At 41.0% G+C, this 104564-nt stretch overlaps 2 protein-coding genes across 2 annotated transcripts; one reads left to right on the forward strand and one right to left on the reverse strand.

Moving 5' to 3' along the window:
* Positions 1 to 26982: 26982 nt before the first annotated feature.
* APCDD1 (APC down-regulated 1) lies at positions 26983 to 54697 on the forward strand. The gene is made up of 5 exons (XM_033072357.2): positions 26983 to 27074; positions 36407 to 36590; positions 38184 to 38715; positions 48093 to 48414; positions 50429 to 54697. The coding sequence occupies exons 1-5, from the start codon at positions 27017 to 27019 to the stop codon at positions 50875 to 50877; spliced, it is 1545 nt and encodes a 514-aa protein (XP_032928248.1). The 5' UTR covers positions 26983 to 27016; the 3' UTR covers positions 50878 to 54697.
* Positions 54698 to 66389: 11692 nt separating this feature from the next.
* On the reverse strand, positions 66390 to 92093 carry VAPA (VAMP associated protein A). Its single transcript, XM_033055861.2, has 6 exons — positions 91891 to 92093; positions 76042 to 76194; positions 73327 to 73430; positions 71235 to 71315; positions 68751 to 68927; positions 66390 to 67803 (listed from the first exon to the last, which is right to left on the reverse strand). The coding sequence occupies exons 1-6, from the start codon at positions 91964 to 91966 to the stop codon at positions 67645 to 67647; spliced, it is 750 nt and encodes a 249-aa protein (XP_032911752.1). The 5' UTR covers positions 91967 to 92093; the 3' UTR covers positions 66390 to 67644.
* Positions 92094 to 104564: the final 12471 nt, after the last annotated feature.

Here is a 104564-nt window from a genome sequence, read left to right on the forward strand (position 1 = left end):
GACAGATCTGGACCCATCAACATAACCTCCCTGGCTTATTGACACAACAATCAGTTGCTACTTATATTCTTTTAGTACAAGGCACTAAACGCTAGGTAAACAAAATGCTGTTTACCCAGGGAAAAAATCAGTACAAAAGGTAGTATATATCACCTGGAGGGGCTTTCCCCAGCTGTGATACTTTGATGCAGTTCTGTCTGTGGTTTTCCTTCCAGGCTTACCATTTCAAAATGCTCCTGTGCAGTCCCTTTCCAAGCATCTTGTGTAGAGTTGCTCCAAATATGTGACAGTCACAACATTGCTCATGAAACTAGAGTCAAAAACTGTACTGTCAATCCACTGGCAAATAATCTTACTCAGAAAATAAAAAGAAAAAAAGAAAGAAAAATAAACTAAAGTACTAGTGAACAGTTCAAGAAAGCTACTCCTCCAAGAGCATCAGGCATAGGTAGGTGATAAAGCACAAGTCAGGCTCAAAACATCCAGCCCAGTTTTCCCCAGCTTCCTCCATCCAACTCATTCCTCTGCCTGCTCTGAACCGAGGGCCTGATGCAGGAGCACATCATGACAGGAGTGATGTGTGCATTAGTTCTGTGACAATTGCTGCCTGTTGGCATCAGTACCCATCGAGTCACTTGACAGACAGCGGCAGGGCCTAAGGACGTAGGAGCTCTTCCCTGGCAGGCACACTCACTTGGGTGGCTTGGCTGTCCCGCATGGAACCATCCATGCCTGCCTGGAAGGCTCATCTCTGCCCTCACCCTCGCTCTCCCCTTGCCCATGTTTGAGTCTTGCACTTGCATCTCCCGCAGCGATCTTTCCCTGACCTTTGACAGTTTGTCTGAAGTTCTTAATTTTTAGAGGGGCTTTCATTTTGACTATTCCCTTTCCCCCCACACTGCAGGATACAGCTCCTCAAGGAAAACAAATTCTGTCTTCAGCTGAAAGTCCAGAGGGGTTTTTTTCATTGACCTAAATTAAACTCCAGATTTGCATTGACATCAGAATTTACTCCTAGGACTTTCAAGTCCTGCCAAATTCATAGAGATTGAGAGTGGCATAGTTAAATATCTGCTTCCAGTCTTTAATTAAACAATATTTATAGTACAATTGGACATACGTGTGTGCATTTTGAGTGCATATTAATGTTTTAAATTATGCAATTAAATTAATCATGAAAATAAATTAGATGCCTGTACTTAGGGAGTCAGCAAAAGTGGGGACAGAAAGGATTTCTCTGCTTTTACCTGCTTAAGAAAAGAGTTGAAATTATTTATGTTAATGCTAGAAGGTGGTTCATGAATTAAAATATCACAGGGCCCTCAAAAGAGAATAAAAAGCTAGGTAAGAATGATTAATGTGCTTTTACACAAAGAATGATACTTTTTATATATCTTTGACCTTCTAAGGTCAAAGGGATTATAGGACTGTTTGAAGTTCAGGAGGAGCTGAGCAAGGAAACAAGAGGGCTTTTCATGGGGTGATGAGAAGCTGTGGCTGACATTTCAAGAGCAAAAAGCCTATTTTTATTAACTCCTTCTTTCTCAGGTCAAAAATGTTTTTGACAGAAGAAAGAAAAACAAGCATGCAAATGTGCAAAAAGTAATCCAATTTCCTTTGCAAGCACACAGACCTCGTCTTGAAGTTCAGCAGATCCAGCAGCAGCAGCATGGCTGACCATGAGGAACAGGAAAGAAAGACCCACAGGGAGGCAGGTCACTGAAGGCAGGACAGCATGGCATTACGGGAGCTTCAGTTAGCGCTGCTTACTGCACTTTTGGAAATTTTTTAGGGCAGCTGTTCAAATTCTGCAGCAGTTACAGCATATTGTTATCACAGATCTTTCTGCTTAAACTTCCAAAGAGTTTGCCTTGTGCATTTCTGTGCACAGCTCAGTGGGTAAGTGAACATCAGGGCAGTTATTTGAGCATGCAAATAACGGCAAATAAAACATGTGCAAACTGGAGAAAGGAGTGCAGCATGAGGTCTCTAGGAAAGGTTAGGTTATTTATCCTCAGTGAGTATTTTACATGCTGAAAAACACTTTTTGAAAGGGGGTAGCGGACGGATAGATGAAATTTAATTAACAGTTTTGACAGTGAGATCTTAGAAGGATGAATGACAGGCCAAAGTGTTTCATTTTATATTTTCAGTATTCTTTCCCTTTTTTGTTTTAAAATGGAATTTTTACTTTAAAGTTGTCCAGTTACTTTAAAGGGGTTTAAAAAAAGTTTAAAACCTTATAAAGAAAATTGAATATTTGACTTTCTGTCAAATTAAAGTTTTTGATCAATCCTAAATTATTTTTGTTTTTATAGTATAATTGCAAATTACTTTTTATGTGATTTTTAGCATAATTGTTCATATTTTGTACACACTTATAGTATATAAAACATAAAGTAAATTATGTGTATCTACTTACTCAGCCACAGTGGTAAAAATGTGGATAATTTTCTTCTTTATCTGTTCTGAAATAAACTGATTTTTTTTATTTTATTGCCACAAGAAAGTCCTGATGTTGAGTCCTGGCAAAACAGGACAAGTACAAATACGAACAATTATTGGTTACTTAGGTGTCAGCAATATAGAAAGAGTCTATTTCAGTATCCTCAATTCAGCTACCCAAGTGAAAATTCAGTGGAGACCTTGTATGGAACACTTGGGTCAGAGCTGCCTTCTCCCTTTTCATTTTTGTCTTTTTTTCCAGACATTTTACAGACAAAATGAAACTTTCTCACTTTTTCAAAATTACTTTTCATTTTCTAGCTCTAGTGAAGAATTGGGAAGAAAAAAAAATCTCAGTTTTCACTCTTTCCCTTTGTTTACCCTCAAGCTATTAGCACTAATATTTGACTGCTATTAATGCAGTTTGCTCAGCCTAAATAGACTTTGGGAGCATAAACTGAGTTCTTTTCAACTTTTCAACAAAAGTTCTTCATCTGTATAAACAAAGTCACATATACAGGTACCATTTTCTACAAATATGCAGTAAATTGGAAAATTAAAACTGAATTGGAAATAGACTGCAAGCTTCCACAATGTAAGGGTGATTCCATCCAGATCAATTGGATTGGTCTCAGTCTTTTTCCTTGTCTATATCAGGAAAACACAAGAAGGTTCCACTTTCATAAATATGCTACTACAGAAATGTGCAATTCTGGAAAATCTTTCCAAGGCTAAACCCAGCCTCTCTCAGCTCATCCTCACATGTAAAGTATTTTGAAGTGACTGTTTCCTCTTGTTCTTTAATATTCTCTCTGCAGACACCCAAATGCTGCAGGTAACTTCAGCAAAGATTATTCAGTCAAGGGTTTAGACCAAGCATAAAACTATACATATAAGATATGGTATCTACCCCATAAAATCTACAATTCAAATTTCTTTGCTGCCTATAGACTACTCTGCTATAACTCTATTTGTGTTGAGAAAAATGCCATGTATAGTCTTGATTTCTGGAGCTTTCTGAAAGGAAAGGTGAATTTCACCTTAAAGGCTTAATTCAGCCCACTGTTTATTCTGGACTTGTACTGTAAATTCACACATGTTCGAGGACATTTTTTATTTGGTGGGATACCTGCCATGTAATATATGTAGCAAAGGGCAGGCTGGTCAAATTCACCAAATCATTTTGGCTTGAAGAAAAGTTTAAAAAGGCAGACTTGGGAGAGTATTGATTGCGGTATACTTTTAACTAGTATTATACCACTGGGAAAGCACAGCTGGATGTGAGAAAACACTGGTTCCCTTCCTCTGCCAGAGGAGATGTAACCAACGGCTCTCACCTCCCAGAAGTTCACCCATGATATCAACTCTTCTTGTGTTCAGGGCAGGGTATCTACCTCAATCTGCCCTGCTATCTTGTTTCACTAGCAATCAATAACTTAAAAAAAGCCCTGAACTTCAGGTTTCTCACCTTCCAGCTGAGCATCCTACCCTTTGGGTAGGATTCACTTCCTCTAGTTGTCTTAGCTCCTAAAAATCTAAAAAACAGTGTAGAAGAGCTTCGACAGAAGTGACAGGGAGCACCACTAAAACCTGATACTTTGGATGTTTGCTACCGAGATCTGAGTTTAAATTCACTGCTTTGTGCTTCAGGGGCTTGGTAGCATAGGAAAAGTGAGCTGTACGTGTCAGGTGTGGCTAAATGTTATACCATGCAAAGAAGATGTGTGTGAACTCACCCTTTGTCTTTACCAGTGCTGTGCTTCAGGAAGGGATGGGAGTGAAGATGCTGCCTTCTGGTCTACTTTTTCTTGAAGTTTTTTTTTAAATCTTCAAGGGAAATAGATACAGGAGGAGGCGTAGGTAGCCTGCAAGTTGCAACAGTCCTCTGGGCTCATTTCTGTTTTCTAATAAATATTTATACAAAGTTGAAAAGTGACAGAACAGTTCTCTGGCACTAAGCTAAAACTGTCCAACTCTCCATTTAATTTTCCAGTTTTGTGACTCTATCCCTTCATTTCCTTTGCTTTTCTTTTAAATGCTTAGGAAAATGAATGTTTCATTTGGGGTTGAACGGAAGGATTCATTCAAGATAAAATGTATTTGGGGAGTTTTCATTCCTCTTTGGGGAGAAAAAAAAGTGTTTAAAAGTCTAGATTTATTCTAATCCAAACCAAAATCTTGATTTTTTTTGTTTGCTTTTTCCTGATGGTGTGTTTATTTGTGTCTGGTTTGGTTTGGTTCAGTTTGGTTTGGTTCAGTTTGCTTTGCTTTGCTTTGCTTTGCTTTTTTTTTTTAACTTATCACCAGAGGGAAACAAAATCAATTCTTCACATGGCCTCAGTGATACATTCAATCAATTCCAAGCGTTAGGTCTCATTTCCTCAGCTTCTGTAAGAACTCTGGACTACAAAAGAAATTGCTGCAACTGGAAAAGGTGTACTAAGCATGTTTAAGACAATATTATTATTGTAGGACAGGTGAAAAAGGGAAAAGTGGAGGAGAAGAAAGAAGAGAAGGGGAGAAAAGTGGAGGAGAGGAGAGGAGAGGAGAGGAGAAAAGTGGAGGAGAGGAGAGGAGAGGAGAGGAGAGGAGAGGAGAGGAGAGGAGAGGAGAGGAGAGGAGAGGAGAGGAGAGGAGAGGAGAGGAGAGGAGAGGAGAGGAGAGGAGAGGAGAGGAGAGGAGAGGAGAGGAGAGGAGAGGAGAGGAGAGGAGAGGAGAGGAGAGGAGAGGAGAGGAGAGGAGAGGAGAGGAGAGGAGAGGAGAGGAGAGGAGAGGAGAGGAGAGGAGAGGAGAGGAGAGGAGAGGAGAGGAGAGGAGAGGAGAGGAGAGGAGAATTGTCTGATACTATTTGCAACAAGATAAGTCACACTGACAGCTATAGTTATTCTGACTTTGAGAAATGTGAAAAGCAAGCAGGCAAAGGGAAATTTGCATCTGTTGTTTTGTAGCATTAATGAAAAGAATTAAAAAGAAAAACCAGTCCAAACACCTACCCTTCGAGACTCCTCTGCACGCAAAACCAGGTGAGCCTACACCAATTCCTTCCAGCATGTGTGTTGAGACTTGGCTGATGCTGCATTCCACAAATAATTCCTCTTCTCTATGCCTGCAAGACATTTTGGTGTAGGAATTAGAACACAGTCCAACATTTCAATTAATATAATTATTCAAAACGAGAAAACCCTGAGATACTCCTATTGTTTCTTGCTTAAGAGGTGACATTTAAACTTTCACAGATATGGAGAGAAAAATTCAAAGCAGTTCTGAGGAAGTCCTGCATCTCTCTTGCTTCCCCTAAAGATCACAAAGCCTCCTCTAAGGCCTCCTTGTAGGAGGACATTGTGAATACGTACACGTAAGGATCTTATTGCACATTCAGGAAAATGTTCGAATAAAATATAAATTACAGGGCCACAAATATGGGGCAGGATAGCACATAAAATTATTCTATTGCCTGCGCAGAACAATTTGCCATCTCCCTTCCTAACGTTTTAATATTAATTAAGCATATCACTACCCTTTTTACATGCTTAACTTTAGTTGCTCTATTAATCCATACGAAAACAAAGGAAAACATGAGAGATTATTTCACTTTCTCTTTATTCAGACTGAGAAAAAATAGGGTTCATGAGAACAGCACATATAAGCAAATAGCCTTTTTTAATTACAAATAGCTATTAAGTCTCATTTCTTTTGCAAGATCATCTCAGGGAGAATCTGCTGTGGTGCTACAAGACTGATTTCTAAGCTCTACTAGGTGTTGTGTGTATATGCATCACAGCTTTGCTGAGGCAAGTTCTATTCTTTGACTCTAAATGTCTCCCCTGTGGCTCAACCCTTTCCTGTTGCTTTCATGAAAATGAGAAATAGTCCTTGATCACAGAGTTCCCAGGTTTTTCCTCACTCTGACAAAGGCGATTGTTGTTAGCCTGCTGGCAAGTGTTTTGAACTATACCAAAGAAATGGGATTCAAGTGAATATTGTCATGCAGAGGGAAGAGGTTTGTTAATTCTCACTAGAAGCATTATGGACACAGAGACAGGAACATACAAGAGCAGCCAAGGGTGGCAGTGCACTTAAACACCAAGCTTTGGGCAGTTTCTCAACTCTTCCCTCTCGTGACCTCACTTCCCAGTGCACTTCCAGGCTCATGACCCCACTTCTGATTGCCAGCCCTACTCCTGCAATCAACTTCCCATCAAGCCACCTCTTAAGTACCATGACCTCTTGTTTGTAACCCGGTGTTCTAAGAGTCTGGTGAAGAGGTAACTCCCTTGTGATTCCCTCAGCACAGATGCTGCCAGCAAACCACAGAGATCTCAGGCTGCCCGCTCTGTATTTTCTCACACCAGGATTTGAGGCATTTACACCCAAGATTTTGTCTGGGAGAATAATTTTCTTGCTGTTATGCACTCCTGTCCTTTAAACGATAGAGATAAGAAGTTTAAAGCCTCAAAATACAAGAAGGTCAAAATGTCTCAACCTGGCCAGCCTGGGTGCCCAGCCTGTGATCTCTTAGGATCAAAAGCACATTTCCACTGACCACCCAGGCCTCCATGGAGGAGTACAGCCACAAAAAGGATGTGAATCCACACCTTGCCGTGACTCTTTCACAATCACTTTACCCTTAATTTGCAGTGTTCCTCGTGATACCAATAGAGGGAAGAGGAAACTAAGCCATCTTGGTAAACCTTCCTTCATTTTAATCCTTCCTCATAAAAAAATGCCTCAGCTCCCGACTCTGTGTGCATTCATCTCTGGCTTTCTCCCATTTACCGTTGAAGTCTGAGAGTTTTCAATCACACAAACAGAGGTGGTCTTTAAAGGAGAATATGCATCCAATCACAGAAGAACTACAGACCCAGGTCATGATTTTGGACAGAAATTGATCCCTAATCAGCCTCACACATGCTCTCCTCTTCTTGGTATCTCCTCTTCTGAACTGCCCAGAATCCCACTATGTTTCATTTGTCAGACTGCAGATGTCACTGTAGATTGGTAGAATCCCACAAGGATCCATATTCAGTTCTCCACAGAAGATCCACACAGGTCAGCTTAAGGCACACACAGCAGGACCACTAAAGCAACAGAGGAGAAAATGTATCCCACAAAATGTTTTTCTTTTCATAGCAAATATTTTCTTACAGTGTTTAGGTACATCTGCCACACATTAAAAATGACATTTCTGACTGCAGTAACCATGCAGGGAATCTTGGATTCCACTGAAAATTTCAGATGCCTGTTAGTAGTAATGCCACATGACTCCCTCTCATTGACAGTGTTTTTCTGAACATGGGGGAGATCTTCACACCTATGCACAAAAGCACAGAAGCATGGACTGGTTTTCTTTCCTCCCCTTAATGAACACACCTGCCAGAATGCAAGTCAGGAAATACCAGCTTCCATAGGCACTGCCGCTGTGGGTGGTTGGAGGCCGGTGCACCCATCCCTCTGGGGGAACAGATGTTGCCACTGATTCACTTTGCAAGCATGTGAGTCAAAGTCTGCATCTGCGACAGCTTACAGTAAAGAATTGTGAGCAGCTGCAGAGCAAAAAGCACAGAGTGAAAAGTCAATCAAGATGTAAGGAAAGATACTGTATCAATCCTGAAAACTGACAAAAGGAATCCATTTGATTCAAGCTGCAGCAAATCTACCTGAGCAGAAGAAAGAAACAGAAAAAAGAGATGGACAGCAATTCATTGAGTGCTCCGTGTACGATCCACAGTGACTGCTCTCTGATGTCTTACATACCTCCTTTGACATTAGAAAAAGCTGGAAGGAATCTGCTGCAATCCCTCCCTGACCAGTGAATCACTCAGAGGGTCTGGCTGAAGCACCTTGCCATTTGCAGCCACAGAAAGATCTAGGACATTCTTCACTGCAACGAAAAAGTTGATTCAAGTCTGCTGGTCAAATTCCACTTTTACCATTTATTTCCTCTTTGATACACTATTGCCACAGTATTAAAACTAGGGGCGGTGGTTTCTAATTGGTGTGCTGTGCCTACCTCACATCACAGGCTAGTGCAGTTCAGCTCACACCAATTCAATTGAAGTTTATGTGTTGCTTGTTGTTTGCAAAATGGGTTGAATTGTCTACATGAAATGTATTGCCTAAATAAAGAAAACTACTTCTGTGCCTGCACAGGAAAGTGAATACTGGGGAGAAGGTAAAAAAGTGTGCAAATATTTGATCAACTTTCTAAACAAATATTTCCCAGCTGCTTTTTCCTCCTTTATGTGTGTTTTTTCTGAATACTTATGATATTGGGTTTTACTAGCTCAAATGCTTGCACAAGGCAGAAATGCACAACCTTGCATATTAGGGAAAAACAAATTTTAAATGGGCTTTATCCCCTAACTTGACAATCAGCCAGGATCATATTACTGCACAGGTCAGTCACAAAAGAGAAACAATTCCACAAGTCTTAAGTAAATTAAGCCTGTGATGTGAGAATTTTCTCAAACTTACAGGTAGCATTGGTACACCAAAAGATAGTTATCTTTATAATCTTCAAACAAGTTATAACGATAATTAACCTAATTTAGTCAAAGTCAGAGGTTTCACCAGTCAGAACACTTTTCTAGCTAGTTACCAAGACTATAATTATGCAAAGGGAAGCAACTTCTTTAAAATTATGTTCTTTATGAATGTTTTGTCTTCCAAACCCATGTGGTTCAAGGACTTCTTAAATTTAAAAGGAGATATTTGACTACATGAATATTTTATATTTCTTCTTTGGGTAGGATTTTCCCTACTGCATATGCTACTCGTAGCAGCTTAGTAGCTACATGCTGAGCAGATATTTTTCAATGTTTTCTTGAGTTGCTGTAACTTAGGACTGTCTACAGTGTACAGAGCCTTCTGTACATTTGCACTGTATTTTTCCATTGTTTTTATAACTAATACCACATTTATAAATTGCATTTAGCTATACTGAACTTCATTTGCTATGAGTAGTTCATTTATCTAGATTTCTTAAGCTTCACCAAATTTTTCCCAGTTTTTGTCTTCCTATCTACATCTTTCATCTTGACTAGTCTAAATTATTTGGGGGCCATCTGCTGACTTACTGCCTCTGGGCTCACCATCCTGTCCAAGTTATTATTGTATACACGAAACATTGGCCGTAATACAGAAACTTGTCAGACCCTGCTCTTAGGATTTTGTAATAATGAAAACTGATCACTGATAGAAATTGATTCCTTCCTGCTTTTTCAGCAATAACAACTGTGACTACTTAATTTTTTAATAGCTGCTCTCAAAGGTCTTTCAAACTCTAAATAAAATGTATTAACTAATTTTAATTTATACACTGACCACTCCATTGACATAGTCAAAGTCCAAGGATTTGCCCAGCACAATCTCCAGTGCAAACACTCATTGTGATCTTCTAGAATTATTTTATTTCAGCAGTTCAAAGCCTTTTGCAAGGCTTGAATGTATGGTTTCTGGCATGAAACTTTCTGAATCATCTCTAAATCACTATAATATTTCTTTACAAAGTAAAAAAACACAAATCAAGAAAATTTTAGAATAAAACCTTTTGGAAAAAAAATGAAAGGAAATTTTTGGTGAACTGTCCTAGAAGAGTTTATTTTCATTCTGGATTTAAAAAAACAAAAATCATCTGGTCCATCTTGAAAGAAACCTTTTTTATTTTTTTTATTGTTATGGTTCAGCCAGGCTGGTCTAGTCTAGCTCTCCAGACTGATATAAAATTATGATCTCTAAGACAATTATCTCCCTAGAGTACAATCCTTTATGTGGAGATTGTCACATAAATACAGGTTTTGTAGCAGAAGCCATCAGTAAGGAAAATAAAACAGTGGGGTTTTTAGAGAAAAGACTGAACAGTTGTTATTATGCCACTGCGTTATTTCTCATGTGACTGCACCTTGAATACCCTGTGCAGTTTTGTTCCTCTGACGCCAAAAAGGATATATTTGAACTGGGGAAGGTTCAGGAAAAGGTCACAAGGATGATCAAAGGTGTGGATCAGCTTCCCCACCAGGAATCACTAAACAGAATAGACTGGAAATGAAATGAAACGATGGAGTGGGGGTAGGACAGAGGTCCATAAATCACACACGTGTGTCAGGGGGAGCAAACTGGGCACAATGGGAGCACTGTACCCTCAGGGCAGGAACCGGGGCACAGAGTGAAGAGAGGAGGCAGCAGGTGGAAAACAAAGGACAGGCAGAGGCTCTTCACACAACGTGTTATTAAACTCTACAGCACTTCGCCTCAGGATGCTGTGGATACCAGTAGTTTCAGAAAACAGCCAGCCAAATTCACAGAACAAAGTTTTGCAGGGGACTGCTGCATTTTACAGACGCAACTTCCAGCTCAGGGGAGGTTGAGCCCCAAATTGCTGGCTGGCAGGAGAGTACACCAGGCAAGTACTGCTCACTAAGCCCTGTTCTTATTTTACATGGCCATCCATGGCTCACCAACACCAGAGAGAAAGACCCTAGGTTAGATGGGTGTCTGGTCTGACCAGCACTGCTATTCCTACACTCCTATTTTCTATCTCTAGTGATAGATTTTTATTGGTATCTAAACCATATCCATCTCATATCCAAGTTATCTGCCAACCCTTTCTCATGAGAATAACACCTTGCTTTCAGCACCCTGCTTGCAACATTTCAGTCCTTCCTCTTTGCCACAGAAAAGGACGTTTCTGGAGATAAATCTTCTCTAGAGTCATCTGAGGCACATCCCAGCAACTGATAAGGAAGCACAAGTGTATTGATGTCAAGGAGAACTGCACAAGTTGCATGACAGACTTTGGCATTCACATTGCAAAGTACAGAAGGTGTAAAGAAAATGCATAAATTAATCCACAGAGCACCTGATGCCTCATGCTTTAAAATGGATAAATTAATCCACAGAGTACCTGATGCCTCATGCTTTGGGCACTTAATCAGAGTGACTTGTCAGAGAAGAATGACCAAGGGATAGGCTGGTCTGAACCCAATCTGTAAATTTAAAGCCAAAGCAAAATATTTCAACTTTAAAAACAAAAATAAAAACCCAAACAAAAAGCCAACTAAACAACACAGAAAACTGAAACAAGCAACCAAACGAACAAAAAATCCCATAAAATAATCCTGCTTTACTGATATACATTGTAAATGCCTATATGATATTTCAATAGCTACATTGTATTATCCTGTCCCCCAAGGTAAAGAAAAGCCATTAAAATTTTATTTCAGAGAAAGCTTGAGCTATTATGGAGGAAACAGGTAAATATACTTGATTGTCAAGATGAAGTGTGGTAGTTCAAGCTTGTCCAAATGTGATTAAAAATTCAGGGCTTGTGAACATTTTGTCTTGTTTACTTACAGGCAAACATTCCACCATTTGTTCAAAAAAGATACTTTTAAATTTATTTATACACACTGAAAGCAAAAACACCAATGCATCAACAACAGAACATCCAACAAAAATCCTTGTTACTAAATTTGACAGGGTCAAGCTAAAAATCCTCTGGGCTTACTTAATAAATATTCAGCCTTAAAAGGGTCAGTAACACTTATCCTGGACTCATTCCAAATGTCAGCTTTTCAGAAGGCTCTCAAAATAGGCCTTTCATGCTAGTGAGACATCCTGCAGTAAAAATTAGCTCTGCTTGAAAAAGTATGGGACAACGTGGCCTGCTTGACATGAAGAACTAAATTTTATGTGTTTCATTTCTGCAACTGTCACCAAAGCATTGTATAATTCAGTCAATGTGATGGCAGGCATTTTTTCAATTAAATAGGGTTTTCTTCTATCAAAAAAATGTGATTTTTGTAAACATAGAGTTTTGATGTTTGTGTTTTTCAAACAATCCCAGCGGATTCCTTTTTTTATTACTTTTTTAAAGCTTTGACATTTGCTACTTCAAAAGCACAAGAAAAGTCCTGATCTTCTCTTTGTTATCTTTATTTATGTTTTTCTTTGCACTGAAAATAAAAAAGTCATTAAAACGTTTAAATTACAATCAATATTTTTACCTTTTTATACTCAACTCTGGAAAACTGACTAGACAACATGGGTGTCAAACAAATATTGTTTAAAATGTAACCGACATGATGCAATGTAAGTAGATTTCAGCTGAAACTCCCTGCACTCCAGGACTCACAGTGCTCGGCATCCCTCTTCTTTCCTCTCAAGGGGTATGTTCCTATGTGCACCACCTAATCTTTAGCCAGTCCTTCCTACCACTACACTGGTGTGGGCATGATCTCCTCATGCTAAAAAGTGGCTGGCCTGAAGAGTACTTAGTTTTTGGGATCAGTTCCCTGGTCACGATCACCAGGTAACCAGAGAGGGGCTTGTGCTGGCCAGAAGAGGCAACTGCTCTCCCACATGGAAACAAGCATCCAAAAGCAGAAAATCCAACCGAGTTCTGTCAGGACCTGTTTTTTAAATTACAGACCCCATCTCCAGAAGGCTGGACCAAACTTCCCAGCTCCCACCATGAGGGCAGGGTAGTCCTGGTCCCGGAGGTGCCATCAGCCACAGAGGAGGAGCAGGCAGCCCCAGGAGGATGCCCTGAGGGGACAACCTGTACCCTACCAAGAGGCACAACTCTGCGCCTGCCACGTATGCTGGCCACTCCATAGCCCAAAATCCCTATTAGCAAGAACAAATTCATCCTTTCGTGAGAGCACGGCTGCTGCTGGCCTCGCTAAATGCTACGTGTGCGTGTGCTGCATGCCCAAGTACGTGCTCTGTCAGAAATGGTTATGCGAGAAATTGATGAAATTATGCACAATGGTGGGAGCTTCCAGGAGGGAAATAGCAATGTTTACAAATGCATAAGATGAGATTTCATCAGAAACAAACTATGTGGATATGGGATCTTGCTTCATTCTGCATTAAAAGCACGTGTGCCCCACTGTTGGATCCAATACACTTAACAAAGACAGGCAACAGACCTCACTCAAAATTAATTTCGCTGCCTGGCCTACAGAATACGTGAATGAAAATTTATGGTGTGCCTCCTCTTTTCCTGAATGTACATGATAAGCCTTACCTACTCCTTAAGGTTATTACGAGCACATTTTAATCTGATTGAATTTAATTCAGTGCTTTAGTGCCACTTACCTACAGCTCTAACAGTGAAATAATTTTATTCCAAGCAGCAGAGTTGTTCACACAGAAACACATCCTCCAGACACAGGTAATAGACAAATATTAGATTATTCAGGAACATAAAAACATGCAAGAATGGAGCCTAAACTTTGTATGTGGTGCCTAGTCTGTAGATTAGCATTTGTTGGACACTGATACTTATTATTCATTAATTGTATTTTTTAGTTCTTATTTTTTAATAACCTGATTTGTTTTGCACAGTGGTCCCCCATTTCATAAAATCATTTCTCTTTGCTGAAAGGGATCACATGTTAAATTCATTTTCTGTTTCTTTTTAGTATTGTAACACCATCTTTTAAAATTTCAAATAAAAGCATGACTGGAATAAAAGACAAATTACATCTACATGGATACTAATAAGCAGCCTCTAAAGTCTTAGTCAGTCGCCTAACCAAAACACAAAGCATATGGGAAAGAAGGGGGCCTAAAACTGAAAAACAGCAATTCTGGTCTTTGATTGTTTAGTCTGTGTGGTTGAGGGAACACAAGAATAGGGATAGGAGGGCAAGCATTGGAAACTTAGCGCAATTATTGGGATGCATAACGATGTTAAAGGACCCCCACCTGCATGTGTAGACCAATATGGTATGCATTTAGACCTCTGCTCTTCTAAAGCTTATATTTGTGTTTGTTTCCTCTATATCTGTACATCTAAAAGGTCCAGGACTTGGTCCAACATAATTGCATCCACACCCTTGTGTGGAAGATTGAACAGACTTACTCCTAGAATCACAGGAGATCACTAAGAGCTTGGAGGTTCTTATAAATTATGATCTTTCCAAGGCCCCAAGGTAGGGTGCAACAAGCCATACAAAAGGTGTTATACAAAGTGGGGATGGCTGCAAGAGCCCCTCCACCTCACCGAGCCTGTTTGCAAAAGGGAAGTGCACACAGCAGTGACACCCATCCCGCTCCACGCTGAAACGCCCACACAACTGGATCACTCATGCTTCCCAGTTTGTGCATTTTACTGAGGTTATAGCAGAAAAAATATTGCGTTTTTCACAACAGCAATTTGCTATCTTTCTGCTTTCATTTCTACTCAGGCAGATAAAGTAAAAAAACTTTCCTTTTCAGAGCCTGCATTTCTTTGCTCTGACACAGATTCTGGTATGTTGATGAAAAGACAACAGTTTTCTTTGTCCTTGTCCTGCTCCCAGAGTAAGCATTCAAATCTGAGCTATCTTATCTGAGGGGAATACAGAAAGGACTGAGAAATTATGGTGCAACATGAAGTGATCTGATTTCCAGAGAAGAAGCAGCCCTCCACCCGCTGTGCTGTTCCATTGCGGCTGAGCAGTACATCAGGCAGCCAATCTGTATCAACAGCAGTAAGAAAGCATGGCAATTACAATGTGTTTTCCCTGGTAGATCATAAAGGGATTTTCCCAGATGGGTAAATATATCCTCTGCTCACCAGGAAACAGAACTGCACAGAATCTGGAATCATTTCAGGCTGAGAAGCAAGGATGTCTTGGAGACAAAACAGTGCTAAGCACCCCAGAAAGCTGGGTACCAAGACCTGATTGTAAGAAGTGAGATAAATACTGTAGATTATTTTTAAGTGGTCACTGATTTTAATTCCTCAGATGGAGTCACATTTTTCTGTACACTTAATAAATATTTCTAAAAGATACTTGGTTGCATAAGAAGGACTATGATCCCCAGGTCCTCTGTTTTATCCCCAGGCTTCTTCGCTAGGTTCACAGACAGGATTTTTTGTGCTAAGTAAGGCAAAATTTTTCTCTTCATTTCACAGTCGTGGTGAAAAACTAATCATTTCTTGCTTAAATAATTGAAAAATATATTTCACTTTAAATTAGGGAGCTGACTAAAGCAGCTCAGAAAATTAGAAGCCAGTGAAAACAACAGACTACCACAGAGAAAGCTACACAAACTTAACAACTGCAATTCAGGAGAAGCCTCTGCTTAAGTTCAACAGATCCTTTAGCTTCAGTTTCTGAATGTATGTGACAAGATTATTTGAGTTGAAATAATTATAAAAACTTACGTGGATTAATGTTCATTGAATGCAGATCCAGCCTGCAAAAAATTTCTTACAATGCCAGGGCCTTTCCAAACAGATGTTTTATATGACATTTACAAAACCAAGCTGTTTAATCTTGTGACACAATCTACAGTTCAGATATAAAAGGATTTGGCATAGATACATGTATATATGTGTGTGTGTTTGTGTATATATATATATGAGTAGACCTTAAGATACACCTTAAGTATTTTAACACTAATATTCACATGCAGCAGAGAAATAGTAACAGGAGAATACAGTGCAGTTTGTATGATAAACTGCACCCCATTCTACCTAGCATTTCTTCAGCTGAAACAATTTATTAAGTGTCCTTCACCAGCAGATAAATATTTCTTTACAAACAGCTTATAAAACTCCTCTTGTTAACAGATCTCTCTAAGTGTTAAATGCCACCATATCTCTGAGGTGCCACTCCCTCTATCATTATAATAAAATATTTTTTTTGCCTGTGGATGTTTTGAATTGTCTTTGCTATGTCCAAGTGTCTGAGACTGTTTAGACAAGTAATGGTTCTTTTAACTTCAGCAGCAAGTGACTGCAGTATTAAATAAAGCCCTCCTGTCAAGCAAGAGGTCAGGTTAGACCACGGGTCCCTTGGTGTTACCATCACAGAGAGAAAAAGGAGCCTGAGTAACTAGAACATAAATTCAAGGTATGAAAAGAGAGGAGGTAGAAAAGCAAAGGACTCCACTCTTAAAGTCCATGTTGCACTGCTGCAATACAGGCAAATTTCCTTGACACTTAGACTATGGAAATGTGCCCATTCCCACTCTCATTCATACCTTCTTGGAGGCAATATGCAAAGCCTCCAAAACATTAAAACTTCGGACTTTGAAAATGAACACTTAATGCCACTTCAGACCCAAAACAAATCTGAGCCAGCATCAAGGAGGCATAAAAGTGGGTTAAAGAAACCCAGTTGTTCACTTGACATGAAGGATTACAATGTTGGCACTGTTTTCCTAAAACTAACATTTGCACAGAGAATTTTTCGTTCCATGTCAAATGCGGCAAATTTTAAATGCAGCCCATCACAACTCATGCTCAAACCTGGACTGTTGCCACTTTTTCTGCTGCAGAAATAATGCTTTTAACTTTCATATACACAGATAAGCACCAATACAACAACAGAGAAAGCTGAGGACAGGGCCTCCTTTTTGTTGCAAACACACCAAGAATATTTCTTTGCTATTACACCATATTAGACATGACCAAAAATTTATACAATAGCCTTGAGGAACATCTCCTCCTTTCCTTTTTGTGGGAATAAATCTCCTTCTCTGCTTGCAAATTATTTTAGAAGCATTTAATTTGTGGATATTTAAATTTTTCATGAGTACACCTTTCAAGGTGAGATTCTGATAAGTTTTGCAAGAAATAAGTATGCCTATGAGATTTATGATTAAGGCAAGGCCCACAGAAATTAAATGAGATAACCAGCATAATGCTAGTTCATGGCTGAGCTAGTACTGGAACTTGAGAGTCCTGCTTCTGAGTTCTCTGATGTTAGGTTGTGTGGATTTGAAAAGATAGACATCTTGGACTCCCAGAGGAAAGTGCTCCAGACGAAATCAATCACTGTCAGAAGTGGGTGAGATTCCACTGAAGTCATGCCAAGGGTGAGTTGAGCAATTCATCTTCAAAGAAGTTCATTGCATCTTATCTCCAGGAAGATATTAATGATATTAATGGCACATTTATGCAATGTAAGTTTCAACATGCAAATTATTAAGAGATTTCTTCTAGTTGTTTGCACTTGCTTTCACACTGAACTATAAAGGGTTCGTCACTAGCCCTACAACCTACTCTGCTTCCATTGAAATCAGAGGCAAAATTCCCACTGACTGCAGTAGAAAACTTCTGAACTGTATAAACTTGGATAAAACCTGGAACAACCTGGTACTTGGTGAAAGAGGTTTGCTGGGAAATTGAAAAAATAACAAGTAAAAGGATAAATATTGTCATCATCAAAGAATCATGGAATCATAGAATGGGTAAGATTGAAAGGGAGCACAGTGGGTCATCTGTGTTGGCAAAATGTAGGCTAATTGCTATCCTTTTTTTAAGGACTGCCATGCATCTCTTTGCTCCCAGGATACAAGTTATCCTGCTTATCACACTAGGAACCATTCCCAGTGCTTATATGTAGGGCGTTTCGCCAGTGAATAAGGAATGTACAGCTCTTCAGAACAAGCTTATATACTGTTAACATGCCCAAAACCAAGCATAAGCACGTCAAATAAGGCTTGGGATATTCATAAATAGCTACAGACTCATGTCAGACAGTAAGCAAATGAGTAACAACAGTTTGGTAATGGCTGACCATGAAAGAAAGCATGTAAGCGATCAAATTCACTTATTTCGAGTTCTTGGATTCACTTCTTTCAAGTTCTTGGTTTCCCAACCTTAATGTTCAAGTGAGAGAGAGCCTGAGAGTAGTGGAGCATGTTGCAGAGGGCCCTTTACATCCGACCATCTGTACTCCTCTCTCCCTTTCCTCCCATATTCCTTGGAGGTGTTAGCCCATAGGAATGTGGACCCTGTGGCATTGCCAGAAAACAGTAGCCATGTCACTGTCTATATTCATAGAATATAATTATTTTTAAAAGGCAGTAGCTAGAGCAAGACGTTTTGTTTTACATTTTTAAATGAAATATCAGCTCCCATTCACTGCTAGTATCTCTCTGTGCCCCCATATCTGTACATGGATATGAACTTCACCCCTTCTTCTTCCAGCCGAACAGTTCCATTCATCACAGGCAGCTTACTTCCATTTCACACACAACATTGCTCAGAAGAAAATTCTACTCCCAGGACATGCATCAATGCAGACTCACCAACCAGCTGCTCACTTTGACCACATCAGCTTCTTCCAGATCTGGAAGACACCAAAGTGAAAGCAGCAGCAGCAGCTGTCTGCCCCTTGATTCACAATGGAGGCAACCTCTGTAAAAGTCTCCTTTAAAAATATCTCAGGGAGTCTACCACACTTGCATGATGAGCATTATTACTCTGTGTGTAGATGCCTTCTTGTCAGACAATTACTACCAAATGTACTTTTTCTTCCTGTAATGTGATGGGAAACAGTTCAGTAATTAAAGAGCAGGCTGAAGGGGATATTTTTAGTAACTTGATAGCTTTACAACCACTGAATTATCTGCCAGAAGTAAGTTGCACACACGTGTGGTTAAAATTTGAATAGCTGCAATTATTCCAATGGGAAAATCATTTCCACAGGTCACCTGCACATGCAGTGTTTATTTGTGCACACATGTGTCCAACAGAGAAACAGCACTGCAAAGGTCAGCACACCTCGGCTAATCACTCCATGATCCACATCTTTGCTCTCTGTTTCCCTTCTGGAGCATCCCACATGCACAGCCCCATGCCACACAGGGCAGGTGTAAGTATGTCCCTTTTGCCAGGTGTGTTTTATAACCCTCCACAGGTCCATGATTCCTGCTGGTGCAAGGCCAGGAAGCAGTGTAAAGGGAAGGGGCTGAAAGGAGGGCTGGGAAAGGGATGCCGGAGCTCCCAGGGTCACAAACAGCGGATGGGAAAAGGGCTTCTGTCCTGCTGTTATCCCTTCCATTGCAGGAAGAGAAACTAGCTCTGTGTGCTGTTTGCCACAAGATAATTGCAAATTTGTTCAAACATAAAAGCGAGCAGAGAGGAGGTATGACCAGGGCAGTGATTGTCCCCCTGTACTCAGCACTGGTGAGGCCATACCTCAAGTCCTGTGTCTGGCTCCAGGCCTTTCAGCACAAGAAAGACATTGAGGTGCTGGAGCACCTCCAGAGAAGATGGTGAAGGGTCTGGAGGGCAAGTCCCACAAGAAGTGGCTGAGAGAGCTGGGGTTCTTGAGCCAGGAGAAGATAAGGCTCAGGGAATCAGCCTCTTCTCCCAGGCAACCAGTGACGGGATGGGAGGACATACACAGCCTCATCCTGCACCAGGGAAGTTTCAGGTCCAGCATCAGGATGACCTTCCTCATGGAGAAGATTGCTAAGCACTGGAATGGGGGTGGTGGAGTCATCATCTCTGGAAGTATTCAAGGAGCAACTGAACATGGCATTCAGTGCCATGGTCTATTTGACAAGGTAGTGAAGGGTCAAAAGCTGGACTCGACCTCAGAGGTCTTTTCCAACCTAATCACTTTTGTGATTCTGTGATCCTCTGGACACAGAGACCACACAACTGCTTGGCACAGTTGCCTGTGACAGGCAAAGACACAAAAGGAGACAGAGCAGTCCTTTGTTACTCTGAGCAGTTACTTGCTCACTATTTTTTAGACCCTACACAGCATCAGCCACAGAAAAGACAGACCTGCCTTACAAAACCTTCCTACTTCTCGTACCAAGTACAGACACAGGAGAGGAAAGAAATGAGCCAGAATTCATCTGATTGGTGCCTTGACTTTCCTTCTTCTCTTCTCCTTTTATTACCTAAAACTGTAATTTAGCCACTGCTCTGAAAAACTTGGAGTTTCTCTCCAAGAAGATGCCAGTAACATTTTCTTAGCAGATAAAAAGTTTTTCTACAAAACCTGGCAGCTTTTAGGCAACCTACAGAACACCTTACAGCTGCAGACAGGATTGTCTGGGAAGGCTGCAGTTTAATTCAGGCAGTCAGCAAGCTGGCTGGCTGCATATGGACTTGAAGCACAAATGCATGGATAATGCACTATCCAGATGTTCCAAAGACTTAATACATATAGAAAATAGACATATTTTATACATATATACACACTGTATATGTACATGCATAACCTATACAAATATATGTATATAAGACACATTTTACATTGGTAATTACTGCAGTTGATTACTGAGACTGTATACACAGGCTGTCCTGTGTAGGTTATAGAGCCTCCCACCTTGGAGATATTCAAAAGCCATCTGGACACGATCTTGGGCAACCGGCTCTGGGTGTCCCTGCTTGAGCAGAGAAGTTGGACCAGATGAAGAGTAGTAAAGGTCCTTTCCAACCTCAACTATTCTGTGATATTTCTAATTGAAAGCCATATTAATGCCATTCTATCTGCATGTGAGCTCCCTAAGTTACAGTTCTTACTGTACAAACATTCCTCTTAGTTCATTATGTTATTCACAGACTAGTTAATTTTTCCCACTGTTAGGGAAACTGAGGCCCTGAGAAACCAAGTGGCTTGCCCTGACTTTGCACATCAAACCAGAGCAGAGGCTTGCCCCAGGCCTCTGTTCCACATCTGCTGCCAAAATGAGAAATCATAACTCTCCAAGACTTCTTGTTGCTTACTTCTTTTCCTCCTCCCTACTTGCTAACTACTTGGGAAAACAAATACTTCTACATTTATTTGGAGTCAATTGTGTCCTTGGTGGCCATGCTGACACCCTCAGTGTGTCATTGCTGGAAGTGTTGGTTGGCCCCTTTTGGGAAGGAGCTTTGATAAAAATGCACTAGTGCTTGAGCATATGAGTGGTTGTGAGAGCCTGAGTCTAAAATTCAGTGAATGTTTTGAACAAAAGGTAGCTTTGTAATGAACAAAGAAAAATTGCCTGCAGCATGGGTATGTTTGAGATATCTGCAGAATACCAGGACTGTCAGACCTGCGATGTAAAATCAAGATTGAAAGTGGCTGTTGTAACATCACACTGAGAAAAAAACCAACCTTAGCACAAGAACAAGACTGGATACAAGCTGACCAAAGGGCTGTTACAAAAACTCAGGAGCACTGTAAAACAGGGTCATACTTTCAGTTTCTGCTTGGCCATTTGTGTATCTAAGGCACATTGCAAGAGACCCATCACCAAATACAAACACTGAACAAAACCATGAAAGAAAATTTCCCACCTGCTCCCTTGAGGCAACACTCAAGTTCCAGCCAGTCCAGCTGGCCACTTGGCTCAGACATGGTCAGGAGGGCAGGAGTGCAGGAGGGCTTCCTTCTCCCCTCGCTAGGGAACAACTCTATTTTTAACAGGACTGCCAGGAACAGGTTCAGTTTCCTACCCTTTGTCCATCCCCCGCTGCAAACGTTTGCCAAGTGAAATGAAGATCATGGACAGTGCTCTGTGAGAGATGAAAATCCCATTTCCCAAAGGATGTTATTAACCTGGAGAAGCATTGGCCCCAAAAGGGCTACAAGAAGAATAAAAACTAAGAAAGTAGCTCCCAGGTGCATTAGATGCTACTTGAGACTTCTAAACACGAGCTTGTTGGATCACATTGCTCCATTTTTCAGTTTGGAAATGAAATCTGCTTCTCTAGATAGTTTATAAATAACTGCCAGAATTTCCATTTTCTCTAAGAAATTAATCAAAATAGAAGTTCAACTTCAGTCTGACAAAACATAAACAGTAATGAACAACACTCTACATGCATTTAAATTTTCCCAGAAGTTTTCCTTTGTCTTCCACAATCAAAATCATTATTTCTCTGACCCATTGCACAGCTCTTCAGAGCAAGAAGATATAAGAAGGGCTTTTTTTTTGTCCAGATTGCAACAGATTTTCAATCCACTGGTTTAGCTGTTTGAGGTGGTTTTCTTTTTCTTAAGTCACAATATCTCAAAGCCACTGTGCAAACAACAGGAGGTTTAAACAACATTTATGAAGACATTTTTACCACACCCATTTTCATGGTATTTGAGTGCCATGAATGGATGGCAGTGCTGCAAAGGGTTAGGATGGCTGCTCATATGCTGGGTGAAGAAATACCTTTGGGCCCTCTTTGCTGTGCTTCCAGATGAATGTCACCAACATATGAGCACTGGCTGTTCCAGCTGGTGTTTCCAACAGCCTCACCCAAGGCCTGATTCATCCCTTGCTCCAGTCAATGGCAAGACCCCAGCCAAGCTCACTGGGAGCTGGATCTGGCCCTCAAGCTCTGGTTGCAGCAACAGCACCATGAAATTCGTGGTTGTAGTAAAGTAATTCTACACAGAGAAGTTCCTCTTTGCCTCTGAATAGTCAAATCAAAACCACATTTTAAATGCCAGAAGTGAGTGGGGGAACAAGAAGGAGAGAGCTTATTTTATGAGAAGTCATTGGATATGTTTGAGTTCTTTACATCTTTCTTTGGTTTGTTTGTTTTTGTTTTTTTTTTTTTTTTTGCCTAGGATGGCCCAAGCTCTGCAGGGTCTACTCTTACATCATTTTATACCTTTATTTCCACCTACTTCTTAAACCATTCTAGAAAAACAAAACAAAACAAAAAAACCCTCATTCAGAAAACCAACCAATGATTTTTGTGAAACCATCAAGTCTATTCTAGCAGATGAGTTCTGTGTTTTTCTGTGCATGCACATCTCTTTGTGTATCTGAAAAAAAGAGAGAAAAGAGCCTATTGACAATGGCCACAATAACTTCATTTTACTGTGCTTGGTCTGTACTTCCTGTGCTTGTTTCCAGGTAACAGGACTTCTACACATGCATTGTGTCTTAGATGACTAAAATAAATTCATTTCCAAAACACACTTATCAGACTAATTATCTACCTGAACAAGGAAGAGCAATAAAGGATAGACCACTGTGGTAATCTGCTTCACCTCAGAGCCTTAGTTTACAGGACAGCCTTACCACAGGTACGCGTTTGACAAAACTAAACCCAGATTCAGCATCTCTTAAAACAATCATAAAGTTCCACTGGCTTTGGTAGCTGCATTGAAGATCAAACATCTGGTAGGGGAAGGTCAATTAGTCTGCTCAATTTGGGAGCCAAACATTTAGGAAACATTGCCAGAGGTTCTTTCAATTACTCTTTTAATAAAGAATAAGAAAAAAAATCAGCAGCTTAAACATTTTATTCTAAACATTTAAAACCGATGGAGGAAGTAATGGATAAACCCCATTTCTGCTATACCACATAAAGTATGGCATTTTCAGTTCAGATTGAAAGAAGAAACAAACCAATTACCATTTTTTTACATCATTAAACAGATTAACTTCTTTCTTAAGCAGCTGAAGCCAAAATAAGAAGCCACATAGTGAATATTTCTTTGTATCAAACAGGCTCCAGGCTCATCTTGTGGATTCTAACTCAAGCTGGATGTGTAAAAAAAACTTCTCTCTACTTATTTTGATTAATTTGCCATGGGTAATTCACAGAAATCTGACAGACACTTGATTCTTTGCGAATTAGTCACTCCACTCTTTTCCAATAAATCTTTATGTCCCTTCTTTTTAAAAACATAATATAGCCATTAGCAAATCTTAGCTGTGCTGCCCCATCCTATTCTTCTCCATAGCATAAAGTGTCCCATACACTCACTGCCTCCATTCTTTCCCATCCTCTCCCTCTTTTAAGTATCTTTCACCACCAGATTGGCATTGGCAGCCAGCCAACCAGTCGGCACTTTACCTAGACAAGTGCTATGCTGATATGCCTAGATCTTTGAAGTGTCACACAACAAGTCCAACAAGTTCGTTTTCCTCCTATTTTAATACTTTTTGTAGAGGGCCTCAGCCACAAAGCACATTTCCCACCAGGTTTGGGGTTTGGGATTTTTGTTTCAAAACAGCTCCTTTCTGTGCAAACTTCTGCTGATGACTTCCTTTTTGAAATGTTTTGACCTCTACAGTATTTTTGAGAATATGCACAAGAAATGCCCTTGTGAATGATATTACACTATACCTAAATTAGGTATACACCCCAGGAACTCCAGTTCAGAAAGTCATGGCTGGATTGGTTAATGCCATTTTTAATGAGTACTGATGTGACATGCAGCCTAGATCAAAGTGCAGAGAGCTGTTATTTGTCGCTGTTTCCCATTACAGCACATTTTGAAGAGGGACATGGCAATGAAACAAGTAGTACTGGGTATATCTAAAGAAAAATAACATGCATCAGGCTGATAAAACACATAACCTTAAAATGACCAAAAAATAGGGGAAAATGGACAAGAAAAAACAAAGTATAAATTGTGCTGTTTTTTGCAAGTTCTCCCATATCTGAACCCACTGGGTACTGATTTTATTTTATTTCATTACCACATCTGAAGCTGCACCGATAGTAAATCACAAGCAGAGCCTAATTTACAAAGTTGTCCAGTGGAGCACTAAAGGCATTGCCCTTTTCTCTTATGAAAAGCTGTTTGTGATGCTGCCATGGGGGGCTGTCACTTCCCAGGGGAGAAACCATGACCTTCTGGGATAACTGTCTTTTGTAAGAAATAATTTTTTGCAGGCAATGCTCAGCCTCATCTTTTTGCAAATTATTATGTTGCTCGATCTGGGGATGGTAAAACAGGTTGTGCCTATAAAAAGCCTCTCCTTTTGGATGTTGCTGCTTTCATACAATTATATTCAAAACTCCTAATCCTTCATTACTGTTCACAGACACTGGCTTGCCTTTTATATTCAGGTAAAGGGCAGAAGTTGCATTAGGAGACTTCCTACATGCTATATTACCCATGTGCATGCCACACACGAGACTCTTCAGGCTGGCTTCTTCCACCAAGCAGGACACCTTAGTAACAACCTAGTCAACCAGCAACAGGGCACACATCACCTTTCCCTTCTCCTTCTAACAACCATTTGCACACCCAGTGTCATGTCACTGACAACCCCGACAGGGACTTCTCTTAGGAGAGGCAACCAGCAGATCTGAAGTACATCACAGGTCCTCAAGATTCAGAAATGCAAATGCTTGTACTGTATCTTGAGTGGATATTGTTGTTTTCAGTGCTCACAGTATCTGACTCACTTACTGAACCTGTAGATAAACTACTTGGGTGTCTCCGCTGTTGTAGGATTGTTACAAGTGGCAAAATCAGAATTTTGATCTGGATTCACAAACGCTTTTTCCAAATGCACTGTGTCTACAGCATGAATCACCTCCTGACTAACACCTCTGTGGCAACTACAGGAGAAGACGATGAGCAATCAATATGGGGTAAAGGCATTTTCACAGCCTTACCCAGTGTTACTCGATCATGTTCACAGACACCTGTTTTTTGGAGGATGTTGCTTTTCTCTGTCCATGTCCATCCAGGTCATTGAGAGGGTATCTGATCACTACAGGCTTGTACAGACCACCACCAAGTGCTCCGGAAACCATCCTTTCCGGCTGGAAAGACATTTGTGTGAAGGCACAAGCGTAACCCTGGGAACTCCAAGGCACCGGAGCACTGACTCTGACTCACCATTTATGTGCTTCTGTCTCAGTTTCCTCCCTATATAAGTGAGGAAGATTAAGTTTATTCTTCCCTCTCAAGGGACTTGGAAGGAATCAACATTGTTTGTATTTCTTTTTAAGCATTCAGCATGTGAACACTTTAGCTCAGTTAAGCTGTTCAAAACATAGTTATGTAGATTTTCTCAACAATTCCTCCAATTTGTTACACATTCTTTGCCACGAGGCCCTACAGCTGAGCCCACAAGACCAGCCACAAACTGGAAAATACGATGTCCCTATCCAGAAGACATCACAAAGGAAAAGTCCCGTGATCAAACTCAGGCACGAGTCACTCACAGGTACATCAAGTCCATGCGTGTTTGCATGACCAGGGCCTAAGACTAGAGAAAAAAGCCAAACTAATCAACAACAGACGTGAGGGAATGCGTGCAGGAGAACGCAGCACCAAAGGCATCCTTGACACGCATTTTTAGCTTATAAAATGCCGCATTTACACAGAAAGCAGTAACAACACAGAAGTCTCTTTTCGAAGAGACCAACTTTCTTTCTCTTCCGCTTACGGTCGCGACGGCAAAGTCCCGCTTCGCACCCCCAGGGAAGAGAGAGATTCCGGCCCCGGGAGCCGCAGCCCAGCCGGCACCTCCATGCTCGCAGCCGCGGGAGGACGGGCCGGTTCCGCACGCCGTCCCACGCCATCCCCAGCCCGCCAGGGGCACATCCCAGCCGCCGCCCGACGGCAGAGCCCCGAGATGCCGGTGTCCACACGGCGCAGGACCCGCTCCGGCCCGGTGCCGCCCCCGCGGACCCGCCCCGCGGGTCCCCAGCGCCCCTGCCCCACCGCGGGAGCGCCGTCCGGCACTGCCGCCAGCCCAGCGCCGGGACCGCCCCCTCCCCGCCCCGGGAGGAGTACCCACCTCCCGACCACTCCTCCTCCGCCTGCTGGAAGGGGAAATATGAAGCGGAGCCGTCGCCGCGCTGCGCGGAGACGAGTGGGGACGCGGCAGCGGGTGTGTGGGCATCCTCGGGCACCGAGCGGCGGCGGCCGAGCCGGAGCCCTGCCGGGTGGGCGGCGTGAGGGGCGGGAGCCCTGAGGAGCGGCGGCGGCGGCGGCCCCGGAGGTGCCCGTGGTCCCCGGCCCGCCAGCCGCCTGCCCCCCAGCGCCGGGCCGTGGGCTGCCCGCGGCGGCGCTGAGGCGCGGGCGGCGCGGCGGGAGTGGCGGCGGCCGGAGCGCAGGAGCGGGCGAGGAGAGCCGGGGAGATGTCCGCCCCGTACGGCAGCCTCGTGCGGTACCTGTTCCCAGCCCTGCTGCTGCACGGTGAGTGCGGGGCCGGCGCGGCTGCCGGCGGGTCTCGGCCCGCGGGGTGCCCCGAAGAGCGGCTGTGGTGTGAGGGAGCCTCTGTGGCGGGGCCGAGGGGCGCGGGGGGTGCGCTGGGTCCGGGGCAGAGGAGGGGCAGAGAGAGGATGGGGAGCGGGCAGTCCCCGCTGGCTCTGCCCGACCCCCGTCTGCGCGGCAGCACGCGTGGGAGCGGCACCGCCGGCGGGGGTAAAGCCTCCCCGCTGCCGAGCGCCTGCCGGCGGGTTGTGTTGCAGCCCGGGACTGCTTGGATGGAGCAGTCGGTGCGGGCACCTCACACAAAGTTTCTTCACTCGCCTCCGGGCAAGAGCTGGCGCTGCCGAGCTCCGGCGCGTTTGGCCGAGACACCCTGCGGGGCCCGCGTTCCTCCTCTTATCGGGAAAAGTTTTTTGCCGTGGAGGTGTTTTCTGGGAAGCTTTCGGTAGCAGAGTATGCCAGCACCGGATCTTGTGCCCAACTAAAATTGTTTTGCTGCAGAACATAAAATTTCTGGGTATTACTACACGCAGTCCTGCTTTGACAGTTTAACCCTGGACTGACATCTCTCTGAAACCGCACAGTAGGCATAATTTTAGTGAGAAAAGACAGCGTATTTAAATTTGAAATTTCAGCTTGTAAATTCATTTTTACGCACTTCAAACAGATAACTCATCTTTCCAGAAAGGCAGTGTTCTTCAAGAGAAACTTCTGAAAATGAGGGAGTTTAATGAGCTGCTTAGGTATGGCTAACATTTGGCAGCCAGATTTGAAAAATCTGGGTATGATATCCTTCTGAAATTGTGACTCAAGCTACTCGGTTATAGCATCAGTTTGAAGAGTGTTCCTAATTCCGAAGTGCTATGTAGCATCCAGCATCCATCAGTTAAATTTCTTAGGAACCCAATCTTAGTCATAAAGTGAGGAATTTTTTAACTGTTAAAATGCGAGTGACCTACATGGATTCAGTGGGAGATCTGTGAGCTGGGCTTAAGGATTTCAAAGCTATTCCTGGGGTTGATTTTGTGAAGCGGGGATTGTCTCTCTCTGTGTTTGTACAAGTGCTAAGCACACACTATGGTATTTAATAAATAATAAAGAGCATGGGCTTCTGATGGTATATTTTGTTTAGAGAAAGAAAAAGTAGGAGGCTCTGATTCCCAGGAGGGGGTTTTATACTCTTCTCACAGCTCAGCTATGAGATCCGGAGAGCATAGAAACATGTTTAGCTGAGCCAGACCTGACAGGACGCCAGAGGTGTTCTTTAAACTCTGTGATCTGAGATGTAAAAGTTGAAACGGGAGACTTGAAGTTAGAGGGTAAAGAGAGGAGGTGTAATTGCAGGGTTGGACTCCCTGGCTCATCTGCTTGGAATTACAGAGCAGAGCTGAATGCTGGCTGGAGCAGGAAACAAATCAGGGCCAGTGATCAGATCAAAACAGCAGCTGCCAAAAGAGGATGATGAAGGAAAGTCATCCATTTCTTCCATCTGCAGTTACATTTCACCAAATAACATAAACCTGAGTTCTTGTAGAAAGATACAACTTGCTGCCTTGTATATGAAGACGAACACCTTGGTAATGTAGCAGTTCACAGTGTGGATCAGAGTTTCAAGAGTTTGGAAACTACTGCCCTCTTACAAACTTGGAAATTATATCAGTGGCATATAATGTACTGAAATGCAGCCCATGGGAATGGGTTTACCCCGTTGGCTTTAACTTGGTCTAGAGCTTTTCTGTCCATGCCATAAAGGCAGTAGAAGCATCCTTCGATCAGCAGCTATCCCGAATCGCTAACGTGTAAGGATAAGCAGCAATCCCAGGGGACTGCAGTGTTAAGCCTCTTTTCAGCATGCAGTGTTTTCTTTCTGGATTTCTATTGCGTATGACAATTCAGGGGTTAAAAGTGAGTGAGTGTGGGTGGGTGCTTGAGGATTTTTAGGGCTTAAAGCATTGTGACACAAGTTAAAATGTCCTGTAAGGCTAAAGCTTCTGCTTTCATTGCATTAAGAAATGCCTACTTTAACATCACTGAGTTGAAATTTGGAAAAACTAGTCTTCATTAATCAAAATAAAACCTGTACATGTATAGTGTCACCAAAAAAAAAAAAAAAGTTTGCAGCTGGAAGATGTCCATTATCACTGTTTTCTTTGCTTAGACAAAAAACCACAGGAGTTTCAGATGTCAAACACTAAGATCATTCAACTCCAAAAAATCTGAATAATAAGAGCTGCGTTCAAGTGGATTCAAAACAAATTTGGCTAATTTATTTTGTAAACATAACCTTTTTTATATATAAACACAGATGCTAAAAAACACTTTAGTGTATTTCCGATTATGCTACTGTTAGAGTAATGAGTTAGAAACTTTAGAACAATTAGTCGATAACATCATGGAAATGGTACTAATAAAGATGATGAAAACAAGACTGATAGACTTTTCAGCGCAAAACTGTTCATGCTTTTTAAAGTTCTCTGGCAATGTTGCTTAAATTAGTTACATGGTAGAGTTTTATTTCAAAACTTTTTCAGGAAAATAATAAGTAAATGCATCAGGACATATAAATACCCATAGCCATAAAATGTGCTCTGTGCTGGAGACATATGTGATCTGTTTCCTCAGTTAAATAATACATTTCAAAATCTTGAAGACAATAAAAAGATGGGAAGACACACTGCTTAGCATAAGACTTGGAGAATTTGCAGGGAAGGTTAGAAGACGGACTAAATTTTATTCACAACTTTGTCAGCATAAATTCCATTTCACTTATTTTTGTAGCTTGTGTGTGAGCTAACACAGTGCTAAGATGTTGATGTCATCAACAGAAAGGGCAAATTTTTTTTGCTTTGTAGGGTGTCTGTTGCAAGTAGGCTGGCACACTGTGGGACCCAAAAGTAGCCTCAACCACACTGGAGGCAAATACCTTCAACTGTTCAGGGCAAGGGTAATATTTCATTAGTGAGGTGATTATTTAGGGCTGATAGAGGGGAGGATTATATGTAGTGAGTTTGTTTAGCACTGTCTTCACCCAGACACAAGTCCCAGGGGAGTTGGGGGCAGTTCTGCATGAATAAACCCCAGTGCCAAGGTGTGGGTACAGGATGGAGCAGATGTCTCTGACAGAGAGAAAATGTTTCTTGCAAAGAGGGCAAAACCAAACTACCATTGATACTGAACTCACTGACATCCCAGTGCTGCACCCATTCCTGTCAGGGGCAGGAAGATGGGCTTCAACCCTTCAGGGTTTCATAAAGAAACCCTCACTCTGGGCAGTGCCATTTCACCTTGCACAGGTAACAGCAGCCATTCCAGTTGATAACTTCAGCTAAGCAGAGGTTGTGGGCTTGGCACTTGGTTCTCTGATCTCCTCCAAGAGGGGGTATTGAATAAGGACCAAGCTGCAGGGTAACAGGGGATCTCCATGCTGGATCTGTCAGCCTTGAGGGGGTTACTTTTTAGCTTTCCCATGCAAACATACTCTGGATCTCCCCTCAGGATCTTCTATGCTTTGAAGCATTCATTTTGCCTCTCTTCGAAAGCTGCACTTGGAAACTCTGTGTGCGCAAGAGAGGCAACAGATACATGTGAAAGGAAGTCATTGTCCTGTCTGCTTCTCTGGCCATAAAACCCAGCTTTCCTTTCCCAACCCTTTTGTTTGTAGTAGCTAATTTGGGCCCCAGTCTTGCGAGGACTCTTTGAAGTTTCAAGTGCAGGGAAAACACTGGTAAACACAGCTCGTGGCTTGGTAACAGAACATTATATTCTCCATGGCAATTATGTAAGCTTGCACTGGAGCTGAAAGCCTGTCGTAGGCATTATCTGACACTATCCCACATCAAGAAAGAGCATAATCCAAATGTCTATTTATTTAATTGTGCAGGGCAACTGCCCAGATAAGGAGAGCTATAAAGTTAATCCAGCCAATTATTCTTTATCTGTTGTAAAGGTTTTTCCAGTTTCAAACAAGTTCTGACTTGAAAAGAGATTGCTGCAGGAGTAAAGCATCAATGTTAAGATGTTTCTGTCAGAGATTAAGCCATTGCTTGTTTTGAATTTACACTATCACTTGAGGTTGTTTTACTTCTTAATAAAATTTTGTTCTTCTGTATTTACATCACTAGAAATTTAAAAAAAAAAAAGGTAAGTGGTTCCTGCTGAGCAATCCCAGTCTAAATCCAGGTTTGAATCCTACTTTGAGGTAGTATCTCTTCCTCCATCTAACAAAGGATGAACCTGCTGAACACCTGGTAGCTTTGAGACTGGTTTGAAGCGCTACACTTGGACATGTTCGAAGCCGTGGTTTAGATTCTGGTAGAGACATTCATTAAATTGATAAAATCTAAACAGTTTAAGATTATTTGCCTTACACTTTAGCAGTCTGGCATAGCTGTGAACAGAATTTGGCCTGGGCGTTGAGGCACAAATTAAATTAAAACTATCTGTGTTCAAGCACAACTCTGCCTATTATCTTTGTTGCAGTTGTACACTATTTGCATGCTGTTTTTCAGAAAACCAAAACATTTATTCTAGCAGCTTGCAGTTTTTTTTGCAGAAATGTTGGCGGAGAGCTTTGCCATAACCATTTTTGAAGCACATTTGGGTAACAGGCTGCCAACAGATTGCCCTTTTAAGATTTGTATTTTACTTGCAGCTATGTGCAGAAATCTTTGAAGAACTTGAAAGTAACCTATCTTCCCTTAACAATTATTTTTATCTTGAATGGTTGTTCCCACATCAGATACAGGTTTATAGGTGAACATGAGAGCCTGAAGCCTTCTGTCTGGTGTGGTGCGTGTTCCTATCCACGTCTTACAGGCATGGCAGCTGTACAGGCCTCCACTTTCCCACTCAGATGGATGTTGGATCCTGCCCCTGTAAAGTGTGAACTGGGATCATCGGCCTTCAAAGATCTGTGTGATCTCTGAGGGTCTGGGCAGGGATCCCCAGTGAGCTGTAGCACTTCTTATGCTATATTCAATTTGTTTCATGCTAAAGCTCTGTCACTGCTAGGGCTTGATTTTGAAAAGGAAGCTGGATATCAGCTCATCATAAAATGCTTTTGTTTAACTGCCTGGTATTTCAGGTGGATTCTGGAATTTTCCTTTTACTTTTGGACTTGCTCCTTTATGAAAACAAATGCTGTGGAGTGGTGGATACAATCATGGCAATCTCTGGTTGGGGTGTAGCTAAAGTGAGAGCCAACCACAGACTTCGCAAAATTATTGTTCTTGGTCTCACACAAAGATTTTTTGTTTGTTTGTTTGTTTGTTTGTTTGTTTGTTTGTTTGTTTGTTTGTTTGAAGTTTGCCACTCTTTTGAGTAGTAACATGGTGGATTTTGGTTTTATATTTTTTAACAATTCATAACACACAAAAATTCAAACAGGCAGAGAGAGAGTCTGAAATATTCTCAGCTGAATCTGAGATACTCAGTCGTGGAGATACTGATACCTACCATCTGTCAGCGCTGTAGAGAATAGTAGACTTGGATCTCTCTGAATGAAAGTAATGGCTCCAACTATGTTGCAACTGCCTCTACTCTCCAAAGTGGGCTTCTAAAGAGTCGTGAAATTCTTTTCCCAGTTTTGTGAATGCATGTTTTAACCTTGAGCCTTTCCAGCAATGTCTCATTTAACATGGTCAAATGGATCTTTTAAAATAAGTGGCATCATCCCTGCAGTTCCTCAGTTTTGCAGAACACCTGGTATGCACTGCCAGGGGTGGAGCATGGGGGCATTGCACTGCCTCCGAGCACCTGCTGTGAGGAAAAACACAGAAGATGGTGTTTGATTCACTGCTCTATGTGGGAAGCATGCCACTGGTCTCAGAGTTTGACCTGCAGTTGGTACAAGGGGAAGTTACATCTCCTTTGTATGGTAGTTGTATCTACGGGCATATGTCAGTAACTGCAAAAGTGTTGAAATTACTTCTTTGTAAAGAAGTTCGCACTAAATTAAGTATTTCCTTGTTCCAGCAAGGCAAACATAGGTAAAGGTCCCATTGCTCTCTCTTAGTTTTATACTGTATTTCATATTCTAATATTCTGGTTCTGTGATGTTGTTTAGCATTACTGAGAGCAGCCCCAAAGAGAAAGATTTGGGGGTGTTGGTTGATGAGAAGCTCAGCATGACCCAGCAAAATGTGCACCTGCAGTCCAGAAAACCAAACATCCCAGGCTACATCCAAAGCAGAGTGGCAGCAGAGCAAGGCAGGGGATTCTGTCCCTCTGCTCTGCTCTGCTCTGCTCTGCTCTGCTCTGCTCTGGTGAGATCCCACTTCAAGTGCTGTGTCCAGGTCTGGAGTCCCCAGCATAGGAAGCACATGAACATGCTGGAGCAAATCCAAAGGAGGCCATGAAGATGCTCAGAGGGCTGGAGTACATCTCCTACGGCAACAGGCTGATAGAGCTGGAATTGTTCAGCCTGCAGAAGAGAAGGCTTTGGGGAGACCTTAGAGCACCTTCCAGTACCTAGAGATCCTGTAAGATAGCTGGAGAGGGATTTTTTACAAAGGCATGTAGTGATAGGACAAGGGGAACAGCTTTAAACTGAAAGAGAGGGCAGGTTCAGATTAGATCTAAATCTAATCCTGTCTTTCTTTAGGAAGAAGGTCTTTACTGTGAGGGTAATGAAACAGTAGAACAAGTTGCCTAGGAAAGTTGTGGATGCCTCATCCCTGGAAATGTTCAAGGCCAGGCTGGATGGGGCCTTGACCAGTCTGGTCCTGTGGAAGGTGTCCCTGCCCATGGTCAGAGGGAAGTGGAACTGGATAATTTTTAAAGTTTCTTCCAACCCAAACCATTCTATGTGTGTATTTTCTACATCTCTCCCTGTGTCTCTGCAGCCTTCATTATGTTCTCATGCCTCTCTTGATTACCTGAATTTGTTCTTGCCTTCATTTGTCACACTTGGATGGACAGAGTCCCAAACAAATACCCTCTTTCCTCAGGGGCTGCGATGCAAATCTCCCTTCCATTCCCTAGTTGCAGTTTATCATTTGCAAGTTGCAGACAGAACTACATTCATGTGACATGGAGAGCTGAGACACAATTGCTTTTGAGCTGTATCAAAGAAGACACTGTATAATACCGCATAAAGTTTGACTCCTTTTCAAAAACTCCTTCTTTTCATTATTTCCTTCAGGGAATAATTGGGAATGTCTGATGTGGTTACTGCGTTTTCTTCTTTGATATGTGCACATACAAGATGGTGTCCTCCCACAGAAGGATTTTTACTTGAAGAAATTAAATCCCCAAGTATGTCTAAATGAATAAATCATTTCTAAATGCATCTGTATTCATGAGTCATATGACATGAACTAGGCAAAATGGGAAATAGCAATGCCTTGGAAATAGCTGGTTGAACAATTCCAAAACCTTGTGATGGCAGATTTCAAATGTTTAACAACTTCAAAAGGAAATGTGGATTTTCAAACTCCTTTTTCAGTGTGAGATAATTTGCCTGCAGGAGACGTTAGCACTGGTGGCTACAAGCTCTGCCATGTACCGTGAATGGACATGGAGCACAGGCCCAACCTAGTCAATGCTGCCTCTCCAAAGATGTAATTGGTTCAAGGAGAACATCACCCTGTCATGGCTATACCATTTCTGGCTGCAGAATGGGGAGTTGTTTGATGCTAGCATGAGTGACTCTGCTCAGCCATGTACAAATACCTGAGAACTTTCTGACTTCCAGCAAGGGAGAAATACTGAACACCTGAAAATCAGGCTGCTGTAAGGGCATCTCAGGCAGTGTACTCAAATATCAAAGTATCTCTAGTATTTATTACCCTATAGAAGGCAAGGCCATAAATTCCCATTCACGTTGAAGAATTGTGACCTCCAACATAACAAAGCTATCAGATTTTCCAGGAAAGATTTTGTGAGGTTGTATTCATTAATCTCATAAAATCCTGGTGTTGTTCAATGGTGAGCACTGTTTAGGTTAAGGTATTTATTGTATTCTTTCTGATCATTTTTTATCCTGTCTCTTGGACAAGTCTTTGCTTCTGTTTAGCCGAGGAACTGCTGTTTTTTTAAATGGTTAACGTGTATTTATAATTTTGGCAATGCCATTTTCCCAGGTGTTACCCAAGTTTCTTCCAGAAGATCTAAGACCTAGCCAAGACCTAGCCAACATAATGAATCACTTTTTTTAATAGGAAATGGGAAACGCTTAAGGAAGTTTCTAACACCAGGCATGTGCCCAAGTGTCACATGGGGCCTGGAGCATAAAGCATAGGATCCTGTACGGGTAGCTCTCACTGATGAGCCCCAATAACCTCTTTTCTTATCCAAGTCAGATGAGAGGGCAGCAGAAAATATGGGGATGAATCCTAGACCCTGCCCCTGGAAGCATGTTACAGTGAGACATCTCTTTCCTGAGATGGCTACCCCAACTTCCCAGGCACTCAAACAGCCCCTTCCCTTTCCCCTCACCCCTTTATCCATTTTGTAGCCCTCTGGTGCTCAGATTTCTTCTGGCAATGTAATACAGTTTCCAACACATAATGTAAGGTTCATGTTTGTCACCTTTTAACCCCTAGATGTGGGGGTTTCTTTTGATCCGTGTTTTCCAACATATCTAAGAGCAGGCTGTGTCTAAAAGAGTAAAGGCGCATTCCTTTTGAAGCTATGTATTCATTTTGTTCAATTAATATTGTGTAGAGAAAATGCTGGTGGATTTTGTATGTATACATTACTAGAAACCAAAATTACTGTGTGCTGGAGATAAAGTTAGCTTTTGAAATTCCTTTTCCCCTTTAAAATAAAAATAGAAGGATCTGCCTTTAATTGACCACCTCAGTCATCACAGAGGCTTCCTGTGTGCAGAGGCTTTGCTTTTAATATCTGTTTTCCCTAGACTTTAAAGAGTAGTCTTTATTTGCAAGTTTATTATAGAGGCGTTCAAATTAGAGGTGGGCTGAAACCGCAAAGTTTGTGTCCGGATCTGGATGCAACTTTCTGAAAGTTTGAAAGTCTAGGTTTTTGATTGTCCTGACCAGAGATTACAGAGGTGTCTATAAAGTTCAGTTTCAGAGCCACATCTCCTGGGTGTGGAAGCACCACACTTCAGTTCGATCTCTTTTCCCCAGTTTATTTCATAAATTTATGTCATGGATTATTAGTGGTGTGACAGAAAGGAAAAGCTTCCAATAATTTATTTTTTTCAGATGAGAAAATAAATGTAAACAGTATTTGCCAAGACACATAACAGTATGAACAAGTGTCATTCAACACAAGATGGTCACAATATCCTTTATCACATTGAAGCCCTACTCAGCAGGGTCTCATGATATAATTTACACTTCCTGTCACAGGGCTGGGAGAAGGTTCGACTCTTCTTCACTCGGACAGCAGGTCCCACCCTCGGTCCTTGGAGAAGAATGCCTGGAGGGCTTTCAAGGAGTCACAGTGCCATCATATGCTGAAACACCTTCACAATGGAGCCCGGATCACTGTACAGATGCCTCCCAATATTGAGGGCCACTGGGCCTCTACTGGGTAAGAAAAGATAAAACAGGACGCTTGGGATGGGAAGAGAAGATGGTAAAAAATCAAAGAGGGAAGGATGAATGTTCCCATTTTCAACAACAGAAATATTTTCTTTAATATGGTGATGCTCTAAATTCCAGATGCTCTCTATACGTTTATGCATAAAAGGAGAAGGAGCAGCATTATGTACATTAAAATAGTGTGCCATAAAGCTGTCTTGATGAATCAATTTATTGTCTGGATTTTAAACAGCATGCTGTGGAATATCTTTAAATCTTTCTGAATAGGAAGGAGGCTACCAAGTTGCCAAAATTGATGCTCATTCGAAGATAACATTGTACTATATTTGTCTCCATGCATGAGATCCATCAAATGGGTCCTTGTTTTCAGAGCATGTGTCTAGCACAGGTTTTATCAGCAAAATAAATTTTGAAGCTGTATTTCACTAGTCCTGTTACTCTTTATACCTGATAACTTGTATTTCGGAGAGCTGTTTTGCTTTCTCAGCAGGCAATATTCACATGCTCATTGGAAGTGACTTGTAGTAGGAAAGACTGGGGGTTTTTTTAACAGAAAGGAGTGTTTTTCAGGATGAGAGGAAATGGTCTCAAGTTACACCAAGGGAGGCTTAGATTAGATATTAAGAAAAATTCTTTTGCTATAAGAGTGGTCAGGCATTGGAATAGGCTGCCCAGGGAAGTGGTGGAGTTAACATCTCCAAAAGTGTTCAAAAGATGTGTGGATGTGGCACTTGGGATGTGGTTTAGTGGTGAACATTGTGGTGCTGGATTAATGGCTGGACTCAGTGGTCCTAGAGGTCTTTTCCAACCTTAAAAATTCTACAGTTCTGTTTATATTAAGCAGTGTAGAGGTGACAAGGGGAACGAGTTTGAAGGCACAGAAGGGCTTCCTACAGAAAGTGGACTTTAACTGCCATTTGCACTTTCAGAAAAAAAAGGCGGGGAGAGTAGCGTTGGGAAGAAAGAGGAAGAACCCATAAAGCCTGAATATTGCATGGTCCAAATTCAAGCCAAGTAGTTTTGCATTAACAGTCAGAACTTTTCATTGACTGCCACCCTGGTGAATGTTTGAGTGGAAAAGCTCAGGAAATGATCCTGCATGTCCACAGCAGAACAGAGATCATACACAGAGAAGCTTCTAGAGCAGCTTATGAGCCAGTTCTTTGTGCTTTCCCTGGACGTATGGCATTTCACTTTCTGATGTTATCAGTCATTCTGTTAAATCTACCGTGCAAAAGAGAGCAATGGATGTTTAATAAGCTGCTACTATTTTCAATGAAGAATTGAGTTTCATGGTGGTCCCTGAACAAAAGGCAAAAGCAAAACACGATTCAAAGTGTTTAAGCCTACAAGATAAAGCCTTTAGATATGATCACCATGAAGCAGTGTATTAATAGCAGCAGAGGGAATTGTTGGATAATTGGCAGGCCACGGATGCCTAGTTCCTATTTACTCCCATTCCTGCTGAAGGGATATTAGCACCCAGGTGCCTCTCTGGAACCACGTGGGTCTTGTTGCCTGTAGCATACATGATGTGCCACCTTGCTAAAATGTTGTTTCCACACTCTCTTTCCTCCCACAGCTGCGAAGTTAGAGCAGGCCCAGAGTTCATCACAAGATCTTACAGGTTCTACGACAACAGCACATTCAAGGCTTATCAGTTCTACTACAGTGGCAATCGCTGCACAAACCCCATCTACACCTTAGTGATCCGTGGCAAAATACGTCTCCGACAGGCATCCTGGATCATCCGGGGTGGCACCGAGGCCGACTACCAACTCCGCAGCATACAGATCATATGCCACAACGAAGCAGTAGCCAAAAGATTAGGTGAGTTGGTGAACCAGACGTGTCCTGGATTTATCCCAGGAAACAGTCCCTGGAAGCAGGATGTGAGCTATGATTTGCTGAGAGAAGAGAACGGCTGTGAATGCACCAAAGCTCTGAATTTTGCCATGCACGAACTCCAGCTGATCCGTGTAGAAAAGCAGTACCTGCACCACAATTTGGATCACCTTGTGGAGGAGCTATTCCTTGGAGACATTCACACTGATGCTACTCAAAGGAGGTACTATCGGCCTTCTAGTTACCAACCTCCTCTTCAAAATGCCAAGGTATGTGCTGGGGGGGTTGCATATATCGTCTTTTTAAGATACCGGTGACAAATGTAGATATACTTCTAATACAAGGGGTTAATTACAGCCTTAATTAACAGAAGATAACAGAACTTAGTTTGTGAGAACAGTGACTTTGTTGTAGTTTATGTGACTGCATATGTAAAAGAAGTAATCTCATGAAGTAAACTCAATAAAGGCCGCTCTGAAGATGGAATCAGAGACTTGTAGGCAGAAGTGAGAGTGGTTGGCTGGGACCATGGCTGTAGGCTAGCAGAAATTGGAAGGTAAACACATGGAAGGGGCAGCATGAAGGGAAAAAAACTGATGGACTGCGCAGGTCATGGATGCAGACATAGGTACACACATTAATGAAATGAAAAACAGGTGAATTTTGAATGGGGCTCTAATTCCGTTTGATAATTCTGTTTTCAAAGGGACCTCAAAGTGCCCTCAGCTTCATGGGGAACTGATCAACCCATAGTAAGCTAAATAAAACTCAAACAGGAAGCACAGACACTGATGGCCTATAGCAGGAAGGCTGTCATAGATCTTTCCTGGTGACATTTCAAAGGCAGGCAGCAATTGGAACCACATTGCCACATGCTGCTGCTATTGGTGTGCTCCAGCTGGGCATTGCTACAGCATCACTTCCAGCTAATAGGTTACCACCTTTTTTAATCATCTCACACAAATGGTTCAAAAGTCAGTTACAGCTTATCAGGAATAGCAGGAAGGACAACAAGGAGAAGGGAGAGTTTTGATAAAAAAGCCTTGGGTTTCCCTTCCGTTCAGAGTTGTCTGGGTTGTTACTCTGTCCCGTGAACAAAATATTTTAGTAGATTAGGTCCTTATGTGATCTGCCTTTAATTGCTTTGTATCCTGGCTTAGGGATCATTTAAATCCAGTCGACAATTTTGCTGTATGAAAACTACAGTAATTTCTGTCATTCTTATGCTGTCTTCAAGTGACCAAGGACAAATTTGAGTTTTCTTTTTAAACTTACCTTCCCAAAATAGTGTTTCAGCAGCAGCAGCAGATGTACTGCAGCCCAATCCTCTGCAAAATTTTGTTTTTCTTTAATAGATTCAAACAACCCACATCAATTTTCACTTGACTGATTTGGGAGTGAGGGTTCTTTGCTAGGTCTCCTCCTTGCAGGTATCTATAGATAGAAATTAACAGATAGCAGCTGTATTGTATCTGTTCTAGAAAATACTGTGAATCTTTTTCAAATCCCTTGAAACAGAGACAAGATCTTGATTTAAATCACTGGACCTGAGTATTTTTTCTGGTCTAATCTAGGTATCTTATTCTAGGCTGATATATAAGATAGTAAATGCCTACACTTCCACCTTGTAGTCATTTCATTATAGTCAGGGCAGTCAGATGTACTTTCAGACAGCTTTAGAAAATTAAGATTGTTGTCCAGACCTGCTGTAATTTTAGGTAATGATTTTCCTGCCTGTCTGTTCTGCTATTGTAGCATCCCTTTTTCTTTCTAAAATATAGTGACTCTAAAATACAATGTTCAAATTTAAGGGACCAAATTTTGCATAGAAGAGGTGTGTTTCTTGAGAAAGGCTAGCTAAGAGAAGCTGGGCCTCCTGATACTAAGCTTTCAGCATGATATAAATAGCAACACCATAAAAAATGAACCTTTGCTTCAGCTGCTGTGAAAGATTCCAAGATGTGGGTTTGTTGGTTTGTACCTAAGTATGAAGATCCCTATACCAACAGGTTCTCAACAGGCATTCTGACCTACTGTTTGCAAAATGCAGGAAGAGAAATAACAGAAGTGCTTTTTTCCCTTTTTTTCTGAAGTCCAGGCAAACATACCGTTGAAAGGTTATAACCCTTCCTTTTTGAACTCTTTTCCTTTTTTAATTGTTGCTCCACTGGGACCCAGCTGAAAATGAGTTTAAATGCTAAATTGAGTTTAAAACTACAAGTCACAGACTCCTCTGGAAACTGGACACCATGAATAAATAGAAACGTTAATTCAACTTGTTTTTTTAAGGCTTCTACAGTCATACCAAGAGGTTGGGGAGGCCAGGAAATTGCTTCTGAAGTGAATCAGGTGTATTGTGTGGAATCTTTCATTTAAGTTTTTTTTCATTTCCTTTTTATTTATTTATATTTTAGACTCATAAGGCTTGCCTAAAATAAGTTAAGAGGATTCACATTTGGAGTTAAATTTATAGCTAAGCCTCTATATAGAAGAAAGTTCCACCCAGCCCAAGAGTTTACACAGCCTGTAAGTTGGATGTGGTAGCCACATTCATTACTTATGTGGTTGACATGAATGGTAATTAAAAGCAAATGATTGCTGGATATGTTAGGAATGCCAAAGCCACATGATCAGGACTTTAAACAAATAGAATTGGACCTTATCCAAATTCCTGCAGCGATTTCACCACGGGATGGTAAATCAAAAGGGTTGTCCAAAAACTAGACAGCTTTATGCTGAGCTACAAATCTGAATAAATTCACAGATTACCATATCTGAAGTGTTCATATAGAATCAGGGAGCTTATAAAAACATCTAATATGTCATCTCTTAAGGCTTTACGAATTCTCATAGATAAGAACATACCTTAAACAAATTCTTACTGTAAAATATGTGGAAGTTCTTGAGTGCAGATGATGAATAGGTCACTATATAGATTTATCTTGGCTGTTTTCTAACCTGGCTGAAGATACTAGTTAGAACTGGCTGATGAATGGAGATGAACATCTTTGATGTCTCTTGACATTGCAGATTTATCAGGTGATTCAAGCTATCACGCATGGAGCTTCTTCAAGTCAGCATGAGAGCACATGGGTGAGAAGGGCAGGAAGGGGGAACTGCTTGGCTATCATCACATGTATTGTACAAAATTTTTCCAGTTAGGACAACACCAAGAAGTCTGCCTGATTATTTGTAATATCATAAAAGTATACAGAGACTTGTAGCATGAAGAAAGGCTTGAATGCTGTATTTATTCTCTGTGCAGGACAGAAAATGTCTTCAGAAATGTCTGCTCTAAACTACAGAAAATGTGTATAATAGCAGTACTGGGAGACTTATTTCACATGTAATTGCCTCAGCAATATTGCTTTGTAAACAAAGAACTCCTTGTGCTATTTTATCATGTGACAGAGTAACGGGAAATATCAGAGCAGGACTGTGATGACCGGTCATTCTGGTTAGATCATTACTTAGGAATAAGGCTGACGTGGTCTGGAGCATCACAAGAAACCTAAAAAGTGCTAGGATAACCTTTGTTCTTTGTCATGCTCAATCAGTTGCTGGACACACTCTTTCAGTAAGATGTTTTCCCTTTAAAATGTGACTCTAATGAATCAGTTCTCTATTACAACTTTATTCACCTCTGAGACCTGACTTCCGGCAGCACCTGGAATTTGCAGCTGATACGGATTCAATGTATGGAGACTGGTGCTTGGGTTTTCCGTTAGCCAAGAAAGAACAAAGTGTACAAAGTTTTCTGCGTTTTTCAAAAATTTGAGTCTTCATCTCTTTGAAACACAGTGACTTCATCTCCAGGGGAATGCTATGTACTTGTGAAGCTCCCAGGGAAATTCAATTGTAAGTTAATAAATAGATGTTAAACATGTGAAGTGCCTCAGAGAAATATAAAAAAATCAACCAAAAAGTATAATTTTGGCAGGCAAAACTCCTTTGTTTGCCTGAGTAGCACCACTAGACTTCTAGATTAAGGCAACACTTGAAGGGTGCCTTTTGTCCATTATTACTTGAAAAGAGTTCTTGGTTAGGAAGATTATGAGGGGAAGCAAAGCAGGAATATTCAGAAGAATGCTCAAATGGGTTAATTCCAGGTTTATGAACAGTAACAGTGTACATGGGGCCCTACAGAGATGAGGAAGCAAGCATCTTTTAGCTGAGGTTGGCCCTTGCTGTGCTCAGCAGCACTGTCAGCTGTGGCTCCGTGCCTTTGAAGGTGCCACATCTGCACTTACCACTGTCTGCTCTGCACCCGCAGTAAAAACCTGTCACAACTCAAATGCAGTACCGGGGATCAAAATTAACTATTTATCCTAGTAAAATAAACCCCAGGCCTTCAGGTCAACTCAGCATATGTGTCTAAACTACTGATGCCTTCTTAGGGTTGGCATCTAAGCACAGTGGCTTCATCTTTTGCTAAAGGGCAGGGAAGACTCAGTGGTAATATTGCATGATTTAGAGGGCTATATAGCTTGCTTTTTAAAGGCATAATAAATACATAAGGCAGCTTTATTTGGGAATACTTTATTCTTGAAAATAGACATTCAAGCTGTTCCTTCGGGTTTTCCAGGAATTATTTTTGTTAATACTTCGTAAAACATTCATGTCACCATAATTTAGTATCATTTTAATGGGACAGATGACATGCAAGCACATTCATCTGAGAAGTGTGGTCTTCTCTTTGTTCTTGTCCTTTGCCCAGGCTAAAGTAATTTATAGCAGAAAAGAACAACCACAAGACTTTTGCATTTCATGTTGGTTTTGTTTATTTCAGTTTTATGCAGGGTTGTGCAACAGAATCAACATTGTAGATCAGACAGTTGTGTAATGGTAGTGCCTTGAGATTCCTTCACTATCTTCCCCTTCATAAGAGCCGTTAATAAAAACCATTCCTCAATATCTTAGAATATATGGTACACATTTGCAGATAAATCTGAGCATATCTCCACCCTTCTTCCCGCTTGCAGCACCTCTGTTGCCCACCAAAAGAAATATCCATCTGACAGCTCTGCAAAGGAGTTACCACTCTCTCCAACATTTTACTTGCCTCAAGATTTTTAATTAAAGTTTTAAATCTTCGTTTTTCTTCATTCCATTTGGCAGGCTGAGTTATAACTGTGTCAGCCGTGCTTGTCAACTCCCCAGAGCCAGGCTAATGCACATTAGTCAACTCAGTTTCATATGAGGTCATGCAAAGCCTGCAAATTATCACTTTTGTACTGGAGAGAATTTATGGTCATTTTTTAAGGTGTTGTCTTGGTCTGCAGTTATCTACAGTGGTGGAGGAGCGAGCCTGATACTATCCTGAGCAATTCATAAATGTGTCCTTCCTGTGGACTTGGCTCCTTGGCAGTGTGAAGCAAAGCTGTCCAACTCTTTTTTTTTTTGAGCTGGAAGCATTTCCTTAAATTTATGTTCTCCCAAGAATTTCCATTTATACTCATCCTGGGAGCACTAGTTACTAACACTAACACCTGGTGCTGTGTTTCCTTGGGTGGTGAGGTTTAAAGCATCCTGACCAGACATGACTTGTTTCAGTCTCACCTAGTCCTGCCCATGGTATTCAGGAGGTGTGCAAGACCAAGCTGAGCATGGCTCTTCTCTTCCCTCTTCTTCAGCACTTCCCCTCATGGTAATACATCCATTTACATGACAGGGGTTCCCTACCCCACCTTTTGTGGCTCTTGACTCCTACATCATCCCAGGATAGTGGTTAGATCTGTACTGCACACACAGTTCAAGCCTGAGCCCGTGCTTGAGGAAATTCAATGCCTTGTCGCTCATCTCACATCTCCTTGCAACAAGGATATGCTGTCTACAGCATGACAGACCCAGTCATATGCTATGAGGCATAACCAGTGTCAGATAATTAGTCCTAGGCAGCCGTAGAATTCCACAGAACTTCAGAGAAAATTAAACTGTGCTGGGAGGGTTTATGTTTCTGACTATCCATACCAATTGGGAAAAGGATGAAGGGACCTCATCCTTGTTTGCTTTTTTTAATTAAAATCTCCCTTGCTTGGCTTCCAGAGTGCTCTGGCACTTCAGCTGAGACAGCAGGAGAGAGTGATAAGAAAAAATGTTGGTGGCAATTTTCAGATCCTAAGCCATTTTCTCCCCAACTACAAGAAATGAGGCTTCAGCCAGAGATTCAGGCTTGTTTTGGCACACATGGCTTTCTGGATTAGTTCAGAAATTGGCTTTAAAAAAACACCTGGAAGGATGAGGAATGGTTGCACTACGGCTTTGGCACTGCAGAGCTGCAAGGAGTCACCCATCATGGGAAGGGATCTTCCAGCTATTTCAGGGCCAGTCCTTCTAGAAAGGCCCCACAATTAAAAATACTGCACTGTGCACCTAAGATAATCAAAATGTAGAACTGATGTTCATCCTGTTCTCTGCTTGTTTTATTGCTTTTTAGTTTATATCATGCCCCCATGAGCTTTTTATTAGAGAGTTCTTAATCGTGTTTGGACTCAAGCATCCTCTGTCTCTGTTCCCTATTTTCTTTGAACACCTGTTTTAAGAAAATAATCTTTCCCGGAAACACATGGAAAGGGACTGATCTGCAAAGCCTCAGATAATGTAATTAAGAGCCAAGAGCAGCTGACCTAAAAAAGCAAGAGTGAAATATACAGTCAATTGTTATACATAAATTACTCCATAATTAAGTCAGATTGCCTCATAACAGATCTAGCTTTTTCCTTTGCCCATTACTTGGGCAGAAATCATACTGAGGGATTTATATACATGGCATATTCTTCCACTAAGAAGTTTATAACAGTGTGAAAGATCATATCACAGCAAGAAAGGTTTATGTGGGCTTAGATTCAAATGCTAGTCTCAAGAAAGCGATGCAGAGTAGTACATCCACGTGAGGGGCTGGAGCCAGCTGGTGTCTCACAGCTGTGAGAGGGATTGTTGTAACCCAATACCCTACTGCTTTAAGAATGGTACATCCTTTAACCCGGTAACCCCTACAAGACCAATGGATTGACCCCTGCAAAGGGATTGGCCTGAAGCCAAGGCTGACCCCTCCCCTTTCCTGACCCATAGAAAACCCTGAGCCCACGTGTGGACTCGCTCTCTTTATCCCCATGTCCCGCTCTGACCACATGGAAGCCTAAGAATAAAGCAGAATACCAACCCTGGGAGAAAGAGCCTCTAATATCTTTCTGTTCTACATGAAACAGCATCCCAGGCCAGCTCTGCAAGGTATTTGGGGAGCAGGCCAGGCCCACAGGGTGCTGTTTCAAGGGATGTTTCTGCTCCCTCCGTCACCACCCCAACCTCTCCCTGCTGTACTCACAGTTCGATGCAAAAAGTGCCTAGTTACCTCAGCCCCTTCGTTTGGGCACGCTGTCAGTGACTAGAAGGGTGTCAGGTTGGACATATCCTTAGCAGCCCAGTTGGCCAGGTCTTCACAGCTGGTGCAAAGCCTTCAGCATTAGAAGGGCTGCACAGAGTTACAGTAGTTCAGGACCACAGCTAGGTGAACTACAGACAAGTAACAGAGAGTTAACAAGAACCTTCCTAGAGCTTGCCAAAGGAGTCACCTCTGCTCACAGTGTAATGGTGGCCAGTGGTAACCAAAAAAGAAAACAGGGTGAGTTGTTGTTTGGTTTTCTTCCGATTTTGAACAAGGGCAACAGAAATCACTGGTTCCCAGGTTAAATTGCCTTGGCTCACAAACTGTTTTTGGAGGATGGACTCCTGGGAGGAGAACATGAATGTAAGCCAAACCAATATACTGCTCTGCCAGAGTCTCCTCTGGGACATGATAGAAGCTTTCAAATTCACTTCAGTAGAGAAGGGACTGTAGCAGAAATTCTCTCCTACTATTGATGGATTCAACTTAAATAAGCTATGTTTCATTTTATAGCACTGTCATTTTCTCGCTTTCTGGCTTCACTTTATGAGTGGGGCAAACACAACGACAAGGTTACTGTCATCAGTGCCCTTGTGTCAGGCAATGGTGCAGCCAGTCTGCCCCATGGCATGTGTGCTCAAAAGGCACTTGCATCTTGATCTCCAGGAAGAAAAAACATTATTTCTATTACAATTGAAAGATACTTTTTGTATATATAGCTGCACTAACTTCACCAGTTGCAGTTAAATTACTCAATTAAATGTTCTTGGTATTTCACTAAGGTACTAATGGACCTTGCACCTGCTTGTAAGAATTCAGCTGAGAAAAACATATCTTAAAATTTGGTAACAAGCTCCACAGTGGGACTACATCCACTTTAAGAGCATGCTGACATATGGTCTCCAGAAGACCATGTGTTTTGGGGTGGAAAGACCCTCGGGAGGTCAACAGGTCCAACCTCCTTCCTCCTCAGAGCAAGGCTGTTGGCCAGCACTGCTTCAGATCAGCCAACACAGATCTTGTGCTTTCATCTCCCAAGGACACTCCTTGATCCTTCCTGGAGAGAGGGGGATGCACTGGCGGGTTACTCACATCCACCAGATTCAGTCTGTGAGGTGTTTTCCTGACATGCATGGAGTAAAAGCTAAAGCTCAACATGTAGCCATCTGTGAGATGTACAGAAATACTTTTTCTTTGTACACATTTCCAGCCCTCTTTTCTGAGGCCTCTCTGAGCATCCTCTGTAACACTGCTCTTACTTCAAAGTCCACATGAGCTGCTATGAAATCAGCATATCTCCACTCACTGCCTTCAGCTCTGACTCACTTTAGGGGTGACGTTCTCACAATCTTCATTAGTGCCCTGAATTCTTCCAATAAAATGACCATAGGTAGCTTCAGAGAATCTGAAGAATCAGAGAATATATTTCTTCTACACATACTACACAGGGTTTATATTTGCCCCATCACAGACCAGAGAGTCATCCAAAGTCTTTTCAGCAATAGTGAAATGGCTGCTGTTATATGTCCCTGGGATGTAGAATAATGGTCTATGTGCAAAGTAACTACCTCTCAGGAGGTGGAAGCCTCAGCCTGAAACTAAGACACCCCAGGTACTCACACTTGGGGCCAGGGATACTTGGCCGCTTGAGACTGCTGCATGGCTGTGGTGAGCCACCCTGGAGCTCGGCATGTACCATGGACCCTGTTCCTGCTGGAGAGTGCGATAAAGCTTTCACCACATCCAGCAGCAACCAGCTGTATCACACACTTCCCAAACTTGTGTTAGGGCTCTGCAAAGCTGAAAGAGTTTAAAAGCACTGGTTACTATTCTCCTGAGGTGCCATCCAAAAAGAAAGAAGTCTTTATGACACCCATGTTTATCTGCAGTACTTAAAGACTAAAAGAGATAAATAAACAAAAGTATTGATTTCTGACACAAGCGTTGCAAAATTCATTTCATAGTGAATTACCATCTGCCATTTTCTTGTATGATTTGAAAGATAAAGCCAGCCTTTTCGAGATACTGAACTAAAATGTTAATTTCGGATAAATGTAGGCAAGGGAATTGATTTCATACATGCTCCTCTGCTGTGCAGTCTTACGCATACAAAACCAAATGGTGCCACTAATAAGATCAGAAATTACAATGCATTCCTTAAAATGTGGAGCTGATGTCACTTCGGCATGAAGTGTCTGGCCTGATGCACTGCCCTGTACCTCAGATGATGCCTACTGAGGGTTTCTCTCTGCTTTGTTTCAGAACCATGACCACTTATGCATCCCATGCAGAATCATCTTCCGCTCGGATGAGCACCACCCACCCATCCTGCCCCCCAAGGATGACCTGCCCATCGGGCTGCACGGCGAGTGGGTGAGCCAGCGCTGTGAGGTGCGGCCAGAGGTGCTCTTCCTGACTCGGCACTTCATCTTCCACGACAACAACAACACCTGGGAGGGCCACTACTACCACTACTCCGACCCCATCTGCAAGCATCCCACCTTCACCATCTATGCCAAGGGACGCTACAGCCGGGGAGTCCACTCATCCAAAGTCATGGGTGGCATGGAGTTTGTGTTCAAAGGTAGAGTAGCTTGATACAGTGGGGAGGGAGGTAGTTATGGACCAGAGCAGTTTGCTCATGATGACTTGGTTGCTGATGATTTCATTCTGTGATTTTCAGGAGTTCATTTCTTGGGAATTTTGCAGGCATTGTGTCAATGCCCAGCCAGACTATACAGCTGCATGGCATTTCACATCACTGAAGCAATACTCGTTTGAGGCAGGGGTCTTTAAGTACACACAAGGAAATAAGACTTCACATTACTTAGTGATCTTGAAGTCCAGCAGCCAGTCATCAAGCCTCTGAGAGAAGTGGTTAGATCTGTGCCCTAGGGCTCTTTCAGTAGAGAGAAAAAAGCATTTTCAGAAGGCATTTCACATCTGAAGCAGTATAAATAATTTTCAGACAGATGCTGCAGCATGCATCTTTTCATGTGCTCCCAAGGGGCCCTCAAGTAAAATAAGGGTGTCCCTAAAGACAACTCTGATTAAAGACACCAGAGCAAAGACAAGATGTATCCAACCCAAACCCATTGGGTACTTAGGAAAACAGCTCTCGGTGGTGGTGCCACCCACGGCTGAGAAGCTTTCCCATGCAAACAGCCTCATGGCACCGTGCTTAAAAAGAGCTCAGGGGCCTGGACCACTCACACAAACAAACATCTCCAAAACACAACATCCCACCATGGCACTAGCCCCAGTGGAGCCTCTGGTAGCCTCAAGCCCTCTGCAGGCTCTTCTCCTTATTTCAGTTACATTAGAAGCATAAAGCATCTTACATGGGTCTCATTTGGAAAAGCATCCAACTAGAAGAAATAATTGACCAATCTGAGATTTTTGTAGGAGGTGGGAGATACCCTTGCCTGTCAGAACTTTGGCTCCAAATTTAGAGCTGCATGTGCAGCATGTCCCAGCTCAGCTCCTGGCGTGAAATCCAGTTTCTCCTTGCATGTGTGGTTTATGTTGTGCCAACTTACCTTACAGATCAAGGTCATTAATTTGGCTTAGGTAAAACCTTCCGGTTCAATTTCTATAAATTACCTTTTACACCAGCTAGAGTAAATAATGTGAACTGTAGAGCCATTGACTCAAATGGCTGTTTATAAAAGCTCAGGAAAAGCTCCCAACAAATCTTACTATAAAATGATCCACAAGAGAATTTGGGATTTTGGTAAGTTGGGAGGCATGAGGGATGGTTATTTGTTTCTGTTTTGATCAGCACCAATCCATTCAGATCCCCTTTTCTTGATATACAATGTTAAACACACGCCAGGAAAAATCTCTGTTCAGCTTCTGCAGCCTCATTCATTTTGGCTTTTCCCAGCTTTTTTAACTTGACTGGAAAATGAACCTTTGTATGCCTTAAACTCCTTTGAAATAAAAGCAGGTTAGAACTAAAGAAGCTGCAGCAGTTCTACATTTGATATTGCAAGCTGCAGCCAATGTTTAGAGATGAGAAAAAAACATCTTTCTGTAGGTCATCTATATTTTATAATTCATGGAAAAAAGGACAGGCAATGTAGGATGATAGTGCAACTGTGGTGTTTTCCAAATTTCCCAATGGGAGTTCATTATTTTGTTAGGTTTACAGGGTAGCTAGCAAATGTTAAGAAATGGTGAAAAATATGTGATAAATGTTCCACTTATGAATTAATACAGACGGTAATAAAACATGAGTAAAGTTTTATTGTTTCCTCTTTTCCCTATCTCCTGGTATAACCAACCAGGCTTTATCTGTAAAGGATTGCCTGGAATTTATGAAAGCTCTGCTTAATCTCTGGCTGAGATAAGTGGCCATCAGGTTTTCTTCAACTGAGTTGGAAGGAGGTTGTTCTGTGCAAAAAAGCAATTTTTGCACAGACAAAGACATAAAATGATGCTGATAGATTTGCTGGCCACACCTGTAATGTGAAAAATTTATTTAAGAAGGAGCAAGGGGGGACAATTTTGATTTAACAGGTGTGCCCCAACCTGCATGTTGGCTTTGCTTTTGTTTTTGTCCCTCTGCTAACATCTTGCCTCTTCCTCTCTTGCAGTAAATCACATGAAGGTAACTCCCATGGATATATCCACAGCCTCGCTGCTCAATGTTTTCAATGGGAATGAGTGTGGAGCACAGGGATCCTGGCAGGTTGGGGTTCAGCAGGACGTCACCCACACGAACGGCTGCATCGCACTCGGCATCCGCCTACCTCACACCGAGTACGAAATCTTCAAGATGGAGCAGGATGCCCGGGGCAGGTACCTGCTGTACAATGGCCAGAGACCGAGCGACGGCTCCAGCCCCGACCGACCCGAGAAAAGAGCCACTTCCTACCAGATGCCTTTAATTCAGTGCGCCTCATCAGTATCCAGATCTGAAGAATCACCAGAGGAGAATAAAATCAGGCTGTATAGCAGCAGGGCACCAGAAAAATATCCCAGCACCCCAGCTCTTGCTTTGTTGTTTATTTGTACTGTGTCATATTGGGACATTCTCAGCTAGAAGCGAGGAAAACTTATTTTTCATGACTACAAAGCCAGGATTCCACCAGACTGGGGGTTGTTTTTCTTCAGACAGAAAAGGACATTTATTTTCTTGATGCACTTGAATGCCTGAGAACTGTTGTTCTTTTCCTTACTTCCCTCTTCCTCCTTGAATCCCGAACGGCACTCGTTTGATGTTTGTGCTTTGAACTTCATCCAGTCTGATCCCTGGCCTGACACGACTGCACAAAAGTAATTGCACTTTAGGACTGCAGACTTCTGGGGAGAGGGAGGGGGGTCTCCTTTTTTTTTTTCTTTTTTTTTTTCTTTTTTTTTGACTGCTGGGATGAACTCTATGATGCTGCTTCAGTCATCTCTGCCATCTTACTGTTGTGGTACTCTTATCCCCAAACGCCCAGTTTTTCATCAGAATTTAGCTCTGGGGAAAGGCTCAGTGTTGTGCCAGTACTGTGATAGCAGCTTCCCCCTCTGACTTCATAGCTCTGATGTAGATATGTATATAGGGACGAAACCCACAAAGATTTATCTTGCCATTATCTCCACAGCTCATAATACAGAAAGAATCAGCAGATCAACAGCCCTCTGTTCAAAAAGTGCTAAATGGCTGATATCCCTAATTTAAAAAAATACTCCAAGTAATTTAAGCTATTTTTACAATCATTAAGTTGTAAAAATAACCAGTGGTTTAGTATTTTCTCATTCAGTTAACTTAGCTGTGTAATTGCCTCCGTTTGTATCTAGTGAGTAGTTACAACCAAGCCCCTCAAAGCCAGCCAGAAGCAGCAGTTTTCCTGTCGGATGCACAGAGTGCACGTAAGCTGCCAATACAAGGCTGCAGGAAAGACTTCTCTTCCCATATTCCTGAGGCCTTACATATTCCACATGGAGTACTTGGGTCAGTCGGGTGGGCAGAGTAAAGCAAGTGGGATATGATGTGTTCTGCAGCCCTGTTTAGCAGCATCTTTTTAGTCATGTGGCCTCATGTAAGAACAGGGAAAGGCTTACAGCAGCAAGCACACTGTGGTCCCCGGTAGAGCAAGAAAGCAGCTGGAGGAACACCGACCCAGTCTTACAGAGGGAAGAACAAGAGATGCACTAATGCAACCCCATCCTTCCTTTTCTCCTTGCTCAACTGTCCCAATATATGCCACAGTTTCACGGAGCTTAAATCAGCATTGGTTTTGGGAGACACTGCTGAGAAGATGGCTAGATACAACCCTCAGAGAGCATTTGTCAACTAAAGCCTGCCCTGGAAACTCTCAAGTTTCCCTCAGTGGTGAATACATCCTTTTGTGCACTGATGCAAATCAAAGCAGTAGGGGAGATGTTTAAGGCCAGCAAGGAGTTAGAAGTTCACAGATGAACCATGCCCCCCTGCTTTAATGGGAAGTGAACTAAGGGCATAGCTTGATCTTGCATTTGAGCTGTGGCTTTTATTGATGTAAACATTTTGGCTCACAGGAGGAGCAGGAACATCTGTAAGAAACATAAGGAGGAAAGTTGTAGCGTTTCTTCACAGTATAAGCAGCTGCTAGCTGCCCAGCCCAGTACTGTGTCAGAACTTTTAATGTATTATTTTCAGTATCCTAGGAAAAGTGTGTTTTGAATGAAGGTCTTTCAGCTTTATATGGTGAGTCTTCATACTGACTAGCAAAAGCATTCCTTGAAAACATGGATGTGAATTTCCTGAGAGTTGGAACAGAATCAATTCACCTAGTTTTGAGACAGCAGGAAGGCAGAGGGAAGGAGCAGTATCAGACAACACACTGCTGAGTCAGATCAAATCTTTCATATTTTTTCCTCAGACAAATAAAAGGTCACAGCAAACTGTTAAACTCTTAAAGTCACAGTAAACTTAAGAGTCAGGAATGGAGCTCAGGTTGGCTCAGTAGTCAGCAGAGAAAGTGTTTCTCCATCCACCTGATGTCAGATCCTCCTTCAGCCTGTTGGAAGGATCTGAAAGCCAACTCAGCATGGTGAATTGAACGTTATGAACATCAGCTGTTCTGACCAGCATTTCTTGATGGTTTTTTGCTCCATGAAGTCAAACTACTTGAAGAGCCAGCTCTGGATCAGTTGCTGGTGGGGGGCACAGTTTTAAGTAGAGGGTCAAGAAGGAGACAAGATTCCTCCAATAGAGTGGTTACGAACCACCATGGAGTTTGGTTTTCTCTAGACTGAGTTTTGTAATCAGCAGAGTGACACCAGCATATCTCTAACTGGGTTACTGAGCTGTTACAGTCAAACAAGTCCCCTAAGTACCTGCTTTGTTTCTAACTTCAGTTGGAGATCTAGCGGCAGGAGTGAATTCACAGTGGTTTTATTTAAAAGGATGGGTATTGTGTGGCTTTCCTTAGATCACACAAGACAAGCTGCTTTCGCCACCATCGACCATTGCCATGTGGTCCTGTCTCTGAAAAAATATGCATGGTTAGAAGTTGTCAGACTGTCTCACTTGCCTGTGCAAGTGCCACACACAGCTCGATCCCAGCTGAAATCTGCACATATTTGTGATGCAGGATGAAAGCAAAGACCAAAGGAACTGCTCTACAACACAGTTTTCTATACTCATCGGGGCAATCATCTACAGTTTGTTAGTGCCTTGTAGCTCCTCTGTAAATTATCTAATGTCAGAAATGTTGCAACAGTTTTAAGACAAAGATCTGTCTAGTTATAACCTCTAAAAGCACATTCACATCTCAGCTGTTTTGAATCACAGACTTGCAAAGGTCTAGGTTTTCCAAGGTTTATGGCTAGACTACATGAAAATGTGACTCACTGTACAAATTGTACAATAAATGCTATTTCTTCCCTGTTATTTAAAGACACTTTAAAAGGAAGTGTTTTTAAAGGTCTTCACAATGCATTACATGAAATCTGATTAGGGACTTCTGTAATTTATTTGTAGTGTTGACCAGAAACATAATTTTATGATCTGGGTTCTTAGCATTTGCTGCACCAGCTTCCCTCTGCTGCCTATATATTTTTAATTTTTCTTTTAGCCAATACAAGTCAAGTTGCACAAAGCTGTAAGTCTTCAGAGTGCATCGTTTATGTGCTAGTCCATATTTTCTGTGAGGCTTCTCCTTGCTTGCAGGCACAGAACAAGGAGCTAAGCTTACCCCTCTTTTAGTTTCATCACTCACTAAATTAACTGCACAGCACCACATACATATGTGACACAATATATTCCATTCATTTTATTTCTCCAACCTGACCTCATGTGCTGGCAGCCCTAGCTGCTAAAGAAGTTAAGCTGCAAGTGGTTTAGCAGTGGAAAACTGGGTGCAAACTGGGTGATTTGTCCTTTGCTGAAATGCAGAAGGTATAAAAAAATTAATCCATTAATGTTGATATCTTCAGCTTCAACCAATGTTGCCAAGACAGGTGAAAGCTTTTCCTTCGGTGATATCCTATTTAAGGATACACCTGACAGAAGAAATGGCAACCTGAAGAAATTCTTAGGCAAATTGTTTTAAGAGGCTCTATTCAAGAAATAGGACAAAAGGGATCAGAAAAGTCAAACCAGTGTTCTTGCTCTGTTTCTGTACCATTTACATATTGTGCCTGCTGTCCTGGGATAGAATGTCATTTCTGTGAACAGAAGTCTGTATTTTAGGATATAATGTCAGTCTTGCTTGAGTCAGAGCGTGCTTGCCTAAAGTGCAGGATTTTAAAAGAAAAAAAAATCTTTTTATTTTTGTAAAGTTATAGAAGATATTTTTCTTCTCAACTATGTTCCAGATTAAACTGCTGGGGAAGTTTAAGCACTTGTTAAACTATTGATTGAAATAAAAAAAGCCTAACTGTAAAACCAAGGATTTCTTTGCCTCCTCTGCATGTTGGTTTCCTGTTCTGTTGACTAAGTGTAAAAAAGTGTTAGGTGTCTTGGAAAGAAACAGCCAAAAACCTGACTGTTGAGTAACTTGTGCACAGAAAAGCTAATTTTTTACTACATACATGAGAAAACATTTCTTGTTTCAGAATATGTCTGTCACTAGGAACGGTTCTGATGGATGCAGATAAGGGATTTGGGGTTCACAGCACATTTTCAGGTTTTCTGAGTAAAATCGTGGCTGGAGGTGCCCAGTGAGTAACAATGGTGTTGGCTTGCAAGGAGAGAGTGGTCAGAATAGCTGTGTCAGGAAAAAGTGTATGGATCAACAGAAACCAAGTATTTTTCATAAGTGAGGTGTAAACAAACAAACAAACCAGTATTGCTGGTCTGCTGTTGCATCCCAGTTGCTTTAAGGGCCTGGGGCAAGGAGCAAGGAGGGATTGGAAAGGACACTTCTTAAAAAGAAAGAAAAACCCAAAACAAACCATGAAGGGCAAACAAGACACAGGATAACAGAAGTATCTTTGCTCAGTGCTCTGCAATTTCACTCCTGCCTCATGCACAGAAAGAGGTGAAATGCAGTCTTTGAGCCTTCACCCACCACTATTAAACGCTTTGGAATTTACCAGTTCCTGAGTTTTTCTAAGTGACACAGGAGATCCCTGAAATATGAGTTTTGTTGTCAGGAAGTATGCCTGAAATCACAAGGTACTTCAAGTACAGTAGCCACAGCCTCTGAAAGCTGCAAGTTTTTTTCCTCACAAAACAGTAAGTATGGATAATTCAGGCAATTTATTGCAAAATTCTGCAAGATTCAACTTGGTATAATTTACTCAGTCATGACAGAACGCAGGAGGATGTAACAAAAACCACTCATTCTGGTTCAATTTCACTAATTTTCTGTAATTTTTCCTCTTTCTACAACTATTTTTGGCCTTTTAGTCTTTTCCTCTAATGCAATAACTTTGGGGTTTTTTTCATTGCCATTTGCTACAACAATAAATAATAAGAAGAAACTGTACTTCTGAATCGGGCAAAGGCAGTTTTGAGGAATCATACCATGGATACCCTTAATAGCCAAGGCAGAAGTGTTGTTGGCCTGAGTTTTTATTTATCAGGCACCCTCTGCCCATCCATCTTCACAAGTCTGTTCATGGGTATAGGATTAGTCCGTGGGATGGATTCTAGCTAAGGTACTACCAAGCCCTGAGGACAGTAATTAATTCCTGCATGTCATCCAATAATGGGAACTGCCCATGATCACCACCTCAAAGCAGGCAGACATCCTTTCCCATGGGAATCACAGTGCTCCTTGTCTGCTGCCATTTCCAAGATGGTCTGTTGGAAAATGAGAAAGCAAGCAGCACAGGATAGTGCTTCTTCAAATAAATAAATTTAAAACACTGGAAGAAAAATGTTTATACTTGGGAATGTTGGGCGTTAGATCTCCTAGATTAACACACAGTAAAAAATAACAGAATCAGATGTATGTATTTCCATCCAAAGGACAGATGCTTGCTGGACAGACACCTGCATTATCAATTTCTTTAAATAACTGCCCAACTACTGAATCCCTTTGCTCTTAGTGCCAACCAAAAACCAAAAAATAATCAAAATTATATATGGGCATCACCTTTATTAACTGGTCAATATGAGGCCCCACTCATGTCTGGAGTGCTGCATCCAGCACCGGAGTCCTCAGCACAAGACGCAGACTTGTTGGAGCAGGTCCAGGCAGGAGCCATGAAGATGATCAGGGCTGGAGCAGCTCTCCTATGAGGAAGGCTGAGAGATTTGACACCGCTCACTTCAGAGAGGACTCCAGGCACACTTTATTTTTGCTGTTTCAATACTTAAAAGAGGTCTATAAGAAAGATGGGTACACACTTTTTAGCAAGGCCTGCTGCAATAGGAAAAGTGCCAAAGGCTTTAAACTGAAGAAGGGTCGATTTAGATTGGATATTAGGAAGAAATTTTTTAGTGTGAGAGTGGTGAGGCATTGGAATATGTTGCCAGAGAAGCTGAGGATGCCCCATTCCCGGAATTGTTCAAGGCCGGGTTGAATTGGGCTTTCAGCAACCTGGAAGCACATGATCTTTAAGGTCCCCTCCGATCCAAGCCATTCTAGGATTCTCTAAGGCATTTCTGGAAATAATCGCATCATCTTTCAGCAAACACTACAAACAATAGTTTCAAGACTACGAACAAGAGACACCCAAGCCCTCAGACACTCCGCCGCTTTCTGGGACGGACGCCGGAGCGAGGCACGGAGGAGAGCCCGGCCCGGGCTGTGGGTGAGGCGGGAGCGGGGTGAGGAGAGCCCGGCCCGGGCTGTGGGTGAGGCGGGAGCGGGGTGAGGAGAGCCCGGCCCGGGCTGTGGGTGAGGCGGGAGCGGGGTGAGGAGAGCCCGGCCCGGGCTGTGGGTGAGGCGGGAGCGGGGTGAGGAGAGCCCGGCCCGGGCTGTGGGTGAGGCGGGAGCGGGGTGAGGAGAGCCCGGCCCGGGCTGTGGGTGAGGCGGGAGCGGGGTGAGGAGAGCCCGGCCCGGGCTGTGGGTGAGGCGGGAGCGGGGTGAGGAGAGCCCGGCCCGGGCTGTGGGTGAGGCGGGAGCCGGGTGAGGAGAGCCTGGCCCGGGCTGTGAGTGAGGCGGGAGCGGGGTGAGGAGAGCCCGGCCCGGGCTATGGGTGAGGCGGGAGCGGGGTGAGGAGAGCCCGGCCCGGGCTGTGGGTGAGGCGGGAGCGGGGTGAGGAGAGCCCGGCCCGGGCTGTGGGTGAGGCGGGAGCGGGGTGAGGAGAGCCCGGCCCGGGCTGTGAGTGAGGCGGGAGCGGGGCCCGGATCCGCGCGGGAGCGGCGCGGGCCGGGGGCACAGCGCCATCTGGCGGCGGGCGCCTGCAGAACAGCGGTTCCCCTCACAGCGTCCCCCGCCAAAATCCAGCGGGAACACGGCGAGGGATTGGGGGGTAGCTCAAAACCTGCTGAGCCCTGAGGCTCTGTCGATTTATGGAGCACAAGCAGCAAAAAAAGCCCAAAAGCCTGAATGAGTAACGAAGCCAGTTTCTCTACGGGGCCACGGTTTTGGAGTACAGAAAATAAAATATCCATCTTTTAAAGCCAGTTCACAAGTCCTCCCTGAGGGTCAGACTAACACTACAATTTCATTCCACATGATGCATGATGCTGTCTCCTTACCAGAGGGCCGCAACATCCAGCAGTGATAAAGAAAATCAGGAATTACACTCAGAAAAATGTGAAATTATGCTTTCAAAAGGTAGAAAATGCCAAAATGAAGCTTTGCCCCTGCAGCCTTCATTGAAGCCCCTCTTGCATGCCCGGTGCCATCTGATCAGGGTAAAACTTGCTGAACCCATGCACTAAACAATTCCCTTCTCCACAGTCTGCAAAGAAATACAGGAGAAATGGGTCTAAGCTGTACCAGTCAGTTCTGCATTTATCAATTCTCCATAGAAGGAAAATACTGTTACTAAACTGCCAGCCTTGCATTCCAAATCTGTCCAGAAATGTGTATATAGGTGTATATATAATATATATATTTATATTTTTATATATATATAAATATATATATATTTACCTATATAATGTATACATAGGTAAATTTTCAGGTAAAACGGGAAAATTGTAAGGATACATACACAGCTCACATGAAGGTACTTTATCCAGGGAATTGCCAAAATTTTTAATGAGGAGTATCACACACTGAACTAAGAGCTACATAAGCTCTCAAATATACTAATTATGGGAGGAAAATTACAGAATTTTGACAGATACACTGTAATTTTAACTCTTATATTATTGTTGTCTCACCCTATTATAAGAAGTAATCTCCATGATTAGGAGATAATTATCCATGTAGAGTGACATAGAAGGGAGCATACAGGACTTAGGGGCAATCAGGCATGAGACAGGGAAGGATGGTCTGTAAAAGTAAAAATCTATATTTAAATTTCTTAAACATAAAATTGCTTTTGCATTTACAGCAGAGACCTGTGCACTTCACAAAAGCAGTAGCAATTGCTTCTGGATGTTGGAAATTTGCCTTGTGCGAGCCTTCTCCTGCTTAAGCCTCATATTTCTGTTTGAAGGTCTCAACATTTGCAGAGGCTCAGAGCGCATTTCAGAGAGGTTTCAGGTGAGATGGCTCCAATTTGGCAAGAAGTGTTTTTTTCACACAGCCACCCTCAAAATCAGCAATTTTAAAGTAACACAAAAATTAGGAGCAGCTGAAGGAAGAAAATGGATTAGAGGCAACTGAAGCAATTACAAATGTATGATACAATTCAAAGCCCTCTAGAAACTGGTCTGCTGTAACCACCAGTCCACATGCAGGAACCCCAGAGAGATCGGTGTTCACGACTCAAATGTAAATATGAACATACACAGACACACAAAATGGTTTTGCATAACCTACTTTCCATGCCTGCACACTGGGCAGCTAACGCTGGTGTGGCTCATCTAATGTGCCATGTTGTGTGTGCAGAGCACCAGAGGACTCTGGTCACACAGTACTGTTCCCTGCTGCTCTCCCTGAGCAGTAGCCAAGGAAATCAGGAGGCCCCTTCCATACACTGCTGGTTTACTTTTGATTAGCTGCTTCATTTCTAAACCCCGAATTCCACACATGCAAACGCTACACACCTCACAAAGCAGTTTTAGAAACCCATGATTTGTAAAAAAGCTCCGGTCTACAAGAAGCTTTGAGCTCGGTTTTGGCTACTCCTCTGAAGAGCAGACTCCTCCCATCTGTTTGCAATCATCGAACCATTAGTGCCCAAGCAGAGCAGAGCAGAGAAGTGACAATGCATAACATGCAAGATTTTACTTTCTTCCAATTTTTAGCGTTTTTCAGCTCATTTCTTAGCAGGTTTCTTGGATAACCCATTCCCACTCCCTGGTAAATCAGTCTCACCTCCACACCCTCTCCAAGAGTCTGGTGAAAGCTCTTGCCCCCATTGTTCCTACGAACCTGCTCTCTTGTAGCCCACTCATCTCTCACCCCACTGCTGATGAGAGCGGGGCCACCGCCAGCAGCTGTCGGGGTGTCTGATCTGTGCCCATGCTCACAGCTTGGCAGGGATGCCAGCACTAACTGGTCCAACAGCAGCAAGAACAGGTATCTTTCCAGCTTGCCATGCAGGCTTGCCCAGGCTGGGAGACTCAATTTAAATGTCTTTCATCCGAGCTCTAATCTTCCTTTAATTGGAGGTAATTGGTGTCTGTGAAACACGCACCTCTCTATCAAACGTGGCTTGAACTAGATTTCAAATTCACACAGGGAACAGGAGCATAAAAATGCTGCAATCACATAAGTCTTGTCTCTTTGGTCTCTTTTAAGTCAGGTTTTTCCACCAATATGCTGACCTTCCTTTGCCATTGTAACCTGGTTCCTGTGGAGGCAGGATGAAGAGATTATTTCACCTAATCAGGAAGGCAATCTGTTCTCATTTTCTTGAAGCTGGGATGTGAAATGAGAGGCCCAAGGGCTAAAGTATTTCAAGGTATTCAGTGCAGTCAGAAAGCACTGCCATGAAACTGAAGGCTGCACTGAAAATCTGAGGTTAGACAATCCTGGGCATGAATAAAACAAAAATCCTTCTCCTGGAATTCTCCTGTTTACATGGGCAACCACCATGTTTGAGGCTTTACACCCTAAAATTGGAGAGAAATTGCCATGTTTGGAGAATGCACAGCAGTTTCCAGCATATGTCTGGAGAGAAGGCAGCACATAGAGACCTTTCTAACAGTCCAGGCGTCCTGGAACTATAAAGCCATCACAAAGCCACTTCTGAAGCAGTCCACCTTGCTTTTGTCATGGCCATCTCTTCCTACCACACTCCCATTTTCTTCACTTGACACCAACCATTCCTGAGGTGTGGGACATGTATCTCATATTTATCACTTCAACATTTTCAACTAACCAGAGGAGATTAAGGCAAGCACTAAATAGCCACTACATAAGCTTCTTCTTCTAAGAACCACTCGCTTCGTACTTCTGATTGCAGTTATAAAGAACTGGAGCCAAGGTTCAGGTTTTGTTTTCTGTGGACTTTCTTCCTAAGCTTTTCCACAACACTCTGTAAACTACATAAGGATTTAAAGTAATGTCTCTCAACCATTAAGAAACAGAGATAATTATTCTCATTACTAATATTCCTCAGACCAACCTTCACATCAGTGCAGAAATCTACTGCAGTCTGAAAAGCAGTAGTAGCAACATTTACTAATTTTGAGTGAAAACACATCAGTGGGCTAAACATCTAAGAAAGATGGATTCTGGAGCATCTTTGCTTGCAAGAGTCAAACATGTTTAGGTTTTAAAAAAAGAAGTCCTTGGCTCTTCTGAAGTAGCTGTCTGCACCATCTGTGTTTGGGCTATCAAAGCCGCAAGGAAAAACACTTCTCCACTTCCATGGGCAGAGGAATTGTGGTGAGTTGACCATGGCTGGATGTCAGATGCTCACCAAAGCTGCACTATCACTCCCCTCACAGAGAAAATACAATGAAAGGCTTATGGGTTAAGATAAAGACAGGTAGAGATCACTCACCAATTACCATCATGGGCAAAAAAGACTATTTGGGCAAATTATTTTATTGCCAATCACATCAGTGTAGGATAATGAAAAAGAAACCCAAATTTCAGAACACCTTCCCTCCATCCCCCTCTTCTTCTCTTGATTTCATTCTGATTTCTTCTCCCTCCAAACAGTGCAGGGGGATGGGGAATGGAGGAATGTGATCAATTCATCACACATTGTCTCTGCCACTCCTTCAAGGAAGAACTCACACACTTTTTCCTTGTTCCAGCATGGGATCCCTTCCATGACAGACAGTCCTTCACAAACTTCTCTAACATGAATCCTTCCCATGGGCTGCAGCTCTTCAAAAACCGTTCCAACATGGGTCCCCTTCCACAGGGTGCAGTCTTCCAGGAGCAGACTGCTCCAGCATGGTGACAAGTGCTGCCAGAAAACCTTCAGCATTGGCTCCTCTCTCCCTAGGTTCTGCCAGGACCCTGCTCCACTGCAGGTTTCCCACAAGGTCACAACCTCTTCAAGCATCCACCTGCTCCAGCGTGAGGTCCTCCATGGGCTGCAGGTGGAATTCTGCATCCCTGTGAACACCCATGGGCTGCAGAAGCACAGCTGCCTCACCACGGGCTGCCGGGGAGTCTCAGCGCTGGTGCCTGGAGCAGCTCCTCCCCCTCCTTCTTCACTGACCCTGGGGTCTGCAGGGGCTCTTTTGCTCACATATTCCCACTCTCTGGCTGCAGCTTGTTCTTGTGCAGTGCCTTCTTTCATTTCAGAGTCACTATTACCATCACTGATAGACTCAGCCTTGGCCAGTGGGTCCACCTTGGAGCCAGCTGACATTGGCTCCGTAGGACATGGGAAGCTTCTGGCAGCTTCTCACAGAAGCCACCCCTGCATCCCCCCCACTACCAAAACCTTGCCACGGAAACCCAATACAGCAACATATACCCCCACTAACAGGGGGCAGCTGTACACGTTTAGAATAGTTTGCTTTCTTTTACTTGTTAAGTACAAACAGCACTGGCTCCATAGAATTTTTTTGCAACACAGACTGACTTTTATGTTTCAGGACTACAAACACAACACACCCAAACATTTAGCATATTTCTTCCTTTTTTTCCCCCCTCAACTATCTTTGGCTGAGGTCAGGCATTATAATCCCAGTGAGCACATTCCACTTTTAAACGCCTAAGCTACATTTTCTGTCTGTTCAACGCTTGGCTTCAGGAACAGACAAAGCAACAGCTAAGTTTTTAGGAAGCTGCTTCAAAAGACTACTACAGATGTCTAAGCAACACGAAGCAGCATTTTTGAATCCAACAAACAAACACAAAAAGACTTGGACATGCCTTAAGGAATACTTGACAAGAAACAGAGAAAAAGGACAGAATGTATGCTATAGAATAAGGGCTGTGCTTAAACTTCCTAGTCATTTGCCTCAACACTCATGCCTCAGTTTCCCCATCTCAAAAGCTAGGATAACCCATCCTTGCCAAGGCAGACTGAGACACTCACAAAGATGGCTATTTAACTACTACCCACTGTGAGAAAAGCCAGGTACTGACCCCAACAGCAGTCTCTCTAAATTCACCTTTGCATATAAGCCTGCACCAGTATTAATAAAAACTTTCCATAATAATTAATAAATAATTATTCTTAGACTACAGCAATTTGTTGGTTGACTGATTGTTCAGGGTTTTTTTCCCTTGCAGAACTTGGATGATCAGCAGTCTAACTTTATTTAAAAAAAAAAAAAAAACCACCTCAACTAAACAAAACAACTCACAATGCTTTTTTTCTTATCAACCAATTCAAAAGGTAGTAACTATTTCAGCCACCTTTCAATCACTGTTTCACTTATTTCAAGTGTTTGAGCTCAGACTGCTTCACTGTAATTATGGCTGGCTGTCTCACACCTCTGTGCCTGGCTACCACAAACATCCTTTAAAGTCTTTTCTAAGGAAGAGCAAGGACATCAGCCTTCCACCACTGCCATTAAGAGAGCAGCTGCAGTGCAAACAAGGATTCAATACTCTGCTGACAGCGGCTACCAACATTACATAAAACGGCACTGCAATGTGGTGGAGATGCTTATACCAGGATTCAGTTAAAACGTAATTTGTAGGGGGAGTGAAACAATAATTTCATCCAAAGCAATTTCTAGATCTAGTTCACCATACAAACACATAAACCCTTGGCCTAGCAAATGAGGCACAGGCACTGACCTTACTAGCCCCCGGAAATAATGACAATGCCAGATAAAATATAAGAATAAATTATTTTGTCTTTGCACAAGACCTCATTTCTACATTATCATTTGCCACATGCAGGGCAAATAAGAGGTGACAACACCAGCACTACCTCTGCTTATGCAGAAGGAGCAAGTCTTAAACGTACCTAACATGCACCAAAACATAAAAACACTAAAGACCAATCAGACACTTGGCTACACTATTTGAGTATCCCTGGGAAACACATTTGGATAAGAAACAACCTACTTCATCATCATTAGTTTCAGTACTTCCCACAGGAAGGAGCTCAAACCCTTGTAAAAACTGACTCCTGCATTTAGCTCCCCCTTTTGTCCAACACTCCCATGTGCCACCACACTAAAGCTACCACAGAAACTCAGGATCGGCAAAGACAAAGGTTTGCTTGCTAGCAGCAGCGTGGAGTGCTACAAACAGACGGGCCTGCCAGGACACCTCCCACAAGGCCATTCCAAAGGAAACAGAGTAGCAGGCAAGGCAGAAAACTATTACCTTCACAGCAATGCAGCTAAAAAGAAGCTACAGAATTTCAATCCCACCTGCAAACTTGGGAGAGCAGGGCATTTCAGTTTTACAGCAAATATTTATTAGGGTCGCTCTGGAACTGTGCATTATTCCATCTTTTGCTACAGACTGAAACAAGTGTTTGCTCCAGCAGGTCAATTCACACATAAAAACCTGGGAACTCCCAAAAGGAAAAAGAAAATTATTTGTCAAGACATTTCTTATAAGTCTGACAGACCATCAGCATCCTCAGTGCTGCCTGGATCAAGGCACCTGTTCTTCACTCCAACACTGACTCTTCAGCCAAGCCAGCCTCTTGCCATTTTCCAGTAGAACCTAGAGCAGAGCAGTAACACTGCCCATGGAACCAGATATACCTCTTCACTAGCAGCAGTCCACAGCAAGGAGTCAGGGAGAAGTTCCAAAATAAAAAGGACACTGCTACATTTTTAACAGTTTATTAACACTTCAACCTTTAATAACTTTGAAGAAGGCCTGAAAGATAAATTTTGCTTATTGACTTTGTCTTTTCCCCTTTGGCAAAATGTCACCTTTCAACTCCTCCCTACACCCTCCCTCCTCCCAAGGAGGATAATGAAGTTCCAAGCTAATGTTTGGTTGCTTTGTTTAAGTAAGTTGGTTTCAAACATAGCAGCAGAAACATGCAAGCCTGGGCAATAGTGTTTTGTCAACAACTTTTAGAGAATGAGTAGAAATGCACAAATAACGTGTGCATTGATACAAATAACTTTTTCTTAAATGAACTTTATATATATATTTTAAAGTGGGTTAAATTTGGTGCCCAGAATGACTACAGAAGCTGTATTCTTCTAGTTAACTAGGTTTTTTCCCCCCTGAATCATACTACTCCTTTTTAAAGTGCTATATTCATAAAAAAAATTAAATAACTGCTTTGATACTGTATACTTGTATCATCTTGCTCTTTTCAGAAATCAGAAGAGCAACCTATAATGTGTATTTAACTGAAGTTATGCATTTACTCTCACATGAATTTATGGGCATCACCGTCTGCTCAGCTCACCCAGGAGCAGGTGCAGAGACTGTATTTCCTTGTGCTTACATACACGAGTAAGCAGGCAGACAAAGCAAGAAGTTCTAACCATTTCAGGAACAAAGACAAACAATTTAATCCATATTACATAATTCACTGAATACAGTTGATCTCATCCAAAGTGACTCCTGAGAGCAAAATAGTTTTAGCATTACATTTTATATACAGCTATGAAGGGATTACGGGAAACGAAGACAGTCTCCTTAGAGCATTAATGAGAACTCTGGTTACAAGAGCGCTGTACACTTTCACCTTGAAAACACTGCTTAAACCATGACCAAAGTTTTACCATCAACTGTTTTCTTATTTATGAAAAGAAGTTATTTCATTCTGATTTTATCGTAACTTTTACCATATTTCTGCTGCCAGATATCAAAACCTGAGTCAGCTGCATTGAGCAATGACTTGTTTTTCTGGTTTAAAGTCCTCTAAGCGCTAGCACCTTTGAAAACCCCCATATACCATGCTGTAAACATTTTAAGAACTTCCAGAGGGTTTTGTTTGGTTTTTCTCCCTTCAATGCAGGAATGACTGCTCTGTCTGAAGCAAACTACATCCTGCACAATATTGCTTTCGTTATTTTCCATGTAATCAGTTTGGAACAGGCTATGAAAGTTTGATGTGGAAATGTTCTGTTAGAGAAAAAAAATCAGAAGAAATACACCATTCTGAACCAGCGGAACCAAAATAATCAAAACCTTAACATAGTTTTTTCCAGTCACTGGGATGGAAGGAGACTTCAATGCAGACACTGGAACAAGTAATTGGAAATATCAGTGCTTGCATGCTTAAGTGAAAAGATAAGCAGTATTTGCATTTTCTTCATCATCTTCCTTGTACATGTGCAAGATTTTATAAAAAAAGTTTATCACAGAGAGCTATGACAGAACATGACGTTTTAAAAAAAAGCACTAGAAATCAAAGGCAACCAAGATAACATACATCTTTCCCAGAACATTTTTCTCAGCTACATAAGGTGTGCATATACCAAGGTCTAATACACTTAGCTGCACCACATCAAGTCAAGCTGTCCAAGAGCACAATTTTGCTTACAGGAGTATACCTCTTACAGAATTTTTCAAGTTTACAAGTAATTCCCTGTATTGGATTATGCTTACTCAGAAGTACAGATAATATTTTGTTTCAGTACTACTGTTTGTTTTTATGACATATTCAGAGATGAGGCAAGACATAAGATTAAGTGCAGGGAAGCATTTCAGACCCCAAAAATGCATTTTTTAAAACTGAGCTATACATGGTTAAAACAGGTAGATCTGCCAAGAGTTGCATAAAATTACTTTTATTTCCCAAAGGTGAGCAACTGAGCAAAAGGTGAACAACTCAGCAAATATCAACTCTTCTGCATCATGGAATTCACTACAGGTGTCTGAATGATTCAACTTGCATTTTTTAATATTTGCTAAGACAGAATTACAAACTCAGTAAGTTAATATATGGGAATTAAGTACCCTTAAGAAATCAAAGAATAATGTTGACTCCTGGAAGACACCAGAAGATCCAAAGATGGAACAGAAGGTTGATTATTACACTCCTGCACAATCCAAGTAAATTGTTAATATATTGAAAACATTCATGTCTGGCATTTGCACCTGCTGGATATCCAAATTATTCTGTCCCAAAACAAGTTTGATAACCATCCTCTTCGTAGCTGAAAGCAGCCAGAAAACAGTTAGTTTTTTTCAACAAATGGAATGGAAACTTTTTTTTTCCCCAAGCTTCAATTACAACAGTCAAAGCCAGAGACTTAAGCAAATAAACTTCAAAATAGCCATTTGTTACAAGTAGCAAATTACCATGAACAATGAACTTGTTAAGAATCCCCTCTAAAAGCACGACACACACAAACAGGCTACCCAGCAGAAAAATCTGTTAACAATTTTATTTCTTTTGTCATGTTAAATATTATGGGACAGGACTGTTAAGGATGAAGAACTCTCAACAATGCCTCACAAGGAATAAGAAAGAAATTCTGCCATGATATTAGCAAAGTAAGGTAAGGAGAAAATTTACACAGTAAGAGGCACCATTTCCCCCATAATACCTCTTGTCATATTCCTGAATGAGTGGGATTAGCAATCTAATAAATCATTTGTCAAGAGGTAACAGCAACAGATAAAATTTTAAAGGATTATTAAAATAACATTTACAAGACTCTGAACAATTTTTGAATTCTTATTAAAACCACAGAAAGAAAGAACAATTCTTTATTTATGAATTTTCATAAAGGACTGACTGTGCAACAGATACCTGCTATTGATGACTGAATGTACAATTTTGTCCAGCAGCTGAACAGTTTGTCTTTTCAGATTGTGTTTTCTAACCGTGCGAGATCATTAAAGGCCAAGCCTGTTATGATGCTGTACACAAAAACGGCCGCTCGGGCCGTACTACCCATGATGTGGTAGGTAAACAAACCTTTTTCTGGCCAAGAGAAAACAAAAAAAATCAAAACAAAACAAACAAAAAAATAAACAAAAAAGGAAGCTGCAGTTTTGCATGCTTCTCTCACTCATTCTTTCTACAAGATGAACTTCCCTAGAAAGAATCCAATGAAAATGGCTGCAATTACAACAAGAAGTGAAGGAAGAGAATTAGAGCCATTATCTCTGAGGGCCAAAGCTGTGGGTGATCCAGATTTATCCGAGTGCGCTACCTTTCTGAGCCTCAAGCCTTCATCCTGAGGGGAGGAAAAAAAACAGATGGAAAAAAACCATAAATACATCATTAGGTTAGTAAAAACTGAACTCAAAATACTATATTTACTGGTGAATATTTAAATAAAGTTTTTAAAAAACCCTCAGCACATACAACATTACATCACACCAAAATCCAAAACATGAACATAGAAAACCATATTTTAAATAAGGACCATAATTCACTAGTCTCTCTTCACTAGTGTCTCTGCTTAAAAAATATACCAAAAATCTTTCTAGGCCCAATGAAGCATTCTGCTGTTAATACGTGTCAAAATTAAATAGCAGTAATTCCTTATTGTTAAAGAGAAACATCTGCTTTGTTTAGTGTCGGTAACACACGTGAAGATATCATATTATTTCATAGTTCTTTAAAAGGCCACCATGGCCAACGAAAATTGTCAGAACTGTTTCAAAAGCAAATATATAGAAAAGACACAAAGTCATGTATTGACAAATTGACAGGTTACTGAAATTATACCTTTACATAAAGGTACAAGAAAGTAGTGTTTGCTTACCTCCTCTGGCCGAACAATTGCTCTTGCTCACTAGCTGTTTGTGATACAGAATGTTACTGCTCTGGATCTCACTTACTCGTTATTAATGAAAAATAGAGCACTTTTTAAAAGCTACTAATTCAGTAGCTTCGACTTAAGACTTAACTAGGATCACCATAAATAGGACCACTTCATTTAAGAAGAAAATTATGTAGCTTCAATGTCTCATTCATGACAATCACAAAGTCTCAATCACTGACAAGTTCAAAATATACATTATATACAGGACAGTAAAGTCGTATTATGAATCAATCTTGACATTCTAACAGCTTTATCTACTTGCTGGTATATATATTCTTTTGGCCTAATTACAAACCAAATTTCAATCAAGAAGAGTGAAGCCACTTCAGTATAAATGTGGATGCAGAACTTACTCTCAGGTGCCGATTTTCATCTGTCAGCTTCATAATCTCTGCCTGAAGTCTTTTGCACTCCTCCACAAGCTTCCTTGTTTCAGTGTCATTAAGTGAAACACTATGTGGTTTTGGCATCGGTCCATCCTGTTTAGATGTGTTCAGTACTGGGGCGGATTTGCTTGCATCTATATCATTCTACAAACATCAAGAATGATTTGAGAATTTACTTACCCAGAGAAAAATCATCCACAGCTTAAAAGGGAAACAATGAGGCTACTAATAGAGTTCAATGAGGTATATATTTACAGTAAGCTGAACAGACACACTGACAACTGTCAGTGCAATTCTGATTAGCTCAAGTATTAAAAAGGCAAGAGAAGATTGCACTGTTTACCTGCTACTACACTCTACTGAGTCACAAATTCATACTTTAGCTACTAACACTGACTCAGAAGGCATCCAAAAGAGGGCATAAAATACACCAAAGAGCATTTGAACTTGAGGAGGGGAAAATAAAAGCAAGAAAGTAATCCTGCAACAATAAGAAACAAAACACAGTGAAACCAAAACAGGTCATGTCATAAACTCCTACGAAGTACGTGTGACAAATGTTTTGCACTTATTGTACCTTTTAGTGAAGGAAAATAAAAGTGCAGCACAAACATAAAATTTAAGTCTCACAGCATCTGAAATACATATTACAAATTTTGAAAAGTCACACAAAGCTGTGAAAAGAACAATATTAAAATTAACAATCTAATTCCCCAGCTCTGCTCAAAATCACACAATCATAAAATAGTCTGGGTTGGAAGGAACCTCAAAGTTCCAAACCCCACCCACTATGCGCAGGGACAATTTTCACCAGATCACATTACGCAAAGCCTGATCCAACACAGCCTTGAATACCTTCAGGGATGGGGCATCCTCAATTTCTCTGAACAACCTCTTCCAGTGCCTAACTCCTCCTGAGTAAAGAATTTACTCCAAACATCTAACCCAAATCTTTCCTCTTTTAGTTTAAAACCATTCGCCCTTGTAAGTACTAGTAACTGCCTGTGTTAAAAGTTGCTGCAATGAGGTGTCCATGGAGCCTTCTCTTCTATAAGCTGAACAACCCCGGTTCTCTCTGCCTGTCTTCACAGGAGAGATGCTCCAGCCCTCTGAGCGTCTTCATGGCCCTCCTCTGGACTTGCTCCAACAGGTCCACATGTTTCTTATACTGGGAAACCCAGAGCTGGACTTAGGATTTCAGATGGGGTTCCACAAAGGCAGAATAGAGGGAGGGAGAATCTCTTCCCTTGACCTGCTGGCCACATTTCTTGTGATGCAGTCCCAGACGCAATTGGCTTTCTGGGCTGTGAGCACATACTGTGGATTCATGTCCAGCTTTTCAACCATGAGAACCCCAAGACATGGTAAGCGTGACTGCCAGTGAAGACTGAGGCAAAGAACTCAGCGAGTACCTCAGCCTTCTCCATATTTGTTGTCACCAGTTCTCCTTTCTTGTTTAGCAGTGGGTTCTTTCTCCTTGTCTTTTCTTTTCTGATATACTCTGTAATTACAGAGTCCCTTCTCATTGCTCTTCACATCCCTTGCCACAACCCATTTCATGTGTGTCTTAGTTTTCCACCCCTACACACCCCCAAACCATACCCCTGTACTTCCCAAGTCACATGTCCCAGGTTCCACTGGCTGTGCATTGTCTTCTTACTCAATGCAAGGAGCAGATCCTGGCTCAGCCATGCCATTTTCCAGCCTGCCTTCCTTGATTTCTTACACATCAGCATGGAGAGCTCTTTGCACTCTAAGAAAAATGGTCCTAAAGAGTTGGACCTAAAAGCGCCTAAAGCCTGTTAAGAGTGGCTGTAAAGAGTTGACTTTTTAATTAAAGAGTAAACTCCTCTATCCCTAGGGACAGTGTCTTAGGAGAAAGTACAAAAGGAGTTAGTTTTGTATAACCCATTACATTTCTCTCACTAAGCTACACACTTTCTAAAATTAAAGCCAGAAAGTAGATAACTAAGTGCCTCAACAATAAATGCTCAACCTTTACATTTTTACTGTTTAACACACACTTAGGAAGCTTATACTTTCATCTCACAAATTATCCTTTACTAAAATAAAACAAAACAATAAACCAACCAAAAAAACCCAGACCATATCCCCTTCCCCCCCAAGATTAAACTGAGATTGCATCTGAAAATTATAAAGTATAAAAACAACAAGATAGTTTTTGGAAACTGCTCCCCATGCTGGAGTTTTTAAAGATGTGGTTGGACAGAGTGTTCCCTTTGGAACAAGATCTTGGACCAGAGAGTATATCAAGGACCCTTTAAATCTGGATTCTAAGAATCCTTAAAAAGTTATATGCTGAAAACCCCTCCTTCTAGTTTAGCACAAATTCCATCAATTCATTTAATCATTAAATCAAATAGGTTAAGACAATCCTGAAATTTCTGTGAGATCCTACCAGTGTATGACAGTCTCTTATTCCTTACTTACCAGCTTATCATTTTCGTTGGGCATTTCAAACACACATCTCAATTTGGAGTCCATTAACTCATCAGGTTTCGCTTCTTTCCACTAAGAAAACAATTAATACAGTTATTTAACACGCTGGACTGATGCAAACATCTCAGCAGTTCAAAAGCTTGCTCTTAGCATTGGCTTCCTATACAGCTAAATACCAGGCTTACGCTCCCTGCAATTTTCAGACTTGCTTATATGAACAATGCTTTTTGTTCACACTCACTGCTGTGAAGTAACAAAAGCTAGAAATGGTTATTCAAGTCTGGAAATGAAAGAGAGTAAACTGAATGCAAGGATGGATCCATCAGAGATTTGTATGAAATAGGGAGGGGATGATACAGTGGTTTCTTACCACACAATGAGAAACAAGTAGCATCTCAGTAAGTTTGAGAAGAAAGGTCTAGACCTATTATGCCTGAGTAAATGTACTTCTTGTATCCCATCTTGGAAGCACTGATTTTAAATAAAAGATTGAAAGACACCTTTTAGTGATTCCACCTCTAGTGTTCTAGAGCAAATTTCTTCAGTTCTTCAAATTTTATACTTTTAACCACTTTCTCTTTTTACTGCATATCATGTGACAATTTGGGTCTAGATAATTTTTCAAAGCTGTTTATAAAAAACATTTAAATTCTAATGGCTTTCAGTATATTTAAATAACTACACTTTGATGGAATCTCTACTCAACTGACAACTAACTTTCAAAACATGTACTTCATGTAGTTGCCTTAAATTCTTAGGCTCAGAGACTGAAGTCTGCAGCAATTTTTCTAATAGGTGCTCTACTGTTATCTTACAGGTGTTACAGATTCAAATATTCAGGTATTTCATAACATCCTTGCTATTTTTTTCCAGCATCATTAGTTATACAGTAACTTTTAACTGCAAGATGTTTCTCAGTATTCGATACCTAAACTCACTAAGAAAGCAGTTCTTTGAAAGGTATTTCTGAAGTTGGTTTTTATCTCCTCACCAAATAGGCAAGCTTCATTTACCACACATAACCAGGAACTACTAGAGCATATGAAGAAAAACAAACCAGTTCAAAAAGGCAGACAGATGTTAACTTTCATGTCTCCAAAGCTTCACAAAATCTAGGTTTTCCACTGCTTCCAGTGAAGAGTGACGCCACATTAGTCTTTGCCTTCATATAAGGGGACAGAGCCCACATCCGAAAAGGTCTCTGGTATTTCAGCAATTTATAAAATCTAGTATTTATCCTTTGTTTCCCCTCTCCTCTGCCTTGAGTGAACATCACACATACCTGTGCAAAACCAGGCATTCCTTAAAATAGTTTGTAGAGTCAGACAGATGTGCAACGTTGACCTCCATCTTAGGACATACTTATGTGAGTCCACATACACCCTAAAAGGCACGTTCTGACAACTGAGGGCTTCGTTCCTATTGCTGCCAGCCAGTAAAATCAGAAACAGGTACTTCTGAATTAACAAACAAAACCTACATATCTTCTTTCTGGATCTTGCGTCAGACCAACCCAGCCCAAGAAGTAAAGCTACTAAAGTTCTATTAAAACAAAAAATAAATCCATCATTTGTGCTGTGTTTAGCTTGGTATCTTAACTTGGTATCTTGTAGGGAGATACATGTTAGTCTTGAAAATGTTTTAATTCATGTTTTAAAAAGTTTAATCCCATTCAACATTTTACTTAAACACCTTTCATACCAAATGAACCCATTTTCATACAGCTTCAAGCTTGTTGTTTGAATATACTCTTGATTCCTTCAAATTCAATCTGCTTATCCCTTTCAAATTAGCTGCATATAAAGGCATAATGTGCCCATATTTTCATACACTGAACTGACCCTATCTAAGAATCACTACTATTTCCATTCAATAACCTCTAGGCTAATCACTACAGCCAAGTTCTAAGAACTGACCTTGTATTTCATTTTAAACTCTGAATCACATTTGAAGTTGCACTTGTTCAGAGAACACCCAATTCTTCTTCAAAAAGAAATTGCAAAAACATGGATCATTTACAGTTAAGCCTGATTTTTTAAGGAAAAAAAATAACCAACAGCCATTTTACTCAATTTTTACTTACCACTGCCTCCATATCTGTAATATTTGGTGGTGCATAGGTTGTTTGTACCATAAACTTGTGTTTACTCTTCTCATTTGGGTCATAGTCAAAAGGCTGCAGCATTACTGTTCCAAAGGAAAAAAATAAAACTGTGATTCTTCAGCTAATCACTGCAGCAAGTATGCTATCCACTTCAGATTTACTCCTCATTGAACAGACACTGAAAGTTAAAATGCAAAGGCAGTGCACACACTGTAGAAAAAGAGACTGAGACATCAGAGTCCGGTCTGGCCAACATCGTTATTTCTGTAATTACTATGGGAAAAGACATTTCATATACAAATATGAACAAACAGATCCTGTAAAAGGGAAGGAAAAGAATTACATCTAAATATGTGTATGTGGGGGTAGACTTGCAACTTGATCTACTGGAGGATGAGGATTCAGCAAACTGGAGATAAATTATTTGGCTGTGTACATACACCTGTCTTCCACAGAATGGGAATTCCAGTTCAGTATATCTTTATACAAAATTAAGAGAAGCAGAAGGAATTTCAGAAAAATATAAGAAAAATTACATGGAGTCCTGTAACAGTTATCTGTATGTGTACCTATTTTATAGCAATGAAAAAGCTATGGAAGAGTTACTGATACAGCTAGAAAAATGCAAAAGCAGAAGGAAAAACATAAACAAGTAATAGTAACAAGCTATGAAGGAACAAAAGTAACATGCTATATTATGAAAAAAAACTCCAACAACAAGCAATTGCTATTAACAAGTTAACAACAAACAATACATGACAGGATAATAAATAGTAAATTTAGGGTATTAAGGTGAAGAAAAACAACTTTACAGAATTTTTATTTTTGGGAAAAAAAATGAAAACACATGGCTGAAAGTTGCTTAGTGATTCACAATTGAAAAGTGATAAATTATTAAAAAAATGTCAGTGGGTTTCCTTAAAATGACTGTCAAATCACATCGCCAACATTGAATTTAAAAACTGGCTTGGCTCTGAATCAGCACGATGCATTAAACAGCCTGAAGACAGATAAGACTGCGTCAACATTCAATTTTGAACATAAGAGTTTCAGCCCACAGTATCCTATAGTTATTTCTCTCTGCACAACAATGTGAGAGAAATCTATTTTTAATTATATGAAAGATGACTCAGCACTGAAAACATTCAGTTGAGAGACTGATGAGATAAAGTGGGTCACTAGAAAAATAATCTGCGCACTTATCTCAGCAAATGACCCAAAAGAAATTATACGCCTAAAAACAAAAAGATGAAGCTGACACTTTGGGGAAGAGCACTTAGGTCTGAAAAGCACTGTGGAATCACCATAACTAAACAACTGCACTTGAAAACATCTTGAGGTCACTGTAGCTGAATAACTGCATGAGAATCCAGTAATACAGAAATAGGCACATCAAAGGCTTCCTGCTATGCCAACTGAAGACTCAAGCAGTGTGACATTGTTTCCCTTTATTGGGGATCCTGAAGCCACAATATTGTTTACACTCCAGTACTGACTCATTTAAAAAACCAAAGTATTTAAAGCTTTAAAAGAATGATTTGCAACTATGAAAACACACAGGATGGCATCCCTCAATCTGTTCAATTCCCTGAAGAGAAATGCCAGCAAGATCTTGACTGTGATATTGAACTACTCACTGGAAAAATCCCAGATACCAGATCAAGCACACAGCTATGGCAAAGTGGCTGTAAGTTGTAGTTGAAGATGGAAATAATGAAGTTTTTGACTACTAGAATCTTAAATCAATTCTCAGTAAAAAGATTTTTCATCCCCAAGTCAGTGAATAAGTACCACATGAGCCCAGATGTTGGATTGCCCATGGTAAGCAATAATGAAGTTTTAAAGGGCCCCATTTGACAGATCATATTAGATTAGAAAACTCCTACAAGGAAAGCTACTCTAAGGTTTTAATCAATCACAATCTTTTCTTGCATTCTTTTCTGCATCATTTGAACATATCTGAAGATAGTTCTCCAGTTTCTTTTAAACTTACTAAAGAGTGTAAGAATGTGAATCTGAAAAGCTCTGAGGATTGCTCCATGATCTCCCTTTTGCTTTGCTACACAGGTCTCCAAGTATTCTAAAATATTTAGTTTTCTAGAACCTAGGAGATCTAGGAGTTCACACCTGTATTGCCTGTCATCTCTACAACCTGAATTCCCCTTATTCTAGAGACTCTACGACAAAATGGTCAGGAGAATCACCTACAAAAATCATTTACCACATTTGCAGACTGGTATCTAGTCTTCTCATTTTCTTGAGAAAAACAATTAGATACAATTGTAAACTATTTTTTTCTTACACGCAATGAACTATGAAATGTTACACTTTAAGCACATCAGAGCAGCCAAGAAATGCTCTACTTCAGGATACAAACATGAATACAGTAGTCTCAGGCACAGGTATGGTTAATGTCACTGCCCATTTTCAATTTGCTTTTTGTCCTTTCAGAGAGCCACAGATAAATGTGACAAAGGTTAGTATTTCTATATGGAGAATTTTTTTCATGTATCATTGCAGCTCTACATCAAGTTGCCATGACACCAATGAGGGGAATCCTTTTTATTTAAAAATAAAAAAGTTTCTAAAAGCTGACCTACTTAAAACAGTCTGTAAGAACAAGCATTAGGGAACTGCATCAAAGGCCTAAAAAACACTTACAAAAACGTGACAACTGTGTATATTTGTTTTTACCTGAAACAATTACAGATGATCCTGGGTCAATAATTCCACTGTTTGGCCTCACGCAGTACCGACGAGGTGCTGTGGTCTTCACTTTGAAGCATACTTTTCTATCTGATGGATTTCGTAGTTTAAGATTTGTAGTTACTACATCTGTAAAGGGACCTGAAGAAAAGGTTGGTCGTTTTTAAAATATACATGTATCTCTGGAGAAGAAATCTGTTTATACAGTACAAATAACTCTTAAAATATATCTTGTTGCCAACAAACTGCTAAAAGCAAATTAAATCACACACCTATTAAGAACATACACACACACATGCTAAGAGTGCTCTATCACCTTAGTTATAACAATATACATTACAGCAATCAAGAACTCTTAAATATTACAACAGACTCAAGCTGCTGGCACAAGTGGCTCATACATGTATACGTTATTCTTACCAAATAATTCTTAATATTTGAAATACCTAGAAGACACTGATCACATGCAAAAGTTGCTGAATTGTTCTCTTCAGGAATAGAAGCAACACATTCTTTGGAACTCTTTCAATTATTTAAAGAAAGAAAACACTGAGACTAATATATAATCACTGGTCTTGAGATTTCAACTTCTCTTGATTTCTGAGCTCCTACAGACTTGACAGGACAAGGCATCAATCTCCTCTTTTACACTCAAAATAAGCAAGAGAGACAACAGTCTGTTTATGCATGCACTCTAACTGATACCCAGAAACGCAATAGTCGCTATTGCTATTGTAGTTGCTGTATTTATGTATTCAATGCAGTGTACTCTCCAAAGTGTATTTATGTTAAACCTTCAGGATAGGAATTCCTTCCAAGTCTGGACAAGAGGCATCATTTCAATATCAAGCTGGAAAAGAACGTCTTCCAGCAGAGATCACCTTCATGTGATCACTTCACAATGCCACACAGTAAAAGCACAAAAAATAAGGTTCATAGAACTCTAAGCAGTGTTAATAACCTCCCTTATGTTTGTGTCATCTGAAAGCAAGACCGTAAGGGTTCTAGAAAAATGGTGTTTCATATGAACACAGAATTTATTCAAGAATATTCCATTTGTACATTAACTTTTAAGAACCTTCTTTACAGTTCCTTAAAACTACACGCTAAATTACTACAAAATAATTTTTACCGGTATTGAAAACACAGCAACTTTTCCATTAAAAAACTACAACAAAAGCAAACTTGAGATTAAATTGGATGAAAAATATAAGTGATACAAACAAGTGGTAAGGTACAACAAAACCACTAAGTGCAGGAGATGTAGAAGTCTTTTCTGACTTCTGCACTTCTCTGAAGGAAACAGCTCTGCCCACTATCAAACATGTTACTACACTAGAGGGCTCACTATTTGACTGATCCTTTATTTCTATAACTCATTCCAAATACTTACTTCGAGAGAGCATTAAACAGTCCTTACAAAACACACCAAGATACAAATACATAAAGACTAAAAAGAGAATCACTGAGAACCAGAATACTGAGATGTAGATGAAGATACATGTGAGCTAGGTTTACATTCAGCAAGGTTCTTTTGACAAAACAGGAACTAGTATTACTTTTCTGAAACGTCACTTCTGATCTGACTTTATATGGTGGATGAAATAAGTCATCCTCTCAATCCAGGCAAATTTGACACCACCCCCAAGATTTACAAAAGCATTTTAAAGCTTCCTGCCACTCATCTTTTGATGGTTCTTGCAGGATCCAGCTGCCTTTACCTATAGAGGGAGAACCAAAACTAACTCCCATCAGCTATAGCACAAACTGAACCAAACCCAAGAAACTGAAATACTCTTCTCACTCTAAGACTGGTGATACACTCATAATACACCAAACATGCCTTTTTTGTTTTTTTTTTCAAGCTACACACACATTTTTGAGGAAGTTATTCTGGGAGTTTTGCTAACAACCACCTAAGCTATTAGTCATCTAATAACCACTGCTTTTGTAGTGCCCAGAGGCAAACAGCACCTTTGAATCTGGGTTTCAAATTTGTGGGTTACTTTTTTTTTAATTGCAACTCTTGGCAACTTGAGGAGCTTCTCAATTTTCTCAACTACTTTCACTAAGAACATTCTGCACAAAGGAAAAGAAGACACAGTTCAGAGACCCATTTTGAGAAGCATAGTCATCAAGAAAAGGAGCTATACTATTCAAAACCAGCTTGTTTAAAGACAAAGCAACAGTGAATTTATAAACTGATAAACTGGTTCTTAAACTAAAAGATTTTCTGTTTCTTTTGAGACATGAAAGGTCTCTTCATGCCTACCTTTTTAAAGTGCACAATAATAAGATAGGATTCAAAATATTTTTCAAATTACTCTTATATTCACTGTCAGTTTCAGAACCTCAGATAATTAAATGAAATCTGCTTTTCTTTCCCAGGTACATGAATGCAGTGACCTCCTTTGCATTTCCTGGATACCTCACAAAAAAAAAAGCTTTTAGCTCGGGGACATTTTTTAGAATCAGACATTTTTTTCAGAGGTGACTGAAATCTTTTTCAAGGTCTAGGGGATGCTTATGACAGCTTTACCTTTCACCTGCTTTCTAAAAGCTTTAAAGAAAATAGTTGCATAAAGCCTCTCAAGACTTGCAACCATCAGATTTAATAAGTAGGTGGTAACAAATTGGTGTACGAAAGGAAAAGATGGCTGAATTTCACCGCTCCTGCAGAACCCAGCTGTTTGGTAGCTTAATGGCAAACCAACAGCAAGTGCAAAAGCCTAAACTATGACTCTTCTTGAGGAAAAATGTGAGGCAGGGGCAAAAGAACCAGGATGGAGAAGTGTTTGGATCACACTACAGAGACTTCATGTAAACAAGAAAAAGAACTGACAAAGGCAGATACAAACATTCTGCTCACGCATCAAAACGGACAAACGCACACCCACTTCACATGAGTAAATATTCAACTACACCAGAGCAGCATCATAATCCCAAAAACAGCATCTCACCTGCTGCTTGCGCAACACTCAGGTCCAAGCAGATTTTTATTTAAGCACTTAAATCTCAGACAAGCTTACGTCTAACTGTTCACACAGAAGCTGTGGTAATTCAACCAATAAAATCTTCAGTCTATATACCAATGTAACACGATGTCTAATGACAAGAGGTCACTGCTTTATAAACCTGTAATCTCAATCTAATAACCTCTGGAATTCAAGAGTTACTTTAGAGAGGACACTGAATTCAACAACTCTCTTAGTAGTGTAAATTCAAGACACCAATTACAGCATCTTCCTGGAATGAAGGTTGTGAGTGTGCCAGTTTGTTCCAACCAGTTTTGAATGGGGAAGTGACAACTCGTGCCACAAGTTTTCCTGTCACTTTGACTTACAAGGGTCTTAGAAAAAAAGGACACCTGCCTAATCACACTCAGAAATACCAGACATATCCAAACACTTTCTGTGCTGAGTTTCTATTTCAGCTATCTTGCAGTGCAGTCATCACAACATTAATGCCAGGGTTGCCTCTGGCAACTACACAGTTTGGACTACAGCAACTAGTGGGCAGGAAGAAATGCCACAGATTCTGCAGAGCCAGTTTCTACTGCTGAAACAGTGCCAAGTTTCCCAGCTTGCCACAAGCTTGCCAGTTATGCTGCAGTAAAACCAAAATATAAGTATTACTGGACAGGCAGAACCCATCAAGATCTTTTTTACCAATGGCATCATTTTCACTTCAGATTCGGTTCTCCTTCACTGACCAGTTTCAAAACCTATTTTTCTACCATCTAAGATGCTCAAACATCAGGGAAAAATGATAATGTGAACACACTTTCCTTCCTAGTGTGGGAAGGAAGAGCTTAGATAAACCTTCACAGGCTTGGTACCCCTGGGAAAGGTAAGAGACCTTTGTCAGTATCTTTAGCTGTTGGCAGCACAGAGCAAACAAAGAGTTTCCAAGAAGGGGCAGGCTTTGTCAGCAAGAAGCTCCATTCAAAATTAGTAAGGTTGTCATAATGTACACAAAAAGCTTGTCTTAAAATACCACCTCTACATAAAATTGGATAAGAAATTATAATTGTATTAAATTACACAAAATCTTTGATAATTAGAAGGCAGATCCCTTGCAGAGTTGTACAAAAATGAGCATGCATTATTAAGCAAAATCAACAGCATTTTGTGAAACAGCTTAAGTATTAAGCATATTGCCCTCTCCAATTTGAGACAGTGAACTGTAGCTGTTGCAAAAGCTAATATCTAAGCCGACTGCCAGAAAACACTCTAGTGCATGCATTGAATTAAAGTTTATTTAAGCCGCAAATTGGCACAGAAAAATGATACATTCAGACATATCTAAAAACAATGTAAGTACACATTTAAAAAGTACAGAGACTGGCAAAAGGGATCCAAACTCCTTAAAATGTGTTACAGTATTATCTTCAAAAACTATGGAGATTATACACTTTAAATGGAATGCTGTTTTTTCACAGCTGGTACATCACCTTTGAATTTCCAAGAGCACTTGAAACATACAGAATACTTCAATGCACCTCAGCTAAAACAAAGTCAGGGTAGTTTTCTTTGGACGCACAATAAAGTCAGGTTGGGAAGACAAAGAAAACTCATTTACTGCATTTGACAGTTTGAGCCCTAATAAAAGAGAAATGTGTTCAAGTCAGCAGAATAAAAACTAATACTGATATCGTAAATGAGGAAAGCAAATTTTGAGACCAAGTAAACTGACTTTTTGGATACACCTGAAAGGAATCGAGTAAGATGTCCAGCAACTCATTCTGCCAGAATCAAATATAACAATGGAGTAAAGAAAGAGTAAGTTAAATTAAGAAAGCTATATTTGTATCTATATTTGTATGATGTAATATGGAATTTTTTAATTAAGAAAAAATTTAATTGTTTTTCTTTCCCATCATTTGCTACCTGTGATAGCAATCACAGAATGGTTGTGGCTGGAAGGGACCTCTAGAGGCCATCTGGGCCAAACTCCCTGCTCAAGCAGGAATACCCAGGGTCAGTCAGCCGCCCAGCACCCTAGCCAGGAAGCCTCTGAATACATCCAAGGATAGAGACTCTACAGCCTCCCCGGACAACCTGTGCCACTACTTGGACACCCTCAGAGTAAAAATGTTTCCTCATGTTCAGAGGGAAGCTCCCGTGTTTCATGGTGTGCCCATTGCCTCTGGTCTGCTCATGGGCACCCATCTCCATCCTCTTTGCACTTTTCTCTTCAGGTATTTCATACATCAGTAACATTCTCCCAAGCCTTCAGTTTTCCAGGCTGAAATAGCCCCAGCTCTCTCAGCCTTTCCTCACAAGAGAGATGCTCCAGTTTGTCATCTTCCAGGCCCTTCCCTGGACTCTCTCCATTATGTCAATGTCTCTCCTGCACTGGGGAGCCCAGAACTGGACCCAGTACTCCAGCTGTGGCCTCACCAGTGTTGAGCAGAGGCAAAGGATCACCTCCCTCAACCTGCTGGCAACATTCCTCCTAATGCAGCCTGGGACACCACTGGCCTTCTTAGTAGCAAGGGCACGTTGCTGGCACGTGATCAACTTAGTGACCACCAGGACACCCAGGGCCATTTCTGCAAAGTTGGTCAGATCCCAACCTGCACTGGTGCTTGGACAGTTGTTCCTCCCCAGTTGCCAGACTTCACACTTTTTGTTGAACTTCACAAGGCTCCTGTCAGCTTGTTTGTCCACCTGCCAGCTCCCTCAGCACTCATGTGTGCATTCCACCAGAGTCGTTGGACTTACTATGTCTAGCTTATGTAAATATTCCTCGACCAGATCATCTTCCACCAGAGGTCCTGCAGGAAAGACATCTAAAAATGAAAAATACTTGTGTACTGTAGCAAGTCAAAACTACCCTATCAGATAAGAAAATTAATCTTAAAATATAAACAAAGCACTTTATTGCTCAAAATTGAATTTTATAGTATTTTCTGAAAAAAAGCATAGGTGACATAACTGACACAAAAGAAAGTGAGTGGAATGTTGTTTATTTCCATAAAGTCATTTTAAGAAATCAATATTCAGACCCCTATGAAAAAAATCTGAAGAGAATATATAACACATTTCCAATAAATCACTCCTTTCTCTTGAAATATCAGAATCATGACCATTCAAATACCTTCTCCGAGAAAAATCCCAACTCTAACAAATCATCTACATTAAAATTATTCATGGTCTATGAAGCATAATAGCTTAGGTTTCATGGATTGATCACTTAAACATGGATATGAATGATCAGGAATAATCAGTGGATGAAGGTGAGAGATTAATTATACCTACAAATAACCATGGCTCCCAGGAAGATATTCAAATATTAGAACATCATTACAGAATTTTTCACTTCTTATTCAACCCTGGCACTTGAGAAACAATTATGTTTTATCCTCAATCTGCATGTAAAATATAGAATGGAAAAGAGGCCTTTATAATAAAGCTGACACACCTCAACGTCCACAATTCCTGAGGGTTGATTCTAGGCTACCACTGTTTACAAGGGGTAACATCAGATTTTATCTGAGCTCCCCACGATGACACGCTGTCAGCATTCATGTTGCTGATGCATCTATCACAGATTTTTCTTTCTAAAAAATGCTGAGACAGTGACCATTTTTTAATCCTAAAATAGCTCATCTTCCTCTGTCAAAGGGGCAGAGCCTGCATATGGCTACACAGCTTATTACATGTGCTTGTGCAGACACTGGCAGGCACGCTTTACTGGGGTTGGTGTAAGAAAAATGGGAGCTGAAACTTTTTGCCTGTCATTCTGACAGAGAAAAGACAAAAATACAACACAGTGACATTTCAAAGCAGACAAAACATTTCCTTACATATTTTTTCTGGATCAAAACTTCTTATTCACCCCAGCTTGTGACTGAAATGTTGTTAGAAGCCAAGAAACCACAGTAAAAATGCAGTAAGCATCTACCTCAAGGGTAAAGTACAGCTACAGATCATTACCAGGAATTCTGGTCAAAAGGACATTATTTTCTTTATATATTAGATAAAATACAGACTAGATGTAGATCGTCCTGCACTTAATCTTTAATATGGGAAATTGTTTCTTTAGCCTTAAACAACAACAAAACACCACCACCAGTAATAAGATGGTATAACATGGAATAACTTCATTCAAAGATATTATTACTGGTATTTAGCTTAAGCTTTAAAATCTAGCAGACTAGGCCCAAGTCAGTCATGTATGTCTATCCTTGATATTTTTCCTATTGAAAGAATGTAATTACTAAAGAACTGTCTGGTTACTAACATCAAAGGGATGCTTTTAACTTAAATTTAACCTCAATGAAATAGTGAATTTCTTACTTGCAATTTAGCTTTACATTGTTATTCTTGCCAAAGACATATTAAGAGCATACTAAAATTGGCAGCTCTTAATTCTAGTAGGACAAAGTCTTCAGGATCTAATCACAAGGTATTATTCATACCAAAGCACTGCTGAAATAACAAGAACAGTAGAAATATTTCAGTGGTGCTAAACTTGAACATTTAAATCATCAAATTATCCCCCCAAAGTCCTGAACAACTAATATACACATGCAATCTTTCAGTATAGCTTTAGGACATAGTAAGGACTATGTTATATAGTTGCTCCTTCCTGCTGGAGCAACTATTCTCTTTGCTTGCATAAGGTAAGATAGTTAAATGAGTTTGATGTTTACAGAGGTTCTTAGATTTCCAGAATACTAGCATATTTGATCAACAGAACTAAATAAACAAGTAACTTTTCCCTTTCCTTTTTCCTTTTAAACTTGATTTTAATTTAACCTGCTACAGCTTACAAATGGTTTCAGTGCTGCTGAAAAACCCAGATGTGCTGCTTAAAGTACTCAAATATCCATCTTAAAATCCATATGCATCATCATATAAGAAACCTCCCAGTGGATACACCTAACTGATCTGCATTGCAACATACAAGACACTCTTCAAACTCTATAGCAGTAATCAGAACACTTGTAATCATCTCAGATGACAGCTGTAGTGACACATAGAAAATCAGTCTTTCCACAGAAGCTCTCGCCTTGCACTTTTCCCAATGTGCTCCAAGAAGAGGCCAGACACAAACACTGAACAGACCGCCAAAGCTCTTGTGGTTTTCACTGGTTTCCTTGCAAACACTATCCCAACAGTGTAACAAGGTAACTTAAAAAAAAAAATTAAAAAAACAATCAAATTCACAAGTCTCCCAGCATGGACAAAAGTGTAGAAAATTCTTTTTACAAAAACAAACCAAACAGTTTTAGCTATTGGACTGCTACGTGGTCATCCAACCTCAGCTCATAACACAGAGCCTGGTCAAAATAGATTTGTACACCAGACATTAAAATCTCCTACAGACGGGTCTAGCCAACACTGCACGGTCCCCCAAATATACTAAGAGATCGCTGCAGTTTCAGGATGACTTTTCAGTCTCTGGAAGCACAGGTTACAGGTCTCCATTTCCCAAGCCACTGAAAGCCAAGTACAATAATTTCCTACACTCACTCAGGTAAACAAACACCTGCTTCAAACAGAAGTTGCATTTAGTCAGCCTTGTCGATCAGGCAGGACCTCAGGCAAGACCACAAACTCCACTTCCTCATCAAATTCACATCCCAGTACTGAGCTGAACTAATGTAGCCACACTTCTCAGGACCAGTCAGGTCACTTCTACAGAAGCAGCTGGAGTTCCAGCCTGAGCTATAACACAGAACATGCCTGGTAGATGGTTAGGGGACATTCAAATTTAAAAACCAAACAGCTTTTACTTTCAGTGGGTCTACTGTGTTTACTGGCCTTATTAGCACCATAGTGTTAAACATGATAACATGTTAAATTAACACCATATCCCTATGGACTGGAATTACTAGGTTTCTTTCACATATGGAACAGTTATGCCCATGGTTATGATTTTTTAAATTCATGGATATCCCTTTTTACAGAGGAAAAAAATTAAGCATATCTCAGTCAAGCTATTCTAATGTTGTGGAATGCAGGACAATATACCTACTCTAGCTTAAATACACAATTGTGGACCATTAATGTCCTACCAAACTTTCAAGAACATTGTAAAAGCATGACCAAGGAGCAGCTTTCCAAAGTCCACATTAAATTAATAATCTTGTAAGATGGTATCTGATGAATTTAAAACTATTTTTGCCCATATAATTTTTAGAAAGTTGGTTGAGACTGACATGATTCAGATCCAGCTAAGTTTCTCATTATCTAAATACATTCATAGCCACTTGAAGCAAATTCATTTTTGTACCAATCCTATCCTTTAGTCTAGATAGATTTTCTTTTCCCTGGTGCTTACCTTGCCGATGTATTTATAGATAGCAATCAGATCCCCTTTCAGTCTTCATTTTGCTAAGATTAACAAGCTAAAGCTATTCTACTTCACTTGTGTTAATAAAGTTGTCTTTGCATCATTCCCATTTGGGTTCATTTTATCTGACTACGTGTTGCCAGGGATGCATTCAGATGAAGCTTCATCAAAGCCAAAAACCTTGACATTAATACTTTCCTCACTACAAAATTACAGTCCTGTATTTGTTCCATTTCATGACTTGTCACATTCACAATAAACCCAAACTAGTCACTAGTTTTACTTTTTTCATCACTTCTAAGAAAATGTTTTATTATTAGCATACATCCAATTTTTTTTTTCATTCATCACACCTCCTGACCCTGCACTACCAGTCTGTACCACCACACTCCTACCCATATCAAGGTCATTAATGAAAAATTGACCAGACTTTCCTCAAAAATATATCAAAATATATTGAAGACAAGGAGTTAGTGACAGCAAACATGGCTTTATCATGGGCAAATCATGCCTGACTAATCTAGTGGCCTTCTATGGTGGATATCAATGGACAGGGGAAGAGCAACACACATCACCTACCTGGACATCTGTACAGCCTTTAATATAGTCTCCCCCTACATTCTTACCCCTAAATTAGAGAGATATGGGCTTGATGCATGGACTGTTAGATGGACAAGGAATTGTCTGGGTGGTTCATCCAAAGAGTTCCAGTCAGGATAATATTCAGCAAACTATCTTAATTCACAAGACCTTGTTCACATAGGAATGAACCGAAAATATCTATTTGCCATAACTATCTACTTCTAAATACTTTTAAATACTAAAATTAAATTACATCTACATTGCTAAATAATTTCAAATGCCAGGGAATAACCTTGTACAATCCAAAACACTAAAAGGCAAGAGAAGTTAGAGGTCAAGACTCCAAGTCTTACCACCTTAAGAAAAACAAAGTTAGTAAAATTCTAACTTGTGTTTATGCATTTTTATTTTCAAAAATACCACATCAGAAATCATCTTAGTAGAGTAGTTTTGCTGATTTTTTTCTTTTTAAAGAAATTAGCTTACACTCACTTATCAGGTTCATCTGACACCACAAGCCTTGTTAACCGACAACTTCCAAACTGGAAAGTGTAATGCTTATCTAATTAGTCAGGGTTGGTTTTCCACTTTTAATACATTAAGTTCTCTTCAGAAACCTTTTCTACTTGAATTCGTGACTTATAAGGGAAGCATGTAAAACCCTTTAGTGACTGATGGTCACAAAGATCTGGTTAACAAACATCTCCCAAAGACGAAGTTGGTCAGAAAGCAAAACGTTTACAAATTGTGGTCAGGTCAAAACAGGAACAATTTGTGTTTGCACAATGGACAGTCAGTGCACTAAATATTCAGACCTATTTACAGATGCAATAAAACAGCTCCTCTCAATCCTCTCAAACTTTCTACTTTTCAACCTGGCCTTGAACAACAGTACACTGTTCATGCATAATACAGAACATTTCTATAATATTAATAAAAACGTCTTGTGGAGATCAGATGAACACCTGCTTAAGCTATCAACAAGCAGCATGAGTAGGCACTTCATAGTAATTACAATGCAAAGGTGAACCTTTTATATCAATAATCACTGGTACACACCAGAAGGACAAGATATGAGGTTTGGATAGTGTTCCACTGTTTAGTGGAGCAACAGCAATATTAAGCAAAACAGAGCCCTATAAATTTCAGGTAAAGGATAAAGCTTCTAAATCTTCACTGCTGTATACCTCTATTCTCACAGGAAAACATTGCATTACTGAATCCTAAAACAAATGACAAACTAGTTCTGCCAAAATATAATCTAACACTACAATACACCTGACTTCACAGATCAATATAACTTCCTTTTTACAAGGCAGTTTTAAATGCAGTATAACAGAGTAGTAGAGATGATTGTATAACACAATACTAAGCAAAATCAGGTAAAAAAACATTATCTTCCTTGTTCTTCCTCAACACATTCCCACAAATCATCCTGTGCTTTGACTTTCATTAATACAAATAATTTAAAGAAATTAAAATACTAACAAATACTACATTTGAGCCATGAAACAATGAAAGTATACATACAGAAAGAGCAAACAATGCCAAGAATCACTCTTCTATTTAAAAAAAAAGTCAGACTACGTGTTGAATACTGAGTCATTTTATTGCCATTATGCAATTTTCAGCCAGCAAAAATATTAACTTAAATGGAACCATTTCAAAATATCAGAAAGTCACAACTATATTAGTAATCACTTACAACCAGTTTTTCCACTCACACTGTTTAGTTTCAAAACTGTTCCTGAATGAAGATACCAGAAAACTGACACCCCAATCACCTTTTTTTCCTGACCTGTCTTAGAAAATTGGGACATCTCAAATTTACTGGTACTTTGAAGAGGGTGGAAATAGGCATAAATTTTGACAAAATCAAGATACACATAAGTAAGGCAATAAGATCACATTTGAGGACTTCAAACTCTGCCTACACCAAAAGGCCAATTCTGCCAACAGACCTTGAGGGCAGGGGATGCATTTAACATTGAGCTATTTTTGCCTTTAAATTCCACCTTCTCGATTTGCAGCAACACATATCCCGTAGCTTTCAGTGTTACTAACAGCAGTGTAACGATAATAAAATCATCTACAGCAATATTTTTGTATTATTTAAAAGGTTGTGGGAATGTGCATTTCAGAATAAGCTGCAATACTTGAGTGAAGTGTTCTCTACCTCCCATGAAAAGTCATTTGAACACACACCAGCTGATAACTGATTTTATACACTGACAATTCTAGACTATGATTCAGATCAACAATCAGAAATTAAACATTCTCTGTCACACTGATCTCTCCTAGTAATTTGACCCATCAAAAAGAAAATTTACTGCACACAGACACGTTTCAAATTTTTAGTCTGCTAAAGGAAAAGAGTGGTTCATTATTTTGAGATGTTTATAAAGGTAACATAACTGGACTTCACATACTTGTAAGCAAGAACTTCAATAAAGGATATCAATTTAGAATATTCAGGCATTTTTATAATCATGTATTGCTAGTCAGACACTTCTGAATCACATGAAATTCAAATTCGGAACACTGTCTACTAATCTTCCAAAGCTCATCAAATCAACCAGCGTTGATTTTCAATTAGGTGTTGCAGAAGCATATCTTATGACTGATTTAAACATTTGGAGAAGGTTTTTAAAGTTGTTTTTTTAAAAAACGACCATAATTCAAGACAGAGTTAAATTCATTTTACTTAAAATTGCAAAATTGACTTCCTTGGTTTAAGGAAGAAGGAGTTTCCATAAAAGTGCTACAAATTTTTGAACTTAAAACTTCAAATGTTGCTACAAAACTACACAATTGCTTACAAAAAAAATGTAAACATTTACTCACAGGGGACCAAATCCAGATTCCCATACTCTTCACTAAAATAGAGCTATCAACAATTACATGTATGAGTCACATGAAGAAGATGCTAGCTAAGAAGCAGATGTTCCACCTTCCAAATGGGTTGCTTTTAAGTGTCTTGCGCTTCAATTCTTCCTATCCAGTCCTAAATAAACTCCAACAACTTCAGACTTGAGAAGTTAAACAAAATACATTAGAACACAAAAGAAAGCCAACCTGCAGGAGCAATATGGCTGAAGAACCTGGGCCCAAGACCAGAATATTGCCACGAGGCAAATTCTCAGTGCTCCGTACTGAGTGTCTGAAAATGATACTACATAGTTTATCAACTCCTCTTTGTTTCATCACTTTTAAGTACAATTTTTCCCCTTGTCACGTTTGCACAACACTATGAAAAATGCTTACTTATTTTCTGGTTTTTCTGAAGATATTCCAATAGTCTTAGAATCCAAAGAAACCTACCTACCAAAGAGGGACAGAGGGAATTAACCATGACCCAAACACTATTAATGACAGAAATTTCTAGGACCACAAGGACTATAAAAACAGGATTGCAATCTTGGACACCAAGGGAGCTATGTAGGGTGCTAGCTACCACAGGACATGTTCTTTAGAAATTCCCTTAGATAGTGCTGAATTAAAGTCAAGGATAAATGTACTACAGACCTTATTTTTGCTGACACAGTAAATTAGGTTATATTAATTTAAAAAGCAGTTTCATCAGACCATGATGAATTTAAAGCCCTGTTAACAACTCCTTAAGATAACTACTGTGCACCTTTTAATGAAATAGGTGTAAAGGGGCACACTATCACATTTCACTGTTACCCTAAAGGTCAGCAAAGCCTTTATAACTTCCCAGGGCAAGAAAACCAACCAAACTATTTGTTCAATTTAAATGTTTAGACTTAAACTGGATCTCTGTTACATAGGCATCAACAGCATTAATAAAAATGGATTATTGTACCAATAAAATAACTTTGAATAACCTGCTGCACTGAAAAAAAGTATCATTTTATTCTTTTAACAAGTTTTATGCTTTTCCTACACTATGCTACATTTATTCGCAGTCATGTATTCTCTTTCTTACTAACCAATTACTTTTTAAAAGGTGACACTCAGAATTCCCTACTGCCAATACTGTATTCTTCAACACAGTACATTAGAACTGGGTTAGTTTGTGGCCCACAAACCTTTTTAAAACGCTCTAAAGAATAAGCAGCTATAAAATATTTCTTGAGAGTGCACTCAATGCTCTCTCAATTGATAGCACTTTCTATAGTATACTACTGCAATAGTACAGTAATAGAGAATTCTGCAGTCTCATTATGCTTCGTATTTTATTTTTGCTTAGTGTCCTCTACAGAAATTTTCCTCCTGCATTAGCCTGAAACCAAAGTTTATGCTTAAAGAATACCCATTTCATGCTCTAAGTGCATAAACACACAGCACAATAAAGATCACTGACTGACAACAGCTTCAGAGACAGAATTTCTAATCTAGTATTTATTCTATCAACACACTTTTTCATTTCGCACCAATACAGTTTAGTTCCAGCTCAAAGACATCTCAACATTTGCAGGCTTTGAATTAGACACAATACTTATTTAATTTTTAAAAAATTTAAAATAATGCATTTTCCCCTAACCTGTTCTTGCATCAACCTGCTCTGAACACAGCAAACTGAAGTGTGAGTGCAGCCAGACTGGCAGCATTTTAACAGCACAAAATCCAAGCAAAGTGCAGTTTAAAAAAAACTTAATTGAAGCTATCAAGAAATTAATATGCATAATTAGACAGATGTTGAGGTTTAATTCATTTGATGGATCAATAAAACAAGTATAGTTTGCTAATTTATCTAAATGCTAGGCCAGACCAAAGGTATTTTGGGGGAATACGGTGTTCTTTTCTAATACAAATATTCATTTGTTCTAGCTGTCTGTGGAAGATTTTTATAACATCATAAATTCTACTCTGTCCTCTAAAACAATGAAAAATGAGCCTACTAAAAGTGAAAAACACAAGAATGTACAGGATTAGGCACGTACATGCGCTGACACCAGTCACAACATTTAAAAATGGAAGTTAGCATAATATAAACCACTTTTAAAAAAAAACAAAAACAAAAAAAAAATCTAATACTGATGATTCCAAATCTGAAAGGTTTTTCTCAGTGCCCCTTACAGATATAATATACCATCACAAAAACTACACGCGTTTCTTTATGCCAGTGCCTTTTAACGACCACTCATTTCTGGCAGAGCCTTTCCTTTCACAACTATCCAATTCACGAGGAGAGGAAACCACAGGCACACACGACACAAGCACTAGCTGGGACCTATTTTGACAGCAGCACGCCAGCAGTCACAGCCATGCGGTCGGCACGCAACATACAGCACACATAAAACTTCCGAAAGGCACGCATTCCATTTCCCTCATTCCCAGGGAAGAGGCGAGCTCCCTGTTTACGTTCCGATAGCCTGCCTGAGATATGACAGCTCTGGGGAAAGGGCGGGGAGCCCTTCGCCGCCCTGGGATGCACCGAAAGCGCCGGGCACTGACGGTGCAGGGCCGCACCGGCTCCGCCCGGACAGCGGGGCCCCAACACGCCCGAGAGGAGAAGTGGGACAAGGCCAGACGTTAGGGCAGCCTCGTGAAGCCCGGAACCCTGCAAGGCTTCCACCGCCCGCTCCAGGGCCTCTCCTGCCCGCTGCTGCCAGAGGGAGCCCGCACCGCCAGGGACCGGAAAGCGACACCCGCGTCCCCGGGCGCCGCTGCTCCGGGGCCGGGCCTACGGGCGCAGCGGCGACACGGCGGGGCGGGCGGGGACAGGGGCAGGGAGGGGGCGGCCGATCCCACCCGGCTCCGCGGATCCCCGCGGGATCCCAAGATGGCGGCGGCCGATCCCGCTCGCCGGCTCGGCGGCGCCCCCCATCCCCCGGCGGGCGGGCAGCGCCCGGCACCGCGGCCCGCCCGCGGGAGGCAGCGGGGAACGCGGCGCCCACCCTCGGCCCGGCGCCCAAGCGGAACGGGACACCCCGCCGCTGCCGCCCCGCTCTCCTCCGCCGCGCCGGCTTCCCCCCTCCTCACCTTTAAATTTGAGGTCGGTGGGCGGATCGAGCACCAGGATCTGCTCGTGCTTCGCCAGAGCCCCAGCGGCCGCCATCTCGCTCGCTCGCTCCGGCGGGAGGAGGGGCAAGGGGAAGGGCGGAGGAGGCGGAGGAGAAGGCGGAGGAGAAGGAGGAGGGGCGGAGGGGGCCGGCGGTGCCGCCGCTCCCTCACGGCGGGCGGGCGCTGTCTCGGCGCGGCTCTGCGGGCGCTGCCGGCGGGGCGCGGGCCGAGGGCGGGCACTGCCGCTGCTGCTGCGCGCCCCCGAGCGCGGCCCCGCGCCCTGCCCGCCCCGGCGGCACCGCCCCCTGCGCGGGCACGACAGCGGCGGCGCGCACCCCCCCGGCCTTCCTTGTGCGCATGCGCCCGCGCGCCGCGGGGTCGTCCCACACCCACAGAGACACCGGGACACACACGGACACGGAAACACCCGGACGTGCACACACCCACACACACCCTTCCCTCCCGCTCTGGCGGCTAGAGCGAGTCAGAATCCCAGAGGCAGTTGGGTTGGAAAAGAGCTCCGAGATCATCGGGTCCAACTTGTGACCGGACACCACCCTGTAAGGTAGAGCACGGCGCTCGGTGCCACTCCAGTCTTTCTTTAAAGACCTGCGGGGACCGTGACTCCACCAACCTCCCTAGGCATCACATTCCAGTACCTAATCACTCCGTGAATAAATTAGTCCTAATGTCCAACCTAAACCTCTCCTGGTGGAAGTTGAGGTTTTGTACTCCCATCCTGTTGCTAATTGCCTGGGAGAAGAGCCCGACCCCCACCTGCCCAAAAGCTCCTTCCAGGCAGTTGTAGGGAGCGATGTGGATCCCCCTGAGCCGCCTCTTCTCCAGCCTAAACACCCGCAGCTTCCTGAGCTGCTCCCCACAGGACATGTGTTCCAAACCCCTCCCAGCATCACTGCCTTTCTCTGGACACGCTCCAGCACCTGAGTGTCTTCCCTGAACTGAGGGGCCCAGAACCGGACACAGTTCTCAGGTGCAGTCTCACCAATGCGATGTATAGGGAGGACATCACTGCCCTGGTCCTGCTGGCCACATGACGCCTGATAATGGCGAGGATGCCATGGGCCTCCTTGGCCACCTAGACACACGCTGGCTCATGTTCAGCTGCTGTTGACCAGCATCCCCAGACGCTCTTCTGCTGAGCACCTTTCCAGCCAGTCTCCCCCCAGCCTTCAGCGCTGCAGGGGTTGGTGTAACACAAGTGTAGAACCCGGCACTCGGTCTTGTTGAACCTCACACCATTGGTCTCGGCTCATCCATCCGTCTTCCCCTGCGCCGCGGCTCAACCCGGTCCGGTCCCCACAAGCAGCGAGGGCTGGAGCGGAGCAGGGAGAAGGAGCACTCCCGCTCCTCACCTTTCCCAAGCACACACACAGAGCTCGAGCGGGATCGGGAAGGGTGACGCTAGCTCGGCGCTTTGGGGGAACTACAACACCCGGCATGCCCCGCGGCGGTAGCGGGGCCTGCCGGGAGTTGTAGTCTTTGGGGGCACCGGCGGCCGCCCTTCCCTCGGGCCTCATGGGCAGTGGCTTGACCAGCATTTTTCTCTAAACTGGAGAAGGGAGAGCGAGCCTAGGTGAGTTCCGACGGCAGTGGTGGCTCTGACGCGGGTCATGCTGTTCGTGGGTGAGGCAGTTCCCACTTGCTGCCAGGTATCCTTGTTGGGACAGCTGTGGTCCAGTCCAAAAGGACCTGGGCACTGACATGGATGGACCTGACCCTCTGGCCTTGAAAACAGCCAAAACCACTAAAGTAGGAAAATTGTCATTACATTAAGACTTAGGAATATTAACAGAAAATAAATGGGTCTATTTAGTCTAGAGAAGAGAAGACTGAAGGGGATTTTATTAATACATACAAGTATCTCAAAGGTAGATGTCAAGAGGATGGTGCCAAATTTTTTCAATGGTGCCCAGAGACAGGACAAGGAGGAGTGGCCATAAACTGAAACACAAGAAGTTCCATCACAACACGAAGAAGAACTTTTTTTATGTTAAGGGTTACCAAGCACTGGAACAGGGGACTTATGGAATCTCCTTCTCTAGAGAGATTCAAAACCCACCTGGATGCATTCCTGTGTCACCTGCTTTAGGTGACCCTGCATTGGGAGAAGGTCTGGACCAGATGATCTCCAGACATCTCTTCCAACTCTAACAATTCCTTAATTCTGTGAAAAGTTGAGAGAGATTGAGCTCTTGCAGAACCTGAATGAAAAATAAGAGCCATTATTTATTATTAGTAGGCAGGAACATGAGTTGTTTGCCATCCTCCTTGCTAACACTTTTTGTCAGATACAGTGTTGTCACAGTGGGCCTTTTCATTAGTACCATACTCTCAAGCAGATGGTGCATCCTGGGGTATTTGAATGCACCAGTAACAAACAAACAGACAAGAAAAAAACCAGTTAGACAGTCAAATCCATCCAAACCTTTTTGATTTCTGTCTACTAAATCTGCTTCTGAAGAATTTGGCTATAAGGTATATATTTGTATTAATGCAAGGTTGGAGTACAGGTGGAAATTTAGTCAGAAGGACTAACACATTTTTTCTCTCTTGCAAAATCTTGTGTAGGTATGCTAAGAATAGGGACATAATAAGTATAGGGACACAATAACCCATTTGAGGTTTGCATTCAAAATCAGCTCTTCATAGTAATAGTTCCAGATCACATAATTTCTTTGGTGAATACCTCTAGTTGAACCAAGCCATGAAGGAAGGACTGTGGGGCCATTGGGCTCAGATCCTCTGAGTAATTTAGATTCAGTTTCTGCCCTGGAGCCTCCACCCTTCATTTCAGCTGCCTGCCCCTCCTCCAGGCCTGCCACCATCATTCCTGCCTACTTTTCTCCACACCACTCTCACCAACAGCAAAACCCACATGACTTTTCGTACCATCACTGACGGAAGAAGAAACAAGTAATAAGTGCTCTAGAAAAACCTCAGAGCAGGATTACCTGATTGGACTTGGCTTCAATAGGTGGAGTTAAATGACCTATGTGTGAAAATGTCACTAGAGCTCTGCAACTACTCTGCCTGCAGGTTTTTTCCAGACTTACTTTATGATGCACATAAAACGGCATCTTAAATTACATCTTTTATTTACAGTGCAATATTTAAAGTTGTTGTCTGGTGGTGTGCTGGGCTTTGTTAACAAAACCAATGTTCCACTCTGTTTATGCATTCTTACCCTTGGGATCTGGAAGATAAACTGGAAAGCAGAGGTTTTTCTTCTTCTATGTTAACACAGAAGAGGAGTGTTAACTCTGTTATCTCCACTCTTTCTCTGTTTCTGTTCATGAATCAAGAAAAGATTAAGCCATAGAGCACACTCCTCAGAAACAGTAATTCAGCCTCCAGAACTACCTGCTGCTCATGTACCAGAAGAACTGTGTCTCACCTTGCAAAAAATCACAACATGGGAAATGGCTGCAAAATGCTGAATGCCACAAAAATTTCAGTCTTTTCTCCTTTTAATGAGGTTAAAAAATAACAGTAAAGAGTACAAATGCAAAAGGAGCTTCCACTATGCAGATTTAGAATACAGAAGTGTCTCTATTGTCTGATTCTTCTACACACCTCTTGTTAAAGAAAAACTGAGAAAAACCAGAAGTTTGTATCTCTCCTTAATATGATAACAGGACTTAGAGTTTTGCCATGCATACACCTTGTTAGACATGGCTTTGCAGTCATGGGACTGACATCAGGGAGTGTGCACGGGCTGGGGGAAGACTGGGTTGTCACTTATCAACAGCACAGTGAGAGGCAGTGAGTGAAGGACAGGGCACAGCCCCAAGCTGTGGGAGAACGTCACATCATCACCAAGGCTGCAATGGACCACAGTAAGGCCATAGTTCAATTTGCAACTGAAAGCTGGTTTTTAATGTGGTCTTTGTTGTTGTTTGAACACATTTGGAAACTTAATAATGCATTGATCTGTTTTATTGCATTTAGTATCATTTCTGATCTAATGCTTTTATTTCATCCAGACTGATGTAATTTTTTATATTAAAACAACACCTGTGGTGTTGATCAGCAATATCTGGTAACCTTCTCCAGCATCTGATTTATTTCATTTCATCACTTCACAGCACAGCTCAGGAATGAAACCTTGGATCTATTGCAGTCAATAGAACTCCTGTCACTGATTTCAGTAAGATAATATTATTTCAGAAGTGCCTTTAGTGTATTCATCACTGCTTGCAAAAGGACAATATTTGCTTAATCTGAGGTCAACATTTGTCTTGTGTATTTGTACATCTTGATGTTTTTCACTCTGCAAATTCAGTATTGTTATATCTCAGTTTTGAGATAGCTTGACATCTTTCAAAACTGTTTGCTATTAAATATTAAATAAGCACTTTCTGTACCTAAGAAGTAATAGAATAGATTCCATTTCTTAATAGCTTTTTCCACTCTTTATTGTGCAGGTTGTTTGGTCAGTCCCAACAATTCTGAACTCGAAAATGCCGTGCAATAAAACAATATCACAACATTCTTTGCCAGTTCTTGGTGTTACTGAAACTGTCAGAAAGAGTAACCAAGTGCTCCATTACTTTTTGTGCTAATGAGAAAATTCTGGGTCTCACTCAGTGAAGTATCTCATGCATCCTGCACTGCTAAGTCCGTGAATGTTGTAAAATGCAAAGGTATAAAGCTAAGAATATGTTCCGATTTCTCTTTAAGGAGATACCTGGCTTTTTGGTGCTGCTGTTTTTCTTCTGAAATACAAAACTGTTCTTACAGCACGCTCTAGTCATCATTTACTTGACTCCTATAACTTTAGGCCCACTTGTTATATTGTAAATCAGAGGTTAAGTCACAGTCCATACTACTGTTGAAGATTTATGGCACTATTCAAGTGTTGCCACAGAATGGAGAAGTAGATCTTAGTGAATATCTTCAACTTGGCACAACTACAGTGTATTTCTTTACCCCAGTAAATTACTATAAAAACAGACAATACATGTTGAATATTCATGAAGGAAGCCAATAACACATAATGGCATTCTCATAACTAGCTATAGCACAAAATTTAATGCTGTTCATATTTTGGACCCAATTCTGTTCTACTGAACACAAAATTGCCCTGGACCATTAATTTCTGTAAGAGCAAGACAAAAGTGTTGTCTTGTCTTTGCGGTTTAAAGTACAATTTAAAGAACTGAAGGATTCCTCAGACAATTTCAAATGTGCTAAAAGCCATTAGTCCTTTGATAAAGGAAGAAGTTATTAAGGAAGTGGGGTTTTGAATACTGTTTCAAGAATTGATTCTTACATTCATACTCATTCATGAGGGATGTAATGAGACAATTCAATATACAAAACTGTGCCTGACACATGAACTACCTCCACTCTACAAAGCACTGATAAAACTCGTGCTGAAGGGATTAGTCTGGTTTTTGGTCAGAAAATATGTGGGATAAGTGAAGGGAGTCCAGAAAAAAGGACCTGTATTGACTAAGATCCAGAAAACAGATGGATTGAAATATAAGGACAGATTGAAATGCCAAGGTTGTTTAGCCTAAGGAAGAAAAGATGGTCTCACGTGTCCAGTAATAGTCTTCAAATATTTTTCAAAGGTATTGTACAGAGGAAAAAAATAGTCTTCTCTTACTTGCTTTGGATAAAACAGGAAGTAATGGGTGTAGATCAGAGCAGGAATTGATTTAGAGCAGGTATTAAGAACTTTTTAAGAGTAGAAATAATTAACAAAAAAGATTGCCTGGAAGCACAATCCATGGTGTCCCAGACACTGATCCTCAAGAACAGGTTAGACATCTGTTGGGAGATGTAAATTTAGCTGATCTTGCCTTGAGATGTGACCTCTGAAGTCCTTTCCAGCCCTATAAGTCCATCATTGCATGAATTCCAGCATGCTCAAAGATTAAACTGATGATCTGCAGTGAAAATATCCACTTCCCAAGGTCTGGGCTACAGCCCATTAAAATCAGGGGGAATTTTCCAAGTGATTTTAATAAGCATTGGATCAGGCCCCTAACTGAGTGTGTAATTTGGAGCTGCATATGGAATTTGGTCCACAATTTTGTTAACGGTATTTGCAAATGGGAAGAATCCAACTCCTTTCCCAGGGCACATTAGTTTGCAATGGTTTTACAAGAGAAAGTAAACACACTCTGAAGGTACAGTGCTAGATTTTTCTTACAAAATTGAGTGGAATTGACTGAAGGCAGACACAAGGAGAACATGTCTGGGGGGGAATTACCAACTTTTCTCAAGGAAGAGCATTTTAGACAGCTATTTTTTACATCAATTAGGCAGGGCCAGACAGAGCGAGACAGCTGAAACTATGTTAACAACACTTTAAAAATAAATAGGTATCATGAACATGAGAATGAAATGTTTGTCTCTGCCAAAAGATCAAATTAGCTGAGAGCCTGAAAATGAGTGGAGCAAAAGAAGGGGAGACATTAAAGCTGTCAGTGGATTCAATCACTCATCAGTGTAGTGACTGATGAGGAAATATCCATTCTCCCATAGTCTGTTATCAAATAACATAAGGATTTTTCCCCACTCTGAATGATCTGCTAAATCACAAGCACTCATGTCAGCTAAAGGTCTGCCTCTGCAATTGCACTTCTATGCAATTGAGAGGAATACTGGATACTGGATAATTGAAGTTCTACATAAAGTTAAGAGCTTGGGGTTTTTTTTGTTTTTTGTTTTGGTTTGGTTTGGGTTTTTTTGGTTTTTTGGGGTTTTTTTTTGTTTTTGTGGGTTTTTGCGGGCATCTCCTGGTAATTCTTTCACTGTTACCCTTTTCTTGTGGCAGGAAACAGATGAGGGTTCCTAATACTTCTTTAACTGATGCAGGAAGCCCCTACTAATATGGGGCTAATACACACATGAAAACTCTATGCTTTTAATTAATTTATTATGTCTAGGAATAAAGACACAAGGTTTCTAAAGTCATCTCACCACTCTGGGTTGTTTGTTGCAGATGAGTTCTGTGTCTGCACAGAATGGTAGAATACTCTACCTGAGAGATCATTTATTAAATATTTACTTTGCATTCTGGGAAGAAAAAAAAGAAAAAACTCTGCATATTATTATGGATGGAGTCTTTGCCAAATACTGAATTATTTATTGCTTAATTGTACAAATGATATCCATGAGGACCTGTTAGATTTCAATATGCAATTGATACACTGCACAAAAACAGAGCTGTGTCTTTCAGACTTTGTTCTGGTACTTTGGTGGGTCACCTTAAAAGAGGTATGAACACATAGCAGAAGCCAAGCAGGAATACCTGACAGCATTTTGGAAGTTTCAAGGGCTAAAAAGACCTGCAGAAAGCCCCATGTAGCAGACGATGCTCTGATCTGGATTAGCTTGTGGGACCTTTCCATTCCTCCCCCATGTGCACTTGCTAGACAGCAATCTGTCAATTTTTTCTGATGCTCCCCTTCCTGTGGGCAGCCCAATCCCTTCTGTCCTCCAGCAGAGTTCTACCTATGCTATGGGCACTGCAACCACGTGCAGGGTTTTCCATCTACAACTATGAATATCTACCATTTTTCTCCTCCAACACCAAGCAAGGAAGGTTAGGAGAGTGTACCCACTCACCTGCTACTTTGGTCCTGTGCCTATATACCTGTTGCAGACAAAAAAAGAAATAAACTTTCACTGTTAAATTCATAAAGTAAAATGTTTGTTAGTACTTGGTGAGCATGCCTTTAATACAGACCTTAACTGTGCAGTCTCTATTTTAATGCCACAGGGTTCCTGCCTTCAATTCTGCTCTTCAGTGGAAAACAAATTACAGTGAGAGGCTCTTCTGCTCCCAGTCTATCACCCCAAAACTAATTTTGTCTTCTTTTGCAGGTTTTTTTTCCCTTTCCCTTTCTCCTAATTCACATTGTTCTTGCCTCTGTGTTCCCACTAGCTTGTAGCCAGGACAGCAAATTCCCCCTACTTTTCTCTTCAAAGGAGGGTGGTGGGTTTTTCCCTCCTTTTTCCATAGTATGAGAAAAAGAAATTTAATAGAAATTAGTAGCAATCTAATAGTAAAACAGAGTTAGCCACTGCAAATCTGGAATGTGATTTTTTTCCTATACCAAGACCATTCCTTGCATTTTTTCCTTCCACAAGTAAGACAAATAATAGAAATTGGGGAAATGGGAACCTCCAGTGGATCAGAGAGTAGTGTCTATTCATTAATCACCCTCCCTCTCTGGGTCAGCACCAAAAGCTTCAGAGGATCCCACATTTGAACACAGCAGCTAGTTTATCTTCCACATTGAGATTCATCCTATTTTTAAATAGTGGCTTAATGCTTAAGATCTGAAGCACCATCTTCAATACCTTTATGTCATTTTGTTCTCTTCAGTCTTTCCTTTCCAGCAATTCTGGTGTAATTTGTGAAGTTATAAGCAGAGTTTATGTTTTCTTCCAGATCACTGATAAAGATATTGAGCTGTATTAGCTCCTTTGAAGCTGTTAAATAACCCATTAGAAGAGACTAGAAACATGCTGATATAGCTGCTAATTGGTTCCCAGAGCATTTGATACAGGTAAATTGATTTTGTATAGTATTGCATTTTTTTACCAGATTGTCATGCAGGGCTACACCAAATGACTTAAAGTAATCCATGTGTATGAACTCAATGTATCTATCTTAAGCAATTGCATTTTAGTCTCTTCTTGTTGCTTGAATGCATCTATTTTCCACACAAAAATATATTCATTAACATTACATAAGATACTACCTATTAATTAATTTCTATTTATTTCTGTCTTTATAATCTGTTTTCATTAGTATCTTGCCCAGGGTCTATATAATGCTTACAATTATCCAAAACTCTTTGCATTTATTCTTTACAGTGTGCCACATTCACTTTTTACCAGTCATCTGAAATCTCCCCTCTACACCAACAATATTATTTCAGAATGAAGATGAATGGCTCCAACAGTAATTCCACATTTTTTGGGTCATACTCTTTGGGAGCATTGAAGCCTGAAGATTTAAATATGTTTTGTTTTCACTGATGAAAATTCTCTCATACATACAGTAAGTGTGAAAAAAAATTATCATTTCATTATGATAACAGAAAAAAATCCAACTTTTCAAAGTAGTTTAGTAAAAACTGTGCTTTGTTATCCATGTAGTCCCTACATGAATTCATATCAAAGGCAAAAAAGAAATCGTTGCATTTTGCTCTTGTTGGCTATTCAGGGACTATACAATTGTGACAGAGAGAGCTGATCTGGATTTTAGACTAAGCATCAGTAACAAAACTTTTAACCAAGTCATATATTGGATGTTCAATCTTAGGGTGGCTAAGCCCTAATAAGATTACTCTTTAGGCCATTTTCACATTCTATCAAGTTCACTCTCTAAGAGACCAATGCAAGATTGAAAACCTCATTTCACTTTTCAGTAAATATAAAAGGAAAAAATGGTAAATATCACACATGATGTCAATGGGATACACTAGCTTTCCCAAGCACATGACAGTTTTTAAGGAATCTAATTCTCAGATTTAAAGTATGACATAGTAAAAATGTAATGATAGAACTCCTTGCTTTGCTCTCCATCAAAGCTATCCAGAGTAATCCTCCTGAGATTTGCTGAAGATTACACTCCAGGCTTGGAAACCCAACTCAGAATGTGAAAATGGCCTAAAGAGTAATCTTATTGGCTTAGCCCCCTCTAAGACAGAACATCCAATATTATAACTTGGTTAAATGTTTTGTTACTGATGCACAGTCTCCACAGACCTGCTCTGAGTATAAAAGATGCAAGCAAATGACAACTGTGATGTTATAGAAATGGTTATGTTTAAAATGGTGACACCTACAAAATTTGATAGAGTTTTTCAATCTCCTCATCACACAGTTTCTATGACATGGTTGTGTATAAAATCAGATGGCCCAGCTTGAAACACAGCCTCCTTACATTTCCAGAATAAGATGAAGATGCCAGTAGAAAGTCACAAGTTCCTGAACTCTGATTTCCTGCCTGTGGCTGCCTGGCTTGAAATATACATTGGATTTATCTAACATCCAGGATTTTGTTATGGCTTGGAGGTCCCACTAACTGGAAGGAAAATTTCCAAAGCTGGTTGAAAATGGTGGCAGATCATGTCTATCCCTAAACTTCTTGAGAAATGAGGAGTTCTCGTGGGAATCCTGGCACCATTTCACCAGGAAAGCTAGCTGTCTTCGAAAGCAGACCTGTCAGAAAGCTGCCTCAATAACTTCAGGCTCTCCTGCACTACCAGAGACCTGGGCTGAGTCATTTTTCCAAAGAGCTAAGTAACCACTTTCTTAGAGCTTTGAAACCTGTGGCTCCCAGACATCCTTACCTCGCTGTCATGGATGTGATGAGAAACAGGCTTCTCAAATGGCAGCTCTCTTTCTAATCTAGTAGTTGCTTCAGGCCCTGTAATTTTTTCAGCTGTGTCTATCACACAGGGGAGGGTGCAATTTTTTGCCATGGTGCGCATCCTTCCCTGGTGTGTGAGTCACAGTGAGATAAGGTGAAGTGTCTGAAAGACATGCCCGCTGACAGTGATGACTTGATGACTCAAGCCTTGCAGATTTTCTAAGGCATCAATTTCCTCCTGAGAGATTTAAAATAAAAATCCCTCCATTTTACCTTTCAGTGACGGATGTTGTGTTATTGTAAAGCCCTTATACTGCCAGCAGCAACTACTTAAGTATGTACTACATGCTGTGGTTAAATCAGTCAATATAAATCTACTTGGATACGTTTATCACCACCTCATCCTTTCTTCTTTCGTCTTCTCTGGAACAATTTGTGCAAAATCACTCATCATTCCAAGACACCATTCAGCATCAAGCATCATGAAAAGCTAAATCATGCAGGCAGGGTGGCTACATAAATGTACTGGAATGTATTAGCCAAAGCCCTTTGTCCCAAGTTCCAACTCAGTAACTGGTGTGCCATGGACTGCATGAATGGGTATCATCTTTTACTCCATGGACTTTGTACTTGGTAGATTCAGGCATACCCACAGGTAAAGATATGGTATCATTTTTTAATAGGTGGAGCATAGGTACCTGATGTACTCTAATCTTGTGTTTGTTTATGCTTATTTATTAGCTAGGGTTCTCAAGTAACAAAGTGTTAAGGTGGCATGGCTGTGCCATGAAATGAGTGTATATGCACTCTGACCATTTACAACATGATATCCTTTTTACCCCAAATCTAGATTTTGTACTTCAGACATAGCTTTTGTTTCTTATCATCTCAGAGGGGTTGTGACCCACCATGAAGAGGATCTCCCAGAGGAGGACATCTTCATGTTCTTTGTCCCTTCTTTTCAGTTCTAAACATTATTTTCCCTCTTCAGAATTTTGCAATCAACAAGATATTCTGGCTTCATTCTCATTCCAAGAAATCCATTTCTCCTCCAGAAATTTCACCACCTACAACACTGCAGGAAAAAATTACTGTGATTAAAAACTTCTATATATTAAAAAATTGTTTCTTTTTCTTGTGTCTTTATCATAAGAAAACAAGTTAATTTGTTGAAACCTTTTCCTACATCAATATGAGTTCATATTTCCAGCATATCTCAAGGCTTCTGTCCCTGCTTACTGAGATTATGGGGAGAACCATTCTGGTATCAAAGTCTGTAGTGTAGGAGGGGAGTTGGTTGGGTGCTAGCAGGCAGTTCAAGTTGCCACCTTGAAAGTCAATTTTCCTTGAGAATCAGGAATGACTTACAGAGTGTGGCAAAACTCATAGGACAAACAGTATCTCTAAAGGAAATGCTGCCAGGAAAGCTATTTAATTCCCATTTGTGTTTCTGACTGTCTCAAGAAATAGCACAGAAAAGCTACATCTTTATTTTGAATGTCCTTCTTTCTGAGAGCTCTTATTAGATTACTTCTACACATTTTATTCTTTTTTGGTAAATACCTATGGTGCAAAATTGTCCCACGTGATGAGTGATGAACATACACAAGAACTTGGATATTTGGTAGTGATTCTATAGGTTTGGTTATGACGTAGGTTTTTTTGCAGAGCTTGAATATAGAAATGCATTGTGTCATCCAGGCTGAATCCATTTCTCTTTCTTGCTAAACCCCTGTAAGAACTCTCAATAAATATTTGTCAGCAAAGCTTCCCATGTCTTTGAAAATGACAGGTAACAGGGATATTTTTGTAAGGTGATTAACCTACATTTCAGCCCTATTAAACAAGTGAAAAGAAACTGTTGCTATCCTCCTAAACATTTTTTATTTCTTTTTAGTAGGTAACAACAATGCTATTGCTTGCCCCAAGTCATGTTATATTGACCAAGAGGAAGGAATATGATGTTCATTTTCCTCAAGGGCATCTCTCAGACATGTAAGCTGACTTCCTTATTGATTGGTTCTTGTCAATATGTAATTGGAAGCGTAGGGATTATTTCTGTTTTAGTCTGTAACAGATCATTTCCCCAGGGTACTCTACTTGATGTATGGGAGTCGGGATTTAGTTTTTAGGTATTCATCTTCTTATTTAAACATGTATTTTACTGCTGTGGAGGGAGCAGGAGTGGCACTAAGTAAAATAAATGTAAATTAAATGGACTTTAGGGGAAAGGCATTTTTGTTTTCTAAAATTCCCAGTGTAGCAAACAGAACAGTTGAGTGTTTCATCA

This window comes from Catharus ustulatus, chromosome 1, assembly GCF_009819885.2.
Source record: "Catharus ustulatus isolate bCatUst1 chromosome 1, bCatUst1.pri.v2, whole genome shotgun sequence".
Classification (NCBI taxonomy): domain Eukaryota; kingdom Metazoa; phylum Chordata; class Aves; order Passeriformes; family Turdidae; genus Catharus; species Catharus ustulatus.

What these genes read in the sequence shown, in the direction of transcription:
- APCDD1 (XM_033072357.2), top strand. Translation starts at nt 27,017, where the DNA reads ATGTCCGCCCCGTACGGCAGCCTCGTGCGGTACCTGTTCCCAGCCCTG. An exon ending in CTCCTCTTCAAAATGCCAAG is followed by an intron (nt 38,716 to 48,092) that starts GTATGTGCTGGG and finishes GCTTTGTTTCAG; the next exon opens with AACCATGACCACTTATGCAT. An exon ending in CATGGAGTTTGTGTTCAAAG is followed by an intron (nt 48,415 to 50,428) that starts GTAGAGTAGCTT and finishes CCTCTCTTGCAG; the next exon opens with TAAATCACATGAAGGTAACT.
- VAPA (XM_033055861.2), bottom strand. Translation starts at nt 91,966, where the DNA reads ATGGCGGCCGCTGGGGCTCTGGCGAAGCACGAGCAGATCCTGGTGCTC. An exon ending in ATCATCTGTAATTGTTTCAG is followed by an intron (nt 73,431 to 76,041) that starts GTAAAAACAAAT and finishes CCTTTGGAACAG; the next exon opens with TAATGCTGCAGCCTTTTGAC. An exon ending in ATGAAAATCGGCACCTGAGA is followed by an intron (nt 67,804 to 68,750) that starts GTAAGTTCTGCA and finishes TCCTCCCCTCAG; the next exon opens with GATGAAGGCTTGAGGCTCAG.